The sequence below is a fragment of the Anastrepha obliqua genome, unplaced genomic scaffold (genome assembly GCF_027943255.1).
Source record: "Anastrepha obliqua isolate idAnaObli1 unplaced genomic scaffold, idAnaObli1_1.0 ptg000005lb, whole genome shotgun sequence".
Taxonomy (NCBI): Eukaryota; Metazoa; Arthropoda; class Insecta; order Diptera; family Tephritidae; genus Anastrepha; species Anastrepha obliqua.
In genome coordinates this window covers 7029-151207 of record NW_026562177.1, presented here as the reverse complement: position 1 = coordinate 151207, position 144179 = coordinate 7029, and the positions used below count along the sequence as shown (strand labels likewise).

Genomic DNA, 144179 nt, shown 5'->3' with positions numbered 1-144179 from the left:
GCCAGTCTGTGATCATTTAATAATACCAAACGAGTAGGTTAAAAGTGGAATGGCTCAAGTATTAACTGATCCACATACATTTCTGCTGTTGGGTTTTTAAAGCAGGGTGGTTCATGGCCTTGGCTTTTCTTAACGATAAATTCATTTCATTTATTTAATTTAATTTAAATTTTAAAATAATTTTATTTATTTTTTATTTATTCTACCAAAACTGTCCTATATATTATTGTTGTTTATACGATATCTGAGACTCTGCATTACTTTTTTGTTGCAGACTTCTGTAAAAGCTCTTTCGGTTTTTGTGAAAAGGCTGGTTTTCCCTCGGTCTCTGATTACTTTTGAGGTATCTTCTTAATCGTTTTGAGTAAGCGGCGAGTTGTTGCACTTTCCCATCAATTATCTCCGACAGTTGGTCAATTTCTACGGTCTGAGGTTTAAGCGCGTGATGATTTTAGATATATGCGAACACAACCTTTTAGATCTATCACCATTTTTAAATGAAGTAAGCCTCCTTAAAGATTCTCTTAGACCGGCAATTCGTGTTTTGAGTCTTCTTTGCCACTTGGGAACTACTGGTGTTTTTTGCGTTGATGTATTTTTAAATGTTTGTACCTTTGGGTGCTTCCCCAGTAATCGTACAGTAGTGAGGGCAGAAACATAAATAAGAGTGTTAACATATTCCAAGTTGGTGCTATTGGCGACATATGCTGGCAGAATTTTCGAGTTAAGTGTTTTTACCACTTCGTTTAACTTTTCCGATTTTCCGATTCGCCTAATCGGGGTATCCTTGGTCTTTGTAAAGGATCCATACCTTCATAATTTGCCAGATAATTATTGAAAGTGTCTTTTACCTCCCGTTCTTCATTAGTTTCTGGACTATCGCTTTCAGTACTTTCATAAATTAAGTTAATAAGTTGGTAAATTCCGCTAAATTTTCAGGCTGTGGGTTGTGTGCCGCAGTTACATCTGGTATTATTTCTTCTTCGTTTCTTTCCACTCCTCCTAGCCCGTTGTGTATTGCCCTTTTAATTTCTTCTTGCTTTTCTTTTCTTACATATTCGTGTTGGAAGATTGGTTTTTTTCTTGTAGCAAGGCAATTTTCGGTAAGCCCATTCAGATGTCTGTATCTTCTTAGAAACAGGTCTAGCATTCTCTCAGGATAGGTCGTCATGTGCTCCGGTTCTTCATAATTTGTGGAAATGTTGTAGCAGCGCAGGGCATATTCATTCATTTCCGTTGTCCATTGAATACGCCCTCTAACACGGCCTGCTCTTCTGGTCCCAAGATTAACTTGAGAAACACTTGTCGCAGTGTTGGGGTTTTCGTGTTGTTGTTGTTGTGCCACTGGCGACTCCGCTATCTGATGTCGATGAGCAGAGCCCTCGCCGGCAGCCGTGGCTTCTGCCGACACTTGAGCGAATATCCTCGCTCGGCTGCAATCATTAGATTCCTCTATAATGCGGCTCTCCGTTTTTCGAAACGGGTAATTGCATTTTAAACCTTCTGCAGGTGGTTTACAGATTTCGTTCTGGGTTAACTGTGTCCTTCAGACATGCATTCACACAGCCGGCATGTTAGGCATTTTAGCGGTCTATTTTCTTCTTCGCTGAAACTTCGGAGCCGTGGAGTCGTTACTTCCAGCATTCCTCGGTAAGGGATATCCGTGCGGGATCGTGACTAGGGGTCGCTGGGTTTTTATGCCCGTCAACTCTCTAATGAGAGATGCCCTTGTGGGCATTTTATTTTATTTAATTTTTTTTTTATTTTATTTTATTTTATTTTTTTTTTTTTTTTTTTATTGCATCCCAAAAAAGGAGTGTTTTACATTAATTGGCGACAGCTTAGCTGCAAGCCAATAATTTATAACAGGTACAAAATATTACAATTAAATATATATGTAAATATTATACAAAATAGTTAACAAATTTACTAACAAGAAAAACGTTTACTGTAAAAAGTTTCGGACTATATGACAAGAATTCAGTAAAGCTGCTTTCTGCATGTCGAAAATTAAATATTCTGGGAGTTGAAGAGTTTTGACGTTGTCTGCTAAGTTTTTATGCACTAGTCCGTGGGCTGAGATGATAATTGGTAGTATGTGCACCTTCCTAAGCTTGCACTGGCGTTTGACATCAATGCCTAAGTCAGAGTATTTGGATATTTTTTCTGCATATGTTTTTTGCATGTTTCTGTTTAGAGGAACAGCAATATCAACTATATAACCAGTCGCTTGAGATTTATCAATAAGGAAAATATCTGGCCCATTGTGGTCTCTTGTGGCATTTGTTAAAATTGTTCGGTCGTAATATAGAAGGTAGTTGGAGTCTTCTTGAACAGGTTCGGGGGTGTATCTGAAGTACGGTACTTTGCTTGGATTGAAGTTGTACACCTGCGTCAGTTTTAGATCAATTATTTTCGCGATGTCATTATGTCGCTTCAGGTACATAGAGTTTGCCAGTGTTTATTTTATTTTATTTTATTTTTATTTATTTTATTTTACTTTCCTTACATATGGTTCATCATCAATGTTTATACGATCACCATGAGCAACTAGAACCCACCGATTCAAAATTGGAAACATAAATTTCAGTAGAATTCTGTCACCATCTTTCTTTTGCCTAGCCTTAACCTTTTTTGTGTCGGCTCTCCTTGTGCAATATTTCCAGGTCTGAGTCGTTTTTTCACTCACACTTCTGGATCGTTTTTATAGTATTGTTCCATGTTTTTGGTGGTCTGCATGGCTCTCTTCTTAACTCCTCCATATGCAACACTTGCTCCCGTACCAGCGAAGGCGAGTTTCTTGAAATGTTGCGCTGATTGGAGCAACTTTGCTACGACCAAGCATACATTTGTGCCATATTTTGCCCAAGAGTGTTACGCCGCTAGCTCACCTCATCATTCGCATTTCTACCAAGTGAAGTTTCTTTTCTAATTTGCGGGCTATAGCCCAGCACTCGGAAGCGTTTGCCATTGTTGGTCTGATGGTGCTTTGTAAATTTTGCCATTTGGCTTTTGTCGCACAGAATGCCAGAAACTGCTCTTTAGCTTTACCTTTGAATTCCAGAGCAGTTCCAACAGGATTATATAATTTAAAGAAATAATGAATAAATCTATATATGTCTATAAAAGAAAGTCATGTTAGTTACACTATTTATAACTCGAGAACGGCTGAACCGATTTGGCTGATTGATGAAGAGGTAGCTTAGAACCAGGAGACGGACATAGGTTACTTTTTATTCCATTCGAACGCGTTTCCGTGAAGTCACTATAAAATGTGGTATAACAAAAAGGCATCTGATATGGAATAACAAAACGCAAATGGCAGCTAAAGGTAATTTTGTCTATGGTTAAGTAGACAATTTGATAATATTATATTATTACACTTGGAATGCTTCATCGAAGAATTTTCAACGACGGAAGCAAAGTGATACGGTAACTGGTTATCCGGATGTGCGTTCTACTGATGCTCTTGGTCGTATGTATACAGTTCATCCAAAGAATGATGAATGCTTCTATTTGCGGTTGTTGCTGGTAAATGTGCATGAGCCAACGTCAATTGAGTCACTACGGACTGTTAATGGTAAAATATTCCCAACATATCGTGCTGCATGTGAAGAACTCAATTTACTAGAAAACGATACCCATTGAGATACGACAATCGTTGAAGCCATTATCTCTGCATCTCCAAGTCAGATACGCACATTATTTGCTATCATCATTTCGACATACTTTCCATCGGACCCATGCTATGGCATAAATACAAGGATAATATGTCAGAAGATATTTTACATCAAATTCGTGTCAGTTCCAGAAATCCGGATCTTGAGATGAATGAGGAGATACATAATCAGGCTTTACTCTAGATCGAAGACATGTTTCACCTTATGTGCGGTAGTTTTTTAGTCAGGTTAGGAATGCCAGCGCCAAATCGTGTAATGAATGACGCATTTAATCGAGAGTTGGAACGGGAACGTGAATATGATCACCAGGAATTAGATTTAGTAGTTCAAACGAATGTATCACTGTCGAATCGCTAACAAAAAGAAATGTATGATACATTAATGCAGGTAATTAATGATGGAAATGGTGGTTTATATTTCCTTGATGCCCCTGGTGGAACTGGTAAGACATTCCTCATGTCAGTAATTTTAGCCACTGTTTGTGCGAGATTGCGCTTCTAGTTGCTTCTTCTGGAATAGCAGCCACATTGTTATAAGGATGCCGTACGGCTCATTCAGCATTAAAATTGCCATTAAATCTTCAAAAAATTGAAGAACCAATATGTCATATTTCAAAAAAATCAGCAATGCCCAAAGTTTTATCAGCATCGAAAATCATCATCTGGGACGAATGCACAATGGCGCATAAACATGCATTAGAAGCACTTAACCGAACATTGAAAGATATACGCACTGACTCGAGATGTTTTGGAGGCGCAATGATTTTACTGTATGGCGACTTCCGCCAAACACTGCCAGTAATTCCAAGATCAACGGCTGCTGACGGAATAAACGCTTGCCTCAAATCATCCAATCTATGGCGCTATTTGAAGAAACTTCAGCTGACAACAAACATGAGAGTTGCATTACTTAATGATATATCTACTGAAGATTTCTCTGAGCAATCACTGACTATCAGTAAGGGTCGAGTACCTGTCGACGAATCGAGCGGATTGATTTCATTTCCTCAGAATTACTGTAAATTTGTCTCATCGAAAGACGAACTTATAAATAAAGTATTCACAAATATCATTAATAACTACAAAAACAATGAATGGTTGAGTGAGCGAGCAATTTTAGCACCTAAGAATAAAGATGTAGATGACCTAAGAATTTTTAAACTCCTTGGATGTGCCTGGCTCACCACCGCACAATTTACGCCTAAAAGTTGGCTCCGTAGTAATCATGCTTCGAAACATAAGCCCACCAAAACTTTGTAATGGTACGCGTTTGGTGGTACATAAATTGATGAACAATTTGATTTACGCGACGATACTCAAAGGAAAATTCGAAGATGAAGAAGTTCTCATTCTGAGGATCCCAATGATCCAAACCAATCTTCCGTTTGAGTTTAAAAGACTTCAATTTCCGATCCGTCTTGCATTCGCTATGACCATTAACAAATCACAAGGCCAATCCTTGAAAGTTTGTGGTCTGAATCTAGAAAATGAATGTTTCTCACATGGTCAATTATATGTGGCATGTTCACGGGTCGGAAAACCATCTGCGTTGTTTGTTCTTGCACCTGATAATAAAACAAGAAATTTCATGTATCACAAGGTACTTAACTGAAGAGTGCAATCTATTAAAGCTTCATTGAAATACTTGATTAATAAAAAAATTAACTTAATAAAATTAAAAATCTGCTATTTTATTGCCTTTAGGGTGGAACAAAGTTAGCCGGGTCAGCTAGTAAATAAATAAACTCAATTTCAAATGGCTTGTGGGGGAGTAATTAGTTTTTATATCGAAATAAAATTATTTGTGTATTCAAATAAAAGCTGAGATATTAAAATGGCGTACAAATATTAATTCCTCTTCTAGTGACTGGGCCTCACTTTCAATACTTTCCAACGATCCACTGATTATTAATCAACGATTAACGGCTAAAGTCGGAAGCTGGATTTTTTAGCACATTCATGGGCATGCCACCCCCCATGCCATGCCTATCCGCTCACTTGCAGTATCCATGTCAGTAAGCGCTTTTGATAGTTTAATTTGACCTACACTCAGGCCACAAACCAAATACGCCAAAGTAACTGTTAAATACAATAAAAGAGAAAAATATTTTATTCATTTGTAACTGCCATTGTTCTTGAGTCATTTAGCAGAAAATCTGCATTCGATCCCAATAACCGTTATTTGTTACGTATTGTTGTGTCTAGTTATCGTGTAAGGGTGTATTGGTGCTATGAAAATCGCCCAATTTGTGTAGTTTTTCAATTCGGCCATGCATTGTTTTTCCGTTTCGACTGATGCTTTTGTATTGTTTCGTTTATTGCATTTCCATATTTATGACAAACGGAAACTACATCAACACCGGAAGGACACACACACGCACACATACACCCATAGGAGCTGTGTGCAGAAGTGTTGGCAGTCATTGTTGCCCTGACTGGTCAGCTATGTAGTTTTGCTGCTATTTTTGTAATTCCTATTATTTCTACAGGCTCGTTTTCAGTTTACTCATTGGAGTGGGAATTGGAAAAACAATGACAACAATCGATTTAATATTTTAAGCGAGAATAAAGGACAGTTGAATTGATCATCACAAAGCTTCAAATCGTTGTGTTTAATATCCAGAAGGCATTTGTAAACTAATAAATTGGCTTTAATAAAGACGTAACGAGATGCTTATGACCTAAAGCCAAAGCAAATAAAACACAAACAATTACTACATTTTCTACGTCAATTATAAATAATTACACGTGTTTGCATGTCAATTTGTTTTTGTCATTACATGACACGCAAATGTTGCCATACACTTACCACAACAACAGTCTTACTTTCTATGAAAACTTAAGGGCCTTTATAATTTTGAAATATTCCATTTTAACCATCCTTAGCTGCTTCTGCCACTAACTAACCACTTTTCTGGGCAACGTATTTTCGATTGGCTTCAAATAAAGCAAATGCTCAAGTTTGTAATTAAATGGCTTTTGCATTGTTTTGAGTTGCAGGATTATTATTACTGGTACAAAGTGTTTTGAAATCGCACTATTCAGCAAATTAAATGATTTTTCTTATTTGCGGTAAGAAATTATGAGTCTATACCATTTTATAATATACCTCTTTAGAAATTCCAATAATTGATCTAATGTTTCTGCTTCTTCTTCATCTCTATTGTAGGACTAGGTCCTTCTTTCGAGGAAAAATTACAATATGTTATTGTTTTTTTAAATAAAAAGATAGTTATTGTATCATTTAGATTGGGATCCAGACGTCCAGCATTCCTGCCAACGCTTTGGTGGTCTTCCTGGAAGTCGTGGTGTTTTAAGTTGACCATTCATCACAATCTTTGTCAACCGATCGTCACCTTATCTCTTTACATGTTGGCGCCATTCTTTTCTCCTCCTGCGGCTCCATTTCCAACGCCGGTGATTTCGCACATCTCTCATATCTCCTCGTTTGGTGTAAGCTATTGCTCGCAGCGTTAGCATTTCGACGGTGGATATTTCGCTCTGTTGCAGTTGTATCCGCTCAAGTTTCAATGTCATAATTGGTCTCACGCTTGTCTTATACAGGGTGGGCCATATAGCGTTTGCTTTTTGAACCACCTATTGTTTTGGGAATGGTAACACAAATGACATGTCAAATGTGTTCATAATTTACTTAAAGGTTTGACATATTACGAAATGGGACGCTATACGCTTGAACGAAATTGGGAAATATTGAAAACCTATTTCCAAAGAGGCGAGTCTTCTTCTTCTTCCGCAGTTAATGTAAATGGCGAGCGTTACCGTGACATGCTCAACGAGTTGTTTCCAAAAATTGAAGAGGATGACATGGACGACATTTGGTTTCAACAGGACAACAGGACGGTGCAACTTGTCACACTGCCAAAGTTACACTCGAACTTTTGGCTGCCGTTTTTGAATTCCGATATCAATTGGCCGCCTCGGAGCTGTGATTTAAGACCGTTGAACTATTTTTTGTGGGGAGGTGTTAAGGACAAATGCTATGCGAACCATCCAGAGACGATTGATGCTTTAAAACACGAAATCGAAGTTGCCATTCATGAAATTGGAGCCCAAACAATCGAAAATGTGCTTAAAAATTGGGTTGATCGAATGGCCTACTGTAAAGCCAGTCATGGTAGTAATTTGAACGATATTAGTTTTTATTCATAAATGCGAATGTTCAATCTTCAAAATAAAAAAAAAAGTTTGAAAAAATATTGATTAGGTTTTTTTGATAGCCGATTCAAAAAGCAAATTTTACATGGCCCACCCTATATAATATGCGAACTTTACCCTTGATGCTCATTAACTTGTTTTACGAAGCTTTTCCTAAAGAATATAGTAAACGTTCAAGATCATCTTCTGAATTCGCCATGAGTACTGCATCGTCTCCATGCCATTATGTATTTTACCTCAGTGATGGTATTGAACAGTAATGGTATATCATCATATTTAAAGCCTTACAAAACTGTCTGAAAAAGTGAAAAAAAAAAATTGTTCCAAACTTGAAGCATTGATGATATGTCCAAAGAGTTGGATGTTTACAGATAAGCCGTCAGTAAACGTTTTCACGCGATGGGAATGGTCCAGAAAGCAGGTAACTGGGTGTCACATCAAATGAAGGAGAAGGGGATATCGAGAGACGTTTGGTGACGCGTAAGATGCTTGTTGAACTGCAGAAAAAAAAGGTTTTCTGCTTCGCATCGTAACTGGCGATGAAAAACCCATCTATTATAATAACCCTATGCGTGGAAAATGTTGGAGTCTGCCAGGTGAACCAGGAACCAGTATTCATACCTCAAAAGCTTATGTTGTGCATCTGGAGGGGTTTCAGAAGGGTGGCATCTATTATGAACTCCTTAAACCATCTAAAACCATCACTGGCGATCGCTACCGACTGCAGCTAATGTGTTTGAATCGAGCTCTGAAATCTTGCCCCACTCGCCGTATTCCCCAGACATTGCACCTTCTGTGTCTGTTCCGATCAATGCAGTCAGCCCTTAATGGAGAGCGGTTCACTTCTTACGAGAGCATCGCAAACTGATTCAATGAATTGATCAAGTCAAAAGAACTTAAATTTTTCGTCAGAGGAATCCGTATGCTGCCTGAAAGATGAAGTAAAGTTTTAGCTCCCAATGGCACTTACTTCACCTAATAATATTTATTATTTAATTGTTTAAGTAATTTGTAACTTCGGCTAAGAAACGACGTAAAGTTATTCCCATGCCGAGGAAATACATGTAAAATACATACATATGGCTCTACTCATCTCAACATTGGTGCTCTCAGATAGAGTGAAATAAGTGGGGCTCATCCTTGATGGAGGACTAACGTGATAGCCCACCATTGAATAAATAATTAGAAAATCAACAGTCGCTTTGGCCAGATACAGGTGCGCTATCGGCAAAAAATGGGGCCCTCTCGCCTAAAGTTACATTTTGCTATATAACACAATTATAAAGCCAATCTTGTTGTATGGAGTCCTTGTCTAGTGTAACTCACTCGAAGGAACGACATCAGTTAAAAAACTGGAGAGGGTAGAAGAAGTATTTACCCTCATTGGAATCAATAGAGGGCTTCGGACCATTTCTACTCTAGCGCTTAACGCTATGGTGGATGTATTACCCGAGGATAACGTAGGAAAAACTGCCTCCAATTGAGATGTTCGGATCACAAACTAGACCTAAGCTACGAATACTCTAGTACTCTTAAAAACTTAGAGTTCATCCCCATAATGTTTGATCAGCGAAGGTAGCTGGGTCCGAGCGGTACTTTTTTCATTCGCATTTTTTCAAGGGAGGTGGGGGCGGTTCACTTTTTGGAGAAAAGGTATGACAAACATGTTTATGGATCACGTGAAGCTGAACAGCAGGATTGGTGTGGTAGTATTCTGCGAGAAGCTGTACATCAAGCTCAAATCTAGGTTACCGGAGCAATGTAGTGTTTTTCGAGCGGATGTAGCTCCAATTAAGGGGGGGGGGGGGTAAGGGATAAAAATCGATTTTTTTTTTTGCATGTTATTGTAGTAAAACATTTCAAAAATACCGTGTTAAAATTTTAAGTCAATCCGAGCAAAACTTTTTAAGTTATAGAGCATAAAGCCGAGCCGCCTCAAACATGTGCCGAGACGCAGCAGTTGCGCGCGTAGCACTATGGGCTGGCATCAAGGAAAAGCGGCCATAAATCGAAATCAAAACATTTTTTCGTGAAACTTGGTATATAAATGTTTTTGGGGTCGCTGATGTCGAATCTGAAATCAGATTTTAGAAATTCAATATGGCGGATCCAATATGGCGACCGAAAATTTAAAAAATCCATATTTTTATACAAATATTTGCATACATGGGTTTTCGAGGTCGCTGATTTCGAATCTGGACTCAGGATTTAAAAATTCAATATGGCGGATCCAATATGGCGACCGAAATTTTAAAAAATCAATTTTTTTATACAAATATTTGCATACAGGGGTTTTCGAGGTCGCTGATTTCGAATCTGGACTCAGAATTTAAAAATTCAATATGGCGGATCCAATATGGCGGCCGAAATTAAAAAAAATCAATTTTTTATACAAATATTTGCATAAAGGGGTTTTCGAGGTCGCTGATTTCGAATCTGGACTCAGAATTTGAAAAATCTTTATACCAAGCGCCTAAGTTGAAAATTCCAGCACTTTCATAAGCCTGTTATTAGCCTGCAAAGTTTGGTGAACATTTGCAGTTTCCAGAGCCTACCACGAGGAGGTTACAGGTTTAGAAGACTCCACTTTTATTTTTTTTTTATTTTTTTTAATTTTTTTTTATTTTTTTTTATTTTTTCTTTATTTTTTAAATTTTTTTTTACGGTTTTTTGGTTTTTTTTTATTAAAACGATTTTTTTTTAAGATTTTTTTATTTTATATTTTTCTTAATTTGAAAATTAAAGATATTTTAGGAAAATAAAATTGATTTCAACTGAAAATATTTTTTTTTGCTTTTTTAAGATTTTTTTTTTTTAATTTTTTTATATTTTTATATTTTTTTTATGATTTACTTTTTTTTTATCTCTTTTGAGGAGTGGCCGTTACTCTTCACTTTGCGGAACCTCTGGTAATGCGAGTAATGCAATTACTGCAGATGGAAGAGGCAATTTTTTTCGTTTTTGTAGTCGTGAACTCAAGCTATGAGACGCTATTAGTGGATCTGAGGAATCCATAGAACGCAAGAACATATCTTGCATTGTAGCTTCTCGACTACATTTCCGACTGTGCCGCTCACGGTAACACTTATAATTTTTATTGCGGGCTTCAGAAGCTTCTTCTGCAAACATTCCTACAGGTAAAATACTATTTTCTATAATCGCAGAGCCGTGAATTAATATTTTATGAACCGTCGCAGGCATAAAATACCAATTGTAGTTCGCAACATAAATTCTTGCAGTCTGATGGCACAGTATATTGAATTTATTAGGATCTATCGGCAGATGGCAGGATAAAGCCATTAATATTATTGAAAAGTTGGTTACTAATTCTGTATTCAACTCTAAACAATTTGCAAAGACTTCTGAATTTTGAAAAGCCCGACGAGCTGAATTGCCATCATTACTGTTTGCGCAACCTCTATCCTTGGGCATGTCTACTTTCAATCCCAATTTCTTCCACAAAATATCTTGTATTTCTGCTTTTCTGCGCGAATATTCTTTTTTATCAACTTCGTTTGAGACTCTCCACTTTCTTATATTTTTCCTGTATGAAATATTTAAACAGCATTCCAAAATTTTAATCCAAGCGTGCAATGGACTTATGCCATGCTGCAGGGAGCCAGTAATTGGTAAGAAAACATCTGTCGCAATATTGGAAAGATCATTGAATTGTTTTGGTGTCGCGTGGCAAATTGGACATGACTGTGATGATGTTGTGTCAGTAAGTGCATTTAAAACTTTACCATCTATTAGAGTCATATGCAAAGAAAAATGTAAACGTATACGAAAATGTTGTACCTCAATTTCCAAGCACTCGAGCTTATTAATTTGTTCGTCCATTATTTGCTTTTGTGATTTAATAATTTCAGTAGTTTCTTTTATCCATTTAAGTGAAATTGGGCGACAAAATTTTTCAGATTGAGAAATAGCGTTGTTCCACAAAATGGTCCCATTTGACGTTACTAATCTTAAAGGAATGCATGTACAAGCAAGTAAATTTCTATCAACTTTTTCTACACTTGATTCAGAATAAGGTTGTTTGAATGATGGAAATCCACTGGTTCCATCAAACCCCCAAGAAAAAATAAAAACAGCTTCAATGTCGCAAAAATTAGACTTCTGTGCATATAAAAGTACTACTTCTTGCTGCAACTCGGCAATTCTTCTGGCAGTATGATTTAAAAGCGCTTGAAGATCGCACTTAGCTTCATTCTCATTTATTTGAATGAATTCTTTTAGAGGTCTACATTGCTCTTTAGCTTCCTTTAATCGATCGTAAGGAGGCCAAACATCAGCTCCGCTTAATTTTGTTGCTAACCTTATATTTGTATAAACTGATTTTGAAAGCCCATTATCGATCAAAAAAGCCAGAGCTTCTTCAGGAGATTTCACAATAAGTGAAAGCGTGGCTTTACTGGATTGCTTTATTTTCACGCAATACTCTGGGTTTTCTATGATTTTCTTCAAAACCGAACTTAATTCGCACTCCTGAGACTTTATTGCAGCTTGTCGTGCCGCCAATAATATTTTTAGAGGATCGTTTTCACATTGCTGGCTTATTTTTGCAATTGCCCGCTGCTTCGATCGATCTGACATTTTTTCAAATTCAACACATGGGCGACCACGTTTCAAGGAAGAAGAATCGGAACTAGACTTTATTCTTAATTCTGGAATGAGAAACTGTGAATTAATCCATTCGACATTTTTCTCTGTAAATGATTTATTATTTTTTTTGGTTTTTTTGTATTTAACCTTTCTTTTAGAAATAAGAGACGCAACCATCTTAACTAAACGCTTAAGATCCTCAGAATGTACCTTATTTTCTTCAATTAGTAATTTATTTAAAATATATTTTACACCGCTTCCTTTTTCAGCATCATTGGCATCTAAAATTTCCTTCTTCGTGAATGTCGCCATTATAATGAAACAGCTTTGATTAAATTGCATTTAACAATGAGCCGACCAACTAAGTTTCGAATTTTCTGAAATTTATTTTTGATTTAATGCCTACTATGTTGTTAGAAGCAAAATTCTAGACATTTAAAAAAACCTTCCCCCAATCAGAATTACGTTCTCCCAACGATTTTTTTAATTTATCATGGCTACTTTGTTACTTTTGTAATGTAAACAAAAAAAACATTTCTATTGGCTGTGTAACGATTTTTTAAAAATATTTTTAATATATCAAAAATGACTCAAATCTGTCAATTCAGTAAAACCTTATGGGCATTTGAACATAGACACAGTACAAAAGCTGTTCAGAGCGCACATACGTTTTTACCGTTATCTCTGAAAATACTAAAAAGCGCACATTTGCGCATTAATAGGTAATAATAGATACTTCAAAGAATATTTTCATATTGAAATTTTGTTAATATCATGGAGTGCCAAAAGTTGCCAGCATTCGACGGCTAAAACTTTTTGGTAAAAAACAACATTTTAAGAATAAAATTAATTTTTTTTCGTCAAGTTCCTTTATTTCAAAGCTTTTTCAGTATAATCTGTGTTGGAATATTCTAACTGAATACAAAAACGTAAAATTTACCAAAAATATTTTGAGCGATATTCGAATTTCGCACTGTTTTTAACTATATGACCAAGTGCAAAAAAAGCCGAAGTATGAATGGTTATCGCCCTTTAATGGCAAAACTACTAAACGAAATTCTCTGAAATTTTGCTCATAGCTGCTCTAAAGTGTATAGATATCAAAAATATACTCCATTGGTCCCAGTTCCAAAACCGACTTTTGGCCACCTTTCTTGATGCCAGCCCATAGTGCGTAGTCCGTTACAAACTTTAAACGCGGTTTTCTCGAACCTTTTTTTTTAAAGTGCGTAGTCATTGGCATTTGAAAACTACTCATCCGATCCTTTTGAAATTTTGCACACATATTTAACATATAAAAAACCTCCCTCCAACGTTTTTTTTTTCGCCATTTTTTTTTTATATTAAGGTGGTTTTACACCTACAAAATGGCGGCATTTTTTCGTCAAAAATCACTTTTTACTTCAAACGACTACCAAATGGCTGAAAATGAAAATAAATCGTCAAAATAAACGTTGGGGGAAGTTTAACTCATACTTTAACTAAATTATTCGATTTTTTTGATTTCAGATGATTCTACGCTGAGATATGCTGACTACTGCAAAATGTATTTTTGAAAAGACGTCTACGTAAATGTGCTCTCATTCGCTCATTTTGCAATATTTTTACATGAAAATTTTATCAAATATTCTTGAAATGTTACTTTATAATATGCAATAACTTTTAATAAACTGACTTGAACCGTTTCGCTACAATAAATTCATGAAAAAAGTGTTTTTTTTTAGCGTTTATCCCTTACCCCCCCCCTTAAAGAAGCAGCTGGTTGCCCAGTTATAGAAGTATAGAGAGAAGCTGCGAGGCTGACGAGTTGGCAAAGGAGGGGACCTTCGAGACGGTTTCATCGCGAAAGATGGGTCTCATATCAACTCTGCGAGCGCTATGTTAATGCGCGAGAGATTCTTTTGGCAACGAGTAGGCCGCTATAGTGGCGCCTACCGGATTACCTAATACGAATTACTGTTAGGGATATTGGAGACTTTTTTGCGTATTGTATAGAGTTATTTATATTAAATACAAAACATTATGTCTTTTAACTATTGAGTATTAGTGGAACCGCGTTCATATAGGGAAGCATTTGTTGCCTCATCTCGTTACTTGTGATGATGGTACTCTCTCTACACCGTTTGTGTTTTGCTTCTTCTCAATGTAGTTGTTGTTGACTGTAGCCTAAAAGTAAGCAATTGCAGGGTGTGCGAACACGACGGCCAACGAATCTCGCTCTGCAACTTGGTTCCTGCTTTCTCATGCAAATTTTTCGTCAAGTGAGATAGCAAGCGGAGAAGTGGCGAATCGAAGGCGCCTTTTATTGATTTAACAGTAAAGAATGCCAATGATAACAAGTGAAATTGGCAGTCTAAGCTAGTAAGCTACAGCTATTGATTCAGAAGGTAACTAAGACTAACAAATTTATTACCGTTATACCGTCTCAGCTGCTCGAAAAATTGCTGCGCTTTAAAATAAATCCATAAATCGGTTTGGTTGATCAAACTTTGTATATCTTCTAATGCATATGTATTGTAAATATATGTACGTGTGTATATGTGTACTTAAGTATGTGTGTGTGTGTGTATTGATTTATATGAACTGCTGTTGAATCGCAATTTCTCATATTGCACGTCCGTCGCTCCCAATGCTACTTTTTGCTGCTGCTTAAGCGGCTGCTTCGACAAATGATAAATTGTTGCTGTTTCATTATTTTAAAGCAAATGCAACACCTCGCATAATGCAATGTGGGCTAAACAATAGCAACAAAGCAGCAAGCAAATCATAACTGCCTACTTAGACCTTCATAATAAATGGTTTTATTGCAGTCAAGTTGTGATATATGTATGTATGTATGTATGTATGCATGTAGAAATGCCTGTGCAAGCATACGTGTGCTTTTTGTGTTACAAAGCTTAAAATTGCATCTTTGTATGTGTGTAAAAACTTAGAAGCTTAGTGGGTAACATCAGCGGCAAATAAATTGGAAATTTATACAAACACTTTTAAAATGTATAGATGATTTATAGTTTGGTATTTTAATGTTTCAGTGCATGAAAGCGCTTATGCACGCTACCCACCACACGTACATGCATACAAGCATACATACATAGGCAATTGTGCACCTCCGACTAAGTGCGAAAATGTGCGATTATAGGCGAACTCAAGTGGAGTCTACATTTCCCGGACTAAACTTAGATGGTGCGCTTCATAATCATAGCAAAGATGCTTATTAACAAGTTCTGAGAATTCATTTGCTTCTTATGTAATTTTAATAATTCTTTTATACAAATGTGGTTCCTTTCCCAGTTTCAAACTTAGTGCAAAAAAAAAAAAAAGAAAACACCAAAAATTTACATAGAAATTTCAATTTTGTAATAAATTTTGTGATAAGAGAATATTTTTCAAGTAAACACATTTTTTTATTAAAGCGTATTCAAATATCTCTCTTGGTTCGGTATCGCGATAAATGCCGCCTTCAAATAAGCATTCTGCTCTGATTCTATAACGACTGTCTTCACGTTTGAAGTCCCTCAGACAAGCGTCTGTCTCGTAGCGACCCGTTGGATCTTTATACGCTGCGCTATGTCTATGTCGTCGTAAAGCTCATACAGCTCATCGTTCCATCGCCTGCGATATTCGCCGTTGCCAACGTGCAAAGGTCCAAAAATCTTACGCAGAATCTTTCTCTCAAACACTCCAAGCGTCGCTTCATCGGATGTTGTCATCGTTCACGCTTCTGTGCCATACGTTAGGACGGGCATGTTGAGAGCCTTGTAGAGTGTTAGTTTGGTTCGTCGAGAGAGAACTTTACTGCTCAGTTGCCTACTTAGTCCAAAGTAGCAATTGCTAGGAAGAGAGATTCTACGTTGGATTTCGAGGCTGACATTGTTATCGGTATTAATGCTGGTTACCTGCGTACAATATAGAAAATATAAAATATAAAATATAAAATAAAAAATATAAAATATAAAATATAGAATAAAAAATATAAAATATAAAATATAGAATATAAAATATAAAATATTAAGTTAAAAATATAAAATTTAAAATTTAAAATAGAGAATATGAAATATGAAATACAAAAAAAAAAAAAAAAAAATACTTACCCTAAACACATAACCTTCTAAGTTGCCCTTTTAAACATAACCATTCGTCATTTCGACTAGCTATTATTCGCGTTATGTAAATCGGTTGAAAATATATATTTCTGAAAGTTTTAACACACAGTTATATTAACCAAGTATTTTTTAAGTAAAACACACAATAAATTAAATTTTTTGTTAGTATATTTTTTATAATCTATGTTTTTATAAAACGCTCTCTTTTGAGATCACTGTAAGATAACATACTTATAAAATCTAAAAAAAAAAAACCCCAACAAAAACAGCCTCTTCTTCTTTGGCGATATTTAACTAAATTCATTGCAAATTTTTTGAAGCCCATTGTGTGTAAAAGTCGATTTTGTGTTCACCATAAATTGCAATATTGCATTTCGAGCATGATGACTTTGTCATACGTCTCTTTTTATATGAGCAGAGATTACAGATTATTCTCTTATTGGGATTGGGTACTTCTACTGGCTGAAAGTCATTGCTGGTTGATGGCAGACTTTCACCGGGACTTTTGACCCCATTTCCTTTTAATACATGTAGAATATTGTCTTTTACATTCCGTGTCATTGTGCGACACTCTAGTCGGGTTTTGAGCCAAGGTTCTACAAGTTTTGAATGTAGCTGCTTCATGAACTCACGCCGGATAATTATTGATTGTCTCAGTACAGAAGCGTTATGGCAATAAAGTATATAGCTGTTGATACAAGATATATTTATCATACCATAAAAGACACACATTGGCCATCGATTGGTTTTTCATTGCATGACATTACTGAGCACATTTGGTCGAACGTGTCTACTCCACCTTTTGTACTATTATAAAACTCGACCATAGACGGCTTTTTTATTTCGGGATTCACCGATCCCTCTTCATCGCAAGATGATAATAGGTAAACCATTTTAGAGGGTTTAGGTTTGTATGACAGTAGAGAAAGTGGGCCTTTGTAACAAAACATCGATGTATTGATATTTCTCAACCGATTATTTTTCATTTCTTCTGGGATTTCTTTTTTGTTTGCTCGCAATGTTCCTACAATTGTCAACTTATAAGGCTGCTGAAGTAGCTACTTCGCTAGTGGTATTGACGAAAACCAGTTATCAATGATAACATTTCTGTTTGAGCCATGTATACTACGAGTAAGTTCTTTGGCGAAATAATCTCCTAAAGGCAGCACTCCAGTATCTGTCCTTTTCCAAGATATGGCATTGAATCAATCATATATCTAGTGCCACTGTCACACATCATAACCAATTTAACGCCATATTTTGCCGGTTTATGCGGAATATACATACGAAATTTACATCTCCCACGAAACGCTAATAATTGCTCATCAATTGTGAAATTTGTTCCAGGCATATAGTTTTGACGGCACTGAGTCATGAGTAATTCCCAAATGTTTCTTATGGGTATAAAAGGATATTCTGTTTGCTTTTGTAATCGTAAGATTTTATCATCAAAACGTAGACACCGAAGAAGAAAGTCGCATCTCTCTTTACTCATGCACGATATATATCTAGTCCCAGAATATTCTATATTGAACAATTCGTTGAGTGTCAAATGATTATCTTTCAACGCTGCAGTTAGTACTAAAATACCAATCAGAGCTCTTATCTCAAATTTGCTAGTTTCACTCTGTGAAAATTAAGCTTGCTCATAGTTTTCTTTCCTGATTGTAATCTCCGAGTTTGTCCACTTCACAATTTTTTCTAACATTTGATCGATCATAAAATGCTCAAATAATGCAAGTGGATCAGTTATATTTTTGAAAGTTGAACTGAAGGAGAACGGGACTCTAGTGAACGGTCTAGCGAAACAAGAGAATACTGATCGTGTATATTTAGGGAGTTATCCACACTATCTGAATAATCGTCTAAGTGATCGCTTTCTACATCGTCAAGCTCCTCATTATCTTCAAGTTCGCTGCCAGACGAGTCATCCAACACACTGGCATCTTCCTCCTGCAATAAGAAACGAAGAATAGATTCCTCAGACAACACTCCTCTTGACGACATTAACCCATTTTCGGCAGCTAGTCGATTTTTCGACCACCAACTTCGGACTCCAATATCTCAGAAACTAAATGTAAATTTATTGATCAATTTTCACAAGTTTTAAGTTTGGAATTTAGTTAATTCCTAAAGCATAATTTTTTAAGAAAAAAAGGTTCAGGGCAGATTTTTGTAAAAGGATGAAATTATCACTATTTTTACGTGTTTTTTGTGCAGCTGAAAACATAATGAAAAACAAAAAAACAAATAATTGTTACTAATTTATTGTGAAGAGAAAAGATGAAATTAAGAGAATCAAAAAAGTAACATATCGATATTGCAATAATTTTTACTGTTTCATGGACGTAAACTTTAGTGGTCGAGAAATCGACCGCTGGCCAGGAACTGTCATGTAGGATAGAACAAAATCTAGCAATATTTTTTTCTTATTGAAAGAGATGGAAGTAAGTATCTTTGTGGTATAGGAAAGGTACTACCCCTGCAGGGAAAATCACTACTAGTGAACCAAAATTCTAGTTCAGCACTAGTACCTTACCTGCAAAATCGAACCTGTCCTATATTGCAGGTATTTTCTAATTGGAACTGAAAATCCATCAACTTCCAACGTGGTAGGCTTAAAAGTAAATCTGATTTTGCCCGTCCCATATGGCGTAAACCCAGAGATTTTCAATACACAAGGACCCCAATAAATGTGGAAGCAATCAAATTGGAAGAAAAGTTTTCTGAAATTGGTAAGCAATCAATCCTTTTTGTATACGTATATATAAGGGCACCATTTTGTAGGTTCAAAACCCCCCTATGATCTCTTTACATTGTTTTTGATTATAATATTATCACAAATATTATATTATCACTTTCACAAATGAGTATGCAAACCAACACAATGCTTATGTTTATTGGAATATTGTACCTATCGGGGTACCATACTTTGCCACACATTGACCACTACTGGTCTGTTCGACCGGACATGGGAGTTCCAATTGTGAAGCAGGCTATGAGTCGTAATTGGTTTAAAAAAATTAAGCAGTTTTTCCATCTCGCTGACAACACGAAGAAGGTTCGTCCTATTACTGACGCTCTCAACAAAAAGTGTATGCAGTTTGGAGTCTTTAGCCATAATCTCTCTATAGGCGAACAGATGATTCCATACTTTGGACGCCACTCCTGCAAAATGTTTATCAAGGGAAAGCCAATCCGGTTTGGGTTTAAAACATGGTGCTTATGCTCTGAAAGTGGTTACTTATTTCCTAGTTCATTGTACGGGGGAGCAGCAACCCCTCACGATAAAACTATTGGTCTAAGCGCACAAACAGTCTTAGACTTGCTTGCCAACGTATCTGACCCTGAGTGCCACATCATATTCTTTGATAATTTTTTCTCTTCATACCATCTAATGTGCCTTCTGAACGAACGTCGATTTTTTGCAACTGGTACTATTCGCGAAAATAGAATGGGCGATTCTCCTTTAAGAAATTTAAAAAAAGAAATACGAGGAACATTTGACCAACTACTTGATCATCAGCAAGAAATATTTACTGTTCGGTGGAATGATAATGCTGTAGTCAATGTTATAACTAATAACTCCGCAGTCAATCCAATTATTAGCACTAAAAGATATTGTCGGAAGAAAAAACAAACTATCACTATCCCGCAGCCAAAAGTTATTCAAGAGTATAATCATGGCATGGGTGGTGTGGATCTCCATGATAATTCGGTGGCAAATTATAGAATATGTATGAGACGAAAAAAATGGTGGTGGCCAATATGGACAAATGCTCTTGGTAACGCAATGGTCAATGCATGGAAACTTCATTGTATGATGGCAAAAATTAAAAAGATAAAACCGCTGTCACAAATTGATTTTCGTTCCAAAGTCACAACAGAATTATTGAATTACGACAAGGATGAGGACGAGTATGAAAACGAACATGGAGAAGAAGGTCCATCGAAGCTTCCTCGGATCAATGAAAGGGTACACGCCGTCATGAGAAGCATTGAAAACAAATTTCGGCGGGGTAAATTTTGCAAGAAACATACTATTTTTACTAGCAAAAAATGCAATATTCATTTACATACATGTTTTGATGATTATCATAAAAATTTGTAAACTGACTTTTCTATCAATAAAACAACAAAAAAATATTTGTATTTGAAATAAAATGAAATAAATTGACTTCGTGTGCTAAATTTTTTCATAAATGTTGTATTTTTTTTTAATATATTTGACGGTTTTTGGCCAGCGGTCGATTTTTCGACCAGTCCATATCTAAAACACCGATGGTCAGAATTTTTTTTTTTGTTTTAATTTTTCTTGATTATGGTCCTATAAGCACTGACTAAAAAGGAAATGGAAAAATTATGTCGAATTCTTGTAGCGGCCGAAGATGGGTTAAAAAAACCATTAAAAAAAAAGCACACAAATACTAACCATTCGTCGAAATGACGTACAATTTTTCGGAATCTCAAAAAACTACTCAACTACGCGCCTCGCACGCAAGCTTCTCAAGAGAGCTCAATGAATACTGAGTTGACAAGTAAAGGTATGGCGATCATCCTGCATATTAAAAAGTTACAACGATATTTCTATCGTCTGTTCGACGATTCGACGAAGGTTATGCGTATAAGGTTAAATATAAACTATAAAATATAAATATTATTAAAGGGTTAGGGGTAGTCAGAGGCCCAAAAAATTAAGGCTTTCAATAATTTTTTTTTGCTGGTCAGTTGCGTTATTTTACATAAAAACATAGCATTAATTCATCCTGTTTCGACCTGACTTTAGCAAAAATTCAAAAACAAAAAAAAAAATACTTAATTGTAAAAGTTATCGATGTTTGTGTGGAGCCCGTTTCACCAGAAGTCCCTTGCAGTGATCATCACAAGTCCTTGGAAATTCATCTAAAATCAATCAGACAAAAGAAATTAGTTTTATTAATATAGTAGATAATCTTATGCCTGATCGAAGCTTTTTTTAAACTAATAATATGGCGGACTCAGGAAATTGTTTTCAGATTTTCGTGGACGAATGTTTTAAAGTGAAAAAAGGTTAATTTTATTTTTCATTTTATTACGAGTTATTCAGCTTACAATTATTAAAATTCAGTAAGATAAGAAACAAATAGAGTATAGTAATTAAAAAAAAAATAATGTCCACATATGTGACCATTTAGCGTAGAGTTCATCTATGAATGGAAAGATTTCATGCATTGAGGGCATACGGATTCTTGACACTTTTCGCATATATAGCTAGTTCGTCTCGTACAATTTTTGTCATGAAATCGCGGGAGTTTCTATGCTCAACTTTTAAGGGAAAGTGTCCTACAGAATCTAGTCTAATCTCTGGAATAACTTTAATCCTACTTTTGGACTTGATAGAGGATTTAGAAATTGTACAGGGTCTACCTCGTTTTTTGTTATGTTTACCTATCTGTATTAGGGCGTTCGCCAGTGAGGCTTTGAGTTCTAGTAGAGACATCTTGTTTTTCCTTGTCATAGTTGAAGAGAATCCAAGAATTAGTAATTGATATATTGAGAAATTGGAATGCAATCCTGTGATAAAATTCTTTGTTTTTCAAAGAGTGGGGGTAGTGTGCCACCATACGGTCAGACATATCCACACCACCCATGAACTTGTTATATTCGGTTACGGCAAAAGACCTGGTTATTGCTATTGGTTGGTGCGTGACTACCATTCGGAATTCAGAGAGAGAACGTCGGTTCGAATCTCGACGAAACACCAAAATTAAGAAAAACATTTTTCTAATAGCGGTCGCTCCTCGGCAGGCAATGGCAAACCTCCGAGAGTATTTCTGCCATGAAAAAGCTCCTCATAAAAAAATATATGCCGTTCGGAGTCGGCTTAAAATTGTAGGTCTCTCCATTTGTGGAACAACATCAAGACGCACACCACAAATAGGAGGAGGAGCTCGACCAAATACCCAAAAAGGGTGCACGTGCCAATTATATATATAAATATAAATAAATAACTCAAAAAGTATTTATCGGATTCACTTCAAACTTTCACGCAATATTTTTAAGATATTATACTTTAACAAAATGTGAAACAAAATCCATTTTTTTCAAAATTCTCTCTACCTCTAACCCCTTAATATAAAATATAAATCAGTTCAGAAGTTTTTTCGTTATACTCATACAACCAAAATGTTTTTCAGCCGTTTATTACCGAACATAAGCAAATAATTTTATCATTTTATTGAAGGAATCAAATATACCTAGTTAATAATATCTATAAATACCTTGGTTAAAAATTTTTTTTTTTTTAAATGTGCAAAATAAATTTGAAAAAAAATTAATAAAATTTTCTTCCTATTTTATATACCTCACCATTTGATGTAGCGCACAGCCGCTGCACTTTTCCTGCTTCATTTGTTCTGGACAGCATCTGCCAAGATAAGTGCAAACAATTACCAGCTCTCAGGCAGAAGACTCGACAACAATGCCTTAACAACAACGTTTCTGTCTTCCATTTGAGCTCAGGCTTAAAACTCTGATTTATGACACACTTTGTGTGTATGTGTTAGGGCAGATACTGCATTGGCTTATAAATAAATGATAATAAAAGTACAAAATTAAATTAAATTTGAGGTGCATACAGAGCCTTGAATGATGTAGGCCAAAGCCTCAGAATTAATTACTGTTGAAGGGCTTTAAATTATTTTTAGTATTAAATTTGTAAGAAGTTTTTTTTTTCTCTACGAATTCAGGCATTTCATCTTAATAGACGTTAATTTGTACACATTTTTGTTGAGATGTGAGTTCTTCTTTGTACAAAAAATGTAAAATGCGGCTTTTATAACTTGGAAAATGAGCGGACTTAGCAGTTCATGAATCGAAAGCCTTAAAATGGATAGTAACTGAAAACAGGATAAACCATTCATCCATTATAATTGACTCTTAAGTTTCCACAGGTTGGTTTAAAAATAACTCAATTAATTTTATTGCATTCACATGTCAAGCGAGTGTTCACAGATATGTCAGAGTTAAGCAAAACTCTTTGTGCAAAGCCGGAATTCAGATAAAAAGCGGAGTGTATAAATTTAAATAAAAAATAGATGCGTTTACTTTTTTCCCTTAAAAAATATGTTTCATGACGCAAATTAACTAACTGTTTTATTTGATTTTAATTATTTTAGTGCATTAAGATATTCCAATAACATTTTGCCTTTTTTGCAAATAAACAGCTTTTTTTTAACTGAAAGTGAATAGAATAAATGTTTGCTAGTATGCTCAACAACTCCTGAAATTCGAAAGGAAGCGGCGAAGGTGGTGTACAGGCTCAAGTCAAACGGAATCTTTGAAAATGAAGTAAGCATTGGCTACGGTCAGATATATCACCAGTTGTCGAAGCGGTGCACACTTTTCCCGATGCCAGTGGACAATTGGGTGCCTTTCGTTAGCTTCGGTAGGAAGTACGATGTTTTGATCCCAGATAAAGATCAGTGGTTAAGTCCAGAGAACCTATTAACGAGATATCAGCACACTTTCTATAACGACGGATCCAAAACTAGTGATGCTAGCGGATCTGGATGGTACTTAGATGAAGACATTAAGGATTCCTATGCCACAGGACAGATGGCCACGGTATTCCTTAAAAAAAGCTATGGCATCTTGAACGTGGCATATTGGCTAATTGAGAAAAGATGGCGGGGTAGCAGTATTGGAATTTGTAGTCAAGGTCAAGCTGCACTGAAAGCCCTTGCTAACCCACGCTGCGCTTCGAAATTAGTCGAGGAATGTTAGACAAAACTGAACAGTGTTGCAAAACACAACAAAGTTAGTATTATTTGTGTGCCTGGACATTGTGGTATTACAGGGAACCAGTTAGCTGATTAGCTGGCTAATGAAGGCTCTGCAAGTATGCCAGTAGGCCCTGATACCTTTCTAAGTGGCAATTCTACACACAGGGCACAACTCCTATGGTCAGCATATGGCTGCCATGGAGTCGTCGACAGCTCGATATGCCTATCCTTTCTTGAGGATGACGACACTGCAGAGCATTTTCTCTGTAGCTGTCCTGCGTTTTCCAGAATCAGACTTAGGATATAGGGTTGCGATATACTGAGTGTGGATAAATTTCATACTCTTCCGGATCTCTTATGATTCATCAATGAATCGAAGAGATATGCGGAAGTGTGACCTCAAACTAATTTTTCCATCTTACCACCCATATTTTATCTTTCCTATCTCTATTCTTTCTACTGAAATCTATCCGGGAGTAGTAGAATGGTCTGCTGACAGAGTGCTTGGACTTGTCCGAGCCTCCATGAATCTAATCTAATCTTATCTAATGCTCAACAATTTCCCAATATAATTATTTTATTAATATTTGGATAGTCAGCATGAAGTCGTGCAGCAACTGTTGTTTGTAATTGCCTAGCAAAATCCCCATACTTGATGAACCGATTTATGAAATTCAATATTTTCTCTGTAGATAACTGTAGGATCGATATCTTGTAAAGTAAAGTTTATGCTCGTTATCAAGGTGATGTTTCACACTCAAAAAATTCTCATTCTGTTTTTTGTTTCTTCTTTTCAGTTGTGAGTTACAGGGTGTTAAAAATGGAAGTCAACAAAGGGAAAATTCTGTACATTTTGCAGTTTTTCTTTGGTAAAGGCGAAAATCAAGCCAGGCTGCTTAAATTGTGAATGGTGTTTATGGTACTGATACTGTAACAGCTAATTAAGTGCAATTTTGGTTTACTGAATTCCGTTGGCATATATCCTGCCATCCTGAAGGAAGGCGCAGAGTCCGTGACCACAGCCCTGAAGAAAATCTTCTCGGCATGCCTGACACTGGCCTACATACCACGCTCTTGGAGGATGGTGAGGGTCGCTTTCATCCCAAAGACTGGAAGAGACGACTACATCAGCCCCAAAAGCTTTAGACCCATCAGCATGACCTCTTTCATGCTGAAAAGTCTCGAACGACTGGTGGCATTGCACATACGTCAGAAGTTGCTAAAGGCTAACCCTCTGTCTCCATTTCAGCATGACTATCAGAGTGGAAAATCCTGCGAGTCGGCACTGCAAAACCTTGTTGCTAGGGTAGAGCTGGCCATAGACAGGAGGAACTACGTTATGGGCATCTTTTTGGACATAGAGGGGGCGTTTGATAATGCTACTTTTGACAGTATGTGTAGCTCTGCTGGTAGGCACGGCGTAGACCGAGTGCTAGTAAATTGGATTTGTTCGATGCTGGCCCAAAGAATCGTTTCGGTGCGGGCAGAGGAAGATCTGCTGGTGTCATCTGGGGTTAATAGAGGCTGCCCCCAAGGCGGTGTGCTATCTCCATTGTTCTGGTGCATGGTAAACGATCCTCTACTCACCACCTTAAACGACTCGGGAGTCTACGCACGAGCATATGCGGACGATGTTGCTTGTTTGGTAACAGGCCCTTCGCTTATGAGCATCTGCAAGAAAGTGCAGAAAACTCTGGATCGGATTGACACTTGGTGCTGTGCGAATGGGCTGTCGGCAAATCCCGCCAAGACTGGTATTGTCCTCTTCACCAGAAGAAGGAAACTTGATGTACTCGTTCTGCCTACGCTAAAAGGAGTCACAATCCAAATATCTACGGAAATTAAATATGTTGGTGTAATTCTCGATAGTAAGCTCCAATGGAAATCACACGCTGAAATAAAGAGATCCAAAGCACGGATGGCTCCAGGACCGAGCATGGCTCCGGCTCTGGGGTCTACGTGGAATCCTGCGGGACAAAACTGTTCTTTGCTCTTGGAATGCATGCATCTGTGTTTCAAGCGGAGGTGTATGCAGTTCAAGAAGCGATGAACTTTGTTCTGGAATTCCGTTCAGGCGTTTTTGATATTAAACAAAATGTTGAAAATGTCGATAAAATCGCAGAAATAATCGAAATTGACCGACATGTTAATAGTCGGAGCTAAAGAACGACTATAAACCATTTTAAACTACTTGCGCAAACATTTACGCAAATATCGAGGAAAAACGAAATATAATAAAAAGTTTTCCAAAAAGAGGTGTTATTTTGATATTCAAAGAAGGATGCTATGTTTATTTCATTATAAAGAGAAAGGTTAATAGTGGAAAATTACATCAGGAAATGACCACCATGACCACGCTTACAGGACAATATCCTTCTCATGAAACTTTCCATAACCAAATTGCGAACTATGTCCTCGATAGCCTCACGAATTCCATTCTTGAGGTCTTGAACCGACCCTGGGCTGTTGGCGTAGACCTTCTCTTTCACGTGGCCTCAAAGAAAAAAGCCACAAGGTGTTAAATCACAAACCTCGGTGGCCAATTGTGATCACCTGTTAGTTAACACGCTCCGGAAAATTTCCCGTAAAAGATCAATTGTTTCGTTGCTTGTGTGGCACGTAGGGCCGTCTTGTTGAAAATAAACATTGTCTAGATCAACACCATCCAACTCCGGCCATAAAAAATCGTGAATCATCTCTCGATAGCGCAATCCATTCACCAATACCACCTATTATTGGGAAACCCTTTATAAAATTGAATTAAGAAAATAATATTTAAACATGATTTATTTTTTATTTTAAAAAAATTATTTTTGCATACCACAAAAATTGAAGTTAAACGCTTCATTCATTCCAGCTATAATGCAACCCAATCACAATACTAGTTAACATTTGCATTATTCACCACTACAAATACCATCAATTGTCTCACAAAATGTAATTGAAAATATTCCAGTTGTTGTTGCGCTATTAACACAAAACTGTTGATTTTTGCTGTTCCGCGAATTCGCGCATATTTAGATGAGCAATGATGGGTACTAGCCTACAGCGTAGCAATCAAATTGTGGACTAACAGAAGGTTAACCAGAAAACCAGCTGAGCATCCGGATAACTGACATTCGCTGTCAATGTAGTGCGCCACTATTTCCGATATTATGTCTCTGTTGGTTTCCTGTTTTCTATGTATTGGTGTGGCTATTCAACAACAATTTGAATTACGCTAGAAACTTCAACTGAAAAAGGGGATAATACACACGAGCACAATTACACTAAGGCTGCTTATATTAACAGCAACAACAAAAAATACAGAAGGTACAGAAAATGTAAACAAAGGAGTCGCACTGTGAGTAGCAAATCTAAAAATGGTTAATATTTATGTATACGAGGGTATAACACTAAGTATCATGATTTTATTATGATTAAATGTATCATAATTTTCTGTACTCAACAGCAAAAAAGAACCAGAAAGTACCGGGAATGTTTAAATAAAAGAAAACAGAGTTAAATTTCAGGCAAATTTATTTCATCTACTTCAAAATATGACCCGTCTGAAGCCACACACATATGCCAACATTTAACCCAGTCCTCCATGCAGCCCTGGTAAGCCGACGAAGGAATGGCCTTCAGCTCCTTCGCCACATTCTCTTTGATCTCCTCTATCGACTGAAATCTCCTTCCACCAAGTAGGAACTTCAACTTGGGAAACAAAAAGTAGTCGCAGGCGGCCATATCAGATGATTATGCAGCTTGCGATGCCGCTAAAAATGGCAGATTTTTGTCTTATGGTCCTACCAACAACCAAAACCGGTTCCGATGTGCGCGGTTTGTTTAAATTAAACATTTCCGGTATTTTTTTATTATGGGGTAGACATAGTGTATGTAGATATTTGTCCATTTTCCAGAATACTCTGCGTGCACGATGACTCGAGCCAAAATGAACAGGTAGATGGAGAGAAGTTCATTTTGATTTACATTTTTAATTACATACCTATGAAATGAGACTTTCAGCTATTAGTCTATAGATGTCGCTAGTAGTATTTTTAAAACTTCCCAAATGTCTTAGTTTTTTCGTCTGTCATCTGTCAGCAACATTCAGTTCATTGTTTGTTAATTTTCATACAACAATGCATTTCTGTCGCTCTTAAAAATGTCGAATTTCGTGCCTTCAAACTATGATTTGCGGACATCGTTGATTTTCTGTTATCAATTAAGGAAAAACGGTTCTCAAGCGCATCAAATACTTACAGAAGCCTATGGTGGGCATGCTCTAAGTAGAGCACAGTGCTTCAGTTGGTTTAAAAAATTCCGAAGTGGTGATTTTAGCGTGGAAACGAGGACCAGCATTGTTGGATCTTCATCCAATGGTCAAACGCAAGAAATGATGGCAGAGCAGTTGGGAGTGACCCAAAAAACCATTTCCAAACGTTTGAAAGACACGGGCATGATTTTAAAGGTCGGAAGATGGGTGCCGCATGAACTGACTGAAAGGCAGCAAGAGAACCGAAAAACCACTTGTGAAATGCTGTTCTCCCGGTTGAAAAGGAAGTCTTTTTTGCATCGAATCGTCACGGGTGATAAAAAATGGGTGTATTTCTCCAATCCCAAGCGTAAAGGATCGTATGGTCCGCCCGGCCACAAGCCAAAAACAACGGCCAAGCCAAATCGCTTGGGCCGCAAGGCAATGCTGTGTGTTTTCTGGGATCAGCGTGGTATGATTTGGTGGGAACTATTAAAACCAGGTGAAACAGTTGACAGTGCATGCTACCAACGACAATTGGCCGATTTGAAGAGCGCTATACACCGAAAACGCCCAGAATATGCCGATCGGCGTCACAAAGTAATTTTTCTTGATGACAATGCACCGCCACATCGAACAAGAGCGACCCGAGAATTGGTGGAGACGTACGATTGGGAACCGCTGGCGCATGCGACTCACGAAGAAGCCAAAAAATGGCTCGATGATTGGTTCGCGCCCAAAGACGGCCAATTTTTTTGGCGCGGCATCCCCAAATTGCCTGAGAGATGGGAAAAATGTGTCGTTAGCGATGGCTATTATTTTGAACATTAAATTTGTAACCATTTTTCGTTAATAAACGTTTTAAATTGAAAAAAGTCTCATTTCATAGGTATAAGCGGTGAGACTCACTCAAACTTTGTACTGATACTGTTCCCTACTGTTCCTCACTTCAGCAGCGGCAGCTAGAGCCAAATAATATCGACGCCCTCGTACACGTCTGATTACAACCGAGCCTTTCAACAAGTGCTGTATTCAACATAAAAGAGTGTTCTACAGCAGGTCGACCCAGACATATCGACGACAATTACAGACGCTTGTGTCAAGGACTCACGACCATATCCTACGCAGGCAAGACAGTAATGCGCATGACATTATCGCAACATTTCGAAGTTCCATCTGCTTAATAGCGAAAGTAATAGATACTATCACCGACCTGAAGCAGATTTCTATCGCGGTTGATAGCCACAATAAAGGCTCCACACTCGATGTAGTGCAATTGCGGTTCCGTAGCTGAAGTCAGCCGTAGAGTGGAATTTTTGTTTTTTTTTTTAGTGCGAGCGTGCCCACTTATCATCGGTTCGACTGCATCCATCAAAATGTTTCAGACATATTTATCCTCCCCTTCCAAAAAACGCAACCTTGTGTAGATTCAACTGAAATCTTTTTGGCATCAAATAAAATCACACCCACTTTTCTTATGGTAAAATTAAATCTCTTTGGGTCCATGTAATTTCACAAACTATAACTCAGGAAAAAGTTAAGATGCTTTTGCAAACCTTAAGAAGAACACTAACCATGATTCAAATATTCAAATGAATTTTATGCTCAATGTGCGCAAAAGCGATCTAGAACCAAACACGTCTCAAACATAACGGTAATTTTCAAAAATGAAAAAAAATTTCTTAAATAGTGATATCTCTTTTAAAAATGTTTGAAACTATAAATCCTAAAATAGAGATGTAGTGATGGAAAAATTAGATTAAAAAATAAGCGGACCCACACAATTGGGTAAATGGGTGAATTTCCATAGCGAATAAAAATCGTCCATACTTGACGCACATATCACTCACCAACTTCACAAGAAGTCTTGCCACTTGTCACTGTCGTGTTACTTCATGTATTCGATCGATGGACCCTAAATAAACAAACTCTTCTATTAGGTATTTGGCCTCCTATTTGAGCTGTTTGTCTTGATGTTGTTTCACAAACGGAGTCTTAAGCCAACTACAAAAGGCAGATGGTTTTCTAGGAGAAGCTTTTTCATGCCAGAAATATACTCAGAGTTTTGCCGTTGCCTCCCGAAAAAATTTATAAATTTTTTTACTGTTTCATGCAAGGATCCCGAACGATAGTCATGCACCAACCCATTCGGCTACGGTGGCCGCCAAATGCCACAGTATTCATTCGATATGTGATTTGTTGTATTCTTTGATGTCGCTTTGTCGTGTTTTTACCTGTTGCATTTCTACTTTTCCGAATTTTGCATAAGGCGCTTTTAAGGTCTTCAATATCAGGCCGGTGCCTTAAGAGTATATGCAGCCTTTTACTCTGGCAGAGCTAAAAGGCTTCCGTTAACTAGAAAGTCACTTGTGCTAAGTGGCTATAGATACAATGCATCGTTTTGAGGAGTGACTCAGTGATCGCGAATTGCGGAAAGACCCAACTTCTCATTAGTCACTTTTGAAGTTTTTCATATGCTTAGGGGTTGCCTAGATCAGCCTTATTTGGCTTCCGAGGCATAGAGTTATTGAGAAAAACTGTAAAGCTGATGAGCTAGCCAGGAAAGGTACTGCTCTTCAACTGCTTAGTGATAAAAGTACAATTGGAATACCCATGGCCACGAGTAAACTAATAATAAAAAACAACATTATCCAAGAAGCCAATAGGCCATGGAGAAATGAAAATACGTGTCTAGCAGCTAGGCTACTATGGCCGCAAATAAACAAGAAAAGAACAAAGAAATTGCTTAGTCTCTCAAGAGATGATATCTCGAAGATCGTGGCTTGTTTAACCGGTAACTGGCTATTTGTGGCAGGCATTCCTCGAGACTAGGAGTTTTATCCCATGAATATTGCAGAAGTTGCAGAGATGAGCAAGAGGAAGAAACAGTTGAGCACTTCCTCTGCAGCCCTAGCTAAAATCAGAGCAGGTTGTCTAAGTAAATACTTTTTTAATTCTCTTACAGAACTATCTGGCGCGGGGATTAGACCAATCCTACGCTTCATAAGAGCCTCAAAATGATTGCTCTTTTTGGCCACTTTTGTCTCAACTTTTGTTGAGGAAGATCGTTGAAGAAATGTACGTAAGTAAGCCCACTTACTTCGAATTATCAAGTCATTGAAGAAGTAGAGACTCATTTGCGCATTCTTTCCCACATTCAGTTTTTTTTTTACCTAAAAAGACTCTGAGAGCGAATTTTCTTTGCTAAATAAATCTATAGCTGGGATTTTAAAGATTATGTTTCAAGTCTCTGTTGGACATGTTCTGGCCACTCCAGTATTAAGAAAGGAAAAACGGAAGGAGTTGAAAGACATAACATTAATTGCAATAACAAGCGTTTGCTGCAAATGGGCAGCAACTACTGCCGACAGCACTATCAACAATTTGGTTTTTTACTGCACAATGGCTTTGATTTGCCTACACTTTCACAGTTTTTGCTCACAACTCAGCAGGCAACTGTCGTTAACTCCACTAAGCCACTAGTCAGTGTGTATGTGCGTGTATGTAGTCTAGTGCATTTAGTTTGTTTGTAATTCGCATTTGCATGCAGTACTGCCATGCCACTGGCCTGGCTCGGCAAAGCAATAAAGCAGCAAACAGCCTGCGGATTACTCGAAGCCAGCTAACAGGCAGCAAGCAGCTACGGAACGGTTGAAGTTGATTGTTTTATTGTTGCTTCGTTATGCCATGTTTATTTCCGTTTTTAGGTGATTCAGTAAGAACAACAGTTACAACAATGGTGGATGGTAGTGAAGGGTGGCGGGTAGCATTTCGGCACATAAAATGCATGCATGCCCCACAGCAGCCGAAATAAGAAACAAAGGAAAATAGCCGTACTGCAGTGTTCTTGCAACAAGCACTTAGCCAGCATATTTAGTAAATGTGACAGTAAGAGTTGTTTTTGTTATTTACACTCCTTTCAAGAGCTGTAACACATAAGTATGTAACCACACAACAAAATTAAAAAAAAAAAAAAACGAAATTAGTTGGTTGCCCAACTTCATGGAAATTGAAAACTTTTCAGCAGATATTTCTTATTGTTGTTGTTGTGACTATCGGTGCAGTGAAAGCGTTTAAATCTGTTTTACATTGTCATGTCGTCGACAAATGCATTTGCAGATGGAAGAGCAGCTTGATTTAAGTACACAAAATGCTGTGAATGCTGCTGAAGTTGTGGTGGTCGACAGTGCGTATGAGTAACATTTGAAACACGAGCATTACAACCACTACACAGCATGCAGAAGAAGCAACATGATTTCTCTACATACTTAAGCAACAAATCAATTAAAATATTTTGTCTAAATGCTGTCACAGCTTTGCTCCGATTTCATAAACGCAACACTTTTCCCCCTCCCATAGCCGTAATAGTAATTTTCCTCTCCCTTGGAATTTACTCGTATATGGACTGTATGGATTTGTTGCTTTTTTAATGCTTAAAATTTCAGCACTTGTTGTTTTTCTGTCTGCTTGCTCAAATAACGTACAAATAGCGCAGTTTTATTTTGGCAACACAACTCTTAATGTTGCCACGCTTCGCTGTTGTTTTCGTTCTTCACATTGCTCGCATTTCGGCTTATGTTGTCGACTTACACTCAACACTGCATGCAACACTTCTCTCGTTTCGCTCATAAATCGTTGCGGCATTTAATCATAAATTACACAATTGTTGTTGTTATGTAGATTGTTGTTGCCAGTATTGGCGCTTTGTGCTTGCCAGCTGACGGCAAGTCCGTTCAAGACAGAATTGTTGGAAAAGATTGCCTTATTACGCTGCTTGTTTGTTTGGGGCGCAGATAGCAACAACAAATTGCCTTGAATACTCTTCAATAATGGTTATTTGTGTGAAACTCAGTTCTTGCCCCATTTTCAATGAATGTGCACGCATCCTGTGATCCACATCTATACAGTAAGTTCTTTTTTATATTCGAATTTACGCCAAATGAAAGGGATAAAATAAGGAAGTTATTTCGCAATTTCATGGAAATTATAGAGTGCAATAAATAGCTCAGTGAAAGCGCTCAGTGAAATTATCCCATGTAAGTGCACAGCGAAGGGTTTAATTAAGGCGTTGTCTCTTTCTCAACTTAATGATATTTATGAATTTTGTGGAAGGAAATATTTTAAACTCAAATGAATGGTACATTTATCTTTTAACTAACGGACCCCATTTAGAGTACATTGTCTGGGGTTGGGTGAACTTTATTACAAGCAATATTTACATATCTCACAGAGACGCACATATCCATATCATAAAAGTGGGTCACAATGCTTACGAGGGAAAACTGAAGAACTTTATTTAGATGAATTTTTGGCGAGTTTGAAAAAATAGCTGGAAATGCTCTAGAACATATACTCTTCTTCTTCTTAATTGGCGCAATAACCGCTTACGCGATTTTGGCCGAGTTTAACAAAGCGCGCCAATCGTTTCTTTATCGTGCTAACCGGTGCCAATTGGACACACCAAGTGAAGCCAAGTCCTTCTCCAACTGATCTTTCCAACGCAGAGGAGGCCTTCCTCTTCCTCTACTAGCACCAGCTGGTACCGCATCGAATACTTTCAAAGCCGAAGCGTTTGTCTCGATTTGGACGACATGACCCAGCCAACGTAGCCGCTGGATCTTTACTCGCTGCGCTATGTCTATGTCATCGTAAAGCTCACACAGCTCATCGTTCTGTCGCCTGCGATATTCGCCGCTGCGAACGTGCAAACGTCCAAAAATCTTCCGCAGAATTTTTCTCTCGAACACTCCAAGCGTCGCTTCATCGGATGTTCTCATTGTCCAAGCTTCTGCGCCATACGTTAGGACGGGCATGATGCCGCAGAAAGAAAGCATGCCGCCTATAGAGCCTTGCTGCGACAGGAAGAGAGACGTATTATCCGAAAGAAGGAACGAGAGGCAGAAATACTTGAGTGCGAGGAGCTTGAGATGCTGCCCAATAAGAACAACGCCCGAAAATTCTACCAGAAAGCTCAGCGGCTTCCAGAAGGTGTTAAGACAGGGGCGTTTTCCTGTAAGAACAAAGACGGCGATCTGGTGACTGACGTACAGAGCAATCTTAAATTATGGAGGGAACACTTCTCGAACCTGTTAAACGGTGACAGCTGTGCATGTCACAGAGAAAGTGAAGATCCCGATACCCCAATCGTTGACGACGGAATTGTCGTTCCGCTACCCGATCATGACGAAGTGAGAATAGCGATAACGCGGCTAAAGAACAACAAAGCCGCGGGCGCCGACGGACTGCCGGCTGAGCTATTCAAACATGGCGGCGAGGAGCTGGTGAGGTGCATGCATCAGCTCCTATGCATAATATGGTCGGATGAAAGCATGCCTGCCGATTGGAATTTAAGTGTGCTCTGCCCAATCCATAAGAAGGGTGATCCTGCAATTTGTGCCAATTACCGCGGGATTAGTCTTCTAAATATCGCCTATAAGGTTCTAGCGAGCGTATTGTGTGAAAGGCTGAAGCCCACCGTCAACCAACTGATTGGACCTTATCAGTGTGGCTTCAGACCTGGAAAGTCCACCATCGACCAAATATTCTCAATACGCCAAATCTTGGAAAAGACCCATGAAAGGAGAATCGACACACACCATCTTTTTGTCGACTTCAAAACTGCATTCGACAGTACGGAAAGGAGTTACCTGTATGCCGCGATGTCTGAATTTGGTATCCCCGCAAAACTAATACGGCTATGTAAGATGACGTTGCTCAACACCAGCAGCGCCGTCAGAATTGGGGAGGAGCTCTCCGAGCCGTTTGATACCAAACGAGGTTTCAGACAGGGTGACTCGCTGTCGTGTGACTTCTTTAACCTGATGTTGGAGAGCATCGTACGAGCCGCAGAACTTAATCGCTCAGGCACAATTTTTATAAGAGCGTACAATTGCTGGCGTATGCCGATGATATTGACATCATCGGCCTTAACAACCGCGCTGTTGGTTCTGCCTTCTCCAAACTGGATAAAGAGGCAAAGCGAATGGGCTCCTGTTTTCAAACACACAGTCAGTGCATTCGCGTATCGGCACCCACGTCACTGTAGACAGTTATAATTTCGAGGTTGTAAAAGACTTCGTCTATTTAGGAACCAGCATTCTTGAGATTAAGCTGTCATAGGTCTTCTTTCTTGGTTAACCTTTTGCTCTAATTCCTCTAGAATTTTCCATTGGGCTCTTGAACTGATTTTGTATTTTAGTGTAGCGAAATTTTGTGCTACATTTTTCACATAAAATTCAAAAATTACGTGACTTCGTCGATACGTTGAAAATTATATTTAAAATATGTAAAATAACGCTACCGTTAAGTGTTCCTCATACTTCAATCAAGATCATATTTTTATTTATTCCATTTCATCGTTTTGGTTGTTGTTAATGGGAGAAGACCATATAAAACAAAATTTCAAACTTTATACGAAATTTAAAAAAATTCAACCAAATTTATTTCAAAAATCGAAACTTTTTAATTTGAATTTTTGGACAATGTTTGGGTGCGTAGCAACATTACTCATAAAATTTTAGAAAAGCGGCTACAAATTTTAAGCGAATAAAAATCGGCTTGAATTTTTTTTTGTTTTTTTCTGATCACGAAATCGAGTGCTTTCATCATTCTGAGTACTTTGGTGTATATCTATTTCGCGCCTATATCTACCTCGATTCACACAACCATTGGTGAACAAAATTATAATACCCCTTGGCACAAGAGCGCTCATATAATATATAATAAAATAAATATTTAAAAATGGATTCAAAGAAATTTCAACAAAAATTGGTTCACTGGTTCACGGAGTTAATATATGGGAATCGAAGATCTGATAAGAATTAAAGATAAAAGCAGTAACGAAAAAAAACACATGAAAGGACATTCAAAAGGACAATGAATTTTTAAACAATTTTATTTGCAGAAGACAAAGGAAATCGCGAGTAAAAAAAAGATAATTATTTTGAGGCACCAAATCCAGCATCCACGTGCCGACATGAAGAAGCTTCAACACGGCCAGCTGATAAAAGAGGATGCGGGACGCAGAGCAAAATGCAGACGCGAGTGTGTTGCTTTTCCAAACTAATGAAGCGTGATAAATACACATGCGAATGCGAGGACAGGCCGGAAAGACAGTCACGTCCTTCTGTCATCTTCCAGCTGTGCAATTGCAATTCGCAATTAAATTACCAGCGGCTTTCGTCTTCCGCTTCCGTTGTATTTTGCCACCCAATTAGCGTGTTTACATATATGCTTACATACGTACATACATACATATATACATACAAAGATACATACGTACGTACAAACATATCTTCTCATCGCCAATGTTTTTCAGTAATTTCTTTGCATGTCATGAATTTCCTTCAATATGCAGCTGTTTTTTCCGGACGTCTCTTCACTTTTGTTGTTGCTGTTACTGATGCTGTTTGTGCTTTTGTTGTTGCTGGCTCCTTGCTTACGTCCTCATTATTGCTTCCACAACTCGTACACCTACATTATCAGATTCATTACGCGAACGCAAAGAAAGAACTCATTAATCACTAATATTTAAATAATTTCCGCCTATGGTTGTAATTTATCAATTTTCTGTACAAAAGCATAGGTGGAAAAATGACCAGCGCATGAAATTTAAAAATAAATATACAAAAAATCTAATGAAATATTCATCAAATGCATGCAACAATGTTGCAAGTGTAATTCTGATTGTAATTTATTGGCCTGCAGGTGTAAGCGGATGCATATAAATATGTGTGTGTGTATGTGTGTGTTGGAGTGAAAATGTACGCGTGTTTGCTCACTCTCGTCAGCTCGCTACGGAAATACAACGAAATTAAGCGGGTTTACAACGGTCGGTTTCCGAGCTAAGCTCAGTAGGAATCATTTTGCCGAAATTTAAATATTTTGAGTTATTTCGATATTTTAGTCATTGTCGATCAAATTCTAAGAATTCGAAAAAATTAAAAAATAAATTTTTAATTAAAGTATTTTATTGAAAATTAAAAAAGTAAACAGCTTAACTTTAGAACGCACAACAGAGGGTATTACATTCACAAATAACTTTGAATTGCTGCAGCTAAAGAACCATTAACTACTCACAGATGGATCTGATATTAACAGTAGATTTGCAGACATTGGCTGCACACCTTTTTTAGGAGATATACTCGTATTATACATTAAAGAAGAAGTGCGGAATACATAATTTTATTCAAAGATCGGCCATTCAAATGCAGCTGAACTGGCCTGAACTAATTGCTTTAATTCATATATTATATTATATGTGGCTGCAATGAAAGAAAGACCCGCAGTCCAGAGCCAAAATATGCGAACTTTGGGATATCTGCCGAATCAAACAAGTAATTTGCTGATGTAGACTTAGCTGACTTGGTATTGCATTCCTCTCGCCAATGAGACATTACATGTTAGCAAGCTTTTAAAAGTCTAAGAAATGATTTCGATAGTTCAATAATATCAGTTTCGATAGTTCAATAATATCAGTTCAGTCCATAAGTTGGTGCGTATTTTACCCATAATTTCACTTTTGAACGATTTTTGCATACAAAAATTATTCGCGGAATATAGCGAAACTATTTATATTTTCTTCGATGTATTGTGCATTTAACAAGCGATTTTAATCGTGGATAGAAGCACGTGTTGTTTAAAAATAAAATGGATTCTTCGAACACGTATAAGAGGCATATTTTGATATTTAGTATTTTTTTATAAAAGTGGTAAAAATGCAACAACTGCTGCTGCAGAAATAAACAACACTATTCACGGAGAGGATACCGTGAGTGTAACGACTGCGCAAAAGTGGTTTTCAAAATTTCGAAGTAGTAACTGCGACGTGGAGGATGCCCCGCGCGCTGGTCGTCCTTGCTCGAACTCGAACTCGTGGAAGCTGAGCCAAATTTAACAGTCGATATGATAGCTCAGAGGTTAAATTCATCACATGGAACAATTCACAGGCACCTGGTTCAGTTGGGAAGGGTGTCAAAGCTGGGAAAATGAGTTCCCCATAGACTTTCCGTCGCCAACCCTCATCAGAGAGTGAATGTGTATTCTCAGCTGCTGCAACGGCTTGAAAATGAAAGTTTTTTGAACCGTATCGTTACTGGTGATGAAAAATGGGTCCTTTACAATAATTCTGTTCGCAAACTCCAAAGGTTAGATAAAGATGAAACACCAGAACCGACCCCTAGAGATGACCCTCACCCCAAGAAGATTCTCCTGTCTATTTGGTGGGATATGGCCGGTATTGTTTATTATGAACTTCTGGAACCAAACCAGATGGTAACTGCTGGTTATTATTCCCATCAGCTATCAAACCTGAATGAGGCACTTAAAACAATCGACCGTCTTTAGTGAATAGACGCAAAGTTTTGTTTCTCCACGACAACGCAAGACCTCACACCGCAAGGCAAACATTAGGCAAGCTGAACGAGTTCGGATGGTAGCTAATGCCGCATCCACCATACTCTCCGGATGTTGCACCTTGTGATTATCACCTTTTCCGTGGACTTCAATCCCATATGAGTAACAAGAACTACTCCTCAAAAGAAGCAATAAAAATTGATATCGAAGCGTATTTTGGCTCCAAGGACAAAATTTTTTTTTGAGCAGGGAATTAATTAAAAATTTGACAGAATGTTGGGAAGACATTGTAAATAATGAAGGAAAATATATTATTGAATATCCTTTTTATTAATTTTAAAACCACCCTTAAAAACGCACGAATTTATGGACTGACCTGATATATAATATAATTAATTCAATAGTTTAATGAACATCGAAAAAAATGTTGAATATTTCTTGAATCTTTTCTTAGCTTTTCTCTTTTAATGAAACAAAAATTCTGTCTTCTAACCATGGCTTTGATGGCTGCAGAAGGGAGTGGCAGAACGGGCTCGGGGGCCAAAAAAGTTGGCTAGCTCATCCTAGCTAAAGAGCCAGAGATCTTGTTACCCGCGATACCCACGTGTGACGGGACCAATGTTAGCAGCAGGATATTATGTCTACCGACATAGTTTAACCTGGATTTGCACTACTCAACTAAACTTGAAGTGGTTAGAGGGCTGTCTAAGGCTATGAGCGTAGCTTTGCTTTCGCTACAGATACATATAGATCTGCCTCAAAGAACAAAGTTCATTGGTTCTTAAACCGCATACACCTCCACTTGAAACACAGAAGCGAACATTTCAATAGCAAATTGTAATTCTGTCCCGCAGGATTCCGCGTAGACACCGGAGCCGAAACCATGCTCGGTGGTGGAGCCATCCGTGAAAATGCGAGAACATTATTTGCCGAGCTCATTTTCAGAGTTTGACCACAATTGAGCCTCTGGCAGCACCACACTGTATCTTCTTTCAAGTACGACTCTCGATGGCATGGAGTCAAGAGACATGACGAGGATCGTTGGATCGTACCACTCCGTACCAATTTCCATTATGTTTCAGCCTGCAGATGACCTTCAAGGTCTGTCCTTGGATGAAAACATCGATTGGTGGTAGACTAACCAGAGCATCTAATGCCGGGCCTGAAATGATCAGAAAAGCTCCGGTAGAGGTGGCCACAGAGCGTTAGAGTCTCGATAAGGTCCTCCAGACTCCCACGAGAGAGAGTCTACTCATCCAGACGACTGATAGATAGGTGGTAATAGGTCTTATCATAGCTGGTTCATAGGATCTTGCTAGGAAAATGACCCCACTTTTAATCAAATACACTCTTGCACTGCCGGAAGGCTTGCAGTACTTTGAATGTCTTTGTTTCAACGTTCGACTTCTAAAGGAGCTTACTATAGAGGATTACACCAGATATTTGATTTCTTTGGATAGCTAATTTGTGACTCCTTTTAGCTTAGGCAAAACGAGTCCACCAAGCTTCCTCCTTCTGGACAATACCAGTTTTGGTAGGGTTTGCCGATAGCTCATTCCACCCGTTGGGCTGTTGAAGATCTCAAAATAGTATGACAATAACACTTTGGTGCCACATGGGGAGAGCCAGACTGCTACCTAAACCTTGTCGCCTATTTATCTATGACCCGCCGTAGCCGAATGAGTTGGTGCGTGACTACCATTCGCAATTCACAGCGAGAACGTCGGTTCGAATCTCGGTGAAACACCAAAAAACATCAAGACGCACACCACAAATAGGAGGAGGAGCTCGGCCAAACACCCAAGAAGGGTGTACGCGCCAATTTTATATGTATAATCAATTATAAATATTTGACTAACAAAGCCACTGTCGCTATTTTATTTGTGGATTCAAGGTCATCAGATAATCTCGCTTTACCGTTAGGCGCTTTACCACAAAAAATTACCCAAACGCTTTACATTTTTCATAGTTAACCACTAACGACTATTTTTTCTGAATACCCACATTTATTCAACCAAGGTTCCAATAACCTTAAAAAAATATTTTTGTTTTTGCATTCTATAAAATAATACAGCGAAAAGGTAAAAGCTGAAAGTCGTACTTAAAATCAATCAGTAGAATTCTACGAAAAATGTGACTACCTTTAGAGAAATCTACATTTGATTACTCGCAAATGCCGGGCATCTCTTAACGATATGGAATATTTCCGCATCCATCAGAAAAATAAGAATACCACTCGCCTCCCTCTTGGTGACAAGATTCTAGGTATACCACTCTTAACCTACAAACCACGTGGTACGCATACAATTGTCACTTTAGACAACACTTGATACTATGGCATGTAAAGCTACAAATAGAATTTGGCCCAAATTGGACGCTAGACGCTCAAAGGTGCTACTTAATCGGTCAAGGTGCTACTTAAACGCCTCTATCTTAGTTGCTTTGATCACAGGCTACTTTCTTCTAGGTCGACATGCTCAAAGATTAAACGTAGATCATTTCGATAATTGCAGAAGCTGCAAGGAAGGATCTGTCAGACATATTCTTTTCAATATGCTGCTTGGGATGCCACTAGGTTTAGATTCTTTGACTTATGGTTCGATATTGTTGTCCTTAGAGAGTGTCAGTAAGTGTCAGCCAGATGAATGGGTTTACGTTTAAAACAAAATTATTCAAGGAGGAGTAGAAACTATCACAAAGGATGGGCAACGATCTAAATGAGTTGGTTAAAAGACCGACTGCCACTTCTACCTATCTACTTACCTACCTAAGATCAAGTAAGGAGTGCTGGTATTGATTCTATAGGAAATTTAGTTACTCCCGTATACCAGATGATGCAGAGTAGAAAATTTCCATTTGAAGTATATTAACTAAATAGTTGTGATTTACTAAGGAGAAGGTGCTAAGATGATTCCACCTCATCCTCCTTACATCCGACGCAAAAAGGACTCGAGGTAATTCCAAGTCGCACAGCATGCACTCCCCACCAGAAGGATTTCGCGACCTTACAAATTTGTGTACTTGGCCACCGCTCACAGAGTTGGCGTGAAGCTCATCTTTCAAGGAGCATACTGCAGATAGTTAGGGGATCCCAATTCTCTCCCTTCGCGGGGAAATCACCTCACATTCCCCTTGTCTGACCAGCTCATCCGCCTCACAGTGATCCGCCTGTGATCAGGAACTCAGATGAGGCTTACGTCAAAGAATTCGGACGCAGTCGAAAGTGAGGACAGGCATTCGCGGACCAGTTTCGAATGCACCGCCATTGACCCGAGGACCCTTATTGCCGCTTGACTGTCGGAGTAAATATTTACTTTTTTGGCTGTTTGCGGCTACCTCCACCTGGAACCCACTGCAGTGATCCAGTAACCTGAATTTGTGGCTGATGGGGAGCTCCTCGCAAAAAACTCCTCCACCAACATTTCCCTCCAACTTCGATCCATCCGTGAACAAGTTCACCAGGCCCTGGAGAAAGTTCCGGTTGGACTAAGCGAGGGTATACATTGATCCCTTGACAGGAGGATGAACTCAAAGTTTCTAAGGATGCTTGAGTGGTCATAAGTGAAGTTGAGCCTATAGTCCGAACACCTCAGTCTGATGGCGGAACGTGCCGCGGCAATTCTGCCTGCGATGTCTACGGATGCCACATTTAACATTGCGTTGAGCGCCAGAGTAGGAATCGTTCGAAGCGCCCCACTGATTCCAATGTGTGCCAACGTTTGGACTCTCTCCAACTTCTTCACTAATGTCGTCGTCTCTAGTGAGTGCCACCAGACTATGACTGCATATGACAAGACAAGCTGTACAGTGGTATTATATAGCCAAAAAACAACACTAGCCGAAAGGCTCATCTTTTGCTAATTGCGCCATTGCACCCATACAAGGCGATTGTTGCCTTCCTCCCTCTTTCCACCAGATTAGGCTTCCATGTAAGCTTACTGTCGAGGACAATACCTAGGTACTTCACTTCGTCAGAAGGTATCAGCGGAGCGGCCCCTAATGAGAGAAGTTGAGCTCTGGGCATTTTAAATTTATAGCATAATTTAGAATAAATTGCTAAACAACTATTGACGACATTACAGAATAATAACTAATATGGCAGAAAGCCCAAAACTTTGCATCAATAGCTGATATAGATATGTATAAATTTCCCTAGAGGGTTTAGGCTTAAATTTTATGTATCATATTTCGAATACAAATGCTGTAGGTGGATAATTATTTCGTTGTAAATTCAACTAGGCTTTTAATTTTGACATATCGGCCAGTATTTACAGTTGTTAGGATGTGGTCGGTATGTGTGTTGAAACTAATGAACTTAACATAAAAACAAACCATCAATCAATCTATGAATTACTAGTCAAGTTACACATTAAACTACTATCGAACGATGTTCTCAACTGCGACGCCTGCTGTATGGAGGAAGTACTATATGTGCCTCTTAATTTCAGTGTCAAAAGCCAGAATTTTATACTGGCTAACATTTTATTTGAAATTATTTAATTTTTCCTCTCCTCCTTTTTGTGTTTTTAGTAATAGTCTAATCTAATACTGCGGCGGCGGCCGCCGTAGCCGAATGAGTTGGTGTGTGACTACCCTTCGTAATTCACAGAGAGAACGTTGGTTCGAATCTCGGTGAAACACCAAATTAAGAAAAACAAAAAGGGTGTACGCGCCAATTATATATGTATGCCTACATACATACTGCGCGTGGATACCTCTCTTAAGCGGACACTTTTTCTGTACATACCACAAATGTTTAAGATTTTTTTTCTTTAATTTTTTTCCGACTGACAACATATCAATGTTATAGTCGTACGTTCTACTAGTCATAAGTAGTCATTGTACGAGTTTATATGTAATTATCTTTTTAAAATAAAGAACATAAGAACTAACTAAATTTGTTTCTCTTTAGCGGACAACCCTCCCAACACATATTATTAACTATTCTTACACTTTCCTTATAAGCAGACAAATTTGCCAGCCCGTCCACTTAACAGATAATACACTGTATTTCAAAGGAATGTAAGTAATTGAGTCGAGAAATCGTGTTTGACATAATTTTCTGCATTGGCGACTCCGATTTATTAACAGTAGAAACACCAAAGATCTCAAACGAATAATTTCGATAGAACAAATTAAAAAAATTCAAAGCTGCTAAATTTAAAATTTGCTTTTTAATATTAAATACATAAATAAAATAAATAAACATTGCCTTAAGAGAACATTTGTGAGCTTCGTAGGTATGCCTCAAAATTGCCATAAATGATAAAGGGTTTTTCAATAAGGGCGGGTAGATGTTGAAATGGAATAAAACAAGCTGTGTGTGAGTTATTGACAAAATTATTTTTTTAATTGAAAGGCGCATATACCTATGCCATTAAGTGTGAAATACGACATCATTCAAATGCCCGCCTCGGCTTCTTATGGTGGAACGGATCCGAGTGGTCTAATTTTAAAAGACTCTTCCGCATAGATCCGCCTTAATTTGAGCGATGGCCTGTGTTATGTTCACCTTTAGAGCATCGGTCGATTGTGGTTTATTTGCATTGACCTGAGACTTCAAGAAACCCCACAGGAAGAAGTCTAGTGGGGTCAAATCGCATGACCTTGGTGGCCAATTCACATCACCCCTGCGAGAGATAACCTTACCCTCAAAATAATAACCTTACGCAAAATTCGCCAAGTTGAAGTCTGCGAAAGGCCAAGTTCTTGTGCACGGAGAGGAATAGACTGCCTCGGGTTCTGCTGTACTCTTTCATTGACCGCGGCAATGTTCTCGGCTGATCTTGCGTTCCTTGAACGTACGGGTATTGGCTGATTATTTACTGATCCGGTCGTCTCAAATTTGGCCACCAAACGTTGAAGAGTCGACTTTGAAGGGCCACCACGTCTACCGAAAAATGGGAGCAATGTGCGCAACGTTTGCGTTGATGAACACTCATTTTGATAATAAAGTTTTATCATTTGAACGTGCTGTTCAATCGTTTACTTGCAACAAACAAAAGATTTGACAGATGTCACCAAAACAAAATGGCTGCCATAGGGCGCCAAAATCGACCCGCGCCAATTGAAAAACCCTTTAGTTCCGATAGTTGAGAAGCCATTACATCTGTCTGAAGTTATAGTCATGCGTATTCTAGTCTGAAATTATCGTGAGCCTTTATATTTTGAAAAACAAGGATGGTAAGATAATTTTTTTCTTGGACTGAGATTGAAGATATGGATCTCGAGCACGCAGAATTTTAGCACGACGATGTCACATGTTATTGAACAGCTGACAGAACATCGCGATTTCGCGACTGATAATTAAAGCACGCACAATTTCGCATTTCGGTGTCATCAATTGACCATGAAGGTCATGTGTTTGACTTTTTGTAGACTTAAGCGAAAATTCGCAACAAACGCTACAATAAATGTATTCTCGAATAGTCAGGCGGCCATTAAGTCAATAAATGCGGCTAAACTTTTATTAGGCAGCCCTAAATGATATTAGTGTCGTATTCAAGACCAGCCTAATTTGCGTTCCACCGCACAGAGATATTGAAGGAAATTATAAAGCCGATGAGCTAGGCAGGAAAGGTACTGCTCTTCAACTGCTTAGTGATGGAAGTACCATTGGGATACCTATGGCAAACTAATAATTAAAAACCACCTTTTCCAAAAGGTCAATAGGTCATGGAGAGATGTTCGCAAATAAGTAAGTATAATAAAAGGCAAAGGAATTACTTAGCCTTTGAAAAGAGGATATTTCGAAGGTTTTGGCTTATATAACTGGCTTCTTAGTAGTTGTAGAGGTGCGGAAGAAACAGTTGAGCATTTCCTTTGCAATTGTCCAGTCTTTGCTAAAATCAGAGGAGGTTTTCTAGAAAGATACCTTTTTAATTCTCTGATGGAGCTGTCCGGCTTGGGTACTGAATAAATTCTGTGCTTCATAATCATCATATATTCACTAGAATTCTACAGCTATAGGTGCTAACAAAGTTAATAAACATTTTTGCTTTAAACGGTGTAGTTTTGACGAAATTTCGATTTTTGATTGGAACTTACTATTTGCTGCATCTAATCTGTCACCTTGCTATGCTACTTTTAAACTGAAAATTTATGATATTTTTTGTAAATATGTACTAGTGTCACGGTAAGAGCTATAAAGTTCCTTGGTGTACACTAAAATTAGAAAAGCTTAAGAATTTCGGGAACAAGTTTCTTAAAAAATTTAAATTAAATATAATAATGCCAAAGTTCACTGAAATAAATATTTGCGCTTTACTGAAAAATTTAAGTACTTAATTAAAGTTCTGCAGTACAAATATGTTCGAAGATTTGAGGATGAAATTACAACGAATCCTAATTCGTTCTGGCGATATGTAAAAGCCAAGAAGTGCTGCTGTAGCATTCCCTTAGATGTCTTTTTCAATGGAAACTACGCTTCTTCTACCAAGGAGGCTGTTGACCTTTTTGCGAGCTTTTTTATCTCGAATTTTGTCGCAGTGTCAAGATCAATTAGATATGATAGAGAGGACACTGCTTCTTCTATTAATTTTGGTTCTCTCCAGTTAACTGTTGATGATATTTGGGATGGTATTCAGCACAGGCGGCCACCGTAGCCGAATGGATTGGTGCCTGACTACCATTCACAATTCACAGAGAGAACGTAGGTTTGAATCTTGGTGAAACACCAAAATTAAGGAAAACATTTTTCTAATAGCGGTCGCGGTGGTTGGACTCCGATGACGGCATTCGGGGGTCGGGAGCTTAAGAAGTTGGTAAGGGTCTCCCGATGAATATCGTTGATTGTCTGTTTGTACACTCTCCGATCCAGTAGCTGTTGGTCTGTTTTGTCCTGAATCTCATCTGCGTAATTGAGGAAGTGCCTCCTGACATGCCTGAGTGGTGGCTCAGGCTCAAGCAAGTGCCTGCATGGGTGAGACCTGCGGTAGCACCCTAGCAGGAACTGCTTGCTGATCAGTTTGTTATGCTCCTTCACAGGTAGGGTACGAGTAGGTCTTCCTCTACGTCTGCTGCCTTGTGGATTCCATGTAATGGCTGATTTGTATAGCGCTTGGCGAATACAATTCCACTTTCGTCTTACAATTTCAGTATTGATCGGTTGCTGTTATGCCCACCCACCTGCCCACCACTCATTAGTTATTACTATATTGGGCCGAAAGATTTTGATGATTTGGCGAAGACACTTATTGACCAAAATTTGTACTTTCTACATTTTTTTTTGGGAACGCATTCTACGTTTCGCACCCGTACAACAGTGTTGTATTTACGTTTGAATACTTGATGTTTACGCTTGTGCGGCGGGAAATGACGCCTGACTTCCCCACTAGACCTAGAAGGCAGATTAACGAGAGCCAATTAACGACAGCTGCCGAGGAGCCACCACATTTGTCAAGGGTGGCGTCTACGTAACAAGAAATGGTCAACATTTTCCAATGACTTATTGTATATGAAAAAGTGTTTATTACATTCGGTGGTAATTTGGAGAGTTTTACTTTTGTCAGCGTTTCTCCGCAGTCCTACTTTTGTTGCAAAATTTATTACCAATACGATTTTCCTTTTCATGTCTGCATCGGTGCTGCTTAACAAGCAGATGTCATTAGTGAAGCCCAAATTTTCGAGCTAAATTCAAGCAGCCAAGCAACACAGTGCCCAACACAGTACTGAAAAGTAATAATGATAAAATGAAGCCTTGTCTCACACCACATTTAACATTCACCAAATTGATTTTCATTAAGAATACGAAAGTTGCCGGAGCATAAAGTGCTTTGACAAGCGATATCATCTTCTTTGGGTTTCTTTTCATGCCAACATTTTCCAAAAGGCATCGCGCTCTAAGGTGCCGAAGGCCTTTTAAAAGTCGTCAAATACCTTGTAAAGCGGATATATCCACTCTACCGATTGTTCGACAATGATGCGAAAGCTGTTGACGTGATCCACGCATGATTTGTGAGGGCGTAACATGGGTTGCTCGTTCCTCATATTCCGCAATATCACTGCAGCTAAACGCCTGTGCAGGATATGCGCTATAATTTTGTTGGCCATGCTTATAAGTGAGATGCTCCGCCGATATTTTTGATGGCACAATTCGCCTTTTTTTGTGTAGCTTGTCAATTGTGCATTCTGCATGCTCATGTGGAAGTCTCTCTGTTTCCCAAAAAAATTTACGATGATTGGCAGTAGTAGCTCTGCGCTTGTTATGGAGTCAACGCGTAATATTTCGGGGGCGATATTATCGGCCCTAGCTAACTTATTATTATTATACAAAATGGTTTGACGTAGAAAAATAAATGAGGTTTCCGTGTCGCACAGTGGTATCACAACGGGTCTGTAAGGTCTAAGTTAGTTGGTCGTACAGACCGACTATCAACATGATCTAACCGAACTTAAGGTATACAAAGGTTCATATACCGAAAACAACATTTGAGGAGCTGCCACATTTATGGTGTATGGTGTGTATGCTGTTAAAGAAGCGATGAACTTTGTTGTGGAAAACAAACGGAGAGGCAGGTGTGTCTGCAGCGACAGCCAAGCTGCGCTCATGGCTTTAGGCAGCCCTCCAACCACATCAGAGATAGTCGAATCCTGTAAATCTAGGTTCAACTATGTCGCTAAGCATAACAGCCTGATACTAATATGGCTCCCGAGACCTGTGGGTATCGCAGGCAACGAGATCTCTGACTATTTATCCAGAAAGAGCTCTGAGGCCAACTTCCTTGGCCCGGAGCCCGTTCTGCTACTCCCTGCAGCAGCCATCAAAACCACGGTTAACAAACGAGTTACTTTAACCCACAAGCGAGATTGGCATGCTGAAAGGCTACAGGTGGACAAAACTGTTGTTACCTGTCAGGTCCGACCAACTGTCGCAGTCCTCCTCTCACTAACCGAGGGGACTGTGGGCGGCTCGTTGGACTCATGACGGGTCACTTTCTATAGGCAAAGCTCATGGAAAAGCATCTCAGACAGTGCACTCTGCCGAGCATGTGGAGAGATGGATGAGATGGTGGACGATTTTTTTGTGCATCTGCCCAGCTTTCACTCGAATCAGGCTTGAGATATCTGGCATTGATGTGTTAAGAAGCGACCACCTTGGCTTCTTGGTACCACAAGATCTACTCAGATTTCTTCGCAGGTCGAATGCAGTACAATGGACTTAATTGTGGCTGAATGCTGTACTTGCTAGTCTTTTCCGACAAAAAACAAAAAAAAAGTTCTGTTAAATACTTATAGCTATGAGCGTTTGTTTTTTTTTTTTCCTTGTTCACTCTTCTCGGGAGCATAGGGCCTCGACAAGACTCAGTCTTGCGTTGGTTTTAGGTTTGACAGCCACATCGCATATAGAGACTGCGATGCCACTTGGACCACCAAATGGGTCCGTTGGGTGCTAGTCTTGCGTTGATTTTATTAACCTATTTTTGATTTCCGACAGAGTAGGGGATTAGCTTGCCGCTACTAGCCCTAAGTAGTGGGAAGGCCCACCCCTCGTTGTTCAGGAACAACGCCTTCTTATTGCTTGGAGCGCCATCTGTGTTTCACATTCTTCTGGCAGAAGGATCACACAGAAGGTTGAGGACTTTGCTAAATTTAGTGTGCGATCGTCCGCTTCCTCTTGCTGGCGCCACTGATGCAATGCCACTGAGTTTGCTTGTTTTAGCAGTCACAATGTCACAAATAACGCGCTGACTATTGTGCGGGAGTAGGGATGTAAAGGATAAGTTTTGGGGGTTGAGGAATGCATTTTTTTTTTTTTGCTTAGGGAAGATGCGAGCACCGTGCTTTAGGTGTGATTCGAACCCACAACCTCTGGGATGACAGGCTAGTGCACTAACGCTAGACTACCGAGGCCACCACTTATCGTTATTATCCGCAATAAAGTTTCGAGTATTTGTATAACTCGATATATTATTCACCTCGTACATTTAACTTTACAAGCACAGAGACTTTCAACTATTTCAGTATAATTAATTTATGTAAGTTAACGTTTTCTGCTACAACAAAAAAGAAATGAATTACCTGTTGGTATATAAAAAGCTCTTTCAAGTTAAAAATATTTTTGTATGTATTTCTTCATGTGCTCACGCAAATATACTTTGTCTCTACTGCACTCGTACACTCTCTTTGCAAAGTATCCATCAATTACTGATAATTAATTAAAAAATCAACTTTCCAATCATTTTGGTTCAACTGGCCTATTGCCGTGGGTTAATTACACTTCAAAGGCAAATTATGCGTATTAATGAAATTTTACAGCAAAATGTTCCGCGCTCTCTTCATCTCTTCACCATACGCAGCGATACTTTATGCCCCGGACCTTTGCACTCGTACACTTGAAAATAATGAATATATAATACTTACTTACACGTGCATATGTATGTAGATACTTTCACATAATTTTTATCGGATTGACCCAAGCACTTTAAGATTGGTTCTTTTTCATCTCGCATAGCCTGATTTCTTTTTTATATACTTACAAATATTCCTTATCCGACATACATACATCTTCCGTCTTCCGTTATGCTGGCATGCGCATCTTTTTTGTGTGGTAATAAAATGTCTGTATATTGCTATAAAATAATTCACAATAATTAAAATTATATGCTTCGGGAATGTGAACAATGCCGACGAGGATGCGGCGCATGACTTCATCTTGCAAAAGCTGCTGCGACACAATGACACCAGCACGTCTGTATGTATGAGTATGTATATATGTATATGTCCATAAGTTTTTCAGTAAGAAGAAATGTATGTGCACCAATGTGTGTGCATGAATATCTGAATTCCATTCACTGCTGTCGCCCTACAGGATTCCTGCTGCTCTTCCACAGTAGACACCACCCGAACGCATCTCTCCACAAAGTCGCTTTTCCGCCATCGGCCGTTCGTGTGCTTGTGTTTCCGCTTCGCCCTCTACAATCACAGTCAATTAAAATTATGGTTCACAAAATTATTGTTATTACAGTTATGGTGGGCTTAAAAGCAACAATGGCGTTGTATGCGTCGGAGGCGGTGGAAGCGTCTGAGTATAAAGTTTTGTGTGTGAGAGTGATTGAAGTAGTGTGCACGTGGGCTGTTTGCACCGTTATGTGGTTTAACCACATACATACATTCATACATACATACATGCATACATGTGTATGTGCACATAATTGACATGTAAATTTGCTTTTGCATTTGTGGATGTTGCTTTTGTTTATGGGACATTATAAATTTTTTCATCTCAATACTCTTCATAGTATGTATAGGTATATGTATAGGTGTATGTGTATGTGTATGTATACGCGTATGTGTATGTGCATGTGCTTGTGTTTAAATATTCATTCTCCCACCTGTATTGATGGGTAATATCTGAATATGTGCGTGCTTATGTTGAGTTGTCCTGATGCTGTACAAATTTGTTGTTTTTTGCTGAGAAAATACAGCAAATGAAGAAAATGATTTTATTACCAAATTAAGGTAAATTTTAGATTGCATTATAAATACTTTGCAGCCAAGAGTGTCCTCAGACTTTAAGCTTCTAATCGGTTGCAGATGCTAGACGTAGTTCTCCTCCCATTTATGCAAAGCAAATTTTGTCATTACTGATTAAAATCAAAAAATGTGCTTCGAATTTCTGGGAAGCTCCAGTTTTAAGACTCTAGAAAAGTTAGGTACAATCTAGTCGAAAGAACTAGTAAGCTTTTTGAATATGTCAAGGTGATTAAGAGAAATTGAGCGAAAGAGCTGTAGAAATTTCTTGTCAATATCACAATGAGCCCCCAAGGGAAATATTTTCAAGAAAATATCGGATAAAGTAAACAAAAACAGTCCAACCAGCTGCCTATGGTCCTTTCTACTTAATGACAGCAGAATCTGCGACAGCCGGTCGGACATGACAGATAACATCAGTTTAGTCCATCTATAGCCTCTCTCAGCCTGCCGGGCTCGTTTGTGATTAGAAGCAGCCCGTTCGCTAACCGTGGTGCCTCTCCACCTGTTTTCCACAACAAAGTTCATTGCTTCTTGAACATCATATACCTCCGCTTGAAACACAGATGCGTGCATTCCAAGGCACCATAGCCGGAACTGTGCTTGAGCCTGAAGCCATCCGCAAAAATGGCACATTGAAGGTCCCAATAGTTCACAATGAAGGTCCCCCAATAGATTTTATAACGGAAGACAACATAAAATTTGTCGTCGACTGTTTTGAACCTTACAAATCACCGAGACCAGATGGAATCATCTCCGCTAATCTGCATTTGTTGGGGACATAATTTACTCTTATTCTACTCTTCTTCTTCTTAATTGGCGCTATAACCGCTTACGCGATTTTGGCCGAGTTTAACAAAGCGCGCCAGTCGTTTCTTTCTCGTGCTAACCGGCGCCAGTTGGACACACCAAGTGAAGCCAAGTTCTTCTCCACCTGATCTTTCCAACGCAGAGGAGGCCGCCCTCTTCCTCTGCTACCACCAGCTGGCACCGCATCGAATACTTTCAAAGCCGGAGCGTTTGTATCCATTCGGACGACATGACCCAGCCAACGTAGCCGCTGGATCTTTATTCGCTGCGTTATGTCTATGTCGTCGTAAAGCTCATACAGCTCATCGTTCCATCGTCTGCGATATTCGCCGTTGCCAACGTGCAAAGGTCCAAAAATCTTACGCAGAATCTTTCTCTCGATTACTCCAAGCGTCGCTTCATCGGATGTTGTCATCGTCCAAGCTTCTGCGCCATACATTAGGACGGCCATGATGAGAGTCTTGTAGAGTGTTAGTTTTGTTCGTCGAGAGAGGACTTTACTGCTCAGTTGCCTACTTAGTCCAAAGTAGCACTTGTTGGCAAGAGAAATTCTACGTTAGATTTCAAGGCTGACATTGCTATCGGTGTTAATGATAGTTCCTAAATAAACGAAGTCTTTTACAACTTCGAAATTATAACTGTCAACAGTGTCGTGGGTGCCGATACGCGAGTGCGCCGACTGTTTGTTTGAAGACAGGAGGTACTTCGTTTTATCATCGTTCACCACCAGACCCATTCGCTTTGCCTCTTTATCCAGTTTGGAGAAGGCAGAACTAACAGCGCGGTTGTTAAGGCCGATGATGTCAATATCATCGGCATACGCCAGCAATTGTACACTCTTATAAAATATTGTGACTGAGCGATTAAGTTCTGCGGCTCGTACGATGCTCTCCAACATCAGGTTAAAGAAGTCACACGACAACGAGTCACCCTGTCTGAAACCTCGTTTGGTATCAAACGGCTCGGAGAGGTCCTTCCCAATTCTGACGGCGCTGCTGGTGTTGAGCAACGTCATCTTACATAGCCGAATTAGTTTTGCGGGGATACCAAATTCAGACATCGCGGCATACAGGTAACTCCTTTCCGTACTGTGGAACGCAGCTTTGAAGTCGACGAAAAGATGGTGTGTGTCGATTCTCCTTTCATGGGTCTTTTCCACGATTTGGCGTATTGTGAATATTTGGTCGATGGTAGACTTTCCAGGTCTGAAGCCACACTGATAAGGTCCAATCAGTTGGTTGACGGTGGGCTTCAGCCTTTCACACAATACGCTCGCTAGAACCTTATAGGCGATATTTAGTAGACTAATCCCGCGGTAATTGGCACAAATTGCAAGATCGCCCTTCTTATGGATTGGGCAGAGCACACTTAAATTCCAATCGGCAGGCATGCTTTCATCCGACCATATTTTGCATAGAAGCTGATGCATGCACCTTACCAGCTCCTCGCCGCCATGTTTGAATAGCTCACCCGGCAGTCCGTCGGCGCCCGCGGCTTTGTTGTTCTTTAGCCGCGTTATCGCTATTCTCACCTCGTCATGATCGGGATCTACACTTTCTCGGTGACATGCGTAGCTGACTCAAAAATTGATGCCCATTTGTTGGTATTTCAATATGGTGGAATACCCTTTAGAATGGCGTGAACATTAAAAGAGTTGACAAGGTCCAAAGACTTGCAACTGTTTTTATAACCGGTACAATGTCACCACACCATCGAAAGCATGTAATATTGTTACCTACAGGCAAAGTACTTTGCGCGCAGTGCAGCAATAAGGCTGAGCACTTTAAGTAAGTGGTGAAACACATACTATTGCCACGGTAAAATACTGGATGGCTCGTTGGACCTCCCCGGACAGGTGGACTATACAGTCCCACCTATACCTGTCATTACAACGTTGACGACCCTTCTACCCTCGAGTGGGTTCGGAACCAAGTAAAGCAGGCCGAGTCCACCCATGCATAGACAGATGGCTCAAAGCTCGAGGGTAGGGTAGGCGGAGGTGTATATTCCGAACATCAGAAGATCTCCTTCAGTTTTCCGCTTCCCGACTACTGTAGCGTCTTTTAGACTGAACTGATGGCAATAATGAAAGCCGTGACACTGGTACAGTGTCAATATTTTTTCAAACTGTTTTTTTTATTTTGAAGATTCAACAATTTCATTTATAAATAAAAAATATTATCGTTCAAATGATTGCCACGACTGGCTTTACAGTAGACCATTCAATCAACCCAATTTTTAAGCACATTTTCGATTGTTTGGGCTCGAATTTCATGAATGGCAACTTCGGTTTCGTATTTTAAAGCATCAATCGTCTCTGGATGGTTCGCATAGCATTTGTCCTTAACGGCTGCCCACAAGAAATAGTCCAACGGGCTTAAATCACAGCTCCGAGGCGGCCAATTGATATCGGAATTTCGGCTGATTATTCGGTTTTCAAAAACGGTAGCCAAAAGTTCGAGTGTAACTTCGGCAGTGTGACAAGTTGCAACTCGTTGAGCATGTCACGGTAACGCTCGCCATTTACTGTAACCGCGGCTCCTCGCTCATTTTCGAAAAAAAATGGCCCGATAATGCCGCCAGACCAAAAACCGCACCAAACAATGACTCGTTGTGGATGCATTTGCTTCTCTACAGTATCGTGTGGATTTTCCGAGCCTCAAATCTGACAATTTTGCTTATTGACGTAGCCACCGATGTGAAAATGAGCGTCATCAGAAAAGATGATTTTTCGGTAAAAATGCTCATCTTCGGTCGGAGTAGAAGAGTCACCACTTCGGAAATAGGTTTTCAATATTTCCCAATTTTGTTCAAGCTTATAGCGTCCCATTTCGTAAATGTCAAACCTTTAAGTAAATTATGAACACATTTGACATGTCATTTGTGTTACCATACTCAAAGAAATAGGTAGTTCAAAAAGCAAACGCTATATGGCCCACCCTGTACTTATCTTTGAAGAAATTGTAAAAGCAGCGAATGAAATATGACCACATGAAGCCATTTGCAAAATTGCCCAACAGCTGTGGCCGTCTTTCAATGCTAAACACGTGGAACTTCTACTAAGAAGAGCTTCTACACTGATTTCATTTATAACAGGTAATTGCCTAATCAGTAAGCACGCCCAGAGAAGGGGTGTGCAAACGCATGACTTCCGCAGAAGTTGTCTAGACGAGGAAGAGGAAGAGACGATGCCGCACCTTCTGTGCCACTGTCCTGCTCTATCCAGACGTAGGCTCGCCATTTTGTGTAGTCATTCCCTTAATGAATTGGAAGAGAGCTGAATCTTCTTGGAGTTAAGGGTCTTATAAAATTTTTGAAAAGTACACACTGGTTTTAGGAGAGATAAGGACAAGTTCCCCACTTCGACCTAACCTAACCTAAGTCACTGCCAAATATTTTTCATGGAACGCCTGGCGTAAAAATACTCCATTTTCCAATGTTTTTGTTTTAATACCTTTTCTAGTTTTGTAAACTTCAAAGTTATAGAAATAAAAAATATTTAAATTCGTTATCTCTGAACTTTTTCTTTAATAATTTACTAAAACAATTAAAGGTTTCGAACACTTTATGGACTGTTTTGTGCATTTACTTTAAATGCGAATAAATGTGTTTTGTGTTTAAATGTAGATGTGTGTTTTTTTATTTCAAATAAATGTTACTAAAATGCTCGCTAATGCAAGTTACTAATAAATTCAAAACTATTTTAAATGCATTTAATTCAAATGTGGGGTCATAAAGGATGAATAATGGTAGTAAAAAGTAGGGCAGCGGACGGCGAGTTAATAATTACAATAATAAAATATTTAATATGGGGAAAATTGTGCCATTTCAATATCCATCACGAGCACGTATACAGGTAAATTTTGCCAAACAGTCACCGTCAATTCATGAATGCTTAATTATTGAGTACGTCGGGTATCAATGTTGAAAGTTGTTCAGTAACACTTTGCGCTTTGAGCAGAAATATTGTCAACAGAACGCTCTGTCAGTGCTTTTTCTATCCTCCCGAAATTCTTCACCAAGCTTTGAACTGTCGACTTATTCGGACATTTATTTGCACCAAAAAATCATGAATTTAATTATTTATTTTTTTGGCTATTAAAGATCGACCATTTTCATAATTCATTTTAATGCGTTGTTATATGGTATAGAATTGCATATCTGTCTTCTTGATAAATGTCAGAAATGACACAGAAAGAAGTGCCATCCAGGAATTGTTGTCCACGGACATCTAGCCTTCACTTTTCAAAAACCCTTCATATCTTTTCCCCATACGTAAGCACAGCTATATTAGGTTAAGTTAGGTTAGGCAGCCGCATCGCATATAGAGACAACGATGCCACTTAGACCACGAAATGGGTTCGTTGTGAGCCGCGAGGGCTGGGCTACATATCCCTCTCCATATTGAACCATCCTGAGCTTTTGACAAAGCGTAAAAGGTTATTGATACCTAAAGTGTATAGATTATCTATATTCGTTAAGAAGTAGCATTTTAAAAATCTGCTTCTGGCTAGAGCTGCGCATGTGCAAAAAAGGTGTTGAATTATTTCCCATTCCTCCTCATTTCTGCAGCTACAACAGAAATCATGCGTGTAAACGCCTAATCTCATTGCCTGATTTCTTATGAGACATTGTCCTGTGAGGGCCCCTACTAAGGTCCTGATTTGAAGTCTACTCAGTTTACTCTTGGACAGACGTAAATTTAGCCTTGGCTATGTTTGCCTAGCAATTTCACAGGTGTTGGCACTAACCCATCTTTGATTTGCAGAATTGATTAGTGCGTCCTTAATGAGAAGCTTACAAGTTGCTAGAGGTATCTCCATAAAATTACTTATGTCTGGCATACAGGTACCTCCTTTTGCAAGTTGGTCTGCCCTACAGTTCCCTGGTATATCTCTGTGGCCTGGGACTCAGCATAAAGATATGCGATATTGCTTGGCCATCTCATTTAGAGATTGGCGACAATGTAAGACACTCCTTGATGTTGTTTGGAATGCATCCAGGGCTCGTAGGGCAGCTTGGGTGTCTGATAGAATGCAGATATCCATTAAATATATCCTGTTTATCTTTAACCATTTTAAGGCTTCATGAATAGCGTTTATTTCCGCTTGAAAAACACTACAGTGATCCGGTAGTTCAAAGGATTCACTAATAGAATGCTCTTCGCAAAATAACCCTGATCTTACACCGGTGTCCAGTTTAGATCCGTGTAGCTCTTAACGGGTGTATTGGATCTTCTTCAAGCCATTCCAGTCTAAAAGGGATTTTGATTAGAAAATTCCTTTCGAAGCAAGGAAAGGTAGGGTGATAATCACAGTCACTGAGTATATCCATATAGGAGTCTAAGATGGTTGAATGTCCATGTGTGACAGTCCTCCACTGTGAGCTCGCCTTGAACCTTAAAGCGGAGCAGGCCACTGAGTATTTGCAAAAGAGATCTAGGGGTGGCGTCTTGTCCTTATTATATACCCTAAGTGTTATGGACGAAAACCCATAGCTTACTACACCGCCAGATCGCGCCAGTGCGTCCACCGAGTCTTGCAGGCTATGAAAGTAGCGCTTTGGTACTCACCCTTGAGATCGTCCAGCTTTGTGACCTTCCAAGACGATGTAGAAAGTTTCGGATTACATACCCGAAGCAGTTCAAGGCTCCTTTGAAGGTCTGATGTCTCCGCTGGTAACCAGGCCCTATCTCTTTGTAAACTGGGGATGTCATCTCTTGAAATTAGCTCGAGTTTAGACCCAGGCTATACTTCGCGATCCTTGAAATGGTGATTTTGTAAAGATCAGTTGATCTCTGATCGGCACAGGCGATAAGCTTTATGTGGCTCTGATGCCATCCACTATCGCGATTGTCAGGCAAAATAGTGCCATCAAGGCAGCTTTTGTCAACCACCGCCCATAGCTGTTGGCCTCTGACAGCTTGGCTGTACGTAGCTGGACATCTCTTGGTGTTTCGGGGCTACTTCAACGTGCTGGGGTTGCTGGGTGGGTCGTCCGACAACTGATGTTTTGGGTTCGGTTCAGAACCCTGAGGGGACTCTTGCGTTACCCTTGTCGCCCAGCTAAAAGAGTGGTTCTGTTTGACAGACCACTCCCCCTCTGGAATCGTTCGTAGGCGTCTGGTAGCCTGAAGACAGCACATCTCTCCTTGTAGCCATGCCGTGCAGACTCTGCTACTGCGGAGCTGTCAGTCGTTTCAGACTCAGTTTTACCACCTTTACCAGGGCTAGTCAGATTATTAATGGTACAGAAAATTGACTCCATGGCCAGAGATTTATTGTAAGTACCGCCACTTCTGCTGTTTCCAGGTTTGTTCTCAGCGCCAGCTTCCACCGTACGAAATGGGCTAGCCGTGAAGGGCTTGGATGTACTGACACTTCCACCAGGCTTGATTATCCCAGCGTCCGTCGTACTAAAAGAAATTTGGTTTGATCCACATTTGGGGGTGGAAGCTACAGAGCTTCCTTTGCATTTAGGGACTGCTCGTCCATAGAGGTTTTTTGTTTGAAGGACTCCATCTGTTTCGTACGATCACCGTCCACCGTGGCAGACATGGGTATCTCATATAAAGGAAGGAGGAGCGCAGCTAAATGCGTCTTAATAAATCCTCATACTCACCGTCGTTCCCAAAACGTTGCACTGAAACACTTATCTTCAAATATCTGTATATACACTTTAGTTTATTGATTTTAATTTTTGATTTACCGTCGACTTCGTTTACTTCACTTATTTACGCATCTAATTAAAACCTATAACTTATCTGCTATTATTAAGTACAAAAATACTTACAAATTATTTATAATTTACTACATTTACAAGTGGAACATAATCCATAAAACATCCATCTAAAGGCAAAAAACAGTAAAACAACTAAAGGATATACAAAAAAAATGCCAAGTAATATTTTACCAGGAAATCTAACAATTATCAAGTCTCTTGTGCATGCAAAGTTGCAAAAATTGAGCAGCAGCAGCAGCAGCGGCAGCGGCAGCACATACGCCATTCCTTCGCCGAACAATCGAACACAGTTGCGTAGTTGTTTTTGGATTTTTTTATTTTTTTACAAGAACCCGAAGGCGTACATGGCGCTGACTAAGGGGGTGAAGTAGCTGTCTATAGGGAGGAAAATAGATAAAAAAGAAATTGAAAATATTTTTTAGTAACATTTGCTGCAAATCCCATCGATTCTAGGCCAATACCAACCTTCAAATGCGAACCTCCTCACCTCCTCGTTGGCTTCTCAACGGCAAAGGCGCAATGAACAGCTATGCTGTTGCTAATGTAAAATTTATTTCTAATATTTCTATGACTTAATTTTTTGCTCCATAAATGTAATTGTTTTATTGTGTTTTTGTTGCTAATTTCTTATCTTAAATTACAGTGATTCTTAGCGCTTCAGCATTTGTGTTCGCAATGGCCGCTCTCATTTGGTTGAACATTCGAATAACTGTGAATGGCAAGAGAGAATTCGAAATGAAAGCAAATTTAATGTTGCTCATACGCCAGCGGGCGCCCAATAAGCAGCTTATGGCAAAATTATCATACAATTAGAAACGCGTGAATAAATACGCGTGTGTGTGTGCATGTGCATGTGCGCGTGTATGGGCATATTCGTGTGGGAGAAACTCACTCAACTCACATAGAAAAACGTCAGTAGTACCAGCAGCAGGCGCGGCGTCTGCATGCGTGTGGCAAGTTCATGTTGCATGGCCGCATGCTGCTCACTCTTGATGATATGCACAAATACGCTGTCGGAATCTGTAAGGGAAAATCAAACAAATCAGTATGAGGGATAAGTGAAGTGATGGCATCAGTGTGGCCAATAGAAAATGGGCTAGGATATATAAGTACATACACACACACACATATTTACGTACACACATACATACATGTATTTGTTAGAAATATGAAAATCATAGAGGGAGCGCAGTCTCAAGTTGTGTACCGTGATTTGCTAATATTCTGAGCTTTTATGGCATCAATGCTCCCGGGATTGTCAATTGTGGCAAGCAAGGGGGCCTGCTTTCTAGCGACGGTCGCTGGTATGGTTAACTAAGACTGCTAGCCCATTCACAAAGCGCTTATAGCTCACACGTAACGGCATATGAATGCACAGTGGCGGGCATAAAAATGGTGACAACTGGAAAAGTCAACATTTTTTGATGTTTTGCTATTATTTCCCAAATAAAATAAAATAAATAAAATGAAATAAAATAAAATAAAATAAAATAAATAAATTCATTTGAAAATCAGTGGGCGTGCATGATGCCTCAACCAGCACTTAGGCTTTGAAATATCGATTTGCAAAGTGTGTCACATTTCGCTTAAAGAAAGTTGAAATACAGTAAAAACTAATTGCTAAAGTGGTGAGTGCTCTTTTTACCAACAACAAAGCTTTTATCCGAAAACTTGTTTTCCTGCAGGATAATTGATTACCAGGTTTGCTATTTAGCCATGGTGAAAAAGATAATAGTGAGGGGAATTTTAGCTGCTACGTCACTTGGGATATTTAGCCGAATTCCCCACGATCTTTTCAGATGTTTCAAGCAAGTAGCTGCTAATTGGGATCATTACAGCGAAAGATTAGCAGATTTTTTCTTTTCTCACATTGAAGAAGATCATGTAGATGAAGGTAGATTCGAAGAGCAGCCAACCTAACTTTCAAACTTTTGCAGTCTAATACTAAGCTTTTGTAATCGAATAATCAGTAATCGTATCACAAATCAGAACAATCATAGAGAAGGTTGTGCGCACAGAACCTCCAATTCGATCTATAAAAAATTCTTTAATGAGGTAAAGGAGTAGCAACAGAATATATAAGAATATATAGAAATAGATACAATGAAATCAAAATGGATATTAAAAACCTTTGTACTAACACATTTGGTTGGTTAGGGTGGTTAATCATCCAGAATCCAACTAGCGGCTCCCGCACCATTTTGTTGCCACATCCTCGTTACCAACTTGTTTAACAGTTATTAACAGCAAGACTATATCCAGTCTGTGCGGTTTAGGAACCTTATCAGGTTCTAAGCCAGACAGTTGCTTGAGACTCTCGAACAGCGGTTTGCCCCGGGTTAACATTCTGTCCTTCCATAGGGCAGGGCATTTACAGAGGAAGTGGAAGATTGTTTCCTTTTCCTCCGGTTGTTTGCAACTGTGACAGTATGTATTGTGAGGGATACCCATTTTGGCGGCTTGCGCTCCGATAGACCAGAAGCTAGTTATGACTGCCGTTAGTCTACAGGCGTCCCGTCGTTTCATGTTTATCAATGTCGACGATTGCTTGAGGTTGTAGATGGGCGACAACGTCCTGCTGATTTTGCATTTCGTCTGGTCTCTCCATCTACAATCTGCGATTCGAAGGTATTCTAGGGAAATTGCACTTTTGACCGCACCTAATGGTGTAAATACTGGTACTGCAAGAACGCTATTCATGGCAGATCCCCCTATTGCCAGTTCATCGGCTTTTTCGTTACCTTGTATGTTCCGATGTCCCGGAACCCAAATTAAGGTTACTTTATGGTTTTCCCTGAAGGTGGTGAGGCTATTCCTACTTTGCTCCACCACTTTCAAGGCTGTTATAGCCGCGTCCAGTGTCTGGACTGCAGCTTGGCTATCCGAAAGCATAGCGGTATTGCCCTTAAAAGAGAAATGCTTGATTAGTGGCCTACAAGCTTCCTCAATTGTTAGTACTTCCGTCTGGAAGACACTGCTGGTATTAGGGAGACGCTCAGATTTTTTCATTCCAATATAATGTTTGTTCTCTATAGAGCCCTTTATTGTTCGGATTACCTCGTGAAACGCTGTCTCCGTAGATTTGCCTTTAAGGTATGCGTGTTGTGCAGTTGATACAATATACCAGAGCCCTCTAAAGAGCTTCTGAGATGTATATCCAAAAGTCTTTCAGAAGTTTTTAACAGGAAAGACGAAAGACTTATTGGCCTGAAGTCCTTCGCTGATTCATGTCCCCTCCTATCTACTTTTGGTAAGAAGACGACCTTGACTAGTTTCCAACTATCTGGAATATGGCCTAAGTTTAAACGCGCTTTAAAAATTTCCTCTAGTTCAAAAAGTATTGCGAGTTTTGTGTTTTTTCAAAAATTATTTATTTATTCATTAATATCAATTTTGTCCCCTTCAAAGTAATCCCCACGAGATATTATGCACTTGTGCCAACGTTTTTTCCAACCTTCCAAGCACTTCAAAAAATCACTTTTCTTATCTTGTTTAGCTCCTGCTGATGGCGTCGATCTTTATCTCATCAACCGTAGCGTAGCGTCGCTCTTTCATGGACCTCTTCAGTTTCGGGAACAAGAAAAAGTCACAGGGAGCTAAATCTGGAGAATACGGGGGCTGTGGCGTCATTAGTGTGTGGTTTTTGGCCAAAAAGTCGCGCACAAGCAACTATGTGTGAGCAAGAACGTTATCGTGATGCAAAAGTCAATTTTTGTTCTTCCACAAACCCGGACGTTTCTGGCGGATTGCTTCACCCAAATTGCGCATAACTTGCAGGTAATATTCCTTATTTACCGTTTTACCCTATGTCAAGAGCTCATGATGCACAAGGCCCCTGCAATCGAAGGAAACGGTAAGCAAAACTTTTTCATTCGACCGAACTTTATTAATTTTTTCGTCAGTTGTTGAAGTGCTCGGGCGTCCGGCACGCTTTTCGTCGTTCACATCTTCTCGGCCTTCTGAGAACATTTGGTATTACCGATAAACGTTGCTTTGGTCCAAAGTAGCTTCTCCGTATGACACAGTCAACATTCGGAATGCATCCGCGCACTTAATTTCGTTTTTCACACAAAATTTGATACAGGTTATTTGATCCACCTTTTTGAATAGGTAAAAATCGAAGACGAGCCGAAACACGTGCAAGCAAAGCAGCTGTCAACAATTAACTGAACATTCAAAATGGTCGAACTAGTCGGCATGAGTGAGAGACATGAATATACATAACCAATTCTTCACCTGCGCCTTCAAGGTGAGTAAAATGCGTTTGGTAAGCTTCTAGACTAATCTGTAATACAAATCCTGACTACTGAAAAATAATCCTTTACCTGTGGAAAACCAAAAATCTAAAAGAAACCCAGTTTGTGGTAATGACGCGACGCAGGCATATCCTAAAAATCTAAGCTTCTAAAGGCTGGTTAAATTTCAAGAGCCGATGTTGAATGTAAACCACACCTAAACGTCAAGGTTTTTCTGCATTTCATTTGAAATTTTTCAATCTCAGACTAACTCAATTTGAACCACGGACAGATACATAATCGAGCAACGCGTTAAAGTTATTCAGGCTTATCATAAAATGGTAGCAGGAAATGGCAACAGTGAATGACCAATTTTCGAAGAAAATCATCTTGAGTGATGAGGTATATTTTCACATCAGTGGATTAGTCAACAAGCAGAAATGCCGCATTTGGGCGACGATAATCCAAGAGGGATTGCCGAAAAACCAATGCACCCACAAAGAGTGACTGTTTGGTGCGGTTTATAGGCCGGCGGCATCATTGGGCCGTATTTTTTCCAAAATAAGACCTGTCACGCAATTACTGTCAATAGTGTTCGCTATCGTGAGATGATAACGAACTTTTTATGGCCCGAATTGGAAGATATGGATGTGGACGATATGTGGTTTCAACAGGACGGTGCCACTTGTAACACAGCTAACGAAATAATGGCTCTTTTACGCGAAAATTTTGATGGCCGAATAATCTCACGTCGCGGCGATGTCAATTGGCCGCCAAGATCATGTGATTTGACACCGTTGGACTTCTTTCTTTGGGGTTATTTGAAAGAAAAGGTATGCATCGATAAGCCAGCAACAATTCAAGAGCTAAAGGATGAGATAATTCAGCACATTAACGGCATAGAATCTCAACTATGCCTCAGCGTCATTGAAAATTTGGACCATCGGATGGAGGTGTGCCGCCGAGATCGCGGCTGTTTTTCCCCCAATATTTTGTTCTATGCGTAATTGAGCCATACCAATATTAGCATAGTAAGGAAAAATGACAATAATTTCTTTTAAAAAAATGTACTTTATTCAAAATCCACACCGGCCTTTGAAACTTAACCACTAGAAACTTGAAGTCCTCTAATAATGGGAATAGATGACTTTCCAAAATTGTTTTAAGGCCTTTGGTTTACCGATCTTTCTATCTGTACTAATGGCCCAACGAAACGGTTGACAAAGCATACCCAATTCGTTCGGTTGTCTACCAAATTAACGGTTTTTCTAATTCAATTATCGGACAAAAGTTAGCTCACTCTACAAACGTTTTTTCACCTACACCATTCCATCGGAGTCAAATCAATTGAGTTTGTACTGATTGGAAAGTAGGTAAGGTTAGGTTGAACACGATTGCACATAGGCCAGAAATTTATCCATAGTGAGGCCAAGTGTTTGTATGGAGAATTTAAGAACTTTATATTTTGTCTTTAATATACAGTTGAAATAATTCAAGTAGACTGCTAGTTTTTTGCTCTGCTAGGCTTCGGAGAATGTTATCTGTCGTCTAATCCGAATATGTCCAAATTGAATACAGCATACAAATTCAGAAAGTTACTTTTACGCTTTTTGGGTGTATTTTTACTCCAATGGCATTTTGACAGAAAATAAATAAGTCTGCTTGTCGTCCTGTTAAACTGTTTGTGTGCTCAATCAATTTTTTTCCACCTTCTTCCAGAAGAAAATTCTTAATATCTTCCGCAGCTTGGAACTGATCGAGCGAAAATATTATATCCTTTTAGCAAGCAAACTCCATACGAGCTTCATTTTCATTTGGACCACGTTTTGCTCTCCGTGGATCCAGTAGCCTGTTCTACCCTACAACATTTGCTTATTGCTGACCAACTAAGTCCAACTCTGCTACTTCAGTTTCAGTTCGTATAGTAAGAATTTTAACCTCATCACCTTCAGTCTTTATCTCATTTTTCACCTAACACAGCACTACCTTAAAGTGGTTGCACAACTAATTTATTTAACTCGGATCATAGGGCCTTCTGTTATACTCAGAACAAATGCTATTTAGATAAAAAATAGTCAGTTCAATATTTGTATGTCCCTCCAATACCGTTTAAATTACCTGTTGATATTTCTATGCCCACCACTGTAAAAACATAGCATACATACACAACAAACATGGCAATGCTAGACTATTTTGGCAGCTCCCACAGTTATTGTAAGCCAAACAGGTAAATCAAAAGTAGTAAATATGTCGGAGGTGCCCCCATTTAGGGTTGGTTGATGATGGTGGGTTATGGTACTCACTTGAATTATCTGCCGAGCATGTGTAATTCCCCGAATCCCGGTGCAGCACGCGCGATATCACCAAATTGCTCATCTTCATCTGCTGCTCCGATACGACGCGTATGCCGCCGCGCGTTGAATCGTTAATTAATTCGCTGTCCTTGTACCACATCATATGCGTGTAGGGCCCGGGCGCTTGCGGTGCGATGCACGTCAAATTAATGTCGCTGCCACTTTGTATAAAGAGTTCGCGATTCGAGAGGATTTGCGCTTTTGATGCTGTTTGGGTACGCGAACCAACGTCATTAAATAACGGCATCACCAGGCGCGCAGCAGCCAACCATTCGTGCAAATTGAACATCGAACAAACCATTCAGCCCATCATTCAATGTATTTGTTTAGTGTTAATGCGTGCCGTGCCATGCCGTGCAGAGAAGTGAGTGTAGATGAGTTGTTGGTTTTATGATGGTTCGTTGTGGTTGTTATTGTTGTTGACGTAGTTGTTGTTGTGCATATATGCCAATAACGGTAACATTGCGGAGGCGTTTGCATGGGCATTGCATTTCATTGCCGTAATCAGCGTTAATTGCGAAAAATGTGGAAAAAAGAGAACAAAATGGGAGTTAGGGAATAGATATATGTAGAAAATGAGAAGAAGAAGAAGACCAAGTTTGTGTGATTAGTCACATGATAGGCAGTGAGCGAGCACTAATTGAGTGGGATTTAACCGCGTGCTTGGTTAATTACTGACGTCCGCCAGTCGCTTGTAGTGTGTTGGTGTGCGTGTGTTTGTTGCACTCACGCAACGAGCGCATCAGGGAAGCTAAGGAGGTGTTTTGGTTTTTGTTCTATGCTAAGTTTGAGTATTCTTGAAGTTTGAAGAAACTCTGAATCACTTTTTTCTGAATCTTCTTTTTAATTTCAAAATACATTCTTTCTCACAACAAAATTTCTCTTTTACCTGGAGACAGTCTTGCTCATCGCTTATTGTATAAATAATTTAAGAAGTCGTTAAATAAAAAAAACACATGGAATCTTACCAATGGTTTAATTTAGAAATATTTTACCACCTATTTTATATTTTATTGTTTCCGAAAAAGGTTGCCACCTGTTTCGAATTTACAGAATTGTTTAATTATTACTCATTTCATATTAATCTTCTTTCCTACTTTCTATATTGAAATATTTTCGTAAAAGGTTGCCACCTATTTTTAATTCCCAATATTAATTAATTAATACTCGAATCATATTTATCTTCTTTTCCACCTTTATATATTTTATTAATTTCGAAAAGAGGTTGCCACCTATTTCTAACTCAGAGTATTTTTTAATTATTACTCGAATCATATTTGTCTTCTTTCCCCACCTTTATATATTATATTAATTTCGAAAAAGGTTGCCACCTATTTCGAATTTACAATATTGTTTAATTAATTACTCATATCTTATTAATCTTCTTTCTTAATCTTCTGTATTGAAATATTTCTGAAAAAGGTTGCCACTTATTTTACTTCCCAATATTTTTAAATTAGTTCCCGTTAAGGTTGCCACCTATTTTAAATTCGCAATATTGTTTAATTAATATTCGAATCATATTTATCTTCTTTCTCAATATATTATTTTATAATATTTTCGAAAAAGGTTGCCACCTATTTCGATTTAACAGTATTCTTGAACTACTACTCGAATCATAATTATCTTCTTTCCCACCTTTTTAGATTAAAATATGTTCGAAAAAGGTTGCCACCCATTTTTAATTCCCAATATTAATTAATTAATACTCGAATCATAATTACCGTCTTCCTCAATCTTCTATATTAAAATATTTTCATAAAAGGTTACCACCTATTTTTAATTCCCAATATTAATTAATTAACACTCGAATTATATTTGTCTTCTTTCCCACCTTTCTACATTGTACTATAATATTTTCGAAGAAGGTTGCCACCTGTTTTTAATTCTCAATATTATTTAATTAATTTTCGAATCGTATTTATCTTTTTTCTCAATATTTTATTTTATATATTCGAAAAAGGTTGCCACCTATTTCGAATTCACAGTATTCTTTAACTAATACGCGAATCATAATTATTTTCTTTCTCAATCTTCTATATTAAAATATTTCCGGAAAAGGTTGCCACTTATTTTAAATTCACAGTATTGTTTAATTAATACTCGAATCATGTTTATCTTCTTTCCCACTCTTTTATATTAAAATATTTTTGAAAAATGGTAAAAAACTGAATGGACTTAACATCAAAACAATAAAGATCTTTTATTTTGCTACATTTGAATGAAAAGTCCTCTTACTGTTTGATTTAATTTCAAATTTGAGGAGTTGATTTGAAACTTAATGAAATTCGTAAATCGTTTATGCACCAACTTTCCGCGAAGTTTAGATTTTTGCGTATTAAAAAAACGTGATTTCAGACTTTTTGAAGCGGTCTTATAGTCGCCATATTTCATGTATCGCCGCCACAATTTTAAATTTTTTTTTCTTTGAAGTTTCAACTATCAAAGCTTAGTTCAAATTTTATTGATGATTTTTATTACTAATTAAAGGCATACATTTTAACTAGAAGCAGAAAAAGTCTGACCCTTGACCTGACTCTAAAAAAAGTTAACTTGTCAACAAAAATTTTTTTTTTAAATAATCTGTAAAATTGAATATCTCGACAACTGTTAACTTTTGAACTTTCACGGTAAGCCTGTATTATCCTATACCAGACATGCTTTCGCCACTGCTTTTCAGTTGCGGGGTAAGAGATCAATGGAATCTAAGAAATTTTACTTCAAATACAGTCCAGTGCGCAATGGGACATTTGTTTTCGTTATTCTTAATTGTTTATGCGTTTCATTAAATTATTGCCTCCCCTTCCTAATATCCCCTTTTATTGGCGATACTCACTCACAACCATCAGCTTGTACGCTTGACTGATTTTCGGCTCTGTCGACACCTGACACTCATAAATGCCAGCATCACGCGGCTGCACCGACACCACCTTCAACACCCACTCGTCCGAGTTGTCAATGTGTCGCGCCAAAAAACGCTGGTCATTCGTATACGTCATAATGCCGATGGTGAGAATGTGCAGATCGCGTTTACGTATCCACGAGACGGCGCGATCGCCAAGATTCCGCACACGACAATGCAACCGAGCTGTTGTGCCGACAGCTGCAATCACTTCGCGTTCGGTGGTATTCTCAAATTGCGGTTCACTGCTACTTCCGACACCTTCGAAACTCTCCACAATAGCGTTGGAGAGTTCAAGCTGTGAGTATGATGCCAACGATGTGGATGCCGATGATGATGATGATAACGCTGACGACGAGAGCGATGAGGAGGATGGCAGCTGGGCTGCTAGTGACATTGATTCTAAAATTTGCTGTGGTAGGTGGTGAACAGTTGACGGTGGCGGCGTGTAATGATGATGTGGCGGATGTCTCGTTGTACCCTGAAATGCTGAAATGGTACAAATGATGTATGTTATTAGAGGCTGAAAAGAGGAAGAGGAGTTCAAGTGCACGTTCAATTGCATACACAATCACACAAAAAGCAAGCAAAACACAAAAATGCAAACTCATTTTTCCGCACTCGGCTTAGCTTTGCTAAATTATCTCACTCTGCTGACAAGCACGTTTTGCAAGAGCCCATTATCCCTGATTTTTGTAAATTAACCAGAAAAAATTAGTGCTCATTCAGCTTCGGGTAGGCGCAATCTAGAGCAACGTGCCCTGCTTGCCAATTATCAATTGATTTTTATTGTAGGCTTATTATCATTGCCCATTAAACCGTCATCGATTCATTTTTATGTCTGTGCAAAGGTATATGTGTGTGTGTGTCAGTGTGCTAGTCAACGTCCTTCTTAAGGTTGTCACCAGGCTGCTATTTCCTATTGTTAAAATAACCTTCTGTATTTCGCTTGGCTTCGAAATCTATTTTTTATTACCTCAAGGCAAATAAACCGTTCACCCTTGGGATGTGCCAATGTGCCAAAGTCAGCAAAACGGAAACGGATGTGATAAACAGTATAATAGACATATTACTAATTTGTAAAACAAGAGTAGTGGAACGAACATGAGAAGGCAGAATATAGCAAATAAAATAAGGTTAAGTCCCATGGCGTAATAAAAGTACAAATAATTCAGTTATTTTACTACAGTTTCTTAAGCTCTTTGCACTTTGAATATTAAAAAAAAAAACAAAAAATTAAAAAATCAAAGCTCATTCAGCGCAAGGGAGGAAAAGGTGAAATTGTCGCATCTTCATTACATAGAAGACTCTACCATAGGCACATGAAAAAAATATTTATTAGCATTTCAAAAACAAGATTTTATGTAACGTTTTTCCAACTAAAAAAACATTTTTTTGTGAAACAATCATACGGTGATCATATATACCACCTACATCCTTGAAGTTTTCCTTTGAGAGCGCTCAAATTTTAAAATTATATAAAACGAACGATATAATTGGCTGAACTGTAGGTCATTTGAAAGATATATTCGCCTAAATTCCGCTCAATTCCAGGCCGGGATAGCGTTCGCCATTCACTGTTACATTGACACCAGCCTCGTCTTTGAAGAAATATGGGCCGATGATTACTCTAGGCGCACCCAACGGTTGTTTTCAATGAAGGTAATGGATGTTCTTAAACAGCTTCAGGTTGTTCTTCAGCGCAAGTACGGCAATTTTGCTTATTGACGTAGTCATTAAAGCAAAAATGAGCCCCATCGTTAAATAAGTTGGACTGAGCGCGCGATGTACACTTTTCACAGAGCGTCGCTTTTCGTCCGTTGTTGAGGCGTAAGTCTTTCCATGATGTATTTTGTTTGACAGTATTCACGCGTGATCTACTCGTATCAAAAAACCCTATTGGAAAAAGTGCATCCAATCTGATAACTTATTTATAAGAGTTTCGTTTTTAAACAAGCCAAACCAACTGTGCGTTGCTGTCGCTAAAATTTTTTGTTTTTGCATAGCTCGAAATTTCTTTTTGTATTCAAAGTTTCGTCTGCTTCCAGTAAACTATCTAATGTAATCGTCTGGTCAAATACCCATTTTTTATAGATATTTTTTAAGAATTTGTTTTTAAGAATATAAAATGCCATCATTTCGATTTTATAGTATGTTATTTTTGATATGAAATAGTATACAAAAACATTTTTTTTTGACATATTTTTTTGTAGAAGTGTGGCACCAAAGCAAGCGTCTTCAAAAAAAAAGATAGGTGGCTTTTCAACAGGATCTTGGCTCTTCAGAACATCTGAAACGAAAAAGTTAAACTGATTATTGTTCTGTAGGCTTATCATTCTGGCAGGTGTTACAATGGGAAAATATTTTTGAAAAATGGCGAACTTTGAAAAAAGGTATGCTTTTCGGGTGGAAATCAGACTGCAGCTGAAAAGAAACGATAGTAGCACCCGCCAGAACTACTAATGTGTGGAATAACTGATGAGAATTTCAGATCAACCGGTTAAATAGAATTTGCGTTAGGTCGTTGATAGACCAGAAAAACATTGTTTTGAGAAAAACACGTTCAAAGTTTTCGCAATGACATCTACAGTTGCCGTGCGGCTAACAAAACCCAACTACGACGTGCTCTTCAATATGCACTATAACTTTACTAATATTTTGAATTTTAGTCTAAAATTTTCATATTAATTATATTTTCAATATATTTTAGAACGAAAATATTTTGAAATTAAAAATAGGCTTTTTACATATTTTAAAAGTTATTTTACCTTAAGCCACAAATTTACGCTTTTTACGAACGAGTGAAAAATGTCACAGCTTCATATTGTCAGAAACTATACTGTCCTTTGCCTAGTACCAACCCTTGTATAGATCATACATTAATAAATAGTAGTTATTGAGGCACATGCCGTGGAAAAAACTCAAATAGTAGTCACTGGATGGGCTTAGGCTTGGCTGGTTGGTTAGAGTGGTGATTCATCGTACGTACGCCACCAATTTTACCCCACCTCTATTAAGTTTTATTAAGATTTTGCTGATCACACATTGCCAAAGAAGTGTAGATAATAGACCCCCCTGTAGAGTGTTCCTGTGGACTTTCTTGGTTATGTTGATATTACCCATATTAGCTTTGATGATCCTGGTTTCAAGCATAGAGAAGACCCAGTTACAAATACAACTGTCCACCTCTAACATTGTTAATGCCGTCTTCTATATCCAAGAATGCCGTATATGGTATAATGTTTGCTCTCTAGAGAGAGCCCTCTATTGGGCTTAGGCTTTTTAACATAAAAAAATTAAGATGTATATTCCTTCTGTAAGCCCATTTCTATGAAATAAAGTCTATACATCGCACTCAGTTATGCCAAAGTTGCCTATGAAAACGCTATGAAATTTTGATGGTTGGAATGATTTGTTCCATATTTGGTGGTACCATTTATGAGCTGCTGAAAGCAGCCGCTTCAATGGAGTATTTAAGGAAATTTGCTAGGAAACTAAGGAAAAATGCGATCAACTATATTTTGGAAATATTTCTAACATATATTTGTAAATACTCAAATGCGAGGGAGCTTGTTGACCACAGATTTTTGCGTAAACTTGGTAAACGAGTTTCGCTGGTTACCATTTCTATACTTTTGAAGAAATTAAAAATTGTAAAAGAAATTTTAATTCATAAAAGAGACAGATTTTTGAAAATAAGTTGGAAAATTGCCTACGAAGTGAAAAAAGCAGTGGCTTGGGATTGACAATACTTCGAATAAATGTAAATGAATTCATGAGTGATTGTCCCAAACAGTATATTTTCCAAAATTCCAATTGGTATCAGTAGTTTTTTGTTTGTGAACTAATCTGTTGTCAACTAAGAAAAAACTAATTCGAGGATGCAGCAACTATGAGTGAGTTTATCATTTTTTCCGCTTCGATATATTTAATTAATATCCACAAATTTCACATTTTAATTTAATTTCATTTCACAATGATTTAATAATCATTTTCACATGATTTAAAAAGTGATGAGTTCACTTCCAGCGAAAAGCGAGAACAGCCGGCCCTTTAAGCTGTCAGCTACAACCTTACGTGTTAGCTTAAGGTATTTAGAGTTGAGAGGGACGAACTCGAGTATGAAGCAGCGGAACCTGTCTCATTCACAGAAGAAGAACTAATAGATGCTGCAAAAGTAATAAAATGCAATAAAGCGCCAGAACCTGTTGGCATTGTTGCGGAAATATTGAAACTATTGGCAATCGAACGCCCTCGTTTGCTGCTAAACATGTACAACACATGCTTAAAAGAAGGAATTTTTCCAGAAATATGGGGAAAGCAAAAACTAGTACTAATCAGCGAGGCTAAGGGAGACCCAACATTAGCGCCCGCTTATAGACAGCTATGTATGCTGGATAGCGCAGGAAAACAATTCGAGAAACTGATAAAGCGTAAACTTAGCGAAGCGGTCTGTCTGACAGGCAGCATGGTTTTAGAAGTGGCAGATCTACCTTAGAAGTCATCCAAGATGTAATAGCTAGCGTAGAACATGCTCAGGCAGGTAATCGATACTCCAAACGCTTAGTATTACTAGCCACACTGGATATTCAACAGTTTGGGACGACGTAATTGAAGCCTTAAAGGTAAAATTCAAGACCCCGGATAATTTATTGAAAATTATTCGTAGCTATCTAAGCAATCACGTGCTCTTATACGAAACCCAAGAAGGATGCAAGACGAAACAAATAACAGCAGGTGCGGCCCAAGGATCAGTACTGGGACCTGAACTTTGGAATGTAAGCTGCGATGGAATCCTTCGAATAGAGATGCCTGAGGATGTGCACTTAGTGGGATACGCAGATGACATTGCAGTTGTAATAATCGCCCGAAACGCTCACGAAGCCAAAACGAAGTTAAATTAGGTGATGATTCGAGTTCAGACATGGCTAGAGGACCATGGAGTAAAGCTGGCCACAAGGATTATCTCCTTCTAACAGACGTATCCCATTAGAAGTAGATATACAAGTACTCGATGCCATTTTATCGACAAGGAATACCTAGGAGTACAATTAGACACACGGCTAACTTACTGGGCGCACATAAACTATGCTGTCACAAGAGCTGCCAAAGTAAGCGGCATGTTAAGTAAGTTCATGGCAAACCTTGGAGGTCTAACGCAGAACAAGCGAAAAAGTTTAATGGACACGATTTTATACGGATGCGAAATCTGGACAGATTCGCTACGGGTGCAGCTGCGCTCTCAGAGTGGCTTCTTCATACAGAACAGTAACTGAAGCAGCAGTTTTAGTTATCAGCGGAACCATCCCAATAGATATTCTAGCACAAGAACACAAACGGAGGTGGGAGGGAAAAATCTCAGGGATTCCAGCACCATGCTTCTCCGATATTAGAATTCAAACGCTCACACTTTGACAGGCAAGATGGAACTCTGAACGGTACGGTAGATAGACAGCGAGACTAATACCCGATCTAAAAAAGTGGGTAGCAAGGAAGCACGGTGAGGTTAACTATTACCTCACACAGTTTTTATCCGGACATGGGACCTTTCGCAAGTATTTCTGGCGAATGGGAAAAGTGAGCCTACCAAACTGCATACATGGAGATACTGAGTATGATGATGCGGAGCACACCTTCTTTAAATGCGAGAGGTGGTACATAGAGAGAACAGCTCTGTAACGAGCTATTGGTGTATTTACACCTGAAGAAATTATCGAGAAAATGATGATAGACGAGAAAAATGGAATGCCGTCGCAAATTTCGTGGAGGATATTATCCGAAAAAAGAAGCGCGAAATGGAAAGCTATGCTGAAGAGCATTGAGCATAGGCTTCTCAAAACAGGCGACCCTGGACGCAGGGTGAGTAAGTAAGTGTCCCTCTTATGCCGCCGTCTTGACCCTCTACCTCGAAGCCATGCGGAAGCAGTCCCGGGGTGGAGAGAAAAACCCAAGAGGAGAGGAGGGATATTTTTATAGGAATCACCAAACACGTAGTAGCGACGGTTACTATATGGTGCGAAGGCATTTTTACCGGTATTTAGAGTGGTGAGTACTTAGCCTTAAGCTAAGTTGATCAGGTTCAAGTCCTCAGATATGTATGTATGCGGCACCTCCGAGCTACTAACTAAATTTAGAGTGAAAATTAGGTTTCCTATGGGGCATTCCCGATGCAATTTATCAATTACGAAGAATTGTGTACTAATAATGATTACAAAATCACAAAAATGACAGTTGCTGAGCATCCCAGATGTTTCTGCAAAGTGGCTTAATTAATTGTAACTAATTGCGCTTACAAATCACGTTTTATTACATGGCTTTGAATTTACTTTGCTCATTTTGATAATTAAATTTTTGCGTGTATTTAAATTTTTCTCGGAATTTATTACCTTTATGCAAAAATTAGCAAACTGTTAATAAAATGCCACTCATGTTTCAAATTCTGCTAAGCTTTCATTGCTTAAAATTGCGTGGGAGATGGCACACAAAGGAATTATAAATACAATACGTGTGACCTTCGAATTCCTGTCGCACACGCACACACGCGAATATAAGAAGTGTAAGAAGCAACGCACAAGTATTTTAATTTTTTTTTTGTATTAAAGAGATTTTTACGTGAGTATTAATTTTTAAGTCCCGCGACTGTAAGTATGCAATTTGAAGCAGTAAGGATGGTTTGCTTTTTCTTAGGTCGTCAATTAACTCAAGCGGCTAAAGAAAGAGTATGGCTTGTCAAGAGACTGTTTAAAAGTTTATTTTTTGTAGAAAATGGAACTTTTACGTTTCTGTTTAAAAATATATTGTTGGTGTTGGGCTATAATGTTTTTTTTTTTTGCAACTATAAGTAAACCAAATATGGAAATCACGTTTTATTACGAGTATTACGACAATTTATTTTATGATAAGTTAAATTTTGCAAGTTTCAAGGATCGCCTTTTATATTTTGCACTTCATAATTAAACTGGACTTTTTGTTTTTCAAAATATCCCCCTTGGAAGTGGATACATTTCTAACATTACCTCAACCAATTTTCAAAGCACTAGTGCCACCCAAAAGTGGATACCTCCACGACAAGCTATTTAAAGACTTCAAAAGCTTCTTTACCGTTGATAAATGTTGACATTACATTTTATTTTTGATGTTCTGGAACAAAAAGTAATCACGAGGTGCCAAATGAAGGATGTAAGACGTATGACCCATAAATTCGCTGATCTGAGTGCTCAAATCTCTCTTTTCTGTGTTAACCGATACGTGATCGCTCGCATTGGCTTGGTGAAGGCCGGTCCGTTTTGGGCGTTTGGTTTTTGCTTAATTCACGGAAACTGGAAAAAACATGGTTGTGTACGACTTAGAGCAGACTGTTTTAATTTCCTCTGGTAATATAATTGCATCACGATGAGGTTTTTCGAAAAAACACGGGACCATTTTCTATGAGCTCGTCTTGAAACACCCATACTGTCGATTGCTGTTTGTTTTCTGACTCATTTCCAATACCCAAGATTTGTCACTTGGTACTATATCACAGAGGTGCTTTGAACCACCGGTGCAGTTTTTCTTCAACATTTCTTCACACTAATCGAAACGAGTCGTTTTTTAGTCAACTGTTAAATTTTGCGGTATCCAACGAGTACAAATCTTTTCGACCACCAAATTTTCACGCAATATGCACAAATTCGCACAGACACTTCGGTAGTCGTTATACCAACGTTTTACAATGGCTAAGAGTGGCATTTCAACACCAAAGTTCGATTAAGTAAATCAATGCACTACTCTCTGGATAATCTACGTCAAAAACCATAATATAGTGAAGGGCTTAAGTCTACATGCAGCAGCATATTTTTTTATTTTCCAGCAGGTATACAGTAACCTGTTAAACAGTGACAGCTGCGCATGTCATAGAGAATGTGAAGATCCCGATACCCCAATCGATGACGACGGAATTGTAGTTCCGTTACCCGATCATGACGAGGTGAGAATAGCGATAACGCGCCTAAAGAACAACAAAGCCGCGGGCGCCGACGGACTCCCGGCTGAGCTATTCAAACATGGCGGCGAGGAGCTGGTAAGGTGCATGCATCAGCTCCTATGCAAAATATGGTCGGATGAAAGCATGCCTGCCGATTGGAATTTAAGTGTGCTCTGCCCAATCCATAAGAAGGGCGATCCTGCAATTTGTGCCAATTACCGCGGGATTAGTCTTCTAAATATCGCCTATAAGGTTCTAGCGAGCGTATTGTGTGAAAGGCTGAAGCCCACCGTCAACCAACTGATTGGACCTTATCAGTGTGGCTTCAGACCTGGAAAGTCTACCATCGACCAAATATTCTCAATACGCCAAATCTTGGAAAAGACCCATGAAAGGAGAATCGACACACACCATCTTTTCGTCGACTTCAAAGCTGCATTCGACAGTACAGAAAGGAGTTACCTGTATGCCGCTATGTCTGAATTTGGTATCCCCGCAAAACTAATACGGCTATGTAAGATGACGTTGCTCAACACCAGCAGCGCCGTCAGAATTGGGAAGGACCTCTCCGAGCCGTTTGATACCAAACGAGGTTTCAGACAGGGTGACTCACTGTCGTGTGACTTCTTTAACCTGATGTTGGAGAGCATCGTACGAGCCGCAGAACTTAATCGCTCAGGCACAATATTTTATAAGAGCGTACAATTACTGGCGTATGCCGATGATATTGACATCATCGGCCTTAACAACCGCGCTGTTAGTTCTGCCTTCTCCAAACTGGATAAAGAGGCAAAGCGAATGGGTCTGGTGGTGAATGAGGACAAAACGAAGTACCTCCTGTCTTCAAACAAACAGTCGGCGCACTCGCGTATCGGCACCCACGTCACTGTAGACAGTTATAATTTTGAGGTTGTAAAAGACTTCGTGTATTTGGGAACCAGCATTAACACCTATAACAATGTCAGCCTTGAAATCCAACGTAGAATCTCTCTTGCCAACAAGTGCTACTTTGGACTAAGTAGGCAACTGAGCAGTAAAGTCCTCTCTCGACGGACAAAACTAACACTCTACAAGACTCTCATCATGCCCGTCCTGACGTATGGCGCAGAAGCTTGGACGATGACAACATCCGATGAAGCGACGCTTGGAGTGTTCGAGAGAAAGATTCTGCGTAAGATTTTTGGACCTTTGCACGTTGGCAACGGCGAATATCGCAGACGATGGAACGATGAGCTGTATGAGCTTTACGACGACATAGACATAGCGCAGCGAATAAAGATCCAGCGGCTACGTTGGCTGGGTCATGTCGTCCGAATGGATACAAACGCTCCGGCTTTGAAAGTATTCGATGCGGTACCAGCTGGTGGTAGCAGAGGAAGAGGAAGGCCTCCTCTGCGTTGGAAAGATCAGGTGGAGAAGGACTTGGCTTCACTTGGTGTGTCCAATTGGCGCCGGTTAGCACGAGAAAGAAACGACTGGCGCGCTTTATTAAGCTCGGCCAAAATCGCGTAAGCGGTTATCGCGCCAATTAAGAAGAAGAAGATACAGTAATTGAAAAGGCCTTTGCTGTAATATTTTTTCGCTGAACTTGAAAAAATGAACTTTTACTTAGAAACTCTTTCGATTTTGCGTCAGTTATCATACTCCGTTGAATTTTTCTCTCTTAAACCTCCCAAACATACCCCATCGAATTTAAGTCTGAACTCTGCAGCGGTGCATTTAGTTGCCTGCGTGCGTAACATAAAAACCATTCATTGACAATTAGTGCAATATGCCTAGGGTCATTGTATTTTTTGGAGAACCTAACCTTGTTCAAGACCCAAGTATTCTACTGGCAGCTCCAAATGTTGTTCCAACAACTTTTGTATTTATATCGGTCCATACTAAGTTCAATAAGGGTAATCTTTCCAACACCACATGCTGCTATAGCTCCCCAACTATTACGCTACCACCGCCGTGCTTGACAGTAAGTATCAAGTTTTTCATTTCCATATCCGCATTTCTTCTCCTCCATTACTTCCAAACATATTGCATTTCGATTCATTTGAAATAAAACTTTATACCAGAAATCCCTTGACTTGTCAATCTGTGTCAGTGCAATTTCAGGCCAAAGGCGACGGTTTTTCCTGAAACCAAATATCCGCTATTATTAAGATATCTCTTGAAAGTAAAATATGAATAGGTCGAGCCAACTAGCACTAAGAGATTTGGTGACTCCTAAAACAGGCAGGCTAAAAAGCCCTTTGTATTTACAGCTCTGGAAAGAGGGTAGATAGTCAAGGAGGGAAGGAGAAAAGTATCAGAGAAAGAGATAGGAAAGTATAGAGACAGAGATAGAGATAGTTAGTCCTGTGAGGATTTTGCAGATTCTTTGACAAATCTGTAAATATCCTCCAGCTTTAGAGAACGAATATTACTCATTCTTACGACATCGAAACCCAAAACTTGTAGCCGTTCTCTCTACCAAAAGCAGGACACTCACAGAGAAAGTGCTCAGTGCTATCCGCCTCTTCAAAGCAAGACAAGCACACTAGATCCTCAGTGATTCCAATTGTGGTCATATGCTGACCCCATGGGCAGTGTCCTGTAATAATACCGACCATCAACCGAACGTCTTTCCTTCCAAGTTTTAGTAGAAAGTTTAAAAGTTTTCTGTTCGGACTTGTAACAAAACACTTTGGAGTATTGCAGCGTTCTAGACCGGACCATCGCTCTTTATTACAGAATGCCTACTGATTATTGGCTCTGGCCCTTGTGGGGGAACCGCTGATGCACGGTTGGCCTTGAACTCCGCAGTGTCCTGGAACCCGTACAAGTACAAGCCTGTTCTGTCTTGCGACAGAATTAAGATCCTTCTGACATTCTTGAACAATCTTTGAGGTTTGCTTCGCGTTCTCCAGGGCGTTCAGTGCAGCCTGACTGTCACTAAAAACTCCAATCTGTTTCCCGCTCCATCTCCTCTCGATTATCCATTCGGTTACTTTGAGGGTGGCAAAAATTTCCGTTTGGAAAACAGTTTCCATTTCCCCCCTAGCATAGTGATACTACGATACTTATATCTTTAATAGTATTTGAATTAACACTTTTTCCGGATGTCTTGACGATATGTTGGACCGATTTCGGAGCACTAATTCTCGCTTAAAATGGAGCTTACCTATCTTCTGGATAGCTTCTTTGCGCGACCGCCCAGTGTGACTTTTTTCACTTTTAGGATGCCAAAATTAATAACAGCCAAACCAATGGAGCAATTCATTTCAAATTTTGCAGTGTGGTTGCAGATACCTAAATCTGATTTGAAAATAAAAATGGGCGTGATATGCCCACTTTTTCTCCTTGCCCACATATAAGGTAAAATTTCACATAATCATATTTTCTACTTTAAAAGCATTTTCCAGTGCCAATTTAAATACAAATTGTTTAGATTTCTTAACTTTAGCTTAGAGGCTTATGACTAATATTTAAAAGATTTCATTCAGCCCCTGGGTACCTTTTTATACTACATTATACTGCTCAATGAAGGAGATAATCACAAATTGTTTCAATGATAAATATGTCACTAATCTTTATTTTACTAATAGTAAGCCAATAAACAATTTCTAAAGATTAAACATAACAAAACATAAACACTTATTCGAAAGCAATTATTCATAATACTTCTTCCTGGGCCAGCAATGCAATTACATCTTGAGGCAAAGTCCCGCGCTTGGTTTTCGATGGCTTACGTAAGCTGCAAATGTAGGGATCGGATGATATTAGAAGCCTGTGCAATAAATCTTCATTGGTTTGAGTTCGTGAACTTTTCATTGTATACCATTCGCGATAATTTCTGACATCTTTATTTCTCGATTCTTGCGCTTCTTCGGAAAGCTTACCAATAGGAACCATGCATGACGGTATTATATGTCTTGAATGGAACAGTATTTTATGCAGACTGACTGGCATATTGTACCACTCATATTCCCGCAAATAAAGATCGCGTGTGTCTCTCACGCATACTTCAAAGGCCTCAGCATTTATCTGAAATTCACACCCTAAGCAAGACAATATGGTGAAAAGCCTTTTTAAGAGACATAAGTTAATGCCTGTAATGTCTGCAGTAACTTCTGCATTACTAAAAAAACGTTGTGCTGTGTTTCCGTCATTTGTATTGCCAGATTTCTCTTTTGGCATATCAATTAAAAGCCCAGTTTCGTTTCTAAATCTGCTTTGAATGCTTTTCTTCCTCTGTTTCAGTTTTTCCTTATTTTCGGCGCCGTTTACACACCATGTCCTTAGTTCCAACCGATATGCAATGTGCAACATACACTCCATGCACCGTATCCATGAGTGAAGTGGTGAAATGCCGAATCTTAGCATGTTTGGTCAACTTTCCGTTCCGACAAAGCGCTAAAATTATTCATATCCTTCGCTGAAACACCACATATATGTACATATAACACGCTTGAGATGAGGTATATGCTGAAAGTGCATTACATACTTTACCGTCAATCATACACAAAATTATATTAGTATACTAGTAACTTTAAAGTTTAAATTTTCCATCTTAATTATTGTAGGAAGAAGATTAGAAATTTGGTCTTCCACAATCTTTACTTCTCTCACAATAGCATCTCGCGTTTCCTTTTCAAACAAAAATTTAATGGGTTGATGATGGAACAGGGTTCCTCCATATAACAACTCTACGTTCATTAACTAGAGTATACATTTGGAGAAGTACGAGTGAAACAAAAAACATGCTGCTATCAGATTGATTTTCTTCGCTGAACTTTTGCTTATACCGTTTGTGCTCCGAGCCATCGCAACCCCATTTGAAAGTCACGAAAACTTCTTGAATACTGGAATCGACAGCAGTACTTCTTTTTGTGCGTTACACAACCTTTTTATACTATGATCAATAAGCGCTTGCAACTCAATTTCGGCATACGTTTCGGTTACTGTGATTTTTTCTGGCTAACATAAAGCTTTGGACTTTTTTATGCAGTTATACGACGGATATAATTTGGGATTTATTTCTGCTGTATTCTGCCTATGCATATTATAGTCATGTGTTGAATCATTTGCATCTATTATCAGCGCAAGTGCTTGGTCTGGCGATAAACTTTTGTTCAGCTCTTTCGAAAGTCGAGATTTTTTCAACACAGTACCTCTTGACGGTGAAGACAAACACAGCTCTTTAAATAATATTGCGGAATTTCTCTTACCGTTTGATCTAAGTCCCATTTCTGCAGCCATTAACACTTGTTCGCTATTTGATACTGCTAAAAGACTCTTTGCTTTTCTTTTCTTTGTGCGAAGAGAAGAATCGGAAAACGCCACATGTGGTCTACCTACATTGGATCTAATAGAGGATGAAGTTGATGGCCCAACATAAAGACGGTATTTTCCAAAGTCTTCACTCTTGGAAAACCAACTGGAATTACGGGCTAGAACACGGCCCTTAACTCGGCAAGACCCCTCCCACTTTGAAGAAAATTGGCAACATTGTTTTTTTATACGCTTTCCTAGCTTTTTAGTATCCACGTCTCTTCCGATCACCGCAAAAATTTTCTCTAACACCGCATCACGACGCTTTTCTTTTGAGCTCGTCAGCCAAATTTCAAAAAGTTCTTTCCGAGGAATCGCCATGAAAACTTCTTTTAAAGCTGTGGTAGCAAATTGTAGCAAAATTTTATTCCAGTATCTGAAACATAGAATCCTAAAGGTCGTTTCGCTGTTAAAGAATGGACGGAACTCGATGGACCAATATAAGTTTTTCTCAGTAAAATATCAAAAATAATATTAAGCTACGGCTGTTTTAGTGATATTTTACTGAGCGGATTTGTATCGATAGTAAAAACTTTATAATCCTCTTACTTACCCCTGAAGTACAAAATTGTTGAAATTTAATCAGCAAATACTCAATTTTATGAAATTGATACTTATTCGTATTATATCTTTTGACAAACTTCACAGTGATGTTCGGATAATAAATAAAAATTATTCAATTGACGCACCGGCTTGTGTTTGTAAACGGTTATCTTTCTTAGAACTATTGTTTTGATAAATTTTGAGTACACTGTCATAAAATTTGGTCATTTTTACACAACATACCGAAAGAAAATCATTTTCGCAGAACTTTTGTTTTTTTAATTTTGGCATCCTAAAACGATAAAAAGTCACAGTGTGCACCGGTTTGCTTTTTATTTTCATACGAATTCTTACCAATTATCACATGTATATATGTATGAAATACCAACGACGATTTATTTTCGAATAACGGTACTTTAGAGCTACTTTTTCAATACTTGCTTTGCATGTGTGAACCAAAGCAATTGCATGTACAGTAGCCCCAAGCGAAACTCGTACAGTTAAAAAAAAAAATGTATTTTTATAAATCATAAGTAAAACAAACGGTTCAAAAAAGTTATTACTATAGTGGTATCAATCAAGAATAAAATAATTAAACTCAAATTTTTAATTTAATTGCATTTACAGTGAAATGAAAAAATAAAACTCTTGTAATTCAGTGCCAAGGAGAAACTCGTACATTATATAAAATCAAACATGTTCCTGTTCTATTTGTAATCTATTGGCATACTTTTAAGAAGTTTTTCACAAAAGCTGGGGTAAATTTTTTGCCATTTTTCCTGAAGGACCTTCTTCATGTCATCCTTTGAACTTATGCTATGCTGGCGAAATAATATATACTTCTTAAGTAAAACCAATTAGTTTTTTATTGCAATACTAGTCCCGCTATTTAATGTAAAACCGAATATCTAGGTGGATGTACGAGTTTCGCTTGGAGCTACTGTATGTAGACTTTTGCAATACCCCTTGCCCCTGTGCACCTGGCACTTCTCAAGTGTCTAGCACTAAAGCGCCGTTTCTATACCATTTGCAGACCTCCAACAGGCAGATATCTACAGCCAACCAGAGCTGTTGATATAATGGAGAAGATTGATTGGATTTGGGTTGGCGCATTGCCCCAGGCTGTCCCAGTGAACTTAGTCTTCTAGCTGCCAAACCCGGACAATTACTATCGGAGAAAATGTTAATATCTCCTCCTCGCACCCGCGCTCCCTAAGCATTTTGCATGAGTGCAGGATCGCAAAGACTTCTGCTTGAAAAATACTAGCAGTATTCGGCAGTTTAAAGGAGATAGATAAATTGGCTGTTTTAAAGAAACCCCTTGCTCCGACTCCGGATTCCATCTTGGAACCCCTTTTTTGTTGTTCTGTTAATTTTTTTTTTATAAATCAAGTGAAATAATTTAATTTCTGTAAATTTAAGAATAATTATGAATTCCGAAAATACTACATTACAGCCTTTTCAATTATTATATACCTCTTGGGAAATAAGAAAATATGCTGCTGTATTTAGACTTAAGTCCTTCACTGTAAACCATCGCAGGCAAATTTTCTCGAGATAATTCCAATTTGTGAATTTTTAAAGAAAAAATAAAGGTCCTAGGAGCAAACGCTATAAAAAAATTCCAAAATTTTTGACAAATACATCGAATTACAGCTGATCACACGTAGTTTTGCAAGAGTTACACTGTTAAAAGGCAAATCATGATTTGTTTTTTTATTATTTTGCTGTTATTACGTGTGAGCTGCACCCTTCAAGTCCACGACTAATCCACTTTCACAATATTATCGCGGATGGGACATGCGAGATTTTCGAATTATAAGTTCAATATTTATTAGTTTTTTTTTGGTACGTTGGAGTTTCAGCTGCTGTACAAGGGGAAGTCCAAAATAAAAAAGATTGGCGTCATAAAAATGGTTTTGATGGCACCATCTCTTTAATGAGTTACTTCGTTGGAAGTTACATTCCCAGCTGACTTCTAGTGAAAGCTTGGCGACATTCGGTTCAGTGGAAGCCAAGTTATTGCGTCTAAAGTGTCAGTATCTTTGAGTCATCGGTACGAAAATGATTTTCAAACAAAGAGCTAATGTCAAATTATGTTTTAAAATCGGTAAAATGTTTACCGAAACATTTGAATTGATGAAAAAAGTTTACGGTGATGATTGTCTATCCCGTGTCAGAGTTCAAGTGTCGTTTGCACATGTTAGAGATGGTTGTGAGAACATAAATGAACGTTTAGTCCGCCCAAAATCAGTAATCGCCGAAAATTCCATCGAAATTGTTCGTAAATTTATCAAAAATGAACCGAAATCTTCACTGAAGTTCATGGAATCGGAGTTGAGTATCTCCAAAACATCGACTAATTGCATTTTAACTGATCATTTGGGCTTACGAAATGCATAGACCTTCACAGGGTTCATTACGCACAAGTTAACTGAGGACCAAAAATTGCTCAGAATTCAACACTCGAAAGACCTCATTAAAGAGGCAAGAAAAGACGAGAACTTCCTTTACAACATTGTAACTGGGGATGAAACGGGGTGTTTCCAACATGAACCTGAAACTAAGCGTCAAAGCGCCGAATTGAGGACCCCAGATGAGGCACCACCCAAAAAATCGCGTTTGGAGAAGTCAAAAATCAAGTCGGTGCTCATTTGTTTTTACGACTCCAAGGGAATTGTCCAGAAGGAGTTCGTGCCGATGGGCCAAACCGTCAATTCGATTTTCTATCTTGGCATTTTGAAGCGTTTGTTGCATCGCATTTGTCGAGTTTGCCCTGAACACCGCGAAGGAGGAGGTTGGCGCTTATTGCATGATAATACCGACATAATGAAGGACTTTCCGGTCAATGACCTGAAATACTCTTTCGAAAAGCTATTATATATAGGTATATATATATATATAATTGGCGCCTACACCCTTTTTGGGTATTTGGTCGAGCTCCTATTTGTGGTGTACGTCTTGATGTTGTTCCACAAATGGAGGGGCCTACAATTTTAAGCCGACTTCGAACGGCAGATATTTTTATGAGGAGCTTTTTCATGGCAGAAATACAATCGGAGGTTTGCCATTGCCTGCCGAGGGGCGACCGCTATTAGAAAAATGTTTTTCTTAATTTTGGTGTTTCACCGAGATTCGAACCGACGTTCTCTCTGTGAATTGTGAATGGTAGTCACGCACCAACCCACTCGGCTACGGTGGCCGAAAAGCTTTTAGATCGCTCAAAACAGTGCATCGAGATCAGAGAGCACTATTTTGATAAGTAAACTCGAAGTTATCAGAACAGAGCTCCTGTCGTTTCCATTTTTTGCTCAGTCTTGTTTACTTTGGACTTCTTCTTGTACATATATTAGGAAATGAAAGAAATTGCTGAGCTAGTAATTATTAGTATTAAGACTCTAAATAAATAATATTCTTTGTCACCAAAACATGTACAGTATAGTACATCCATAAATATATTTTGTTGTTGACTTTGCATGCAATAAATAAGGTATTCTTATTGACTCGCAAAAAACCATTCATCAATATGACATCCGCATCCAATTGCGATAATCGATTACATATCTTTGAACCAGTATTCACGAAATTTATAAATTATGTACTTAAACTGAAAGTTGTTATTGGACTGCTTAACGTACACGCATCAATTCTCACCAGTAGATATTTATTTTAATATTACAATGCAAATGCCAGTATGTTTTCTTAATATATTTCCACCTATTTTCTCTTTAGCGGCACACATACACAATAGCACATTTATACCAACCTTTGTGAGGGCGCACACATTCAGCCATACACAAACAGATAATTATGTTCGTAAGTCATTAAACGGTTGCTCGTTACTTTACAACTACATGCACATGAACCTGCTAGGAAATCCTGAGTTGTTCCTCAACTGCCTTCGAAATTACTTTTGGACTCATCCATCCATACAAGCAAGTTATGATTTTTTTCCTTTATTATTATTTTTCAGGTGTAGTATAAAAAAAGGGTGGTTTTAAAGGCTTTAAGGGCCGATGTTGACTAACCACACCTAAATGTAAAGTTGTTCTCTGCATTTCAATTGATATTTTTCAATTTCAGCCTAACTCAATTTGAACCATGGAAAGATACACAATCGAGCAACGCGTTAAAGCTATTCAGGCGTATTATGAAAACGGGTGTTCAAATCAAAATGCATATCGCGCACTTCGTGAAGAAAATAATCTTCAGTGATGAGGAGCACATTTTCACCTCAGTGGATTCGTCAATAAGCAGAATTGCCGCATTTGGGCCAATGATAATCCAAGATTGATTGCCGAAAAGCCAATGCACCCACAAAGAGTGACTGTTTGGTTCGGTTTATGGGCCGGCGGCATTATTGGGCCGTATTTTTTCCAAAATGAGGCCGGTCAGGCAGTTACTATGGATAGTGTTCGCTATCGTGAGATGATAAAGAACTTTTTATGGCCCGAATCGAAAGACATGGATGTGGACAATATGTGGTTTTAACAGGACGGTGCCAGTTGTCACACAGCTAACGAAACAATTACGCGAAAAATTTGATGGCGGAATAATCTCACGTCGCGACGATTTCAATTCGCCGCCAAGATCATGTGATTTGACACCGTTGGACTTTTTTCTTTGAACTTATTTGAAAGAAAAGGTCTACGTCGATAAGCCAACAACAATTCAAGAGCTAAAAGATGAGATAATTCGGCACATTAACGGCAAACGGCATAGAACCTCAATAATGCCTCAGCGTTATCGAAAATTTGGACCATCGGATGGAGGTATGCCACCGAAGCCGTGGAAGCTATTGGGCCAATAGTTTGTTTCATGCGTAATTGAGCTATACCAATATTATCATAATAAAGAAAAATTACAATAATTTCTTAAAAAAATTGTATTTTATTCAAAATCAACACCGGCCTTTAAAACTTAACCACCCTTTATGTGCCTAAAAGCTCTTTATCCAAAAAAAAGTACTTTTTATATGAGCAAATAACTAAACCTGATTCAAAAGAACGAGTGATAAAGATATACAAAAATTGTAAAACATGCAAATTTATTGGTGAATTTTTCCTGCCGGGTATCTACTCTTCCGTCCATGTGTATCAATAACGAACAGATTATTTATTACCTCACTTACGCAAAATATCGTCTGCAAACGATAAACGCATACACAATCGGAAATGCGTATATGTGAATGTGTGTGGGTGCAGATATACGGTGTTTACGCAAAAACATAATCCCATCTGGCACAAAAGCCTGAAAGCAGGCATTTTGATTTTTTATTAAATCTTAAATATTAAAAAATTTACCCATTTTACATCTCGAAACTTTGATGGTGGCAAAATAATTTCTTGATTTGCCTCACAATCTCTACGTCACTGGGTCCACTTTCACAGCGGCAAGGTAACTCGAGTGTGGCAGGTAACTGAATTTCGTATAGTGACCGCTTAGACGTCAATCCTTAGGCTTAATGGAATTACGCTGTGGAAGGCCCAGCGGTTCGGCCACGCTTCTATACTAAATACTATGGGTAGTTATAATCAAGAAGTCGACTACTCTTTTCCTAAACCCACCTTCGACGGGCTCTTTAAGTCTAACATCCCGTCAAGAAGAGAGTGGCAAACTCAAATACCATAAAGAAGAAAGGAAATAACGTTTTACGCGAGTGGATCCAAGCTAGAAAATAAGGTAGGCTATGGGGTTTTACCAAAAAAGGTAGGACTATAACTATCTGTCCAGTTTCCGGACTACTGTAGTGTCTACAAGGCAAACAAATTAGCCATAAAGCAGGTAACTGTGTAACTTAACACTTACACCTCAATAAAACTACGATAAATATCTTCTCGGATAGCCAGGCGACCATCAAATCAATGGAGGCAGTCATACCAAACTCGAAGGTGGCTCAGGAATGCCTTATAGCTCTAAAAGATATTAGCACAATCTCCCAGGCCAGTCTTACATGATTTCAGGAGCATAGAGATATTTAAAGCAATCGCAAGGCCATGAGCAGGCCAGAAAGGGTATTAGTCTTCCACTGCTTGAAAACAGAGGCAATATTGGAATTCCTGTGGCAACTTGCAGATTAAAGATTTTTTTTTTTTTTTTTTTTTTATTCCCCATTTATTTTATACATCTGTCCTTTGACATTAAGTATGTTGTTTAACAATTTGGTCAGGATTTATATACATCGCTTAATGGCCAGTGTCAAAAAGCGATAAAATTAAAATAAACGAAATTATAGCAATTAAATAAAATACAATAATACAATACAAGTTTCACTTTACATGATTACATTTTACAACTATTTTTAATTATTATTTTTTTTTTTTTTTTGTACATATTTATGGTTTTTCTAGCATTTATCATACTAGGTCGCTTGGTCGGGTTCTCTTTAAACGCCTTTTCCCGTTTCTTTCCCTTTCAAGAAGTTTGTTGATTTCTGCATTACTGTGTGTGTGTATTTTTTCAAAGTGCCTTGTTGTTATCTTTTTGATTTCTTCGTCTACTCTTGCTATATTAAAAGTCCTGTGGATGTCCTCATTTTTCGTGTACCTGTCAGACATGGTCAAAATTCGAAGAATCTTTGATTGCTGTCGTTGGATTTTTTCTATATGAGTTTTTTTAGCCGTTCCCCACACCTGTAGTCCATATAGCCAGATTGGTTTAATCATGGCTTTGTACAATAATAGCTTGTTTTGTATAGTAAGTCTGGATTTTGTGCTGACTAACCAATGAAGTTGTCGAAGTTTTTCTTTTATTTGTTTAACCTTTTGCTTTATGTGGTGATTCCAATTTAGTTTCGAGTCCAAATGTATTCCGAGATATTTAGTAGTGGGTTTAATTGAAATTGCTTTGCCATTCATTTTTATTGGAACTGCAGTAAATTTTGTTTTGGTAGTAAATATAACCTGCACGGTTTTGTCTTCATTTATTTTTAGGCACCAATTATCGAACCATTCCTTAACTGCGTTTGTATATCGCTGCAGTTTTTCAGTAGCGATAATTAAGCTTTTGTCTGATGCTAATAGTATTGTATCGTCTGCGAACGTAGCAATTGATGAATTAGTTTCGTCAGGAGGTGGTATGTCTGCGGTGAATAAAACATATAGTAGAGGGCCAAGAACGCTTCCTTGCGGAACTCCAGCAGTTATTTGATGAATATCTGAACATTGATTGTCATATTTAATATAGAAGCTTCGGTCGGTTAGATAGCTTTTTATGATGAGATAGTAGTCAAAAGGTAGCATTCTTTTTATTTTGTGGAGTAAGCCTTCATGCCACACTTTATCAAACGCTTTAGCTACGTCCAAAAATACTGCGGCACAGTATCGATTGTTTTCAAGGTCTGATTGGATTGTACTTGTAATTCTATGGATCTGTTGAATAGTCGAATGTTTTTTTCTAAATCCAAATTGATGATCCGGTATTATACGTTTTTGGTCTAGAAGTTGGCTTATCCGATCATGCAGTAATTTCTCAGCAATTTTAGATATTGTCGGTAATAAGCTTATTGGTCTATATGATGACACGGTAGTTGGATCTTTACCCGGTTTTGGCAGAGCAATAATCTCTGCCACTTTCCAGAGCTTCGGAAAGTATTGTAAGCGAAACATTGCATTAAAAACGTTTCGCAAGTATACATATGCCTTGGTTGGTAGCTCCGCTAATGCTTTTCCTGTTATCATGTCATATCCGGGAGCTTTTTTATGTTTTATTCCTTTTTTGATGCAAGCTATTATTTCGTGTGTATTCGTCCTTTTTATTTTTGTAAAATCATAGTGGAAGTTGTTTTGGTTGTTGATTTTCTTTTCTTCGTCATTTGATAGAACTTTTTCGAAGTAATTTGCCAATGTTTTCGCTTTTTCCTCTTTTGTAACATCCCATGAATTGTCATCTTTTTTTAGTGGTGGTTGATGTTTTATTTGAGTTTTTAATTTTTTAGTACATTTCCATAAAGAGTAGTTTGTATCTTGATAGGGAGTCAGATTCTTCAAATAGTTTTCGATTTCTTTGTTATTTCTCTTATTTAAGGTATCCTTAAGAATTTTTGTAGCTAAGTTTAGTTTTCTCTTGTCGTCAGGTGATCTAGTTTTTTGCCATCTTTTTCTTAACTTTCTTTTTTCTATAATTTGCTTTTTAATAGTAATGTCAGTTGTTGGTGTATTTGTTCTATTTGCTTGCTTTGGTGCCGATCTGATCCCTGCTTCTAGTACTACGTCATTAAAATGGATAATGGCATGTTCAATGTCAAGTTGCGTTTTTAATATCACATTTGGTATAAGTTGATCGTCGATATGGTGGCGGAATTTTTCCCAGTTGGTTCTGTCATTAAGTATGCGAAAAGATGTATCTATAGATTTTATATGACTTACATATTCAAGTAATATCGGCGAGTGGTCAGAAGAAAGTTCATAGCACGACTGAATTGTCAATTGGTTATGGCTTATGTTTTTGGTTATGCAGAAATCGATCAAGTCTGGAATTTTCTTTACGTCAGTTGGCCAATAGGTAGGTTCTCCGGTACTTATAAATCTGCAATTGTTTTTGTTAATTGCGTTAATAAGAATACGCCCCTTTTTGTTGGTGAGTCTTGAGCCCCAATCAATGTGTTTTGCATTGAGATCTCCAGCTGCAATAAATCTATTGTTAAGCGTCTTTATGTATTTGTCATATTGATCCGAGTTTATTATGTGTCTAGGTGGACAGTATATGGAGGAGATAGATACTGGTCCATTTTTGTCATAGATTTGTACTGTCGTGGATTGAAGATAAGGCGTCGAATATTGGAGTTGTTCATTGTGCGTTATGCTTGATTTAATAATTATAGCAGTCCCTCCGTGGGCTCTTCCATCGGGGTGGTTTGTCACATACACTTTGTATTTAGGAAATTTCAGAAGACTTTTATCAGTGAAGTGTGTTTCTGCAATCAATGCTATGTCAATATCTTTTTCAACTAAAAATTGTTTCAGTTCTAAATAGTGCTGTGTTAGTCCATTTGCATTCCAAATTAGAATTTTAATTTTTTCACTTTTGTTCATTCATATTCTTTAAAAGCATTGTAATTATATTCATCATATTTGCCATTTGGTTGACTAGGGATTTTACCATGTCTTTAAGCTCTTCAATATCGTTGTTTTTTTCAGATCTTTTAATCAGTTCCTGCTCTGCTTTATGTTCCCTTGAAGAAGATGCTACATCAGCATAGCTTACTCCGGGAATTATGTTTGTTACGGCTGTTGTTATTGGTGTATTATTTTTATTTGTATTTAATGTTGGTTCTTTATTACGCAGAGGTGGAAATCTTTGCACTTTAAGTGCTTTATAAATTTCGCATCCTTTGTAGTTGGCGGTATGCTTACCTCCGCATAAAGCGCATTTAACTTCCTTTATTTGGTTTTTGCATTCCATTGTAAGATGTCTACCAGCGCATTTCACGCAAACTGGATCCCTTGTACAATAATTTTTTGTGTGCCCATATTTCTGGCATTTCGTGCACTGTGAAATGGTTCGCTTATGGTGAGGTGCTTCAAAAATGACTATGCAGTTCATTAGCTTGTTTATGTTGTAAATGTCTTTGTTGTTGTCACTTACTTGTAGTTCGATGAAAAATAATGGTAGTGGTTTTTTTGTTGATCTTTGTATTATATTAGTAATGTTAAGTACTTTGTGGCCTTTTTCGTTTAGTTCTTTTTTAATTTCTTCTTGGTCTGTAGAGTGGTGCATATTTCGTAAGACTACTTTAAATCCTCTTTCACTTTTTGGCCTAAATGTATACAGCTTTGTACCTTTTTCTTTTAGCATGTGGTGTAATCTGTTATATATTTCTAAATTTTCTGCTTGAACGCGAACTTCATTATTTGCTAAAATTTTTAGAGTAAAGCTGTTATTTGCTATTTCATTTAAAGCACTCTTTAATGTTTTTATACATTCTACACCTTGGACATATATTGGCGGTGGCTTATTATTTTTTTCTTTTTCGTCTTTGTTTAAATTTTGTGACAGTGAATCTTTAAATTGCCCACTGTTTGCAGTTTGAGTAATTTCTTCTCCATCATCCACATCTAAAGCTGCGAATTTGTTTGCAGAAGAAGTTCCACTCAGCCAGTAGCTTGGCAGTTTACTTTGATTGAGGGTTGATGTCGCTTTTATTTTTTTGTTACTAGCAGTCAATGTTGAGACCTTTGTGGGTGAGTTTCGTGCTCTTTTAACCACAGGTTGATTTTTTAGTGCAGCCGATTGTGTAGACGCTGACAAATGGGTCGCTAGCAGTAGTTGTGTTGATGCAGTTGTTGTTGTTGTAGAATTTAAGGAGACGGTTGAACAAGTTGTAGATGTATTTGTAGTCGTAGTTGTAGGCATACCTGTTGTGCTCACGCATGATGCAGAGAATACGGGACTGTTGATATGAGAACTTATGCTCTCTGCGCTCCATGGCGATAATGTAGAGCGCATATTGTTGTTGCAGCTAATGGGAGCTGACTGTGTTGTCCCGTTTGCGTTTGATCCGCTCTGTGCTAAATTCGTGCGCGGCATTGAGAAGGAGTTTTTGGTATGCAGCGGCATTTTTTGCGGAGTAAGAGCTTTCGTCTCACTTTTGGATTCTGTTCTCTCCCAAGGGGGAGAACGTAACACACTCATATTTATTTTTATTTATTTTGCCAGCTGCTTTGCTTGGTTTTAGTTTTTTTTTTTTTTTTAATTAAAATGTTTGTTTGCTTATCGAGTTTGATAATGCACTTTGCACTTTCTATGCAGTTTGCTATGAGTCCTATCTCTTGTTAGCAATAATGCACTTTGAGTTTGTTGAGAAAACTTTTATTAACACCGATCGACAGTAAAACACGTCCGATACGCACAGTATAAAGATGACTGAGATGAAAGATAAGACAGAATATTCTCCAGTGGGCCAATTGGGCATGGAGAGTAGAAAATACTTGGGTTACAACCAGGTTAATTTGGCAGCAAATAGATGAAAAAAAGGTCAGATGAATTGTTCAACCTCTCTCGGGAGAACATCTCGAAGGGCGTGGCTTGCGCCACTGGCCATTGGTTGTTAGATGGGCACTCTTCTATGCTAGAAATATTTTCTCATAAATACTTAGAAGACGAGGAAGAGGAAGTAACAGTAGAAAACTTCCTCTATATTTGTCTAGTCTTAGCTAGGAGTAGGGCAAGGATGTTAAGAAAATACTATTTTGACTCTCTTATGGAACTATCCGTTCTTGGGATAGAACCTATTCTACGCTTCATAAGAGCATCTTAATGGTTTCATGATGAATAAGTACCGATCTTTACACAGTGGCACCGCAACGAACTTACAGGGTCGAAGTGAATTGGCTATTATACACCAACTACCACAAAAACCTCACCTAGCCTATGCGCTAGATAACTGATCATAAAAATCAGCTCATTTTTAATGGTCGTTGGAATTACCAAAAAAAAGAAAACAAAAATATATCATTTGATTTTTCGTTTCATCTGTTTTTTAAATAATTCATTACTTAGATTTAAAAGATTTACGTCATGTTAGCCCTGCAAATGATTCCTGTGTACGAAGAATCTACACTACTCGTATACTGCACTTTAGAGTGCTAGGTTTTGTTCGCACATTTCCGAACAGCCCAGAAAAATGAAAATGTTCAATCGTGAGTTCGCGTACATAGACCTTATGCGAGTATTTCGAGCAGCTGAGAACTGTACAAGTTTCGATGAAATATCAAGCTACCTGCGCTGGCTCTCTATGTACTTGGGTATCTGGAGCTTTAGTAGGCAGTTCATGGCATAAATTCATTTTTAAGTTTCTGGCGACGAAAAATTTGTGGTGCATTTTGTTGTTTAGCTATTTCACTGTTTTGTTGTTGATGTTTCTTTTTTTTACATTTTTTTACAGACGTGTTCTCATGTCGAGGTTAACTCTTCACTGTGAAATCGAAATTTGTGGAGTCGTAGTTGAACTCATATATTTGTGTTAGACTTTACTTCTAGTTAACTCTCTACTTAGAAAGCAGCTCTTAAAAATTATATCAAGAGGCATACTTGGTAAAATTTTCGGAAATACAGAAGAATGTATTTTAACCCGAAGGCTTCTTAGCGGGTCGAGCGATTGTTTGCGGGTAACATAGTGCAACTATAGTCAAAATACCTTTTAAAATTGACTAGACACACGAATTTTCAAAATATCTCGATCTGAGCGCCATCTAGCTGACTACTTTTTTCAGGGAAAGCTTTTTGTTTTTAACCTCAACTTAACCTCTCTTATATGGAGCTGAACTGTTCTCTTATATGGAGCTGAACAGTGAGCCAATGCGCTAAAGGCAAATCACCGGCGTAAGCTCCTAGCATCACTACAAAGAACGTCAACTCTAAGGGTTGTATCTGCCTACCGCACAGCATCAGAGTCACCTGTACAAGTGATAAGCGGTTCAATACCAATAGATTTACTAGCCGTTGAGAGAAAAAAGTTGTGGGCAGTAAAGAACGAGAGAATCGAAGAAGGAGTTAGCAAACGTGCAGCGCGAGATATAAAGGCTACACGAAAGAATAGCGCTGTGGCAAGACCGCTGGAGAAACGAAAAATGCGGCAGATGGACGGCCCGCTAATAACAGGCGTAAGTAAATGGTACAACAGGAACTTTGGTGAAGTCAATTTTTATGCAACACAAATACTTTCGAGATACTGGTATTTCCAGAAAAACCTGTTCAAAATAAGGAAAAGCGAACACCCCACGTAGATGTACGATAATGTAGCCGAAAATGATGCTGAACATCTCTTTTTCCAATGCATTTGTTGGGAATAAGAACGTCAAACGCTGGAGAATGCAGTCGGTCATACAATCACTAAAAATATAATCGGCAAGATGCTAAGCACCGAGGAGACGTGGGATATCGTAGGTGGTTTTGCAGAAAAAATTCTCCGATTGAAAAAGCGGGACTTGGATACAAACACACAAGCATAGACCATGTAATGAGAAAGCTGGAACTCCACTTCAAAGTAATGCGAAAACGGTTCCAGGGTGGGCGTCGATTATAAACGAGTGGTACTAGAGGTAAACCGCAAGGTGGAGTCCTCTCATCGTCTTTATGGAACGCAGTCATAAAAAAACTTCTGTTAATACTGGAGTCGGTGGGCTGTAAGGTGATAGCTAACGCCGATGATGTTGTTATTGCTGTCTCTGGTAAATTTGTATCTACATTAAGAGACCTAATACAAAATGCTCCAGATATACTTTGCAGATGGGCAGAAAAGTGTGGTCTAAAAGACGACCCAGGCAAAACACAACACATATTGTTCACTAGAGAACACAGAATTCCTCAGCTAAGTCCAATTATGCTCAAGGGGGAAGCTCTTGTGGAAGAAACCAAGTACTTGGGACTAAACATAGATAGGAAATTGACTTAGAAGTCAAATATCTTAGAAAGAGTTAGGAAAGCGAACCTAGCTTTTTATTCTTGTAAAAGATCTTTAGGTAAGACCTGGGGAATTTAACCAAAGGTTGCTTATTGCCTTAAACTGCTGTCGTCAGACCCAATCTTCTATATGGAAACGTTGTCTGGTGATGTGCTATGCAGAGAAAAACCTATTCAAATTTATTGAATAAGGGGCAGAGATCAGCAGAATTAGCAATATGTGGCGTCATGAAAACCACGCCATCCATGGCTTTGGACATCATGCTACATCTGCCACCCCTAGATCTCTTCTACAAATACTTAGCGGCCTACTCCACTTTAATGCTCAGATCGAGCTCACAATGGAAGACTGTCACACATGGACATTCAACCATCTTAGACTCCTATACGGATATACTCAGTGATTGTAATTATCATTCTCCTATTCTCTGCTTCGAAAGAAATTTCTTAATGAAAACCCCTTCTAGACTGGAATGGGTTGAAGACGATCCAACGCCCAACACACCCGTTAAAATCTACACGGGCGGATCTACAATAAAATGGACAGCGGTGTAGGATCAGGTTTATTTCGCGAAGAGCTTTTCATTAGTGAATCCTTTAAACAACTGGATCACTGTAGCGTTTTTCAAGCGGAAATAAATGCTATTTATGAAACCTTAAAATGGTTAAAGATAAACAGAATATCATCAACGGATATCTGCATTCTATCAGACAGCCAAGCTGCGATACGGGCCCTGGATGCATTCCAAGCAACATCAAGGAGTGTCTTACATTGTTGCCAATCTTTTAATGAGATGGCCAAACAATATCATATCATCTTATGTTGGGTTCCAGGCCACAGAGATATACCAGGGAACTATAGGGCTGATCAACTTGCAAGGTTCCAACTTGCATACAGGTACCTGTACCAAACTTAAGTAATTTTATGAGATATCTCTCGCAACTTGTAAGCTTCTTATTAAGGACGCACTAATCAGTTCTGTAAATCAAAGATGGATTAGTGTCAATACCTGTGAAGTTACTAGGCAAACATGGCCAAGGCTAAATTTATAAAACTGAGTAGACTTCAAATTAGGACCTTAGTGGAGGCCCTCACAGAGCAGTGTCTCATAGGAAATCATGCAAGGAGATTACGCGTTTACAGGCATGATTTCTGTCGTAGGTACAGAAATGAGGAGGAGTTTGAAACAATTCAAGACCTTTTTTGCACATGCATAGCTCTAGCCAGAAGCAGGAACCGATATTTAAAATCCTACTTCTTAAAGAACTTGGATGACCTATACACTTTAGGCATCAACAAGAGTAAAAGTTTTGTCGAAAGCTCTGGATGGTTCAATATGGAAAGGGAAATGTAGCCCAGCTCCTGCGGCTCTCAACGGATCCATTTCGTGGTCTAAGTGGCATCGTTGTCTCTATGTGCGATGCGGCTAACCTAACCAAACCTAACCTTTCACAAAACCAAAATTTAAAATTAAGAAAAAAAAATTGTGCTTTAAGAACCTATGATGCATTTTTTGAAGGTACCTAACCTATATACTACTATAGATTTTTATTAGAATAGAATTGTTTAAAACTACTAACAACTTTCTTTCAGGGCGAGCTCCTTCCATGCCTAAAAAATATCTACATTATTTTTATTGTTTTTTCGTATATGAGCTAGCTGGTTCTTCTTCACCGCACCCCACTGTGCACATTTGTAATGGCATATAATTGTGTGGTTGTATTGTTGTTGTATGGATACCAGTGCTCGTATGCTGCTGCATTGATGCTGTTCCGGTAATCTCTGTAAGCTGCTCCTTTCGTTGGCAATGATTTATTTTCCAAGTTATTATTATTTATTTTCGTTTTTCTTAACAAGAAGAACAGTTCTGGGAAACATTTTGTATGAGCTATGGCATTTGCCAGCTTATCCGTAGTCAATATTATTGATCAGATTATTACCTCTTTATGAACTGAAACACTAATACAAATTGATGAGTGCGGCACAATAATCCATTTCAAGAAATTTTCTTTTTGTGCTGCTTTTATTTTGGAGGCATGTAAGTATTTATGTAGTTCTCATACAGCCATGCCGAAATTGAAATATTTAATGTTGATGTTGTAGCAGTAAGAGAAGCCCCGTCAGTGTAGAGTATATCACCGGTCGTCTTCGCCAAGCTCATCTAAAGGAAGGCCCAGGAAACCAGCTGTTTCGACAGGTTGGGTGCAGAGAGAGAGGGATATTAGATGAGTGGGTTTTAAAGGGCATGTGAAAAGGTGGTTAGTGTTGAGCGGGGTGGCTTCACATGCCGGACATATCGTTAGTATGACGGAGTTAATTCTGGATAAGTAGGAGTTTAACCCGCTACAATATCCATAACTTAATTGTGCCAGTGTTACGCGTGTCTCACGGGGAAGCTGTAGCTCTTCATCTGCAATGGGTGGTGGTTGGACTCCAATTACGGCATTCACTGGACGGGAGCTTATGTCTGCCAGTGAATGTCGTTTAATGTCTGTCTAAACACTGTCTGGTCCAGTAGGTGTATGTTTGTTTTGTCCTAGATCTCGTCGGCGTAATTTAGGAAGTGTCTCCTGAAGTGCCTGGGAGGCGGCTCTAGCTCAAGAGGTGAAACCTACGGTAGCACCCTAACAGGAACTGCTTGCTGAGCAGTTTGTATGCTCCTTAACAGGTAGCATATTGGCCTCGTTGTGAAGGCGTTGTATTGGGGACATCAGGAGGCAGCCCGTCACTGTCCGCATGGCAGTGTTTTGGCATGTCTGGAGCTTTATCCACGGCATATCACTGGTTCCAGCCGACCAGACAGGCGCCGCATAGCTATAACCGGCAGGTCAATTGCCTTAAATGTCGGTAGCAACAATTCTTTGTCTTTGGCCCAAAAGCAACCGGCAAGCGATTTGAGGACCTTGTTGCGATTTTGGACTTTAGTGGCAACTGCGGTTGTGTGCGCAGAGAAGGAGAGCAAACTGTCCAGGTTACACTTAAAGTTTTGGGATTGTTTACCGTCGGATTGTTGTGTCATCAACTTTTACCTTGAGAGGCAGTTTGACGTTCTTTTTCCAAGTGGTAAAGAGGGTCGCCGCGGACTTAGTGGGGGAAAGTTGAACATTCCTCGCAGTGAAAAAACGAGAAAGGTCGGTGACGTAGTTGTTCTCTTTGGAGCACAGGCCATCGATGGCATTGCCCGACGCCGTTATCGTGCAGGAGACTCCAGCTGGTTAAGCCCGCGGTTTATCTGGGCGTTTATGACGTTAAGCGCAGTGGTGGTGCTATGTACTCGACGGAAACCATGCTGATGTGGGGCTGGCGCCAGATGTTTTGTAAAGAGTGGGAGTAGGAGGTGCCTTTACTACTGCGGAAAGTAGAATTATCGGGCGATAAGATTCCCCTTGGTTGGCGGGTTTCCCAGGCTTCAGTAGTGTGACCACTCTCCCTGCTTTCCACTTGTCAGGGATGATGAGAGTGGCCAAGGACAGATTGAAGACCCTTGTGAGAAATCCTACTCCCAGATGTCTCAGGTGCTTCAGCATCAGCGTGTTCAGCCCGTCGGGGCCAATGGCTTTTGGCCAGTAAACTAGCCCTGTCTAGTGAACAGTCTATCAAATATTTAATTTTAACTTGCGGTGTACGAAGGAAGTATTAAAAACAGTTTTTTACTTTTTTTGTTATTTTCATGCCGTGAGTTGTTTCACGTTTCACTTGAGTCAAAGACCTGCCATACAACTCACCCAGCTGAGAGAGAAAAGCAGCCTGTAAGCTAACTTTTCCTATGTTGTATTTCGTGTTTTGAAATTGAATTGGCTAAATATGCCTTGAATCATGCAGCGGAAAGTTATTGCCTCTCTTTCACCTGAAAGTAAATCTAACTCGAGAGCTGAAAATTTTTCCGCCAAATGTTTATGTTTGCTAGTGCGATATTCCTGCTTAGTTGTGCATGTGTCCTACTTGTACAAGTGTTTCTATACAAACACACAAACACATGCACACATTTGTTTAGGCTCGTACAACAATACATATTTACGATTCGATTTTGTTTGTAGCCATTCGTACGCACAGAATTTGACTTCGCTGACCTGTAACTGGGCCAAACATCCATTAAAGCGTAATGATTAAAAATCCATTTATCATGGTTAGTTTGCGAGTAAAAACTAATCGGAAATTGCGCTCGCAAAATTAAAAAAAGCAAAATACAGCTCAATATTTGTGCACGCATATGATTGCTTTATAAATATTATGTTGAGAAGATAATTAGGGAATAGCAATAAACAATTATTATTTGCAGCGCACTAGCACAAATGACAATAGATTCTAATTAAAAGCGTGGAACTAAATCAAATATTATGTTTTTCCAGATATGTTTGAATGTGTGAGTATCAAAACCAGAAAAGCAACTATTATGTAACGATTTTATGCAAAAAGTGTTTTTAGGGAACACGAGAATTAAAAATGATAATACAAAACAGAAATATTGTTGAAACGAATTTCTTTTTGAAGTGAAACTTCTTAGGCGTCGATGGACGAGCGAGAATGGAGAGTAAAATTCAAGGCCATGCAACGTTTTGGGCATTTTCGTTCCGCGAGAGAGAAAAAAGATATTACGTAGAGGAAAAGGAGAGAGGGAGCTACACCTTATATATATCTTAGATACACTTCAGACTATTTTTCCTTAGTTTTTTCTTGTGGTTGCTAATTTCTAGTGAGAAATAACACTGCCTACTTTTTGGCGCTAGTTTGTTGGTGCAAACTTGTAGGAAATATATTTTTGGCGCCTACTTTTTGGCGCTATATTTTCTTGGTGCCTACTGTTTGGGACGTTTGAGCAGGAAGAGTCCGATTCGTCACGCGACCACTCTCAAAATTTAAAACTCAATTATATCTAAACGACTGTTTTCGGCATGGTGTTGTCAAAAACAAAAAAAAAACTTTTCAAGCAAAACGTCGGAAACTTGAATATGTTGTGAATAACTATCGCCCGTACTGGAATCATATTATTATTTGAATTATTTCGTATTTTTTGATTAAAAAACTGAAAAAACCAGATTTTAGAGTGGGGAATTCAAAACCGCGCCATTTTGTAAATTTTTTTTATATTTTTTTTCTAGCAGTGGGACATAGCTACAGTTGTATTGATTAATATATTTGGGTTTTGTGTTCCAGATAAATAGAAGAGCCAAAATGGACAACACAGTCCAGGTCCAATTTTTCGAGAGGGTGAATTTTAGCGCCAGTTTCAGAATTATTCAAATAAAACAAATTTAATTTTTGTATATAAAATAAGTTAAATAAAAAGCCTAAAAAATTGAAATATCGTTTTTCATTTTAGTATCGTACAAAAAATCCTGAAAATACTTTAAATCATTGAGCTCTAGACCACCACTCAAAGGCGCCAAACGCCACGTTAGTTTTATGCGAATGACAAACACTCATAACATTCAAATAGTATTATGTTCATTATAACTGTACATACGAGAAGATGTAAAGTTTTAGCAAAATATAATTATTTGAAACAAAAAAATGATAAAGAGAAATAATCTGATAACGACTACCTCACCGGCATAAAATAATTAGGAACTTGCGCAACCTGTTAAAATTTACTGTGTCCCTAAAGGCAAAATTTCTTCATGGGAAATTCTGATACGTGCACGCACACACTTTAACCGCAGTAGGGCGATGACTTTGAAGTTTTGTAGTAGGGCAAAATAAAACTGTGCTATTTTTCAATAAAACTTTTGTTCAAAACCAATTTCTGAGACGTCAATAATTGCAAAAAGCGCCGCACGCCAGGCAAAGGCAAGATGCAGAATTTTCAAATAGTTTTCTAGCCGCTGGCAAATCATGCGTATAAAGTTTTCCTATCTCATTTTCTGATAAGTTAAGCGAACAAAAGGCAGAAGAATATGAAAACGCGCACTCGATGTGAGTTAAAGTTTGGAGGGGAAATATATTAAAGATAAATGATAGGTGCTGGCACAGCTCTCAAGTATAGTTGCGCACAAAACGAAATGGACGAGCTATGCTTTGGAAACTGGTCTGGTAGTGTTCGTCGTAACTAAAAATGGTAAATATTTTTGCAAACTCTTTATTATAAAGAAAGGCCAGATTTTTTGTTACGCATGGATGAAAAAATCATTATTTTATGAGGATTCAATGCCGTAGGGGACAGAGCAATTTTTCTATTTTTCAAGAAAAACCATTGATTTCTTCAAAATTTTAAGAGTAAAGGTTTTTATTCAAAAGACGCGCATAGATGTTATATTATATATATATGTATATATATATGTATACATGGCGCGTGTTTGGCCGAGCTCCTCCTCCTATTTGTGGTGTGCGTCTTGATGTTGTTCCACTAATGGAGGGACCTACAGTTTCAAGCCGACTCCAAACGGCAGATATTTTTTATGAGGAGCTTTTTCATGGCAGAAATACACTCGGAGGTTTGCCATTGCCTGCCGTGGGGCGACCGCTATTAGAAAAATGTTTTTATTACTTTTGGTTTCATTGAGATTCGAACCGACGTTCTCTCTGTGAATTTCGAATGGTACTCACGCACAAACCCATTCGGCTACGGCGGCCGCCTACATGTTGCTTTAAAATAAAATATGTAAAAATTTAGACTCTTTCTGATTTGACTATTTTTCATTCAAAATACGACTCCTAACAAAGTGAAAAATGGCATCATTTAAATGTCCACCATGAGTACGTCGTCTACTGAAAAAATCCGCTAAACAGTCGATTCTTGAATGCCTCATTGTTGAGAAGGGTTGCCCAGCCACACTTTGTGCTTTGAGCAGAAATATTCTCAACAGAACGTCCAGTTTTTGGTCTGCCGGTGCTTTTTTGTTTTGTTTTGTCGGGACAACTAGCAAGTGCAGTACCCAGACATTAATTAAGTCCATTGTACTACATTTGGATTCCCTTTTAATTTTCTTTAAATCTACCCGATCTCCGAAGAAATCTGAGTAGATCTTTTGGTGCCAAGGAGCCAAGATGGTCGCTTCTTAACATATCAGTGCCAAAGACCTCAAACCTGATTCGAGTGAAGGCGGGGCAGAAGCACAGGAAGTGGTTCGCCGTCTCATCCTCAGAGTACACTGTCTGAAATGCCCAACCTTTCCGTGTGCTTCCCCCACAGAACGTGGCCCGTTATCACGCCAAATAGCTGTCTGCACTCCCTTCTGCTTAATGAGAGGAGGGTTTACGACAGTCGATTGGACATGACAGGTAACATCAGTTTAGTCCATCTGCAGCCTCTCTCAGCCTGCCAAGCCCGCCTTGGCCTTAGAGCCCATCTCAGCTAAGGAGTCAGAGGTCTCGTTGCCCACGATACCCACGTGTCCCGGGACGCATGTTAGCATCAGGCTATTATTTGTACCGACATAGTTCAGCCTAGATTTACAGGACTCGGCTACCCGTGATGTGATTTGAGGGCTGTCTAAGGCCATGTGCGCAGCTTGGCTGTCGCTGCAGACACATATAGATCTGCTTCTCCATCGGTCTTCCACAGCAAAGTTCATCGCTTTTTGAACTGCATACACCTCCGCTTGAAACACAGAGCAAAGCGTAGTTTTGCCCTGCTGGATTCCACGTAGACACCAGAGCCGGAGCCATGCTCGGTTCTGGAGCCATCCGTGAAAATGCGAAAACAGTGTTTGCCGGGCTCATTTTCAGAGTTTGACCACAACTGAGCCTCTGGCAGCACTACACTGTATCTCTTTTCAAGTACGACTCTTGATGGCATGGAGTCAAGGGCCAGTGCTTTCCCTATCCTCTATAGAATCAGCTTCTTCACATTTTCTCACCCACTCGACTGATCCGGACGATTATTTCTAACAAAACAAAAAGACGAATTTTGCGATATGTTGCTCTTAAAAATCGACCATTTTTATAAAAAGTTTCATAAATTGTATTGCATTAATGACAACCCTCTACTTGACAAATATCGAATATGACATAAAAGAAGGTGTCGTCTAGGAATCATTCACTACTGACACCTAGGCATGGCTTTTGAAAGATCACCTTTACCACTATTTTTCACTCCTTGCCATAAAATCTACGGCTTTCGGCGATGCATAATCAAGTCAGATTTCTTACAAGAGCAGGGATTCCCAAACAACCTTATAGACTACTTCCACCGAGTACTTTAAAGAGCTCTGTTAAGTTTTATCAATATCAAGCGTTTCCACCATAGGGCACAGCTATTCGTAGTTTTATGCATATTGGGTCATGAGTTTAAATGAAATCAACGAAGTTACAACACTTGGACATCTACTGTGAACAAACGAAAACTTTGTGCTTCTATAAAATCGAACCAAAAATACGATTTACATAAAAATCTCAAACACTTCATCGCCTACCACTACAATTTGGTAGAGCCTGGACTCGAAGCTCATAGTGGGCATGTAGTAACATAAACACTGAGGATGACGAGTGGATCGACAAATCGCCGCCAACGAAAACTGATGGAAACATCAATAAAGGGAAAAAAGTTGATCAATAACCTGAAATTAGCCATCACAGAGTTGACAAAGGCCTGGAACATTGCTTGTGCATCCATTCAGGACATTGAGTGAATGATTTTGGATTGCGCGGATTTACGCAAAAAAGTGACCGCGTTGATATTGCCCAAGACATGACTTCCAAAGTTGAGTCCCACCCAACATTCACTAAAAGACATCATTACTGGAAACGAATCGTAGGTTTATGAGTTCGACACGCAATTCAGACATAAGGTGGGTGGAGAGCTCCGAATGAACCTATGAAAAAAAAAACCACGTCTTAACAGATTATAACGATATTATATAGCATGAACGTTTTCTAGAAGGTCAAATAGTTAATGAAGACTATTTTTTAGTCATTACGATTTTATCAAAAACGAGACGAATACCACGGAATCTAATTGACATAGCTTGCTTAACAACAAGACGGATCTGATAGCTATACTGAAAATAGAATGCCAGAAAGGTTTCGAGAGCTGGATCGCACGCTGGCATACCTAAGTGCGTTGCAGTTGATGGGGAGTCTTTTGAAGGCGATAATATCATTGTTGAGGAATAAATTTGTATTTTGAACTTTTTGCTCAAAGTGGCATCCCGTGAAATGTTATTATAATTTTCGTTTTCCTTTTGCTCCTGTTGATGCATAGGACGTCAGTTGCGAAATCGTTTTCTCCCATCATACGGGTCCCCAGGTTGCGAATCGGGAAATGCTCTGCGGACTAAAACAAGCACATTGAAGGTACAGACAGATATCCTATCATCAATCTAAGGTAGACGAGCTAGCAACCTAGCTATCTGAAACTCTAACGATTCGCTAACGAATCGCTAACGAATCGTCAAATTTACTGCCTCGGATAAAAAGCGCATTGCCCTGAAATAACTTCTCATAAATATCCATCTGCCATTCAAAGGCAGTAGATCCTCTCCCTCAAAACTCAGTCAAACGCATACATATGCAAATATAAAACAACTCAGGCTATCAGCGCGATTTTTTAATATTAAGACCACAGCGTCATCTTGCGGATGAAATTTTTGGAAAATATTTTCTATTAGATCGTTAAAATATATTCCGAGTATGAACGTAATCAGAACGCAAATACTAAGTTTAAGGTTTAGCTCCAGCGACAGCCATCTGAGGTAACTGTAGCAAAAAGACAGCCAGGTGACACCTTCATCAAAAGAAAGTCTTGATTCAAATGAATTTAACCATTTAGAAGCAAAATAATTACGAGGCTTTTATTTTCCAAAGCATTTTTTCTCTCGAGTTTTCAATTATTTATGACTTAAGATAATTTTAAAATAACATTACGAGGTAACTGCTCTTAATGCTGATTTAAACCTAAGCATAAACACAACTTAACTTGTTGCCACGAGCATTCCCGTTATGAGCATTTAAAAATAAGTATTTTCTTCTTCTGCAATGAGTACCAAATAAAACTTGGAACGCAGCGGGAAAACAAAAATAGAAAACTAGCAGAAAGTGCAGAAATAGAAGTCAGCCATAAGCGTTAATGCTAAGCATATTGCCAAGCGAAATTAAAAGCAAGCGAAAGTAAAAGCTTCATAAGCAGCCGCAAGCTTCTATTAAAAGAGCGAAGAGCGAAGAGAACGTAAGTAGCGCTTCGTTTACAAGAAAATAAGGCAGAAGTTGAGATGCGGCGATGATAAAAATAGGCAGGAGCTAATGGCTTTTGCGCAGCTAAATACACACTCCTACACACACCCACACACACACGCGCGCGCAAGGAATTTAAGATATGTGAACTGCCATCAGCCGCAAACCGCAAATTCTTCACTCTAATACACCTCTGATATAACGTGATTTAAGCTGTTACACAATGAAACGCTGCAAAATATTTACACAAACTCGCACTTCGAAGAAGAACACGTACATGCGAGTACATATTTATAATCACATGACATACATACAAATAATTCATGCACATGCATATATACAAACTTAATAAATATTAGCTAAAGACACAGGTACAGCCTGATCAAAAGGTTCCCTGAAGATATTCAAAAAAATCAAAATATCAAATTTTATTCCTCAAAAGTGCTATTATCGCCTTCAAAGTACTCTCCATCAACTGCAATGCACTTATGCCAGCGTTTGATTCCACTCTCAAAACTTTTCTGGAACTCTATTTTCGAGCCGTCTTCGATTTTTCCATTGCTTCTTTTCGGTTATTAAAACTCGATCAAACAGAAAAAAATCACAAGGAGCCATATCACGTGAATCCGACGGCTGTTGGATGGTACCAGGTATATACCAATGAAATGGTAAACCTTCCCAAATGTCTTGTTTTCTTCGTCTGTCATCTGTCAACAAAATTCAGTTCATTGTTTGTTACATTTCATACAACAATGCATTTTTTTCGCTATTAAAAATGTCGAATTTCGTGCCTTCAAACTACGATTTGCGGACATAGAAAAACCACTTGTGAAATGCTGCTCTCCCGGTTCAAAAGGAAGTCTTTTTTACATCGAATCGTTACGGGTGGTGAAAAATGGGTGTATTTCTCCAATCCCAAGGGTAAACAACGGCCAAACCAAATGGCTTCGACTGCAAGGCAATGCTGTGTGTTTTCTGGGATCAGCGTGGTATGATTTGGTACGAGCTATTAAAACCAGGTGAAACAGTTGATGGTGCATGCTACCAACGACAATAGGCCGATTTGAGCAGCGCTATACACCGATAAAGCCCAGAATATGCCGATCGGCGTCACAAAGTAATTTTTCTTGATGACAATGCACCGCCACATCGAACAAGAGCGACCCGGGAATTAGTGGAGACGCACGATTGGGGACCGCTGGTGCATGCGGTTTACTCACCAGACTTGGCGCCTTCTGATTATCATTTGTTTGCATCGATGGGCCACGCACTTTCCGAGCAGCGCTTCAATTCTCACGAAGAAGTCAAAAAATGGCTCGATGATTGGTTTGCGGCCAAAGACGGCCAATTTTTTGGCGCGGCATCCACAAATTGCCAGAGAGATGGGAAAAATGTGTCGCTAGCGATGGCTATTATTTTGAAGATTAAATTTGTAACCATTTATTCGATTCGTTCTTAGTTAAAAGTCCACGGATAATGAAGGCACTGTGCGAGGGTGCGATATCATGGTGCAAAATCCGCGAGTTCTTTTCCCAGAAATCTTTCCTTTTTTCTAGAACTCCCTCACGTAAACGTCTCATATCGCCCAAATGATTGTCTTCATTGACCGTCTGACTTTCTGGCAAAACTCCTTGGTGTACAACACCGTAGTAATCTATAAAAACCGTAAGCATCGCTTTGTGTTTAAGCTGAAAACGACGTTTTTTTTGTCTTGTTGCTACTCTCGAAGTTCTCCACACACTCGCCTGATGTCGGAATTTCGTGTCGTAGTCATAAACCTACGTCTCGTCTCCAGTAATGATGCTTTGATGAATATGGACTCAGGCATGAAAATCATGTCTTGCGCAATATCAACACGGTCCCTTGCTTGCATGACGCACCACCAGGTGGCGCTACAGAGTAGCAACTTCTGCCCCGTTCAACCGATTGTCATACAAATTAGTATGACCATGTATTTGTACACAGAGAAAACGAATATGGCATACCCGTGAGAAGTCGGGCGGGTCGCTAGTTTTAAATAATTTTAATGAAAATCATGGAAAACATGTCCGTTTACAGGTATCTGTCCCCTTAATGTCACTGGACAGGATTCAGCGACTCGCTGCTCTGTGCATAATAGGAGCGATGAAAACCACTCCAACGGCGTCGCTGAAAATGATACTCATATTGACTTAATGGGGGAAAATCTGGCAGCGAAATCGGACTAAAAGTCATGTGTAGAAGTACAAAAAACTGACTCAATTCGTGCTTACGCTCTCACGAAAGGACTGCAGAGTTATTATAGGTATACTGACAGGTCATAATTTGTTGGCCGCACATGCTCACAAAATAGAGATTGACAGCGCGGACAAATGCAGAAAATGTAGAAGAAACTTTAGAACACCTTCTGTACATTTGTTCGGCATTATCAAAAACGCGATTAATATGCCTGGGAGCCCCACTGTTTGAGGGTCTGGAGGACGTTTCAAAAGCCGATCTTCCAGCTCTGCTTAGATTCGCCAAAAGGTTCATAGAGGTCGGTCTCCATCCGGTATCGCTAAGGAGCAAAAGGTTTATGCGTGGCTTAACCCTCCGATGTTCGGTGCCTTATGATGCGTTGAGTGCATCATAAGGGTTTGCCCAGACCCATACAAATAATGTAAGAAATACGGTTTTAAAAATAATTTTATTTATTTATTTGAACGGACTAGTATTAATTACGAAGAGCAATTGGGTTTACAACTATATAGTTGCATGGAATGCTCATTAAGACATATGGGACGATTACATTTGCCGCAGTTATAACGAGTTTTACGTCGCTTTTTCGAAGAAGAAACAGCACAATGGTAGCACGATGACCGTGTTGAAGTAACTTGAGCATATGATTGTTGCTGTGCTGCATCTGATGTCGATGGTCAAGATTCCGGTACCTAAAAGTTTCGAAATAATTTATTTTAAATTCGTAAATATGAATACATGCATGCACATATCTTTATACGCGGAGATATATGTAGGTGTGTATATAATTCATACTCACCTTGATATTGAAAAGATTCATTGCTTGTCTTATATGAGCAAACCTCCATACTAATGGGTTAGTCGCCAGTTTCGTCATATGTGGGATAACTAGCTGCCGTGCCAACTTAATGATAAATGAGCGCCTTCAACATTTCTGCCAAGTTGTATGTTGACAAAAAATTGTCAGCTTAAACAGTCCTACCGCTGTCCATATAATTTTCCATCAATTTCATGACGACCCGTTCACCTTGATTCGTTTCTCGCTGGCCACCTGGTGGTTTTCCGGTATAAATTATACCTTTCAAAGTGTAGTTTGAAACAGAGTCACAAATCCACCACACTTGCATGCCATATTTTCCCGGCTTACTCGGAATATATTGGATGAATCTGAATCGAGTGCGCCCACGATATGGAAATAACTGTTCATTGACGGTTACATGACAATCCGGAGTGTATGCTTTCTCTGAATTGGCCATCAGCGTGAGCCATACATCGTCCAGGGCAGCAGATTTGCTTTGCTTCAACCTCTCAGCATGAGTACCACAAGTAGTTAAGCCCCTGAACCGATTCAATGACATAGTGGCCTTATAAATTGGCATATTGTAACTGGCCCACAATTCTTTCGTTGGCTGAGAATTCGAGTGGAATACACCAGCAATAAGTATATATATATATATATATATAATTGGCGCGTATACCCTTTTTGGGTATTTGGCCGAGCTCCTCCTCCTATTTGTGGTGTGCGTCTTCATGTTGTTCCGCGAATGGTTTTAAGCCGACTCCGAACGGCATATATTTTTTTATGAGGAGCTTTTTCATGGCAGAAATACACTCGGAGGTTTGCCATTGCCTGCCGAGGAGCGACCGCCATTAGAAAAATGTTTTTCTTAATTTTGGTGTTTCGCCGAGATTCGAACCGACGTTCTCTCTCTGAATTCCGACTGGTAGTCACGCACCAACCCATTCGGCTACGGCAGCCAGCAATAAGTAGCATCCCAAAAAAAGCATACATTTCGTCTTCGGTAGTCATTACCCAAGAACGCTGTTTATTACTGGGATGATTTTCATTCCATAGACGAAACGCTTCAACGGCTTTTCTGTTGGTTTCCCGCACAATGATACTTACGATTTCAGGAGACAGCAATAGCTTGAAGAGAGCTTTATGACGCGGTGACGCTCCTCGTAGTGGCCCTTTACGAGTAAAAGTTGTAACATTGTTACAACGAGGCCCTCCAGGTGGTGGAGGATTTGAATTCCACATCTTACCATCTTTCGACCTGTATATAAGGCCCTGGGTAATAGATGTGCTGCATGATTCCATTGTGGTTGAAGCCTGAAGGGCGATAGCTTCTCTATACAAATCCTCAATATCATCATGGTTTTCATCCAGAGCAGCCTCTAACTCGATTTCCTGTTCTATATCTGATGCTTCACCGAAGTCATTTTCATCTGGAAAATATTCATCATCTTCTACGTCGCCACTTGTTTCAAATGGATCGGACTCCTGTCCCATAATTTCTTCAATTTGTGCCTGAAGTCGCTGACGTTCTTCCGGACTCACATTTGCTGCACTTAGCTTACGAAGCAACCGCGTCATCACATCAACATCATCCATATTTACTTGTTCCATTTTATTTAAAAGAACACTTCCCACTAATTAAAAAACACGTGTTCACTTTAATTTTCAAATGCCAACTAAAAAATTATCTATGCCGTTGCCTCCGCTAACAGTTCAGTTGTTTACACCTAACGGTTAACCAATTTACATGAGAAGCTTATATGGGTCTGCACAGACCCATGTGAGCTTAATTAACGAAATTAGTTTAAAATTATTATTCTTACAACAAATATAGCAAAAATCTTAGTTTTGCTACTTCATTGCGTTTAGCACACTACATTTTAGGAAGTCATGGACTAAGAAGCCTCAGATATTAAAAATAAAAGATCTACATACATTTAAAGATCGAATGGGTCTGGCCAGACCCATATGAACATCGGAGGGTTAATGCCAACCAGGCTAACCTGATCTAACCCAATTCTGTTTTGTATTAACATTTTAAATTCTCAACTTTGCAGCAACCCGCCGCAAACGCAAATCATTAACTCCAATGCCCTGAATGGATCCATAAGCAATGCTCAAGTCCTTTGTAAGCGCAATGATGATTAATTTGCGATTATTAATCAACTTTTCTCTCACTTTATTGATGTTTCCATCGGTTTCGATGTCTACGGCCTGCCACTACGCTTTTCACCATCGATGGACTCACGATCTCTTTTGAAGAATTTATGCCACTCGTACATGACTGTTTTCATTAGAGTTTCATTGCCGAGACAGTCTTTCAACATTTTTCAAGGTTCTCGCACCATTGAATGAATTTTTAACCCAAAATTCCATACAAACTTGTTATTGCAAGTTCAAACCCATTTTTAAAACAAAAAAAGGGGAAAAATTTGCAGAGGTAGATTTTCTATAGGCGGCGTAAATTTTAGAAATACCAAGCGATAAGATTTTGTTAGGAATGTTAATAACAAATATGGCCATGTAACAAAAACAAAAAGAAACACAGAATTCAAATCAGTTAACTTAGTACGTCCCTGGCCGTTGTTTCGGGAACTTTTAGATCAAGGTGGTGCATAGGTGAGCCAGTGTTTGTGCTAAAGCTACAGTAGCGAGTAAGTCCAGAAAGATTTTTTTATATTTACAATATTATTCGATTTTTTTTAATTTCTTTTTCTTTTTTTTTTGTTTTTTTATAATATTGTTCGTTCTTTAACTAAAACTAATCTATTTAACTATAAGCAAAATATAAAAAAAATTCATCTAAAAAAATGTTCACCTAAATTTTAAACTTTTTAGTCTTAATTTGTAGAACGTTTTTTTGGTACGGAGGCTCATAAGATTTTGGTAAACTAAGGCAAGGTTGTAAGTGGCTGAAAAGTCGCTTTCAATTTTTAATAATTTTTACACTGATACCTTTGTGCAATTAATTTTTCTATAAAATGAGTTTCTGGTAAAAAAAAATTAACAAGACCGTTTGCAAAAAAGAATTAAAAAAAGTAAACTCCAGGGTTTCGAAATAGCGCTTGTCACATGAGAAACACAAGAGCCGTAATCAAAAACATTTTTTTAAATTAACCACTTAAAATTTGCACCTTATTTTACTGAAATTTGCACCTTATTTTACTGAAATTAAAGGGGCCTCATTTAGAAACCTCAAAAAATCGATTTTTTTTAATAATCTGAAACTATAGTAGCTTAAAAATATACTGTGAAATTTTCATGCCGAATTTCTCAATATTATAGCTTCTACAGCGCAATAACTAGGTAGAGAGCGGTCCGTGCGCTCTTGCACCTCAAACTTTAAACTCAATTATCTCCAAATTATTTTTTTAAAAACTCGAGCCGATTGTTTGAAATTTGGTGAGACCTTTCTGTACATTACTATCGGAAGGATACCTAAAATTTCAGATTTTTCGCGTTGATAAATTACTTTTTGGGGGTTAATAAAATAGCCCTAAATTCTGACTTTTTTTCAAAAGCTTATTTTATAAATAATTTTAGACTTGTTTTTTAATTTTACATGTTATAAAAAAGAAACAATTTAATATTTTTTGTTTCAGGTCGATAGATTAAGAGTAGTAAATAGAGCAGTTTCGGACCTCGCGCCGTAGGCAGCCGACAAGAAATGATCCTGTGCCGCCATTTTGGAAAAAATAATGAAAAAAAATTTTTTTGTACTCTCGAAAGGTTAAATAAAGTTGTGTTAAAGCTTCAAAATAATATATTTATTTTATAGCCTTTAAAAATATGTTTAAAAAATGACCGATTCCGAGGCTTCTACATGAGGCTCCCCCCTTAAATGGCCTTTAAATTCCATACTCGAAAATTTTCTAAAAATTTTAATTAAAAAGCTAAAAATTTAAATGCAAATTTGTGGCGTTTTTTAATTTTGCATGAACTTAGAAAAATGGATTTAAGTTAGTAAAAACTGTAAGTACTAAATAAACAATCATCATGCACTCACTTCTGCTCGCCACTGTGCGTATGTGGTGGCTATGATTAGGGATGTATGCATATAGATAAGACTATGACGAAGTAGCGAGGAAGCGCTGAAAAGAACCCACAAATCGTATGTATGCCTATGAAGTATTAAACTCGCATCTTGGCACTGATTGTTTGCTGTGCAAAGTTTTTCTCTCTTCGAAAAGCCATGCGTGCATTTCCGCAAAAGAGACAGCGACTTCGCGCAAAATGTTGGTGGGTGTGTGCGTATTAGCGATAAAATTGAGATTTATTACATGCTTGTTACAGCGTCTTACAGATGTGTTGGGCGCATAAGGGGAATTGTGTGAAGTTATTTTTCCATGCCAATGAGCTATATTTTCCGTAAGCAAATTTAATTATACTTTGTGGTGTAGTTTATTAGATATTTAAAGGGAGGAGACATTTTTTTTAGTTTTTTTTTTTATTTTTTTTCAGTTTAAAGGTACACAATTTTTTTTTTATTTTATTTCTTTTTTGGAAGGCAACGTTGCTTCGAATTCGATTTCGCTGTATTATATTATGTTTCTGTTTTTGAGGGGCTTCGTGATTCAAGCGTTGAAACACAGCATTTGGATCGAGTGTGAGCGAGTCCTGGAAAATCTCAATTCTCATATGTCAGCCTGTAGACCTGCTCATGGTAGAAATTTAAATTATGCTTAGTTATAAGATCCGAATGCAAATAGTGAAACTTGAAATAATTCAAATTTTTACATATTTTATTAAAAAAAACCTCTAGGCGCGTCTTTTGGAAGACCCTATATCAAAATATTTTTAAAAGTTCTATTGATGATAAAAGGCAGTGTGTAACTCACAAATGCACATAATAAATGAATTGTTCAACATAAGATAGGGCAGAGTGGGGGGGTCGTTAGAAATGCCCGTGGCAAAGTCAGAGAAATGGCACTACTGGCGCTTATCGATGTAATGTTTTGTCAGTAGCATCCCTTGTAAGAACGCATACTAAGTTTCAGTCTAATCGGTATATTTCTTTGTGTTTGGCATTCCTTTGAATCGAGGCCGTCGAGTGATTTTTCTTCTCCATCACGACAACGCATCAGCTCGAGTTCCAACTCATCCCAACTCATTCCACAATCTACTTATTTTCCAGGTTCGGCTTCCTCGGACTACTATTTGATCCGCAATTTGAAACAATTTTATTTTTCCATAGACTTTTCAAACATCTCTCGCAGGGCATAGCAGTGCCTGTTTTCTTAAAGACCGAAAAATTTTAATCAGCTTCTGAATTATCACAAAAACAAATATTTTTTTCATTGATTTCAAATTTTTTTCTTTAATAAATTGATACATTTTAACGACTATATATGTTTCAGTACGAAGATTTTTTTTTTTTCAGTGCACAGGTGTTCACCTTCATTTGAAAAAGTTTGTTGAAAAATACTTTCTAATTCTTCTTTGATCTTTTTAAAAATGATTTCTTAAGCAGTGACAACTAATTCGCGTGGATCTACTGACTTTTCGATATTTCCCCAAAACTCAGTCAATATTGATTAATTTGGAGTCGCTTCAAGGTGGCGATGGTCCCTCAATACTATACCAAATACGCGTAATCGTTTCAGCATAAATTTATTAACTTATTAAGCCAATGAATATAGTAAATTCTTATATGCTAGGCATTAAAAAAAGGAAGTAAAATTAAATTTTTTCTTTATTTAAAATTGAAAAAGTAATGAATTACAATCAGAATGACTTTTATAAGGCATTAGCGGCTGGGCCATCAGCTTTACATATCATAAGTATTTATATAAATATATTGTATTTATATTCGTGTATCATTTTTATTTCAAAGCACTAATTAATTTTGCAAATAAAGTGTATACAACTTTTAATGTTTTCTGCGTTTACTTCGGGCAGGAGTTCTTCTATTGTGTGGCTTGATGTGGATTGCCTTATTGAATGTAGTGCTTCAAAATTTGCAGAATTGACAAACGTGGTTTTGTGGATTGTTGTTTCGAAAGAGGTTGCTGTGGGTCAGGCGTGTATGTCCAAGCCGAAAACGGGTATACATATACTATATAATCGTGTTTCGCCTTGTGATTGTTGCTGGGTAGATTGGAGAGATGAAGTTTGGATTAATGCATTTACATATAATAACGGTTTATGTTTTGCCATCGTTGTCAGGATTTGATATTAGCGTATCTCTGATTTGAGTTATTGTTTCTGTTTTTTCTTGAAGTCAAAGTTGAAAGTGAGTCCCTGCAGATAAGCCATTTTCCTTCGTTTTTTTTTTTGCTATTTTACAGGTGTTATAGATAACAGTTGCTGCTGCTGTGAAAACGGTTGCATAATATGGTAATAAGGCGGAAGATAGTGTTGCATTCTCGTTAACAACGCTGAAGGCGAGTACATCTTCATATTTGGAGCCGTCCGTATATAGAGCGGACCAATTATGGGAATTGTTGCGTATGCGTTGCAAGTTTTGCTGAAATACGGACAACGGTGTTTTTTCTTTTTTATATTGTGTTAACCGCAGTAGAATGCTGTTTGTCGGTAGTGTCCATAGAGGATGCTTTATGTTGGTGGCGATATTGTTTTCCAATAGCATGTCAAGATGTGTCGCTATCTCTATTAGCCTTTCATTTGCTGCTTTTTTACGTGATTTTCGTTTCAGCCTGTTTTTTACTATCGATTTCAAGGCAATGTAATCATTTTGTGTTAGTTTGATTGCCGTTCGTCTGGATATATAAGTGATCCTATCTTTGATTAGCGGAAATCCCGCTGTGTGTGGTGGAACGCCGTCTTGTTGAAACCAGAACTGCCTCATATGCTTTCGACGAATAATTGACATCAAAAAAGTGGTTATCATATCGCGATAACGCTCTTTCTTCTTCTTCTTCTGACTTCTTTTGTTGAATGTAAATTTCAACAATTTGGGAGCGCTCGCGTGGCGTGGACTGTTCCATGGTAAAAATCTGCTTGGACTGACGCTTCCAACCCAGGGTTGCCGGATGGGTCCGTCGAAAATGGGCAACCCTGTAGATGAAATTTTTGAATGATCTGTTTGTGATGTAGCGCCATATAGAGATAATCCATAATCGATTTTCGAGAGAATAGTGGCTATCACAATATTAAGTAGTGCATTTGTATTGCTTTCAAGTTTGATGTTGCTTAAATATTTTATTATATTAAACCGTTGTTTTGTAGTGATTTGTGAAAATAATTTGTGTGATCATTCCAGTTGTATTTGTTGTTGAAAAATATGCCTAATATTTTGAGTGATGTAACATATTTAATGTGTGTATCTTCTGTATTTACGACAAAGCTTTTGCAAGTGTGTCCGTTGCATATATGTATGTAAATGATTAGATTTGGCCATGGAAATCTTTAAATCCAATCTTTTGAAAATAAAAAATCTATCTCAACGAATTTAGTGATGCTATTAAACTCGACTAAGGTTCTAGTAATAGGAGCATATCGAGCGTAAAAAGATTTTGAGAGACCAACATAGAAAAACTCTGTACTACGCAGAGCTCTGGGCGGAATATTAAAGAAAATCCTCTCAAGAAGCACCTGACTGTGCGGCTGACAGCACCACAGACTAAATTAGAAATGAAAGACAAAATCAAGTTTGTTGCCGTCTGTTCGGCAATGATTTTAAGCTAACTAACGGGTGATTTTTTAGCTATTATCGTTTTCAACAGTTGGTTTAAACAGCTCAAGCACTTTCCTGTTTTGTTTCACTGTCAAACAACTTCAACTTGATATATAATTTAATCATGAATCGTCTTACAAACGAACAACGCTTGCAAATCATTGAATTTTATTATAAAAATGCGTGTTCTATTAAGAAAGTTTATCGCGCGCTTCTTCCATTTTATGGTCAGTTTAATCGCCCCACTGATAGTCGCTACGAGCTATTGTGACTAAATTTAGAACCAAATTTACATTATTGCACATCAAACCGCCAACACGCTTACGTAGAGTGTGAACTGAAGAAAATATCGCAGCTGTATCGGCCAGTGCTAATGATGACCATCAATTATCGATTCGTCGCCGTTCGCAGCAATTGGGCCTCTGTTACTCCACAACGTGGAAAATTTTGCGAAAGGATTTAGGTGTGAAGCCTTTCAAAATACAGCTGGTGCAAGAATTGAAGCCGAACGACTTACCGCAACGTAGAATTTTTGGTGAATGGGCTCATGGAAAGTTGGCCGAAGATCCACTTTTTTATCGAAAAATTGTGTTCAGCGACGAAGCTCATTTTTGGACCAATGCGTACGTAAATAAGCAGAATTGTCGATTTTGGAGTGAAGATCAGCACGCGTAACAATGGACTTGTTGAGAGGCGAGTTCGGTGAACATTTTATTTCACGTTCGGTACCTGTCAATTGGCCACCCAGATCGTGCGATATAACGCCTTAAGATTATTTTTTGTGGGGCTGTGTTGGAAGACAACATTAAATCATTTCTGTGTGAGATACCGGCCGAAACATTGGAAAGAGTATGCCAAAATTGGACTAAGCGGATGGACCATTTGAAGCGCAGTCACGGTCAACATTTGCATGAAATAATCTTCAAACATTAAATTATATGGACTGTACTATCGATTTAAATAAAAATGTCATGCATTTTTCTCTTAAAAAATCACCCCTAAAGGGTAAGCATCGCGCTTCATAGGAAGGGATAGAATCCATGAAGCGTAAGTTACGCAACTCTAAATGTAAGAATACTTACAAAATCATACGATACGTACGCGTTGAACAAAATTTTCACAAATTATAATATGCAAAAAAAAAAAAAAATTAAAAATTAAGTTCTCCCTTCAAGGCGGAAATAGGCCTACTTAAATAATTCAAATATGAAAATTTTGTAGTAATTATTTTTGACTAGAATATGTCAAATTTGCCCATTTTCTCATTACAAATGAAAATATACAAAGCTCCAGTACACCTTCAAGGAATGTGCGTCTTTAACCTGATTTTTTTATTACTGAGTACAGATATTAGAATTTTTCCTGTGGAGCTTTTCGCCATAATGGAAACAATTTGAATCGTATCCAAAAGACGTTTGGAAAAATTAAAAATTAAGGTAGTAGTCTGGTAACTTATTTTGAAAATTTCGAATTTTGGATTTTTACATATTTTGAAAGTGCTATATATTGGTAATATACTGTACAAATTTTAGACCGAAATTCGAAATATTGACGAAATTATAGCACATACATGAGAGCGTCGTACTTGCGCGCGCTAAGCCGCTAAAACTTCAAACGCGTTTTTCTCAAAACAACGTTTTTCCGGATGGCCGTCGTGAAAACAAAATTTCTATCTAACGGATTGAGCTTAAATTTAGATATGTTTTTCTACACATCAATAGTTCTGGCGGGTAGTAGATTTAATTTATTTCGTCTCTAACTTTCTATTTTTTAGTCCGATTTCTACCTTAAAAAAAGGAAATTTTCTTACGAAGTCCGCCGGAACGACAAGCACTGATTAATAAGCAATTTGTTTTTTCTGTTTCAGATGACCACAAGTGACGAAATCACGCCGGCCAGCCACTGTACCTCTTTTTTTGCCGCTTTCTGCAGTGTACAAAAATAATATCAAAACATTAAAAAAAAAAAAACTTTTTTTGTATACCTTCTGATACCTTTAATAACATATCAGAAAATCAAAGCGATTGAATTTTATTTTCCCTTCCAAAAAATGTCTCAAACATGGCCTCAAAAAACGTGTAAGTTACCAGACTACTACCTTAAAATACTTTTGGGCAGTCAAACAGTCCTCAAAGCCTTAAGGGGTTAGGGGTACTCACAATTTAAAAAAACTTGAATTTGAAGTGAATCCGACAAATACTTTTCGAGTTATTCAACAATTAACAAAGGGCGCTCGAGCACTTCGGAGCTTCGCAAAACTTTAAATGCGTTTTTCCCAAAATTATGTTTTTTTGAACTGGTGATCACTGTAACTTAAAAACCGCTTGGTAGATTTCAATAAAATGTATACTGCACATAAAAAACTCGAAGGATTTTTTTTCCAAATTTCGATTTTTTGTTTAAATTGGTTGTCGGTTTTTTCCCAAAAATCTGAAAAATATTTCTTGAGGCCGCCATATGGTTCATTTTGACAAAAAAGTTTCAATGAGGCATGAGATTATCTCCTAATAAAACTAATTTCTCTTCTCCTATTGATTTTAGATGAAGCTCCAAAGAGTTTTGATGATCACCGCAAGGGACGTCTGGAGAAACTGGCTCCACACAAACAGCGATAACTTTTACAATTATTAATTTTTTTTTTGAAATTTTGCTAAAGTTAAGCCGAAATATGATGTATTAATGCTATGTTTTTCTTTTTGTAAAATGAAGCAATTTTCTACCAAAAAAAAAAATTATTGAAAATCATGACTCTTTCCGGCCTCTGACTATCCCTAACCCCTTAATTAGATTTAGGTTTAATTCAAAAGTCCTTATAGAGTGTAACAATGCACTCAACAAACCGGCGACTCTTAATCAGATCTCCTATATTTGGGTATCAGGACATGAAGCACGAAGGAAACGAGAAGTCAGACTTTTATGCCCAAAAACGGGCGGAAGGGCCATTTATTGGACAAACACCATTTTTCGGCTTTAACAAAAAAAAACCTAAAACAGGAAACCAAAAAATGGATCCACATAAAAATCATGGAATACTGGAATGACACAAGTGTTTTTAATCACTCCAAAAAGTTCCTGAACTTCCATACCAACAGCGCAAAATCTGCTCGAACCCTAAATAAAAAGAGTCTCAGATTACTCTGCGGAGCACCTACAGGCTAATTTGCCTGCAATAAACATTTCATTACTATAGGACTATCTCGCTCCACTTTATGCACGTTTGCTCCAGAAGAGTCCATGGAACACTTAATCACCAATTGCGAAACATTAGGTCACAGCAGACACAGACTCCTGGGCTCGTACCTACTACAGAATAAAGACCTACAATTGCTCCCTGCTAAGGCGCTGCTTCGATTCTTCGCAATGCTAAATAATTAAAATGAAGCCTTAGCCTAACCCGTACAACCATTACCATGCATGTTTTTAGTGTAAACGAGTATTTCCTCCGCATGTGGTAAATAGTTATAATATTTATAATACTTGCATTACCGCAATGGTTTTACCACATTTCGCTTGCGCTAATTCCGCAAATTCTGTTACAAATCTGTACATTTGTAATTAAATGAATAGCGCGACTTATCTGAGGTCGTAGCAACACAGTGCCATTAATATTCAATTATATAATTAGCTGTGTCTCAATTTCAAAACTCATCTCACTGAATAAGTAATTTTCAATCAGCAGACAGTTCAAAGCATTAAGGGGACGGGTTGATGTATGTACGTATGTATAGGTAATTACACATGTACATGCATGCATCTACTCTTAAAATGACTGCAAATTTTATATCTTCAACGTTATTTGCAAACAAATTAGTTTGGGACACTTGTCCCATGCTGAAGGAAACATATTTTGTGGGATTGAATTCGTTAAGCTGAGTACAGGAATGGCTATGCAGTGGAGCTATAGATACCCGGGCATCGAGCAAAATGAGTAGCTCTGTGGACGCTCTAATTTCGTTCATTGCGTTAGCTCAACTGTTTTTGGAAACTTTCGAGCTTTTGAACAGTCGCAGCTGCTAAACAAGTTTTTAATTATTTATTTAGTTATTTCTTTATTATATGTTCTTTTTTACATAGAAAGCAATTTTTTAATTGTAATTGAACAACCTTTTTGGCCGCAGAAAGGGCCAAATCCAAAGAGATAATTCAAGTCAGAGGGAGATATAATACAGTCAAGTTCTAACAAATGGCGCATTAGCACTTAATAATGTTTTACTAAAAACTATGGTCTGAAATTCAAATATTTTGGCAGAAATCCAAAATTTTTTTTTCTTATTTAAAAAAAATAGGTACGCAGTATTAATTCAGACGTTTCAGTGGTCTAAAATATACAAAAAATTATTTGGATATGGCAACTCTGTTCTAAATATGAGCTATAAAACATGATGCTTCTGAAGCAACAACAAACTTGTAAACAGTTCAGTAAAATATTGTAAGAAAACAGCTGTTCGATAATAATTAAAAAGGGGAAAAAAAAGAAATAAATTTATAATGGAAGAATATAAGAAAGGTATCTATTTTTTAACTTAATGAAAAAAAATGTGGTTTATTGTGTCATATCTGTAGAGTGTTTAATAGCTTTTTTAACCGAAAATTTCGTATTAACCTGTGTTCTGTGGAATGTAAGTTGTGTGTATTGTCCCGTGTAGTTCCAGATTTTTATGTTCGGTGGAAGTTTGGGGTATGTTCTTTAAAATCATGTATGTAACATTTGCCCGTTTTTGCCCCATTTAAGTATATTTGTAATTTTCAGCAACCTTTAAATTCCAACACGAAGAAATGCTTGGAGTTTGGATAGAGGGCGATCGCAAAACTAATGTTGTTTTGGATTGGGTTTTTAAAAAAATTAATACTAATGAGTTAAGTTTAAAGAAAAGAGATGAAATAAAAAAAAAAATACAAAATTTATTACCAAATGTTAGCGAAAAATTATCAAAATGTAATCGTATGGTTAATAGATTTAAAGAGAAATACCCCCAGTGGGTTTCCGCAACAACTATTATGGAAATTTCTGAGAATGATTTTGAAAAACCCTGTTCAAGTAAAGCGGGACGACCAAAGGTTAGCTACACAGCTGCGAAAGATCGGCTTAAGAGGAAGCTGACAAGTGATCTTTCTTGTGAAAACAATGATGATGTTGATTTTTTGATTAATGCAGCTACTGTTGCGGCAAAAAAATCAAAACAAAGTGATTTTGCATTTGTTTTAAAGAAAACTACGCATCAAGCAGAACAAAGCGAAATAAGAAAAGTTGTTACCTCCAAAAACCCCGAAGCAGTTCCACTAACTCCGGAAGAAGCTCTCGCATTTTTACTTGAAAATGATTTAAGCAAAAGACAATATATCAACATGAGGTTGTTAAATAAAGAAAGCAATTGCAATATATATCCAAGCTATGAGGAAGTAATTAAATGCAAGCTACTTTGCCGGCCTAAGGAGATATCTGTATCGGAGTCTTCAGCAGAAGTATCACCGCAAAATCTCTTAGACCATACCGCACAACGCATTCTTTTATTCCAAAAAGATGTTTTGCAAAAAGATGCTTTTTGGCAGAAATTTCGAATGTTGTTTTAATTGCTAGCTATGGGTTTGACGGTACGACCGGACAAAGTATGTTTAAACAAAGGTTTGAGACAAGTACACCTCAACTTTTTGACCAATCACTGTTTGTAACTACCATTATACCATTACAAATGTTGGACAGTTCTGGCAAAATTATTTGGAGGAATCGCTTTATGCAATCAGTGCGGTTTTGCAGGCCATTAAAAATGCAATTAGCAAAAGAATCTACAGCTCTAATTCTATCAGAAAATAATCAGCTATTTAGATATGCAAATATCTTATCTAAATCCATTTGAATATTACCTTGATAACGGAGAAAAAAATATTGTCAATTATGATTTGCATATGACTTTGATTGATGGAAAAGTACTAAATGTTATAACGAACACCAATTCTAATCAAAAATGCGCAATATGTGGTGCTACACCAAAACAATTCGTAACAACTAAAAATTTTAATTCTGATATTTTTAAACCCAAACTTACATCCCTTAGATATGGTATTAGCCCACTACATGCATGGATTCGAGTATTTGAATTCGTTGTACACATTGCTTATAGAATCGATTTAAAAAAGTGGCAAATTAGGGAAGCTTTAGTTAAAAAAGCATTCCAACTTCGAAAACAAGAAATACAAAAGAGTTTTTGGGAAGAAATGGGCCTTCATGTAGATAAGTCTAAAGCAAATGTTAGTGGAACATCAAATGATGGCAATACTGCCAGGAAAGCATTTAAAAATTTGGAACTCCTTTCTTTAATTACAAATACTGATATTGAAGTTTTGAATAACTTTAGAGTTATATTAATTGCTATTTCCTGCGAGTATCCTATAGATACCACAAAGTTTGAAGATTTTTGCAAAAGAACTGCCTTCTTGTGCATGGAAAAATATTTATGGTTTCCAATGTCTGCAACAGTTCATAAAATATTAGTTCACAGATTATAAAAAATGGCGTAATTCATGTTGGTTGTTTTGGTGAAAATGCGTCAGAAGCTCGAAATAAATTATACAAGAGAGATCGCATCGCAGATGCAAGAAAAAATACAAGAAAAAATAATATGACTGAAGTATTCAATAAAGCAATGGATTCTTCAGATTCCCTTCTTCCAGCTTGTCTTTATCCGCTAGAGAAAAAATCGGAAAAGAGAGAAGTTACCAGAAGAAGTAATACAATTGCTTGCACCTTCAAATTTTCAACCACTTGCCAGGGGGATCTGAATACGATTCGGATAATTCTGATTCCGATATATCGGAGGCAGACGTTGTGGAGAACGCTTTAGTTTTAGATACGAAAGACTGTGATTTCGAATGATTTGCATGGTACATATAACTTTTTATATTATATTCAAGTGAATTTAATAATTCTGTAACTTCTCTCTCATTTCAGATGTACAGTTAATGTTATTATAAAAATAATTGTTTCAGTAAAAACATATGTATAAATATTTGGATAATAAAATTATTTGACAACTTTTGCCTATCATATGCAAATTTTTCATTTTATGAAACCAAATTTTTACTATAGGTCCAAGGGAGGTACTCCTAGGGACTGGCCGATTTCAACTATTTTTGGTAACGTCGATGCGTATTACGAGAATAACATATTTACCAATTTTCGTTAAGATATCGCTGAAATTCAAAAATTTTTTCTATAGGTCCAAGAGGGGTGAATGACCGATTTCATCCATTCTTGGAATTTTTCTTAACTAAGTCATATATAACCTGTATGCGAGATTTCAGTGGCCTAGTACCACTCCTTCTAATTTGTGCCAAAAAATTTGAATTTCAGACCATAGTGCATTAACGAGATCAAAGATAAATGATACTGCCTGAAGAGTACCCCTGTCTCTTAATAGGAAAATACTAATCAATCGATAGAGAGATTCGTATGATGGTGTTGGTTAGGGTCAAAGCGCACAAAAGTAAAAGTTTAAAAAAAGTATGGGTTTACTCCAATCCGCGCAATAAAGAACTTTGCTCTTATTACAGATGTTGCATGCATTGTCTTCAATATTTGAAAACACTTTAAAAAAGCTTTGCAAAATCATATTGCCTTTGGTGCAACCGCAATATGCTGACTATTTTACAGTTGTGACTCTGATACTCCACGCGTAAATAGTAAGCGCCTTGGAAAATCGTAATCCAACTATTAAATTTGTTCTGTGATGATTTTGGGATCCATCTTATAAGGTAAGAGTGAAGAGTTGGCCTTTTCGCAAACTGCTGGCTGCACCATAATACAATTTTTTTGAAGTCCTATTTGACAAGATGTTTGATGGAATTTGTATTTCTTGAAGGCGACGTGGTAACTTTTGAGTTCTACTAAGTGTAGGATTCTAAACATAAAGAGCATATGAAAAAAATTATATCCTTCAAGTATTGAATAGTTATCGAAACAGAAGCACAAAACCTAGAAGGAATTTATAGAAGATAGAAAAAGACAGAATTATAAAAGATATGAGAATTCATTGCAGACAAAGCTGCAAAACTGGCACCTCAAAAAAAAAAGAAGCAAAACACGCTAAGACAACAAATTTTCATCAAAATTTCACACTTCTTATTTTCAGAATTTCTAGAAAATTTTCAAGTTAAAACTGGCTCGAAAATTGTGTTGATTGTCGGAAATTTTGCTTTAAATTAGAAACATTTTTTAATTTTTTTTTTAGTTTTTAGAAAGCAACTCTAATATTAAAAGTTTTGCATATTTTTAGCTTATAGAGCTATTAACAGATTTTGAAATTTATATTTGTTTTTACTTCATTTTATTAGCTTTTTTATGAAATGTTTTTATTTTTAGAATTTATAGAAAAATTTCGATAATGTAGTGTTCTAATTCAATGAGATTTGGTATAAGAATGTGAAGTAGATCAAAACTTGTGTTGATTTTAAACAATTTTTCGAAACTAAAAAAAAAAAAAATTTCAAAATATGTGACAAACCAGCTCCATTATACTTTACAAAGCCTTGCATAGATTATATTGATTACTTTGGAAATATTATTTGTTTCGTTTTCTGATTTAGTTTTAACGTCTTTTTTTTCAATATAATTTATTCTACTAGTTTACAACTTTGTGCAAATTAACAAAAAAAAATTAAAAATTTTCAACAAAATTTCAATTCTTTTTTTTCCAGAGTTTCTAGAAAATTTTCTAGTTTGCAGGTTTATTGCACATCAAATTTTAATATAATAAGCTACAAGTTACAAGTGGTTCCAAAATTGCGTTGATTTTTGACAATTTTTCGAAATTAAAAAAAAAATGAGGATGGTTCCATTTGTAGAAGTGGAGGATGGTTCCATGTGTAGAAGTCCACGCAAGTGGGGAAAGTTACTGATCGCCATTCACTTGGGAGTGGCCAGGACGATTCTTCTACATATGGTTCAAGCAGCTCACAACGTCCGGGATTAGCCCACGTATCCTCTGGTTAGCTTCCGAACACCCGTTCGGGAGTGAGCTAAAGTGAGAAGGCGAAGCATCCCAGCATAGCTGGTTGTGCGCTGGGTTTGGGACCCGCCACTTAAAAAGCTCCCCCAATGAAAACAGCAACAAAGCCTCGGATGAGAACTTCCAACACTGATGACGACCCCTGCAAACGAAATAAGGAATACGATTTGAGGGCATGCACCTGGAATGTCCGGTCCCTTAATGGGGAAGGTGTCTCTGCCCGGCTGGTTGATGTCCTCGTGAGAGTAAAGGCTGACATCACTGCCATCCAAGAGATGCGATGGACGGGGCAAGGTAAGAAAAACATAGGACCTTGCGACGTCTACTACAGCTGCCATGTAAAGGAGCGCAAATTCGGTGTCGGATTTGTTGTGGGAGAGAGACTTCGTCGCCAAGTACTGTCGTTCACTCCGGTGGACGAGCGTCTCGCAACAATCCGTATCAAAGCGCGATTTTTTAACATCTCGCTAATTTGCGCCCACGCCCCGACGGAAGAGAAGGACGATGCGACCAAGGATTCTTTCTATGAGCGCTTGGAACGTTCCTATGAGCGCTGCCCCCGCCACGACATAAAAATCGTGCTTGGCGACTTCAACGCCAGGGTGGGCAAGGAGGGAATTTTTGGTCCCACAGTCGGAAAATTCAGCCTGCACAACGAAACATCCGGTAACGGACAGAGGCTGATCGACTTCGCCGGGGCCCGAAACATGGTAGTCTGTAGCACCAGATTCCAGCATAAGAAGATTCACCAAGCTACCTGGCTGTCTCCTGATCGAAAAACGCGAAACCAGATCGATCATGTTGTGATAGATGGAAGACACGCTTCTAGTGTATTAGATGTACGTACGATCCGAGGACCCAACATCGACTCGGATCATTACCTTGTTGCAGCCAAACTGCGCACACGCCTCTGTGCAGCAAAAAACGTACATCTACCTACGCAAAGAATGTTCGACATCGAAAAGCTGCAATCACAACAGACAGCCAGAAGATTCGCCACTCGACTCTCACTCCTGCTCTCGGAGAGCACTGCCCAACACACCGGCATGCACGAGCAATGGAGCAACATTTCTCGTTCCCTACGTACCGCCGCCGAAGAAGAAATCGGATTCCGGCGAGCCCGAAAAAACAATTGGTACGACGAGGAATGTCATGCTGCCGCCGAAAGAAAAGATGCCGCCTATAGAGCCACGCTGCGATCGGGCGCAACGCGAGCCATGTGGGATCGCTACAGAGAGCTAAAAAAGGAAGAGAGACGTATTATCCGACAGAAGAAACGAGAGGCCGAAATACGTGAGTGCGAGGAGCTTGAGATGCTGGCCAATAGGAACAACGCCCGAAAATTTTACCAGAAAGTTCGGCGGCTTACAGAAGGTTTTAAGACCGGGGCGTTGTCCTGTAAGAACAAAGACGGCGATCTGGTGACTGACGTACAGAGCAATCTTAAATTATGGAGGGAACACTTCTCGAACCTGTTAAACGGTGACAGCTGCGCATGTCATAGAGAATGTGAAGATCCCGATACCCCAATCGTTGACGACGGAATTGTCGTTCCGTTACCCGACCATGACGAGGTGAGAATAGCAATATCACGGCTAAAGAACAACAAAGCCGCGGGCGCCGACGGACTGCCGGCTGAGCTATTCAAACATGGCGGCGAGGAGCTGGTAAGGTGCATGCATCAGCTCCTATGCAGAATATGGTCGGATGAAAGCATGCCTGCCGATTGGAATTTAAGTGTGCTCTGCCCAATCCATAAGAAGGGCGATCCTGCAATTTGTGCCAATTACCGCGGGATTAGTCTTCTAAATATCGCCTATAAGGTTCTAGCGAGCGTATTGTGTGAAAGGCTGAAGCCCACCGTCAACCAACTGATTGGACCTTATCAGTGTGGCTTCAGACCTGGAAAGTCTACCATCGACCAAATATTTACAATACGCCAAATCTTGGAAAAGACCCATGAAAGGAGAATCGACACACACCATCTTTTCGTCGACTTCAAAGCTGCATTCGACAGTACGGAAAGGAGTTACCTGTATGCCGCTATGTCTGAATTTGGTATCCCCGCAAAACTAATACGGCTATGTAAGATGACGTTGCTCAACACCAGCAGCGCCGTCAGAATTGGGAAGGACCTCTCCGAGCCGTTTGATACCAAACGAGGTTTCAGACAGGGTGACTCGCTGTCGTGTGACTTCTTTAACCTGATGTTGGAGAGCATCGTACGAGCCGCAGAACTTAATCGCTCAGGCACAATTTTTTATAAGAGCGTACAATTGCTGGCGTATGCCGATGATATTGACATCATCGGCCTTAACAACCGCGCTGTTAGTTCTGCCTTCTCCAAACTGGATAAAGAGGCAAAGCGAATGGGTTTGGTGGTGAACGAGGACAAAACGAAGTACCTCCTGTCTTCAAACAAACAGTCGGCGCACTCGCGTATCGGCACCCACGTCACTGTTGACAGTTACGATTTTGAGGTTGTAAAAGACTTCGTGTATTTAGGAACCAGCATTAACACCGATAACAATGTCAGCCTTGAAATCCAACGTAGAATCTCTCTTGCCAACAAGTGCTACTTTGGACTAAGTAGGCAATTGAGCAGTAAAGTCCTCTCTCGACGAACAAAATTAACACTCTACAAGACTCTCATCATGCCCGTCCTAACGTATGGCGCAGAAGCTTGGACGATGACAACATCCGATGAAGCGACGCTTGGAGTGTTCGAGAGAAAGATTCTGCGTAAGATTTTTGGACCTTTGCACGTTGGCAACGGCGAATATCGCAGACGATGGAACGATGAGCTGTATGAGCTTTACGACGACATAGGCATAGCGCAGCGAATAAAGATCCAGCGGCTTCGTTGGCTGGGTCATGTCGTCCGAATGGATACAAACGCTCCGGCCTTGAAAGTATTCGATGCGGTACCAGCTGGTGGTAGCAGAGGAAGAGGAAGGCCTCCTCTGCGTTGGAAAGATCAGGTGGAGAAGGACTTGGCTTCACTTGGTGTGTCCAATTGGCGCCGGTTAGCACGAGAAAGAAACGACTGGCGCGCTTTGTTAAGCTCGGCCAAAATCGCGTAAGCGGTTATCGCGCCAATTAAGAAGAAGAAGAAGAAGAAAAAAAAAATATGATTTTTTTTCTATCAAAAATTTTTGGAAAGCAGCTCCAAAATATTAATTATGGCATACTTATAGTGCAGGCGCTAAAGGACATTCAGTATGCAAAATGTGAGGACCGCATTCTCTAAATAGTTTTGAACTCAGAAAAGCTTGCAGATTATGATTCTGGATGTTGCCGGGAGATTTGATGGTCCATTTTTTTTACCCCACCCCCTTAGTATTCAAGTTTTTAAATGGACTGAACAAGTGCTTTGAAACCATTTCAATGATTGTTTTAGTGATAAAATTCAATTATTTTTTATGATTAAAGATAATTTTAGTTAGTCAATAAAAAAAAAATAAAAAATAATTTAATAATAATTTTGCTAAAAAATGATTTAATAGGAAAAAGAATATTTTAACATAAGTCATAAAAAAAATACAAATAATTAATCTCTTTTATTTTGGAAGTTATTATTAATACACTTGCACAACGAAATACAATATAGTTGTAACTTTTTGCAAGAACAAGCCTTTGTTTGACAATTAGATGTACATTTGCAGGGTTGAATTAACAATTCCGCTTCGTCAATTGTCGTGGATACAATTTACCATCTTTTTTTCATAGCCTAATAAGGTGTAATCAATAGGCTGTAGTACTGTTTGGTCAGAATTTATCCATATATATGTTTGTACTGAAGCTCTTAACAAATGTAAATGTAGACTATCTGATGTGCAAATTACTTTTAATAAATTTAAGCCGAAACCGATATTTTGACAAATTAATTTATAGCGAAGTTCACCAGCAGTTAATGTTTTTTTGAGAAAAGATAGGTGCAAATGGTTTCTAATTCTAATTGTTCGACTGTTAGGTATGGATTTCCTAAATGCCTAAGACCATTTTGCACAAAATCCAACGATGCAGCTTTTAAACTTTTTTTTTTTGAGCCCAATCTGCTAGTCGAATCGCAACCACTTAGAGAGTGTAATGCTGGCAAAGTACGAGAAATGTTTTCGCCAAGGGATTAAGCAGCTAAATGACACCCTGAAATGTATTTGTATTATAAGAACCTTCAAACCATAGACCTTTCTTCATTGAACTCATTATTATCTATAGCTCCATGAATAAATAACGACGAATCTCGAACTATATTTTTAGGAATAAGTAATTTTCTGTCTATATTTTCACACACAATTGACGTTAGTACTTCTTTATCGATGTTTTTTAATGCTTTGTAATTAATGCAATGACCAAATTTATTCATCATATTGATTAAATTTTTCGATCGACTCAAATGATGAATAGATTGAGCAATATGCTTTGGAGTCGGTTTCTCAGTAATCGTGAAGTATATGTATATCATGAAACACTGATAACGCTCGTCGATTGTAATTTTCACTTAATTTTTTATTTTTAGCACTTGCATAAAAATTTGCCAATTATTCGGTAAATGATTTTTCTTTAAAAATTGTTCAATTAAAGTTTCATCACATAAAAACCCATTTGGTATTACTTCAGTAGTTAATATTTCTTTACGAAAATGTTTTGCCACTTGAACAATGGAGTTTGTTGAAGTTACGGTACGAATATGTTCAATGACTTGATCCAGTGATATGTTACCCATAAACACTAATGATGATTTCGATCGATCATTTGGATATGAAAATAAAACGTTTTCACCATACTTATCTATTAGTAGTGATTTAATATCACGATTTTCTACAACTGCATCTTCTATGTCAGTGAGTTCAGCTAGTCGCTTAGCTAATGATGACACTTCAAAAGAGTGAGTTGTTAATTTAAGTTTTATTTCATTAATCAGCTTCTCAAATGCCTCTATAAGAATGTCATGTGGTATTTTATTTGGAGGTCTACCTGCTGGAGTTGCTGAGTTTCTTGGTAGTCGTAGATAACCACGATAACAGTGTTTATGATACCTTACTTCCATTGCAAATAAATCGGCTGGATGTTCGCAAGTGTCAATTTATGTAAAAACATCATCTTGTCTTTTTCGGGCAGTATTTAAGATTTGTTCCGCTGCTGACATTTCGGAGCACAAATAAAGTGTTTTGTTTTTATTTCTTGTTTGTTTACCCCAGATTAAACATTTTAGATCTTTATTAAATTTTAAATTTGTTCTTGATGACCTTCGAGTGCCTTGAGTCCTGACACACTAGCTTCTGCAGAGCCGGTAGAAATAGAAACATTATCCTGCTTTTGTAGTGCCAAATCTCGACGTCTTATCTTCTCTCGCTAATGTAACTTGCCATACGAGTACAAGTTCGATGCCAAGTACATTTGTATTCAGTAAAGTCTGCATTATTTTTAATTTTCTCACTAATGTCATCTTTTCTCCGATCTGCTGCTTTCTGAATATTTATAAATGATTGTGGTTTTGGATTCATCACTAAATTACCCGTTTCATCACAAAACAAACACGAAATTTCGTATAGTTTTCGTTTCTTTATATATATCACTTCTAAAGACATTGTCCATATGTATATATTTATTTATTTATTTAAACAAAACACTAATAAAACACTGAATTATAAGAAAACTTAACTAAAATAATTATGTGATTACGAAAAAATACCGTTATGCGCCACGAAATATTTTCTTCTGACTAATTCGAGTGATATGACGCAATAACGCTTGGACAAGGTGAAGGGCGGGGGAAAGGGAAGGCACCATCACAGCTGCCGGCAACATGTTTTTTTTGTTTGTAGGGTCTCAAGTAAAAGAATTTCAGCATTGTTGCCGGTCCTCACACTTTGCATACTCAATGTCCTTTAGCGCCTGCACTATACTTGAATACTAAGGGGGTGGGGTAAAAAAAAATGGACCATTAAATCTCCCGGCAACATCCAGAATCATAATCTGCAAGCTTTTCTAAGTTTAAAACTATTTACAGAATGCGGTCCTCACATTTTGCACACTCAACTCCATATAGCCCCCGCTCTATTAGTTATTGATACGTTTGAAAATATTACTATTATTTTTTTTTAATATTATTTATTGTACTAGCTTTCAACTTTGTACAAAATTAAAAAGAAAGTATTCAAAATATTTTCATTAAAATTTCAATTTTTTTTATTTTCAGAAATATCAAAAAAATTTCGAGAGCAATTTTTTTTATTTTCCGAAATATCAAAAAAATTTCGAGCGCAAATTAGATTCAATATAAGTATAATAAACTGCAAGTTTCAAGTAGCGCAAAAATTGTGTTCCGTTTGAATTTTCGTGCTTTTTTTCCTGACAATGTTTGGGGTGCTTTCATCAACATAAAAAATGTAGAGCATTCATTAAATGGAAAAAAGAAGTAACAATAGTTTTCAATTTGTGTCAAATACACTTTTTTAACACATCAGTAGTTAAAGTGTAATTAGCAGAGATGTGATGCCCCTCGGCAGGTAATGGCAAACCTCCGAGTGTATTTCTGCCATGAAAAAGATTCTTGTAAAAAAATATCTGCCATTCGGAGTCGGCATAAAACTGTAGGTCCCTTCATTTGTGATCCAACATCAAGACTGACCCCATAAATAGGTGGAGGAGCTCGGCCAAACCCCCAAAAAGGGTATCAGTATATATACAGGGTTTGATTGAAAAGTCATGAGCCTTATTTTTTTAAGCATTTTTATTAAACCTTTTGGCTTATAAAACTAATACCCGGAACCTCCATCTTGGCCAATTCAGAGGTGCAGAGGAAGGGGGTGTGGGCCGTCGCACCGGGCCGAACCCGGGCGGGCGGTTTTCCAGCTGAAGGAGCACTTCTTTGTAAAATGCCACGTTTACAGTGCTTCCTAGAGGTATAAACTCCTTGTGGACAATGCCTCGAGAGTCGAAAAAGATGATCAGCATGATTTTGACCTTGGATTTCGACATGCGCGCCTTCTTAGGTCGTGGCGACTGGCTCGTGTGCCACTCGACACTCTCTCTCTTGCCCTCAGGATCGTACTCAAAGCACCAGGTTTCATCTCCTGTAATACAATTGTCGAAAGTATTATCCTGTTCGTCACTTTCCAATACTTCACGACTCTTTTCCACACGCAATTGCTTTTGTTAATCAGTCAAAACCTTTGGAACCAATTTGGCACACACTTTTTGCATTTCAAGTTTTCCGGTCACGATTTCCCGCAAATTGTAATAAGTTAAATTTAACTCTTCACTGGTCTCACGTAGACTAGCACGACGGTCAATGTTCAAAAATTCACGAACGCGGTTCACATCTTCGTCTGTTTGCGTCGTCGAAGGCCTTCCAGATCGCTGTTCGTCTTCGACGTCCTCCCGGCCTTCCTTGAACGACTTGTGCCACCATTTTACCTGGGCACTGGGTAGTGATTGGTCCCCGTAAGCCTTCTTGAGTAGCCCAATGGTTTCGGTACTCGTTTTGTTTAGCTTTACGCAAAATTTGATCGAGTAAATCCTTACACACTTTTAAAACAGCTTTCACCCGCGGAGCGATGTTGACTGCACCGCTGTTGCCAGCGAACTGGGACCGGTTGCTAATGGAAAGAAAAGGCCCAACGATCATTTTCCCCCACCCTCCGATTCGGTTGATTGCTTGGCAGACGCTCCGCGCGAAAAGGCTCATTACTTTTCAATCAAACCCTGTATATATTACCTACTTTGGACCGAAGAAACACAGAGTAGTGTGCAGTGAAGTACGAAGACTGACGCCTTATAAAAGCGAGCATAGCAAGTAAATTGGAACGGCATGATTTAAGTATCTAATGAAATTGAGCCTTGAATCATAGAAAACCCCTAAATCTTTAATCACATCAGACGCAGCACGATAAGAGTAATTAAAGATATTTCTGAAGCTAAGAAAATGTGATTTTATGACATTTAGGAATATTAAGAAATATACCATTCATATGGCACCAGTCAAATAAATTATTCAGCTCAGATGGTAGGACGGCTGAATAACTTCAATTTCTTATTTCAGCATAAACCTTTAGATCATCAGCATAGAGAAGAAACTTAGGAAAGAAAAACACTAACAAATATCATTAGTAAGCAAAACAAGTAACAAAGGTACTAAAATACTACCTCCCTCAGGTACACCAGAGGTGGCAATGAACTGTTTCGACGAAACCCTTACGATAACTACCGTGGAGGAGCTTTTTATTAAATAAGATCCACTCCAATCACGGAAAGTCTAATGGAAACCGATAAATGCTAATTTAGCTACTAAAAACGTATGAGAGATTTTACCGAAGGCTTTAAAAAAGTCCGTGTATATCGCGTCAATGTGGTATCCATTCTGGAAGCCTGCGTAGGAATCTTCAGAAAAACTGATAAGGACTAATTAGATGTTTTATGCTAAAATATAACTTGTCTTTGACAATACGTTCAAAAAGTTTAGATACAACAGATATTTTGGAAATTGGCGTGACAAAAGTCAGCTTCCAATCATAGTCCGAGTGTCTTATCTTAGACAAGCTACCTAGTTAGCCGAACCTAACCTACCATCAGCCTTAGGCGCCTGATCTGCATACTCTTTTCCTCCAGCATGTCCAGGTACTCACATAATTTTTATTGATTTTCTGTGTTAATACGAAATATGACAAGTTTTGCTAATTATATATGCCAGGTTGAACTTGCTAAAAAGTGCTTCTTTCGTCGATTTGCTATCAATTTTATTAACCAGTATTTATTTAGTCGTCCAACAATATTAGCGAATAAATAATTATTAAAACTTCAAAAAATTTGCTAACAAAAAAAATTTAAATAATCAAAGCACCGCTCAAATTACTCACTCGAGTTCACGCTCCAAAAATTTTCGAATCATGAGTTTAAACAAAAATGCGGCTACTCGTTGCTCATACGCCCCGGCCCTTTAAAATGTGCGAATAAAATTGAGAGCGCTAATTTTATCTTAATTTTATTTCTACAAATTTTTCTTTCCTTTCACCATCTTTCAATGATTTTTAATTTTTTTTTTTTTGGTTTTTCTTTGTCAATAATCATCACACTAAAAAAATTAAAAAAAAAATCTACTTCAATTGTAATACTTGAATTTAAGAGTCTGCTCCGATAGCAGTGTAATACCATAATGAAAAAAAAATCAATTGCGCTATGTTTACCTTTTGAAAACCGCATTAAACAAATTAACACTAATAAGCCGACGTGTAAACGACAGAAATTGGTTGATTGCGTTGTTTTCACAGCAAATGCGAAAGTTTGCTGATATGTTTGCGCAAATGTATGCATGTATGAATATATGTATGTATGTATGTGGATGATGATATACATACATACACATGTGCAGATGGGATTAAATATAATTGCACTTCGCTAACCGACTAACAACCGTTACTTCAACACCATTAAATGCCGTTGCGTTTGCAATTATCCCCACACGCACGCACTCACATACACATACAGAGAGAATAGTGCTCTATTGAAAAGCAATAAAAACAAAAACAAACAACAAGCAATACATTAAATGCACAGGAGAGAGGTCAGCATAGCTGGAAATTGAACATAAATCAAGTAATTACTAAACATTTTTTGTTCGCACTCAAAAGTAATATTAATTTATCGCTAAAATTTCACGAAAAAATGTGTGCTTAAATAAACGGTGGTTAAATTTTAAAGGCCGATATTGATTGTGAACCTCACCTAAAAACATCAAGTTCTTTTCTACATTTTATTTCACATTTTTCAATTTCAAACTAACTCAATTTGAACCATTGAGACATACACAATCAAGCAACGCGTTAAAGTTATTCAGGCTTATTATGAAAATGGGCGTTCAAATCAAAATCAAAATCATCTTCAGTGATGAGGCACATTTTCACCTCAGTGTATTATCCAAGAGTGATTGCCGAAAAACCATTGCACCCACAAAGAGTGACTGTTTGGTGCGGTTTATGGCCCGCGGCAGCATTGGGTCGTATTTTTTCCAAAATGAGGACGGTCAGGCAGTTACTGTGAATAGTGTTCGTTATCGTGAGATGATAACGAACTTTTTATGGCCAGAACTGAAAGATATGGATGTGGACGATATGTGGCTTCAACAGGACTGTGCCACTTGTCACACAGCTAATGAAACAATGGCTCTTTTCCGTGAAAAATTTGAAGGCCGAATAATCTTACGTCGCGGCTATGTCAATTGGCCGGCCGCCAAGATCATATGATTTGACACCGTTGGACTTCTTTCTTCTTGGCTCAGAGTCATCGAAAATTTGGACCGTCGGATTAAGGTGTGCCGCCCAGGCCACGGCGGCCATTTGGCCAATATTTTGTTCTATACGTAATTTAGCTATGCCAGTAATATCATAATAAAGAAAAATGACGAAAATTAAAAAAAAAAATTTAACTTGATTCAAAATCAACACCGGCCCTTGAAACTTAACCACCCTGCATATACGTTTTCTAGTCTGTTAGGTATAATAAAAAAATCTTTGAACGTGATGTAGATAAAATCGCACGATGATCGAAAAATAACGAACGGATATACAGAATATTTGAAAATTAGTGCTGATATGGAGTCTAAACCAGGAAAAATGGGAGTGGCGAAGAGGAGATTTAAAAGGTTCATTTGGAGTTTACAACCGTGTACGCGATATTCGTATATGCACATTTCTGCATATCCTATGATCAAAAAGTACCGGCAATGTTTAATTTAAACGAACCGTCCATATTTGTTTCTTATGTTGTAGGGACTGTAAGACACATATCTGCCAGTTTGTAACGCCATCGGATCAATAGTGTCTACCTGGCCGGCCGGAAATGTGGGCAAACAATTCTTGGATTTTGCATGAATGACAACCTGCCCCCGCACCGAGTCCAAATTGTGCTGGATTATTTGACCAAATACCAAGTAAATACCATCGTGCAAGCACTATTTTCACCTGATATGGCCCCGTGGGACTTCTTTTTGTTTCCCATGTTGAAGTTACTGCTTCGTGGCAGGAGATTTCAATCGATTTCGTCGGCCTACCAGGGCTGCATGGAGGACTGGGTTAAACGTTGGCACATGTGTGTTGCCTCAGACGAGTCATATTTTGAAGGTGAGAATATAAATTGGCCTGAAATTTAACTCCGTTTTGATTTATTTAAGAGGGTATTCTGGTCTAGAAATTTGAAAAAAATCAGTGTTTTTTGGCATATTTTCAAAGTTTAGGCCTTCAAAAATATGTCCTTCAACGGATTTTTCAAAAATTCGTTTTTTCCGGAAAATCTTTTGTAACCCACACAACCTTTATTTACTCTATGTGTATATATTATATATGGGTTGGTTGGTTGGTTTAAGGGTGAGCCCGCATCGGAGTGCCACGTAGACCGCAAGTTGGGTCCGTTGTGTTGCCCTAGAGCTCATTATGTTATATGATTTCCCCACCTAACCGAGATTTTTATTGTAGATTTTGGTCAAAGATATTAATTCGTTTCGAGAATTTGATGAGAGATTCGATTTTCAGGTTCGAGAGTACTGAAAGATTGTCAATTGTTGGAGAGCCTAGAAGAGCGAGTCGACTTCTGGGTAGACCGGGACAACTGTACAGCAAATGTGTGTATATATATACTTTATACTTCTATAATATATACCTGGAGGGATCTAAGTTATTTTATTGGAATTGTTGCTCAAACTTCAAACGCGATTTTCCCAAAACTACTTTTTTTGAGATGGTTGTCATGATATCTCAAATACTACTTCACCGATCGATTTGACGTTTAATAAGATTTTTTTATTATACATCTGTCTATCGCGCCTCGGATTTTGAAAAATATAAGTTTGAAGTATTTTTAAAAAACGAGATAAAAAAGAGGGTAAAAAAATTGTTTTTTTTTCAAGTTGACGCCATTTTGTGAATTTTTTTTTCTTTGATTTGGCGTAATCCGTTAGCGACATCCTAACTAATGAAGAATCTTTTTATCTGTTTGTTTAAGGTGACTAAAAGGGTTGGAATCATGTCAACCATGGAGCACCATTTTTTATGTAGACTCCGCCGGCCTGTAATTCCACGATTTTTTTATTTTTTGTTTATTATTTTTTTCTTTATATTTTTCCAATATTAATAAAAACCATAAAAAATGGATAGTAAAAATATTTTTCATATTTTTTATCTTACTTTTAAAAATACCTAAATTTAAGGCATCTAAACCAGAATACCCTCTTAAACATTCCCGGTACTTTCGGATCATTAGATATGCGTGCAGACATATAGTACAAATACATTAGGGCGGACATATACATTCGCATGGACTTCAAAAGTGGACTCAAAGTCAATATAAGGAAACAAATATTTGGCCACAAAAGCGAATGACGCTTCAATATCTTTTAAGCCAATTCACGGCTGATGTGGATCCAAAAGTGATAGTTTCACAAGGCTGCAAAAAGCGAGAAACGCATTTGCTAATCGCTGGCCAGTGTGGCTGTCCTTCTCTACCCCTGTGAAACATAGTGCCTATCAACCGTTCAAAAGCTGTAAGTGTTTGTAAGCCGCAGCCTGAGGTACGTGCTGCACATCTGGTGGCCAGACAATGGGATATCGAGCGCCGACTTACACCGACGATGCCGTAAGAAATCAGAGGTGGTGGTGGTGGTGTAAGTTTCAGTGTAAACGCATCCAAATTGAAGTTCTTTGGAAAACGATGGCATACAGAATTGACTAAAAATAACCAGATTACAGGGTGAACGATATGAAGTGTTACCTATTCAAAACACCATAACTTTTTTGTGTGAAACTAGTTTTTATTGATTTCAAAGTCAAAATTGTTCAAAAATGATTACAATTTTAACATATATTCACTTTAGCTCGATATGAACACCTTTTGCCTTGACTATAGCCTTCAAACGGTCAAAAAATGAGTTGCATGCTGCACGAATGTGATCTTGAGGTATTTTGGCTCATTCTCGTATAATCGCTTTTTTCAGCACATCCATACTGGCATATTTTTTAGTCCTCACCTTGCTCTCCAAAATGGACCAGATGGAATAGTCCATCGGATTTGCGTCTGGCGAATTCGAAAGCCATTGTGTGGACGGAGTGAAGTCTGGAACATGATTTTTTAACCATTCTTGGTTCACACGAGCTTTATGAGACGGTGCCGACTCCTGTTGGAACGTCCATGGTCTACGATCGAAATGTTTGCTTGTCCACGGCTCTAAAGCAGCTTCTAAAACATTTTTCCGACAATAAGTCGCATTCACTTTGACACCAGGCTCGATAAAAACGATTGGAGAGCGTCCATCAGCGGTCACTGCGGCCCAAACCATTACTTGCGATGGGAAATTGCTTCGAGTGGCCATACGTAGGCTCAAATTCTCGTATGAGGGTTCGGTGAAGTAAATACGATCGTTTGATTGTTCATGAACTGCTCAATTGGGACATTTTTTTCATCAGATAACACAATGTTAGGAAATTCGCCACGTTCGTGCAAGCGCAACAACTCCTTTTCGCACCGAACCTTTCTTTGCTGGGGTGAAAGATCGTGTGCTGTTTGGATCGTGTAAGTCTTGTCCTTGAGCTCATTTTTCAATATGCGTTGTATGCTGTTTTACGATATTTCCAGTTCTTTGGCCATTTTTCTTCCACTTCGACGTGGATTTCGTTCAAGTCGAGCCTTCACTTTCCGAACCATTTCTGGCGTTGTTGTGGTTTTTTTTGGTCCACCTCCATAGCGTTTTGCAATGCTACCAGTATCGTTGTAACGTTTTATAGTGCGATACACAAACATTGTATTCACTATGAGGTGACTGAGCTCACGAACAATGGCTGGTTGTGATTTTCCAGCCAAATATAACGCAGTCACACTATTACGTTTGAATTGCCTCACAGAAAAAAAAAATCAACAAAACTGGGACGCAAATGCTTTTGATGGCTTATTAACAATACATTGAACTGTCATTAGAACAATTTTGACGTTGATGTCATGAGCTGTTTTACAGATACAAGCAGTGTGAAGTTGGTTGGTTCATATCGTTCACCATGTAGAATTACAAATAAAATTCAATCAGAAAACAATCGTTATTGTGCAGCAGTATTGTTGGACGTAGCTTAAGCGTTTGACAAAGTGTGGCACAAAGGCTTACTCCACAAATGACAATCAATGTTCAGATATTCATCACATAAGAGCTGGAGCTCCGCCAGGAAGCGTTCTTGGCCCTCTACTATATGTTTTATTCACCGCAGACATACCACCGCCTGACGAAGCTAATTCATCAATTGCTACGTTCGCAGACGATACAATACTATTGGCATCGGGCAATAGCTTAACACATCCGTACAGGTTATATTTACTACCAAAACAAAATTTACTGCAGTTCCAATTAAAATTAATGGTAATAAAGCAATTACAATTAAACCAACTACTAAATATCTTGGAATACATTTAGATTCGAAACTAAATTGGAATCACCACATAAATCAAAAGATCAAACAAATAAAAGAAAAACCTCGACAACTTCATTGGTTAGTCAGCCCAAAATCCAGACTTACTATACAGAAAAAGCTATTAGAAGAAAGCTATGATTAAACCAATCGGGCTATATGGACTACAGATGTGGGGAACGGCTAAAAAGTCTCACCTAGTAAAAATTCAACGACAGCTATCGAAGATTCTTCGAATTTTGACCATGTCTGACAGGTACACGAAAAATGATGACATCCACATTACTTTTAATATAGCAACAATAGACGAAGAGACCAAAAAATAGCAAGAAGGCTCTTTGAAAAAATACAAGAACACAATAATGCAGAAATCAACAAATTTCTGGAAAGGGAAAAAAACATTGAGAGACGCTTAAAGAGAACTCGACCAAGCGACTTAATGAGTGCTAGAAAACAATAAATGGGCGAAGATAGTTAAATATAATTATTTTATATTTATTAGTTCAATAAATTTAATTACTTGCTTAAATTTTTAATTTATGATTTAATTCAATGAAAAAATTTGAATTGAATTTTTTGAATGAAAAAAGGGTAAATCTAATAAGGGGTATTTTTACTTTTAAGGAGGAAATATGATACTAAAATATTTTATTAATATAAATTTGAGATTTTATTATTTAATGCTTTTATTTAATATTTGTTTGAATTTACTAAATTAATTCGAAAAAATTTAATTTATATCCGTTTTTCTGCAAGTTTTAGTTTGATTTATATATTTAAAAAAAAAATAAAAACAATTAAAAATTACAAGCACCCACTTTTTTATTAGAATATTAAAAAATATATATTTAAAAGGCTTTGTAGCGTCCTCCCGGAGTCTTCGAATATAAAATGGATATCAAATATACACTTTTCGTACTAAAAACCCACAACTACAAGTTTGCATTAAAAAAAATAAACATTCATAGTACTTTGGTCAATATTAAAACAATAAGTAAATAATTGACGCGTACATTTCTGTTAGGTGTATGGCCGAGCTCCTCCTCCTAGTTGTGGTGTGCGTCTTGATGTTGCTCCCTAAATGGAGGAACCTGCAATTTTAAGCCCACACGAATGGCAAATGGTTTTTACGTGGAGCTTTTACATGGCAAAAATACACTCGGGCGCTTGGCTATTGTCTGCCGAGAAGCAACCGCTTCAAGAAAACACTTTTTCTATTATTTTGCTGTTTTATGCACGGAAATTCGAACCTACGTGTTTTTGAATAGTAATCATCCACCAACCCATGCAACTACGGCAGCCGCCAATATTCATATTAACTGCTTACTAATAAAATATGGCTTCTTTTGAAATTTGCGCTGCTCGAAACTGACTTCTTTTTTTCTTAGAAATTACATAAAATCTGAATCTCTTAGGAAGTATATTGAAAAAAAATGACACGCCCCTAATACAAACATACAAGTACATAAGTATGTGAGTGTATCGATAAACACTTCGTGGCATACTTGCGGGCGATATCTGTGAATACCAGTAGGCCGCAGACAGCTGCGGGCTCTGCAAACTCGCCTTAAATTCACACAAAGCCACATGCATCCACTTATGTTCACATGACCACACACACATACACACGCGCGCACATACACACATATGCGCATACAAGTATTTACGCTTACCCAGCGCTTCGATGTGGCTACGCTCAACGGTTGTGGTTAATCCGAACACAAGCAGCATCATTACGTATTCCAGCAACATTTCATGTGAAATTCAGATATTAATGCCACTTTTTGTTTGCTTGAGTGCTGCTACTACTATGCTGCGAAAGGATATCGCAATTACCCAAATGACAGCAATAGCGACAATTGTGACGTTGGTGACGATTGCGAGGACAACGACAGCGTGGCGTTGAATGCCGAAGAATATTCATTAAAAAAAAATGAACTCAGAAAAAATCAAATCAAAACCCTGACTGCTGACTGCTGTAGCTGTTGGCAATGCGCCGTTGTTGTTGTTTTTGTTTGTTGTTGTTTTTTTTTTTTTTTTTAGTTGGTTTGTTGATTCAACTGTATTCAGAAACTGCGTGTGTTTGGCGACAATGCGAACGCGTCAAGGCTGCGTCTCAGCACTTACAAGCAGCGGCAATTGGCGGCTGATGTTTGGCGTCTGATCACGAACCGATGAGATGTTGATATTATGTTGTCGTTGTTGTTGAGCTCTTCGATTTTTCTTCATTTACTTGTGCCTCTCATTTTGCATGCATGCGTGCGTGTATGTGTAAAGCTGTCTGTGCGACTACACTCAATCTGACACAAATTGTTATTTGCAGCAATGGCCTTCAACACATACACAGGCACAGATTTTTCTCTTTTTCGTTCACGTACACACACACACACACACTTACTGAGACGATGGAGCGATAACCGTTTTTCATTACTTATTCATAAAAGATGTAAAAAATAGTTTTAATTGTTATGGGGCTGCTGTTTGGGTAATGGTTGCTGGCACTTGGTCAAGCAAGTGAATTATTTGATGTCACTTGATATATTTTTTATATCTCTTTTTTTATTTTTATTTGTTATTTTTTAATTTTGTTGTTTTTGTGTTTGTTTAAGCAACAATTATTGCGCTCACCAGCCAGTAGACATGACCAGACACATTCCGCATTCAATTGAGATAATTAAAATAAGAGTAGGCAGCTGCCACACGCAATGCAACTTAAGGACACGTGCGTGACCGAATAGAAAAGAACGCGCTTTATGCGATTGACATGCAGTTTCTGTGATTTCATTATATTGCGCTGAGTTGTGCTGTGTCAACGGCCAATTTGTGGTGATTGGATGTTGATTTTGAATTGATTTTAAAAATTTTGCACTGCTTTGCTTTCGGGGCACTGAGACGATATAATTTTTTAAGCATTTTAAATATAGGTGTGTTTTTATTTATTATTATTTTTCACTTTTTTCATAATTTTGTATTTGTAATTATTACTATTTTTCATGTTTTAGTTGTTTATTTGTGTGCCTCGCTATTTCGCTTTTTTCGCCATTCCAACAAAAAGCCAACTCATTAACTGGTCTCACCACTTTAATTTGCCCGTAAAACTAATTGCATTTGTTGCTCTTTCATTACGCACCCACATCCACATTCATATGAGCGTAATTAATTAAGTATATGGCCACACACCAACACACATAGAAGCGGTTTGAAGTCACAATCACAAATGCTGAAGTGCTTCTAGTTGCTAGTGCTGTTTTTGTTGTTTTAGTAACATTGGCTGGCACCAGTTTAGAATTCGCAATTTACGCTTAATTCAAGTAAATAAACTGATTTCCGCTCGACGGAAATGAAATAATCTCGCTGCGAACGGGCAAGAACAAGACTCTTGATAGCGGGCGACTAACTTGGCACCCTTTGCTAAACGGCCACCTAAGTGCAGGTAGTTGGGGACCCTTTTCACATTGCGCTAACCTCACTGTTTAGATGCATAATCTTAGATTTTATTTACTAAACTTTTATTTATTTATTTTTTTTTTTGTTCTTTTAAATTTAACATAAAATTGATCATTCTCACATTCACCGCTTCACTTCGAAAGCTTCACAACGAATGTGCGCTTAACTTCCTTTTTTATTCCACTTCTTTGTATCTACGCAACACTGCCACTTCAGTTTACTTTTCCGCACTTGGAACACTTGAATGTCCTTTAGCAAGCACTTACACCGGACAACTAAATATATTAGTGATATACAATAAGGATTTAAGTTCAGTCAGTAGAAAGGCCGAGTGCGTCACCTCAATGTTTCGAAAACACTGAAAACACTACGAAGTTTATGTAGAACCACCGAACGAAGAGAGCGCGTTTTCAATTTGTAGCATACTTTGGCGCGCAAGCGCTTATGAATGTGAGTGAAGCTTTTGGTGCTAAGTAAAGGCGAAACAGAAATGAGTATAAATAAAATGAGAGTGCATAGTACAACATGTTGCTGCAACACAGCTGTGTATATATACAAAAGTGTACAATTTAAGGGGTTATATACCTTGTGGTCCGGTGAAATTAGCGAAAGTTGGGTTTTTTTTAAAGATATGTAGCAATAATTTTATTGTATAAAAGTTTTTATTATTGGATATTACAATGTTTAAAGAAAAAAAAAGGCTTTGTTTGTGTAAAAATATTTAAAAATGGCGGAGTTATGGCGTTTTCCCCCAAGACCCTTTTTTTGGAAGAGGCTTGCGGTGGACGCGATTCAAGTCCACCAAGTCAACTGAAATCAAAAAATCGAAAAGATTTCATTAGTATAGGGTTATATCTTCTTAGTGAACGATCAATATATTAAATATTTT

The 144179-nt window shown here is 38.2% G+C and overlaps 1 protein-coding gene across 1 annotated transcript; it reads right to left on the bottom strand.

Annotated features, from left to right (window-relative positions):
* Positions 1-59098: 59098 nt before the first annotated feature.
* Positions 59099-141611, bottom strand: LOC129251145 (hemicentin-2-like). The gene is made up of 6 exons (XM_054890518.1): positions 141517-141611; positions 68364-68918; positions 65477-65734; positions 59840-59958; positions 59404-59647; positions 59099-59313 (listed from the first exon to the last, which is right to left on the bottom strand). Exons 1-5 carry the CDS (start codon positions 141593-141595, stop codon positions 59624-59626), a joined length of 1035 nt encoding a protein of 344 aa, XP_054746493.1. The 5' UTR covers positions 141596-141611; the 3' UTR covers positions 59099-59313; positions 59404-59623.
* Between the last annotated feature and the right edge of the window lie 2568 nt (positions 141612-144179).

What these genes read in the sequence shown, in the direction of transcription:
- LOC129251145 (XM_054890518.1), bottom strand. Translation starts at nt 141,595, where the DNA reads ATGTTGCTGGAATACGTAATGATGCTGCTTGTGTTCGGATTAACCACA. An exon ending in TAGCCACATCGAAGCGCTGG is followed by an intron (nt 68,919 to 141,516) that starts GTAAGCGTAAAT and finishes GTACCATTTCAG; the next exon opens with CATTTCAGGGTACAACGAGA. An exon ending in ATGCTCGGCAGATAATTCAA is followed by an intron (nt 59,959 to 65,476) that starts GTGAGTACCATA and finishes TTTCCCTTACAG; the next exon opens with ATTCCGACAGCGTATTTGTG.